This window comes from Chelonia mydas, chromosome 3 (assembly GCF_015237465.2).
Source record: "Chelonia mydas isolate rCheMyd1 chromosome 3, rCheMyd1.pri.v2, whole genome shotgun sequence".
NCBI classification, from domain to species: domain Eukaryota; kingdom Metazoa; phylum Chordata; order Testudines; family Cheloniidae; genus Chelonia; species Chelonia mydas.
In genome coordinates this window covers 187,661,524-187,775,639 of record NC_057851.1, presented here as the reverse complement: position 1 = coordinate 187,775,639, position 114,116 = coordinate 187,661,524, and the positions used below count along the sequence as shown (strand labels likewise).

The window sequence follows — 114,116 nt, the reverse complement described above, 5'->3', positions numbered from 1 at the left end:
TCCAGATCTGCTAATCATCTTAATGCAAATTGATGTTTGTAAAACACCATGACAGAGAGGGCTAGTGTCACAGCTGTTTAATTAACCATTGCACTGATCTCCCTTTATTTCTCTTTAGTAATTTATGCTGCTTTCACAGAAAAGGAGAGAAAAGCAGCATAAATGGCTGATGGTAGATAACTGAAGTAAACAAAAGTTGACTCATTGCACTTCATCTAGTAAGGAGGAGAACCCAGGCCCTGCAGGACACTTACTGACATTTTTCTAGTGCACCACTATCAGAGATGCTTTTCTGCTCCTTCCACTGTAACTGGCTGCTGAGAACCGAGCTACCTACAGATGTATATTCAAAAACAATGTTTCTCTGAGGCTGCTTAGGTTCACTGTACCAGAGAGTAGTCCCTTTTATCAGCTTTACTGAGCTAACATGGAATTGACAAGAAGCAGGTGCAGACACCAAGATTGAGTAATCCTTATGCCACTCTTGACAGTGGCATGAAGTAAAGAGGATGGCATGTGGTGAAATACACATCTTCTCAGTTTCCCTATAAGAGGATGGTTTTCTTTCATCTTTTTAAAGTAATGAAATGTAATGCAGAGATCACTAAACATTAAAGGGTAGAATTTGAGCTGTACCCCTTAGGCACAGCCCAAGCAGCGAGGAGGGTAGATGGTGGATTTAAGTTGCTTTTGGGTTGCCTGGATTCTGGGTGAGGGTGCTTCAGCATAAGTTAAAGCATCCTCAGGGCCTGTTCAAACTATAGCCATCTCCCTGTAGCTGCCTACATGCTGAACTCTAAGACCATGGCTGCTGCCACCACCTGCAAGGGAAGATGGTATAAAGCCTTTGACTGCCCCCTACTGTACCTGTACTGGGAGAATTTTCCTCTGGCCCCTTACAGCCCTGGAGAAACAGCTAGTGCAGTATGTAGAGGTGGGCCCAGAAGCACCCCACAAGAATGCAATGATTTTGTAAAGGTTTCATCATCTCAGTTGGAAAACTTTGTGCTGTGAATGGTAAAGGGTAAGGGTAAAGTTAGTCACACAAGCTGAAGATCTGTAACTCCAGCTCAGAAAGAAAAGGCTTTTATAGCACTGAAGCCCAAAAAGAGACATCTTCAGTGCCTTTAAGACCTGAAAAATTAGCAAAGGTACCCAAAGAGCTGTATCACAAAGCATCCTTGACCATTTGTGAAGAGCACACAAATTGCCTTAGCTTGATCAAGTACATTGATGAGCCCTATTTTGAGATGTCAGAGGTGACCAGCACAAGAACAAAATGTTGTGAAAGAGGGTGTAAAACAAGTAAATTAGTCCTGAAAGGTACTCCCTTCTTCCCCCACAAAGTAGGGGGCTTTTCTCCTCATTTTAGTCTTGGAAATATGAAGTCTTATTTTTCTTCTTGTGGGAGAAAACCTTTGAAAGCTAGACAACGGGAGACATGCTCAGCCTGTAACAGAAGGGCCACAAGGGTCTTTTCTAACTGTCCAGGTGCTTGGGTAAGATTTTCAAGTCCACTAAAAACCCTTCTCAAAAGGTGTGTGTTTTCCCACTATAGATGTTTTGAACCTAGTCTATTGATAATCTCTTTGAGGAAAACTAGACAACCTGAATTTAGAGCATGGGAACATTCTTAAAAAAAAAAAAGCAACTCTGCTTTATGCATAAAGTGGTGACAAGGCCATTTTTCCTTTTGCACAAACCTTTGGTTAACAGGTGCACCATGGTGTCCAGAAGGTATTTCAACTACTGATACCATTCCAAAAAACAGAATTTTTCTGTCAGTGATTCTAAGCAAGCTGCCACCAAATTAGCCACTGACATTATTCAACTGCCTTTAAAACAATCTGACTGCTGTTATATAACCATCTTCAGAACTAATCTGCATCAGTTCCCCATCCTGTTCTTGTGACAATACTGTGCAAAATGGAAGTTCATTTTTGTGGCTCATACATTAGCAGTAGGGGAAAATACTGTATACTTAAACATTGAAGAATTTGTTTCCTAAACAGTAGCACTGTGTTTAAAAAGTTACATAATAGATAGTGAAAAGGTTAAGGCAGAGGATGTTTGTACAATCTATGCTTACCCTGGGCCAGGCAAATACAGCATTTAGTGAATATTAAAGGGGGTTAGTATATTAAATTTATGCTCCAGAGGTTACACTAAGTTCTTCCAAACTCAGAACAGGGGCAGAGCTCCTGCTTGGAGCACCCCAAGGAAAAGGAACTTATTTTTAGTAAAGTTAGCTGCTAACTGCCCTGGCTTTGAAGGAAGAAGAAAAGTCAAGTTCTGTTCAGTTTAATCTTCAATTAAGCCATGAACATTTTCCTCATCAAGCAAACATCTAGAGATTAAGCATTTCATAATTAGAAAGATGAAATGGAGGCAGTGCACTGGACGAGAGGACTGTGTTGTCCAACACAGCTATTGTTTGAGCAGCTGGATGCCGAAAGGAGAGCATTACTGCTTATGGTCTCTGGGACAGCCTAAGGAGGTGGCTACCACACAACTAGAATAGCAGTTTTATCACTTGAGGAAAAAGCAACTCTAATGTGTGTGGAGGATGGAGTGTGGCTGTTGAGGTGTAGGGGTAAACACTAGTAGAGAAGGACAGAGAAACAAGCTATACCTAAGTAGCTCTGAAGCTCAGAATGGAAATGAAACAAGAAGACACAACTGCTGAACATTTAAACTTGTAAGTCACTTGCAGCCCTAGATTTCTACAAATAGGTGCAGAAGGTGTGGCACCAAGAGGCAGACTAGCTTCTAGTAGGAAGAGGGAAACTTCTCTGCAAAAAAGACAAGCACAAGGGGGCAAATCCTCTACCTACAAAACGTAGAGACCACCAAGAAGTCTCCACTCTGACCTCCTATATATGATTTTGGAAGACTGAATTACTTCCTGCTTAACAGTTATCCACAGCCTAAAAATCTACTGCCTGCCCTTTGAAAAAACAGTTGGTTACTGACAAGGCCAATCAATTATTTCATTCTCAGATTTGCTGAGACAGTAGCTACAGGCTTTAACAGAGTCCCATTTTATGGGACAACTCAACTCTAAGGTTTAAGGAAGAACCTGTTTCAGATCTCTGCTACAGAAGCAGAAGAGAAGGGCTGCCTATGACACATACTTTAAGGGTGGGGAAACGAGAAGGAATTTCATCTCTGCAACCTCAGCTCTTATGTTCCTGTCTCAAAATCATTTTCCAGAAAGTCAGTGGAGCAGTTATTGCAATGTTTGATAAGACTTGAGACCTAATCATTTCCTCCCACAATGTGGAGGGAGGTCAGACTCATTTGGAACATTCCATCTCCCTCCATCCCACTGACACCTCATATTTGCACTGCTTTTGTGAGGAGGGCCTTAGCCCATGTCCCTCATTTCTTGTCAGTCCTCCATGGTACAAGAGTTGCCCTCTTGCTTGTGGATCATTGCAGTGATGCTACCTGCCTCCAAAACCTTCTCAATTTATGAGTCAGGTGGTCAGAAGCCAGCAAATATCTGTTAATGTGATGTACCCCCTGCCAAAAGCCTACAAAAATAGTCAAATTCAACAGTCCAACATCTAGGCATGTCTGTTTATCATTAGGCAGCTTCTCCCACCAAAACTGTATCCCATAATAAAGACTTTCAGATTTCTTGTGTTATTTAAAAGGCTATTTGTCTAGTTAGGAAACTAATTCAGCTGGATCTGATAGTGGTGGGATTAGAATTCCATCCCTTCCAGCATTCCAAGAGGGGAGTAGTAAGCAGTATGAGAATGTAAAGTTTATATGGTGTTAGAATCAGTTTAACCACACATTTTAGAAAACAAATCAGTACAGTGGGCCTGTGATGTAGGGGATAGTTGTAGCTTTGGTTTTGAGGAAGCTTGCTTCCTACTTCTGCTGCTAAGCAATGGCTGACTCCTACCATTTGAACTGAGATTCTACTGTTCTTCACTCCTCACTATTCTCTCAGCCCCAGATAGCTCCATAGTCAGCCCTTTCCTTAAAACGGTAGCATGCACAGATGCACCACTACATGAAGACAAAGTTCACTGCAGCATGATTTAGCAAAACACCAAATAAGACTTAATGGTGTAGCCCAAGTTGGTTTTGCAAGATTTTTATTACTATATATGAACAGTAGGGTTTTGGGTTGCATTTAGCAGGCAGCTTGACATTTAGAAATAAATGAATTCACTTGTGTGGCAGTCTCATTTGAAAGTGTTTCTTTCCCCTTCAGCAAACACCCTCTTTCAGAATATACTGCCCATTTCCTGATTTCATTAGCAGTGAGCAACACCCAAATACCACCACTCCTGCTTATAAAAGAGCATGTCACCTTACATTAGTCTGAATTGATCCAACAAGCATGTATCTATAATACAAAAGTATACCACCTTGACAGTTTCTCAGGTGGAAAGAAGTTCAATTCATTTCAGTCATATGACAATACTCACTTATTTTGGTACCATGTATTAGGATTTCCTGTTAAATGGACACAAAAAAGTTTATAATAATTTTTGTAAAGAGCTGCTCCCCCAGAATTTGTTTCCCATATTCAAAAGCAGATTTGCACCAATTTGTTTTCTCATTTGCATCTCACAACATACCCAAGTTATATTTTGCAATCACAAGTGAGTGTATTTTTACCCAGGAGGGAATGAATGTCCGCATGGTCATTTTAAACATGAGATATTTACAAAGTAAATTGAAAATTGCAGTTTAGATAAAGCTGAACAATTTTACCTTTATAGGAAGTGTTCCAGGCTAGTGCCTGACACAGGAAGCTAATGATTTGATTAGTTCTTCTGTACAAAGATCAGATCACATGTGCATTTGGTTTTAATTGACTCAGCTACTTTGCTGCTACTTAATTTTGAAGTCTTTAATCAGTTCCTTTATTTTAAGGTACAATTTCTTGGTGACTTCTTACTGACCTTTCAACTGTTTTAGTATCACTTCAGTTTCATCCTACTGATGCCCTGTGCAGAACTGAATAATAACTAAGTTGTTGCACTATGTTTATTAAATAAAGTCAAAACAGTATTTGATTAAAAGAATATGGAAGTAACAGTATATAGAAAGACATGACATACTGGCAGAGTTACATCACTTTGAGTTGTTAGTTTTAAGTCATTCACATGTTAGGAAAAATGTTTTCCACCTCTACTACAGAGCAAAGTAGACAAGAATTTCTAAAGGAAGTCCTTCAGAAATAAATTAAAGTTCATAGACTAAGATGGGGAAAAAATACTGTACATTCAGAATGCATTATGCTTCCATGAACATTAGTCTCTTAAATTGTCTTTCAAGTACAGTATATATGCCTGAAGGACTAGGACAACTTAGTCTTTTAGGCCATACTTCCTAGTTACATTTTTGGGGAAGGGTGTTTGGTCTACTAGAGGGTCTAAAGTGCCATTACTGCACATGATACATTTTGGGCACAATGCAAGCCTAATTTCCCCCTTAGCCATAAGAATTAAGACAATATTTATCACCATACAGTTTGATATTACTTCCAATAAGTACAATATTTATTAAACATTTCTTCGGTTGTTAGTTACATATTGTGCAACAAATTACAATATTCTGCAGCCACAAATTATATGCAGAGTATGAAGAAACTATTAATCAGATAGTGTAATCTTTCCATTTATAACTCTACAAGAAAGAACTAGCAAATCAGATCTTACATATAACATCTTACTAAACTTTATGCATGGAAAGTGACAGACACTGTTGTGCTGTTTGATACAAAATGGCTGAACTTCATCTTCAGAAGACTAAACCCAACATCAAAACATGCCAATATAAACATCAAAACAAAAAATATATTCTAACCAACCACGGGAAACAGTCTGGTATCAGGAAAAGCAACAAGGATTACACACATTTATAAACCAGTACACAAAGGTTTAAAACAGTTCTGAAAATGAAGTCAGCTGTCTTGAGTCAAGGGAATAAAAAAAAGTCAGCATTGACCATTTACAATCTCTGACCTTTGTGGAGACGGTAAGAATCTGTTGTAGTGCAGCTACATACAGTACAATTCAGGCAATTTTTTTCACTTGGGTTCAGATTGCAAAATTCATTGTTGTGAGACAAAAGGGGGAGGCAAATTTTAGCAGCAACCTCCACTAGACTGCTTGACTGGAGTGCTCTGAATTTTAACATTGGACTTTTCTGCACCACCAGCTGTAGCTCCAGGACCCATTCGTTTTTTAATCTCTGCAGCCATGGTCATGAAAGACTGTTCTACATTTGTTGCATTCTTTGCACTGGTTTCCAAAAATGGAATTCCAAGGGAATCTGCAAATTCCTGTGAATTGAGAAATAGCAAAGAGTAAGTCTTAATACTTGCTACTAGAAAGCTCAGGATTCACCCGAGTTACTTTAAATTAAAAATGGATTTATGAATGTTCAGGAAAACGACTACTGGTTCAAACCATCATCCCTCCCTCACCAGCACAACCCTTAAATTAGATCATGTGCACTTCATAACACTTGAGGGACACACCAGGATTTGCATTTTCTAGCATCAGCACATTTGAGGACTAACAGAAGTGAGTTATTTACTTAATTAGGATGCATTCAAGTAGGTTCAGTTTTGGTAATATTTATTTGACTGGATCATTAATAAGCCAGTTGACATACCTTTGCTGTTGTATAGTCTACTACTTTCTTTGTGGTCAGGTCACATTTGTTCCCTACCAACAACTTGTTAACATTTTCACTGGCATAACGGTCTATTTCTTGCAGCCACTGTTTTACATTATTGAAGGACTCCTAGAAGATAAGAGATTACTTTAAGTATTCCTCTCCAAGAAACCAGTGCCATTACAGTACCATTCATTATTCAGAAATTGGAGACAGCCTTCACAAGTGCACTATTATAAATTGCATCATCTGCATATCCAGTGATAGTTTGTATTTCAGATGCTTTGCATGTATTTATCTCCTTGATGTTAAGCAAAAATGCTAGCATAGAAACACGTCTCTCCAAATGGTAGGAGCCAATATATAGTGTACTTGGACTTTCAGAAAGTCTATGATGAGGTCCCTCAGCAAAGGCAAGTCTTATCCAGGACCACTTAAGTTTGCTTAAAAAGGATCAGTAATTGGTTAAAAGATAGGAAAGGGATAAGAACAAGTGGTCAGTTTTCACAAGGGGCAGAGGTAATAGCATGGTCCCCTCCCACCAGAAGTCTGAACTGACACCTGGGCTGCTCAGCATATTCTTAAGTGATCTGGAAAAGGGGTGAACAGTGAGGGTGCAAAATTTGCAAGCAATACAAAATTACTTGATAGTAAAGTCCAAAGCAGCCTGCATGGGGTGACGAAATGACAGATGAAATTCAATGTTAATAAGTGCAAAGTAATGCACATTGGAAAAAATATTGCTGACTGCACATACAAAATAAAGGGGTCTAATTTAGCTGTTACCACTCAGACTGTGCGGTCAGCATGGATAATTCCCTGAAAACATCCACTCAATGTCAAGAGTGAACAGAATGTTAGGAACAATTAGGGAATGGATAGAAAATAAGACAGAAAATATAACGCTGCCATAAATCCACAGTATGCCCACACTTTGAATACTGTGTGCAGTTCTGGTCACCCTGTGCCAAGGATACTAGACTTGGAAAAGCTGCAGAGAAAGGCAACAGAAGTTATTAGGGGTATGGAACAGCTTCCATATGAGTCGAGATTAAAGACTGGGACTCTTCAGCTTAGAAAAGAGATAAGTAAGGGGGACTGTGACAGGTTTATAAAATCATAAGTGCTATGGAGAAAGTTATTTATCCCTACACAACAATTAGCGGTCATCTGATGACCCCTAGCACCTAACTGAAAGAACTTCACACAACAGTCAACTTTTGGAATTCATTGCCGTAGGAGGTTGTGATTGCCAAAAGTAAAACTGGGTTCAAAAAAGGATTTGATAATCTCATGGAGGAAAAGGTCCACCAATGGCTATTAGCCAAGATGGCCAGGGAATGTAACCCCACACTGAGTTTCCCTGAGCCTCCAACTGCCAGAAGCTGGGACTGGACCACTCAAAGTTGCCCTATTCTGTCCAATCCCTCTGAAACATCTGGCCATGGTCAGAAGACTGTATAGGATCTAGAAGGACCACTGGTCTGAGCCAGTGTGGCTGTTCCTCCTGGGGGAATTCTGTGCCACTCCACATGCACAGAACTTGTATCCACTGCAGAAAAATGCCTGACGGGGAAGGAACAGGAAGCTGCAAGAGCAGCCACATGCCCCTCCCCAGCAGCACGGCATGGCATTTCAATCACCCAGAGAGGAAAATCACTGCTGGGGGAAGAGAGGGCAATGGGACTGTGGACACCCCAGCTCGTGCTGGGCCAGATGCACCTTATCTGCCCAACCCCATGCATCTATACCCAGATGTTCCTGCCAAGTCTCGTGCCGCCCCCCTCCCCCCCCCCCCCCCCCCAAGCCTCACTCATTGCATCCGGAGTCCCCTGCACCTGGCTCTCCTCAGCCCCACCCAGTGGTTCCTATCCTACACCAAGCTCAGCTGCAAGTCCCACCTGGGTGAGGAGCACACTTCCTCTGCATGGAGTGACTGGGTCAGACCCACCCCCAGTTCCACACCTGCCCCCTACTTCCAGCTGCCATTGCTCCCCAGCCATGGGGCAGGGTCACAGCAGGGTGCTGCTCCCCCATCAGCCCAACCACCATGCATCTGGACTCTCCACACCCAGACACCCCCACCAAGCCCCTTGCACCTGTCTTCCCTGTCAAGCCCCAACCCTCCTGCATCCAGATCCCTGCTGAGGCCCTCCCACAAGCCTCACCCCCTGCACCCAGCCCCAATGCACCTGGACCGGACCACCCCACCCCACAAGCACCCTGCACCTAGATGGCCCCACACAGAGATACACACAGAGATCCTGCCAGGTTGAGTCTGCCCACCCACACCTGGTGTGCTTAGCACGGGGGGGGGGGGGGATTTTCTGGGGCAGGTCCAGCCTTTGCACTGTCAGGGTTGGTGCAGCCTCACTGCTGAATCAGTGTCCCTGGGGTGGGGGGAGACTGCAGGGTGATCTCCCACCTCTGTGCGACCAGTGGCCTGTGTTCCCCACTGCCACACTGGAACCTCCACATTTATTGAAAAATAAAATTTGGTGCAAAATTTCCTCAGGAGTATCCTATGTTCTCCAATCCTGCACTAGTGTATGCTGGTTCCTCTGACCTGGCCCTACTGCTTCCCTCAGCTCTAAAAAGACCCAGGGCTTCTGATTGTCTATCCCTAGCATTATGGAAGTCTCTAGTACGCCCATCCACAAATGTTTCCTCCAGGGTATGTATTGGACCAATGAGAGCTTCCTGCCCCAGGTCCTCCACTGTCCCTGCAGAGGAGCCTGGACTCCAAATAACTGGGAAACATGTCTGAGCTGTCAAAGCAGTACATAAGTAAAACTGGCCATATGCCAAGTACCATCTCATACAAGTGTAAGCTAAAGGAAAGGATGCTTTTTCACCTTTGTAAAACAAAAGCAGACACTGGACTACTAAAAAGTCAAACACATTGACAAGTGAGTTTTGAGTTCTTTTAGGGCAAGCTTCAGAGAAAGCAGTTTTGTACTCTGTACTGAGGAGTGGTCAGCCAATTGTATTCTGTTCAGTTAACTGGGCTCCAGGGGCCCTAATCCATCTTCAGCTGTCTTCCCAACAAAAATCCCTACAAGCCATGCCACTGGAACCATCCATTCTGCAAAATGCATCAGTGAGCAGTAACTTGAATTCATGAGTTAACTAGGAGGGCAACAAGCGTATTACAGAAGTTTGTTTTCATAGTGTTAGATGCCCTCATCAAATCTACAAGAAAAGAAGCCTTCAGGAAAGCCTATTATAATAGTTCGCCAAGATAATGCATGCGTGATGGAAGTAAATTTGCTGATGTTAAGATGTTTCCTATTCATTTAGGAGAAAAATAAATCCCATGTCACTGAAGATTCTCAACTAGCTTTCATTTCAGAAGGAATATAAAACAGTATGACAGCTCTCACCCTGGGAGTATCTGATAGTAAATCCCACTACAGCAATTCTGACTCTAGGCCACACAAAGCTTAAGTACATATGGAATAAAGCAGGAGCATTTGCCCTTGGAAAGTAGGAGTTTTCCTTCAGTTAACTTAAAGTAGAAGTCATTTTAACCCTTTCATGCTAGTGTTGTTCCTGCTGCCAATACCAGTACATTTTAACATGTCCATGTCTCAGCTGCCTGTCAAGTTTTGTTGAAAGTTTTTCCCATCCCCACCTGACACCACTCCCCCAACTTGAAGCCCAGAGGAATCAGCCATAAAACTAAGTCTGGCAGAACTAAGAAGTTTGAAGCTGTGTCTAACTTAAGTTTGTGTAATATTGGTGCAAGTCTGGAGAAAACTGATCAGTTAAAAATATTCAGCAAGTATGACCAGATTTTTAGCATTCAGAAATACCAATTCATAGCCTATAAGGTGTCTGAGCATAATTCAAGAGCCAAATAAATCTACATCTGAAAGAACTGACTTTGTATAAGTTGGCCTAAGTTGTTTCTCAAGGTATAAAGTACTACATGAGTGTCTAATTTAGACCTTACCTGGTCTGTAACATCATACACAACTATGATGCCATGGGCTCCTCTGTAATAACTGGAGGTGATCGTTCGAAATCTCTCTTGGCCTGCTGTGTCCCACTGCAAAGTGTGATAATTAAGACTGTTAGAGGTCTAAACAAAAAAGGTGTAACTGTACCAGAGAGACTAAAGTTTTATTTTTACAATCCAGTTAAAAGACTATCTAATGGCTGGACATCTGAAGTTCCCTGATTACATACAATCAGTTGGAGTAGAAACATCCCTTAACAATGAACACTCTCAGAGAAGACAAGTCAGTCATCTTACCACTGCTTTACAAGACAGCCTGCACAATAACTGTTCACTGAGCACCAGTCCTGTCTCACATTTTAGAACTTCAGTGCAATGAAGCAGCCTCCCCCATATGAGAAAGATTACTGCAGCAGAACAAGCCTCTAAAATGATCCTTGCAAGTCCATAACAAGTAGATGGAAAAAACTTTCATCTTCCTACAGTCTGATAATACTAACGGGCATCCTCTTTCCTCCTAAGAAACTGAATGAAAGTAGGCTAGCCAAAAGAACCACCACCCAAGGCCAACACAATGCTGTGAAGAATATTAAGGCAATCACCTTCAACTGGAATCCAACTTTAGGGCCACAGATCAGTTGCAGCAGTACCTCACACCTATCCCAGCCCACTCAAAAATGGCTTGTCAAGCCTTTTGTTTCCCAGATGTAAGATATGCAAGTGTTAAAACTGATTGCCTTTGAGGCATTGGCAAGGCTGGAAAGCAGGTAGAAACTAGTTTCAAGCCAATTTCTATCATAATAGGTCAAGGGCATGCTACTGAAGGCAGCTGAAGTCATGTTAAACTACTTCACTAAATCCTTGTCGACATTAGCAGAGACAACCATTGCCAACTGTTTCATCAGAAGTGCAGCTGAACTGCAGGTATACCCAAAAAATAAGCTATGTTTAGCATCATTTCAGAAACCGTTGTCAAAAATGTCTGATTCAACTGTATCAGCTATTACTGACATCCCTTGGGCTAGATTTATTGTTCTGCTACAATGCTTAAGTGTCACCTAGGCTGGTGAAGAGCAGCCCTCCCATAGACAACCATAACCCCCCGGTAATAGCCTTGATTTAGGGGGCACACCCACCTAGGGCAGCCCCAGCTCCAGAACTGCTCCTGGGAAGGAGCAGGAGAGAAGAGAATCAGGACAGGAGAAGGAGGGGACAGGACCAAGACAATCCTGCACCCCAATAAGGCAAGACTGGACCTAAACTGCACAGAAGGATGCACCAGCCCCCAAGAAAGGGAAGTGTAAGCCCTTGCACCCCTCAGTGCAGGGATAAGATTGGTCCCTTTCCAGCAAGTTTTACTAGTATAGATGAGCTTAACAATTGTAGCTTTTGGTTCTCTCAGAAGGGTTTTCATAGAAGCAAATCCATTTGTCTAAGTATATTAGTCACTAACTTTAGCAAGCCATCTACAATAGATTTGTATATTTAGCATGGGAAAAGTTAAATTATGAAACCACCACCTACAATAGTAGTTCTATTTTAAAGAATGCGTGAAGTGTTATAGACAACTTCTGACCTTAAGTGGCTAGAATGAGTTTCCAGCAGGCTCCTACTCTCACTAGAAGAGCTGCTTCTAGATTTAAGCTTTTTCCCCATAATATTTTCAGTACTAATGCAATACTTTGGTTCAAAGTTTAAGATCAATATTAAGAGTGCCATGTCATAGTAGTAATATCTCCTTTATTGCAGAGTACTATAGCTCAGTGCAATTACATTAATTCAGATTGCGAAGTCACTGTCCCCTATCTATTGGCATTCTTGAGAGCAGAGAGTGTAGTGCAAGGAAAGTATGCTGTAGGTAGTCCATGCATTTCAAACCCTGGACTATTGCTAATGCTTATTCCAAACCCAACTATATTAGTTTAGGTATTTTTGGCTCCTATCCCTATAGAATCTGGGCACTTTACATTACACAGAATACTTAAGTCACCCAAAATAATTAGTTACCACCATTTATTAGCCCTACCCATGCACTCCGTGTTATGGTAGCCATTAAATACCTTGCTAGACAGGTCATCCTTGACCTGTCCTAAACTGAACAAGTTTTGTAGGCAAGAGCTTTCTATTGAAAACTGGGTCTATTCTAGGAACCAAAAATCAAAGCAGCTTGTAAGTGTTGCAAACACACAGGAGAAAAAGTCATGTTTCCTGGTAGGCAGCTAAAGACCATTCAGGGATTTAAAAGATAAAATTCTTCACATTTTACTCAAGTGGCTAGTACAAAGCATGTTCTATATGCCAATGGGGCAAAATGCAATTGAGACAGGCTGCTACATCTGCACTGAACTGTCCTTGAAGAACATCCAGAACCTTCAGTTCTAAGCAGAGCGTAATACGGTTTCACCTGAGCTAGATTAAGTAACTATGGCGAAGTGTAAGTCAGAGTGGAGAAGCTGCAGTTTGGCAGAATTAAGAAGTGTAATTTACACACATTGCTTGATATAAGGCAGGGGTCTAAGAGTGTTTAATACCACCTCACACAAAGACTAAGCCTATTAGGCCACGTGAAAGATGTATATACCAGCGGTATAGTTAATTCACTGTTACACCTTCACTTCTACACCCTGCCAAAAATTCCCACCCCTTCTTTATGCAGCTCACATACTGAGGACACCCTCAGGCACCCAGCAAATGTAGATTCTGGAGCGCCCAGCTCCTCCCTCTGCACCTGTCTCTCTACAGAGATACAGTTCATGGGCCACTGCTTTCCTTCCCCTCTTCTCCTGAAGAATCAGTAATATCTGAGCCATTCTTCTCCTTGTCTTTCCCACCAAGAAGGGGTGGATAGCAGTTCCCTCAATCTACTCTGCAGTTTCTGCTCTTCCTAGGCAAGCTTTTTTTTTCCCCCTCCAAAGCCCGAACACACTTCAAAGAGGCACTAAGAGCAAAAATGGCCAAGTAAAGAATGCTTTTTACACAAAAGCATATTTAGTCTGCTACTACTATATAGCAACTTGTGATAGTTCTATTTTGGTAGACATCCATTGGCAACAGAAGGTACTGAGGTCTACCTACTTATTACTTGACTTTGGTAAATTACACATTAACTCCACTATACAGATGTGGGTCACTGTTAGTTTCCCAGTTTTAAAGGGCTTTGACATCTAAAGATAAAGCCTGTAAAGGCTAAGTGTTAATACTACATCCCCAAGTTGGTGTTTCAGCTAACTCAAGGTGTAAGGTTAATCTGAACATTCTTGCTAGCAGAAATAAATTTAGTATTAAGAATTTGAGCAATGCAGGTTAAGAGTGTTTACCTTCCTCAAGTGTTCAGGTTGAACTTACCAGTTCACATCTTTCACTATGAGGCCTAGTTGTATACTAAAGACTAAGGATCAGTTACCCAAACACTAACCAAGTTGAGGTTCCTGCATTTAAGAGTACCAGCAAAGAATGTGTATGTACTGGGCAGTTTATATTCAATAGTTTAAAGTTACAGCCATTTGCACAAAGAGCAAAGAGTTACTATAAAGCAGTTCCTTACAACACAAGGTAGATTTTCAGGCTATTTGTGTCTTAAAAGATCTGTATCTGAACCTGCATTTGTTAAATGACAGGTGTCCTCCACTATTCATTAACCATCTTGATACTGGATTTAGCCCAAGTGTTTTCCTTATGCTTCATTTTTGTTCATAATCTAAGCAATTTGCAACTCTGAGATGCTGTTTAATCTTTCAGCTTAGACGAAGACACACCTCTGTGCATCCTATAAAACTATCTACAAGCATTGTAATAAGTGCAGGTAGACAATCCTATCAAGAGCTAAGCGAGATATTCGCGTGAGAAATCTTAAGATTGAGGTACTACTTTTGATTCTCAAGGAAATGCTTGCTTACAACATGTTAATAACTATGCAACTTGGTTTTCAAAAACAGTAGTTCGTACTTGCTTATTGAAACATTTGACAAGCAAATCTGCCCAATATTTTACTGGGCATACAGAAAAATGTGCCCTGTGCCAGATCTATAAAGTTATGGATTAGTCAGAATTTACAAGATTACTATTAATAGCCTCTGAATATTATCTGAGTTAAGACACACTTACTATTTGAAGTTTGATAGTTTTCCCATCTAACTCTATAGTCCGGATTTTAAAATCCACACCAATTGTGCTGATGTAGCTTTCTGTGTATGTGTCATCCTAGAACCAGAGAAAAGAATAAATTACTGATTACAAACCAATGAAATCTTAAATCTCTCTGTAGGAATATCAGATACCTATGGTGAAGAAACATTCATAAAATGCCTACATTCTACTTCTACATTATGTTAATTGGGATGGGGTCTGTTTGAACAGTGCCTAACACAATGGGCCCTTGAACAAGGCCCCTTCAACACTACCAGCATATAAATAGGAGCTTTTGAAAATTTTCCTCATAGGTACTCAAGTCACTTTCAAAAATGGAACTAAGTCCTACTGACAGATTTGGGAGCCTAGATTTCATTAAAAGTCAATGGGACTTAGGTACCCAAGTCAACTTTTGAAAGTTTTTCCTGGTCTCATTAATTAAGAAATGGGGAATCACCAGTTCTTAGCCATTCATAAGTCATTGTGACAGAACAATCCAATTAGCTGTATCAGTAAAATATGGGAAGAGAATAAGCAAAGTACCCTCTTGTACCCACCCATCTTCCCTTGGCATACCAACTCCCGGAAAGTCAAGTATCAGTCCCCTCAAATGGAGGCACCTCACTTACAACTGCTTGAATAAAACTTTATATCATTGACAAAATAGCTTTGAAAGCATAACTGAACTTACTGCAAACCTAAGTAGAAGGCAAGACTTCCCAACACCAGAGTCTCCAATCAGAAGTAGCTTGAATAAATAGTCACTGCAAAGACAAGATATTATGTTAGTATTTATATACCACAAATTTTAATTGGATATTTGAAGAACTTGAGTTACTCAGTCCATATACTTTGGTGTAAATACAATTTCAAAGAAATAGCAATTTGCTACCATTACGGTCAGGAAATAAGATTACTATTCAGTCTTTACTATTTTGTATAGTATACTTTATTTAAATAAAAGTAAACACTCACATGTTGGAATGGAAGATTCAGTGTTTGAAGTATGTTCTTTACATTTGCAGTACTCATGTAATGTTTTGTCATGTAACAGAAATAGGATTGGTTTTAACTAGACCTTATTCTCCTTTGTGCACTCAAGTCAAATACATTACTGTCACAATTGTCAGTATATTCATGTTTCTAAATAGCATAAATTCTCACAAGTAAGGATTTATTATCCTAGTACTAACTGTACTAAGGCTGAGTCAACTAGCAAAAAGTCAGTAAAGATTATTATTAACAGTTGGCTCTCAGATCTGAGAGCCAACTCAAGCAAGCATGTACACCAAAATACCTGGTCACAGCAGAAGAATGAAAAGCTGGGGACTGACTTGTCTTTTCTAAATTAAAAAGAGTAAAAAGTTTGATTCCACCTCCTTTTTTGGATCAGTACAATGTACCTACTCAGTACCAAAACAGAATGTGCCTTCTAAAGTTTGCTCAATTACACCCTTGTTGCTAAAACATTGAACATTGTCAGTCAAATCTTAATGGATTTTTTTTTTAAACTGGCTGAAGTTTGCCTTTAAGCCTCAGAAGGAAGGCTAACAGTGTAGTGTGCAACTCAATGATTTGCTAACAGCCATCACTGAAATGTAAGCAATTGTATTATCAGTGTCTTAATGAAGACAAGAGCATTTGATAGTCTTGGCTGAGTAAGAGCTAAAGATGACAGCAAATCATTATCTATTCCATTCCACTCACATTGCCTTTAGTTTAGGCAGAGAAAGTTTGCTACTGGCAAACCAGAACAGAGATTTTCATGCTCCAAAAAGGTGTCCAATGTGACATTACTCTGTGGAGCTGCCTAGAACTAATCAACTAAGAACTCTTTACTCTGACCCTTGTCACCTAAGTGTATCAGGTCAGAACTGACCATTTATTAGCTAAAGATCCCAGCCACCAGAATGACAAATATGGAATGTGGAATCAATACTGCTAAGGCATTTGTACTTTTTAAACCAGCAATATTAAGGATTCAAACCTGAGAAACTAAGTTAACTACACCTTGTAAATTTTAAAAAAGGTATTGATTTAATACTTCAGTATTGATGCCAATATTACTATACTGAAGTCTGAATACCAGACAGCTGCCACTTACAACCAACCAAGAAAGTTAAAGCCTTGAGTTCTGAGATTCCTCCCTTTGGCAAAAAATCTAAGATACCATTCTATTGGTTTAAACAAGCTTCAACTTCAAGAGAAATGAGATTCTATTTCATTAATACTAGCAGCCTAAGTCTATTGATCCAAATATAAGTCAGTCATAACTCAAGACAAATAGGGCAGTGTAACACTAAAAGAGATCAAAGCTTCTGTAGGAGACATGCATTGTACTGAAGAGTAGCATTGTCGTCTCCTGAAGAAAAAAAAAAAGTCTACACTGACAACTCCCTATTTTAAAACCTATAATCATGACGGTTATAGGGCAGTGGCATTAAGCCACCCCTGAACTATAGTTTGGGCCACATTTGTCAGTGATTTTCAAATATCTATTTATGTGATTAAATGTTTGATAGCATAGAAAGACATGGAAAGACATCCTGCTCATCTCTGGTACATCTGGAGCTGTACATTGGTCATCCCTATACTCTGGCAGGGAGATACGTTAAAATACTCTTTTCCAGACACATGGAGGTGCCATTTGAGACTGTTTTTGTAAGTCATTTGACTACTTTTCATGAGACTATGTAACAGTGTAGGGAAATAGAATTGAGAGACCTTATGACAATTATACTCATTAACAAACATCTTTCTCAACTGTTTAAAACATTAACATTTCTCAGCTATACAGATCTGATGCTGGTGTAAGGAAATTTGTACTAAAGTTGATCACTACAGCAAACAGCATAACTTGAAGTTAAAATCTGGAACACTTACTTATGAGAAAATTGTTCATCATCAAGATACCAAATTTAAGTGATCACATACAGTTTGCTTCATATTGCCATGATGTATTATAGCAGCCTAAACCAGTGGCTCTCAACCTTTCCAGACTACTGTACCCCTTTCAGGAAATTGATTTCTCTTGTGGACCCCCAAGTTATGACTCACTTAAGAACTACTTGCTTTACAAAGTCAGACAAAAAATACAGAAGTACAACAGCATACTATTACTGAAAATTGCTTACTCATTTTTTACCATGTAATCATTTAGAATATAAATATTGTACTTACATTGCAGTGTACAGTATATAGAGCAGTATTAACAGGTCATTTGTGTCTGAAATTTTAGTTTGTACTGACTTCACTAGTGCTTTTTATGTAGCCTGTTGTAAAAGTAGGCAAGTCTTCCTGAGTTGATGTACCCCATGGAAGACCGCTCTGTGCTGCCAGAGGTAATCTCGTTGAGAACCACTGGCCTAAACTACAGTTAATAACTTGCAAAGAACCAGACAGTATTTATACTGCAATATTTTAAGTTGAATGGACATTTAGCTTAGTCATACTCTTCACACCACCATTTGAACAATCCACTTGCCCAGAAGATATTCCTGACCACTGAGGGGGAAAATGCCATCATCAACTTCAGTAGAACCCAAGCATTCATTTAAAGATTACAGCCTTCCAAACGTCATGTTTAAACAGATGCACCACTATTTCTCCCCACTCTCCTCCTCTGTCTACCTTCTCTCTGCATTTCTTTCCTTGCAGTATCCCCAGATCCCCCACCTTTATGGGTTGTATTGCCATCTCACCTCCATTTCATCTGCTGAATGGATAAGCAGTAAGAAAGTTCTTGACATTTTAAATGTCATTATGCTTTGAAGTTAGTATTCCAGCCTGAGCAATGGGAGACCAAAAAAATTATCAGACCCTGTTGTGAAACAATGGTATTCTCTTACCACCTCCACTACTCCAGCATGGTTTAGTGGATAGGGCATGGACAGATACTCAGAAGACCTGGGTTCTATTCCAGGATCAGACACTTGACCTCGCACCGACTGTCTTGTCGGATTAGATAGTAATCATCTGTCTTCCCCAAAAGCTTACATTTCTGTAAATCCTCTAAAACAATAGGACCCTAATCTCAGGGCTGAGCAACAAGCAAAGAATCACATGATATGGAGTCCTTCAGTATTTACAAGAGAATCAAATAGCCCTTTAACTAAAACTGCCTATTAGATGATTACCTACAAATGACTGAAGACTGCAACTACTCTAGAGTGGTCCTGCAGCATAGAGTTAGCCTGTTCTAGACAAAAAAGGGGTATTGAGTTATGCTACCTATACCCTAGTAAGGTTAGACAAGAGTGTTCTTACCTTTAGAGCCATCAACTTGAGGAGACACTTACTACTCTAGCTATGTACAAGAGGCTATGCTAAGTTTAAGGTAAACCGCCAGAGACAGGAAGACAGACTTGAAGCTGACCACTCATTACTTAGCCACAGGAGTTTCACAATATAGAGATGACATCTGGAATCTTCTCAAGTGGACAAGTCAAGGATAGTCTTAACTTTCCATTAGCTTGACTGGTACTACCTATATGAATTCCCCTAGCACTGCCCATCAGCTGGACACCAACTAGCTGGAGGAAGTTTAAACATTCCCTCCATCTCCATAACACTGGAAAGAGCTGTAGGCAAAATCCAAATACTAAGATCCCCACCACTTTTGTTTCCTAAGCAACACACAGGGATAGCACTTTGGCACTAGCCAGGGATTAGCAAGTGTATGATAGCTGGGTGAAGCCTTCACCCAGCTTTCTCTCTCTTTTTTTATTAAATATAAAAAGGCTAGTCATTCTAAAGCCAAGTTAGAAGTACAAGGAGGTGTTTTCTCTTTTAAGGTTTAGCTTCTATAACCTATCACATTTACCAAGCACATATAGATTTGGGAGAATCTAGGATTTGTTTTTAACCAAAAGTACAAATATGTAAGTTTAAGATTTTTAAATAAAAAAGTTTCTAGATCAGGAAAGAAGTAGGAGTTTACAGTTCAAGGGTTCTCAGCATTTTGTATGTCATCCACCAAGTCATGTGTTCATAAGAGCTAGAAATAAAGTAAGTTTACCTGCTTACAGAAGTGTTGCCCAAAATTTTTAATAAAAATCCCTAGCAATTTGGAAGTGGAGACAAGTAAGCCAAGCATACTCCATAATTAAGTTTTTACAGACTGAAACTTGTTACAACTTCTAAATCTGACTTCTCTAAAGATTGGATTACTGGAAGTGTGACTATTAGCTACAGTATCCTGCTTAGGGCTAGCATGCAGAAAACAAAATGGTCACAACAGCTTTAAATTCTTTTCTAGACAAGGACTTAGATCAGGGGTTCTCAAACTGGGAGTTGGGACTCCTCGGGGGAGGGGTTGTCACAAGCGGTCAGCCTCCACCCCAAATCCTGCTTTGCATCCAGCATTTATAAATGGTGTTATAAATTAAAAACGCTTTAATATATTTAAGGGGGAGTCTGCAATCAGAGGCTTGGTATGTGAAAGGCATCACCAGTACAAAAGTTTGAGAACTACAGACTTATTTTCAAGAGAAAGCCATACTGGTCCATAAGTTTCAGTGTTTACTTATATCAATCCTGTTGTTCTGAGCCTCTGCCTTTCCCTCCAGCCTTCGACAATTCTGCCTCATGCTCTACCAAAACAAAAGGAGCATGCAAAAAGATTAGACAGGCAGCCACCTGAAGGCAGTTGTTCTGAGAGAAGTGCTGCTATAGCAATAGGTTTGGAGCAGCAGAAAGGCAGGCAGTTTTAGTGAGGAGTGGAGGACAAAGTACATGACAAGTGGCCCACTATTTGTCCTCTGGACATAAGGGTCAGGCCTTCAGGCCCCTAAGGGCAAAGAGCCTTGCTGTAAGCCAAGAAAAGACACAGCAACTCTAAGTGAAATTGGAGACTGACTCAACAGCTCAATTGAGAAACTTTGGAGTAGTTCTGCTCATTTCTAATTTAGACTGAACAGTAAAGTGAGCCATGCAGTAGTTCTCTCATCTACAAAGCCAGCAAGATGCTTCTAGCAAGACACAAGCTAGTGCTTCGATATTACTGTTGTGAACAATTCTAAGATTTAGAAGGGACACTTATTCCTCATTTTAGAGCACAGAATAGCTTAGTGAAGATTCTGAAAGATCCACTATGGTCTGGTCTTCACTGGGAAGACAAACGTATGTTCTTAGCACCTGTTAGCTAAGAAGTTAAAAGCCAAAAGACAAGGCAGCTGTAAAATTAATGTATTAGCAGGCATAGGTAAACTAAGCTCTAGTGCAGTGGCTCAAACTTTTTTATGGTGACCCCTTTCACATAGCAAGCCTCTGAGTGCGAGCCCCCTTATAAATTAAAACCCACTTTTTATATATTTAACACCATTATAAATGCTGGAGGCAAAGCAGGATTTGGAGTGGAGGTTGACAGCTCATGACCCCCTGAGGGGTCCCTACCCCCAGTCTGAGAACCCCTGCTCTAGTGTATACCTCAACCTGCCTGGTCATCACTAGGATCTTTCCTCATGTCAGTCACCACACATTAAGATGGCCAAGATAGGCTGCACACAGTATCAAAAACTCCTTTAAAAGTGCCTCCATCTTATATGCTGGCATTCATGATCAGCCACAGAGCCCTATAAAATTTGTAATAGCTTTTTGCAGGTCACAATGCAACTCTCATATTTGGCATGGCAACAATCCCTCCCCCATAATGGAGTGGGCCAGGCCAAACTTGAGTGGTGCTGTGACCCTGCATGTGACATCTCAACTTCCAGGGTAGGGAGCCAGGCCCAGCCCTGTGGGACAGGACTGCAGCTGCAGGGTGAGTTTATCTTGTTTTATAAGTTGTTTTATTTTGTATTTGGGAAAAACATGGGGCTGTAATCATCAGGAATGGGAAAGATCTAAGGTTCTTTGGGCAACTTCTGCTGTGCATTTCCTTGTTTTGTAGTGCCGGGAATCTCACCTCTCTTGTCAGGCTAGCTTCTATTTTATAATGTGTTTGCGCTCCTTAGTTTATATTAACTTTGAGTCAGGGCTGGTGTTGGTTTTTGCCTAGCAGAGAAGAAGTCCTAAGGGATGCAGATTGAGGCCTCAAAGCATTACTTCAATTATTTAAAGAAAAAAAAAAAAAAAAAAAGAGTGTCCCCCCACTATACTTTGAAGGAATTAGCATCACTGTGAAAGAGTGACAATGTTACTAGCACCAAGAGTTTCCTTATGGATAAGTGTCCAAACCTGGAAAACTTATATCAAACTTTATCAAAAGAAAAATGGCATTGGTGGATATATCATGATGCGACCCATATGGAAGGAATTTGGTGTGTGATGTAAACATGAGGTCTGCCCCTGTGATCTAAAGTAGCACTTTATGTATGCAAGGAAGTGCATAGATATCCTCAAGTGACTTCAGTATCCATAGCTGTGGTGGACCCAGAGCCACGAACAGAATAATTGAAGACTGTTTCTCTATATGAATGAACCTGGATTAAAGTAAGGGCCTAATAGCCACATTTGTCATAACAATCCCAACAAGGGAGAGTTTCCATTAACACTTAGAGCACCTGGGTGGAAAAATACAGCCACAGGAGAACAGCTAGAGTATCATTTTCAATCCACTTTCTCCAGAATTCACAAAAAGATCAGCAACTAAATCCTAGCAAGCTAGAGTAAAATGTTTGGTTGCCAGATCTTGTCTGATTTTTGGCTAACGCATCTGGCTGGAGTATCTTTGTTTAACATCACTACAGGTGAATTTCTTTATTTAGACAGGTTATGTGGGACTCTGTAGCTTAACCTGTGCATAATGCATTCATGTAGCTGCAGATAGCCATATGATTGCCCCATATGTAATTGCTGCATAATTGTGTCCTGTAATTTAAGCTTTTTCAAAAGTTAAGTCTAGCCCTTATGGTTGAAAAGAACCTTCATGAAGTGTACTGAATGTAAATGGATGAAATTATCTCAGCAGACATTCTCAAGCAGCTGGGAAGTGTGAAACTTCTCCCAGTCATTATGATGGGGAGTTAACAGTGAACTTGGATTCAGCATCAACTATTTCAATGCTGGACCTTAGATAAACAAGCTAGTGTAACTGTCCATTGTGGGATACAGCAAGTTGTAGGGGGAGGTGTAGCAGGGCAGCTCCAAGCCATAAAGCAGTGGTTCTTAACCTTTCCAGACTACTGTACCCCTTTGAGGAGTTTGATTTGTTTTGTATATCCCCCAAGTTACACCAGACTTAAAAACTACATGCTCACAAAATCAGGAATTAAACATTTTTTTTTTAAAAAAGTGTCACACTATTATTGAAAAATTGCATTCTCCTCATTTTTACCATGTAATTATACAATTAATCAGTTGGAATATAAATCTACTATACACTGAAAAATACACAGCAGTATAAACAAGTCACTGGCTATATGAAATTTTAGTTTGTACTTACTTTGCTTGTGCTTTCTATGTAGCCTGTTGTAAAACTAAGCAAACATTTTCCTGAGTTGATATACCCCTGGAAGACCTCTGCATACCCCCAACAGTACATGTACCCCTGTTGAGAACCACTGCAATAAAGAATTACTAGGCTGAAGAGAACAAACGCTTTTGAATCCTCTTTACTTTAAGGTAAATTTATGGCCAATCTCCCCTCGCCAAAAAGGTGAGGGGAAGGAGATGCTTACCCTCCCATTGTCCAAAACCCTCAGTTTCCTCCTCAGTAGCAAAGGTATCAAGGCTGCCTCAAAAAAAGTGTCCCTATCCAACTTCTGACAGTACTTTCAATGCTATTATACATTTACATTACAAAAAAGCCAACATGAAGTTTGGGTACATAACTGCATCTAAAATATAATACTATGTTGAGGTTATACTTTTTCATATTTGATTCATTAAAAGCCTGCCACCAGATTTCTCATTTGCCACAGTGTTGTAGAAATCAGAGGGTCTAGCCAGCCATAAGGAATTCTTGGGGATTGGTTTCCCAAGCTCCCTGTCAGCCAAAGTGGGGACATGGAGGAACACAGCACCCCACTCAGATGCCCTTCCGGAGCTCATTCAAGAGTTTTATGCGCTACAACAAAGAGTGGACCATGGACTTCTGATCAGCCAACATCTGTTTTCACCCAGCACATGCACATCAAAGATGGGTGGAAGTAGGGTGCTTTGGTCCTTCCAGGCTTAAACTGACAGACCAAGGCAGTTGGGAAGGAGGGCTTGGGGTTACATGGTTTGTCTAGATCAGTTTTGCAACACAACAGGAGTGTTCCTGTCCACACAAGTTAAGGGCACACTGGTTATATAACAGTTACTAGCATGGTTTTAACCCTAATGCAGAAAGAACAAGAGACTAGGTGATCCCTTATGTAAGACCAAAATTGATAATGTAGTGGAAATTTGTGTCCTGTATTAAAGTGTTCTTTAGGATTTTGTACCCAGTGTAATAAAAAGAATAGATGTGTTTTAGGGATTGCAGTAGATGTCTATCACCAAGAACTCTTAAATTCTTTATTCTGCTACCAAAAACTTTGACTAGGAGGGGAGATTGATTGGTTTTCTTTTATAGTCTCATTAAGCTCAGATTTTACTTAAACAATGTGATAGTTACTCTGAAAGATGAGGTACCATTAGTTCTACCATGGCAGCAAGAGAAGAGTTGCACTGTTTAGAAGTACAGTAAAGGTGAAAAGAAGAAAATCTCATTTAAAGGAAGATAAAAAGCAGAGTTAAGTCAACTTATGATTGATTAAAGTTATTTATTGCACTCCAACAGTAAGCGGAAAAAGCCACAATATTTACACTTTAAACACGAACTTGCCCTACACTGGAGAAAGCAGCATTTTTCTTATTTGCAAGAATACCTGCAATTCAGTAATAGAAAGTCCGTAAGCAAGTTCTAAGAATTAGAATGGACCATTCCAATAAGAGTATAAAAGAAAGTAAAGACAGTCTAAGTTTGAAAAGTATCAGAAGTTTCATAGGAGAAAAGTAATGAGTAAGGAATTTCTAAGCCATGGATTAGTGAAGTCTCCAGAATATACACTTTCTAGAAGTCCAGAAAGGAATTTAACCCTCATGATGTAAGTTGTATTTCCTGTAAGGGATGTGCTTTAATCTTCCCCTTTAATCTTTTCCATTCAGACTAGTTACTTTATAATTTAGGAGTGGCATGGTTTGGTCACTTTGGAAGTCAATGGAAATCCTTTATTCTCCAAAGAATAGTGTACAGCAGCCTCCAACCCTGTGGCAGGGTGAAGAGTGCTATATCTGGTTAACTAATTTCTGTGATAAAAATAAAACTAAGGATTGATATTAATGAACTCTTGCATCCCTCTTCATTTTAGATTTCAAGCTTTGAATAGTACAAAAAAGCCAGCATTATCCAATCTAAAGTGTGCATTTGTACAAGTTTTTTCCATATTGAAGCTAGCTTTTCTAACATTAAATGCCAGTTTTTCAAACCGAGTATGCAACAGCTCATTTTGGGTCTCTTCTTTAGAGATGCTATTCTTCTGAAAGGGTGTTTACATTCACATTGATACATACAGGTCTGTCAACAACTGCTCCCACAAGCAGAACAAAACCAAGATGAAAATTAGTACACCTACACACCTCATAATTCCCTGAAAAAAATACTACTCAAACATTTAACAACAGTCAGATTTTGCATGATGTAGAGTTTCTGCCCACTGGTCTCACCTTATAATTAAAATTAGGACTAAAGTTGTAACGTTACCTTATGTATTTTTCTCCTTGTTTTGTTTTACTTGCCAACTTGTAAAATTTAGTAATTTTCAGTGAGTCCCTTAGTCACTGGAAAACTAGTTCTATTAAAAGGAAATATTTGTGTGTAAATTGTTTTATTTGAAAACCAATTGTGCAAGTACTTCCCATCCTTCCAGACATATCATGAACATAGTAAAAAAAATAAATACACCTTATCTCTTCTCCCCCCCGTTAACTGTTACAACATTTTAGTCAAGTGTTTCTGAACTTCTCCAATAGTTGGAATCACTAACAAGCTTTCATTATAGCATTTGCTCTAGCCTATTTATTACTAGATCTTGTAGGGAGTTGTCCAGATTACTGAATATTTCAAAAAGTCAAATGATTGTGAAAATGCTTTGATAATCTGCAAGTCTTTACATTCACTGATCATATGTAACTATATGTTTGAGAAGTGTTTTTGCTGAAATCACACAAACTTGTTACATAATCCTATCAAGCAGCAAAGCTAGCCAGCTTTACAGAAACAAACCAAACATCCTGCTTTGTCTTGAAGTCCAAGATTAAACTTGACCCAGAACCATTCTAATCTTGAATTTGGGGGTTAAATTAATTCTTTCAACAATGATTTACCCTTCAAAGGATTTTTACCATTTATCAAGAGATTTCTGAAGTGCTTCTCCTTTCAAGGCTGCTTCTAATTAGCCAGCACAAAAAACACACAAGGTTGTGATCATATGTCAACCAAGAAATTCAGAAGCCACTGTCACAGAGAAGTAGTCCCACTATGTAAAAGCAAACCTTTAGAATCATAAAAGATTTGTTTCTGGATTTACAGATATTTAATTTTATCAAGAAATATCTAGACATAGCCAAAAACTAAGTCCACAACTGAATCACCCTTGCTTTCCAATATTCAAAACACTGTAATTTTGTGATAGTGGACAGAAAGGTAAATCTAGCTTCATTATCCCAAGCTGAAATGCAAAGAATGCCAGAAGAAAATAAAGGATTTTTAAAATTCACTTCAGTATCTACAGTATTAGATACAAATAGAGCTTGTTTTCACATTTTCTTTAATTATAAGCACGGATTCTGTTCTCTTGTACACTGGCAAATTGAGAGAGCAAAAAAAAGATTGTCCAACTTTTCAGAGGTGGCAAAGTCACACTACTCTTAGCAGCCTCCTGGCAACAGTAACTAGGGACCTCAGTCAGCTCTACTCCCAAAGTAGTAACTATTAAAATAAATAAAAAAATCAAACACTTAAGTTGATCAAAAACTGTCACTTAAGTTGCAGTGCTATTATTAATAAGTATATACTATTTTTCATTCATAAATGCCTCTATCTCCAGTTCAAGGCATCACCTGTAGCAGTGGTTCTCAACCAGAGGTCCAGGCCCCTTGGGGGGCTGCGAGCAGGTTTCAAGGGGGCCACTAAGCAGGGCCAGCATTAGACTCACTGAGTCCCAGAGTACAAAGTTGAAGCCCCACCACATGCGGCTGAAGCCCAGGGGCCTGAGTCCCCTACTCAGGGCTGAAGCCGAAGCTTGAGCAGTGTAGCTTTGTGGGGGCCTGATACTGATCCTGGCTTTTATATGCCGAAAACCAGTTATTGTGGCACAGGTGGGCTGTGAAATTTTTATAGCATATGGGGGGGGGGCTCCCTCAGCAAGAAAAAGGTTGAGAACCACTGACCTATAGAAATATTTCACTATCAAACCACAGTATTGCAAAATCTACATAAGCAAGAATGTGTTTTGCAAGAGCCATGTGACACACACATGACTTGCAGCTAAAATGAAGGGTGGACTTCTGAATGTTAAGCTGCCAACAGCAAGTGGTCAGAAAGATCCACTTTCACAAGAACTAATTTTTCCAGGTTTTTAAATCCTTGGTCCCCTTTCTCTCCAAGGAGAAACTTAATATTTTAGGGACCGAACAAGCCTTAGTAGAGTCTTAAGCATACAATGGCAGTGAGATTTACTTGAAAAATCAAATTAAGTTCTTCCTTCTCCTGCAATGGTTACCTGGATGAAAGTTAAAAACAAAGTTTACTATGAACGTCTGGTCTACCGTTTCTCATGTTAGAGGAGAAAATACCATTAACTTTTCATGACAAATCATGAAACCTCCTCACTCCCTATCTGTGAGGATTGCCAGGTGTAACCCAAACTCTCCAGAGAGCATAAAAGGCCATATTGGTTTCTCTTTTCATTCATCTTAATTGTGTGTTTTTCCGTGCCATTTTGTACGGAGCAAAAGCGATTTGAAAGACTGACTGGAAGAGGTGATCATTCGCTTTACAGCCTGTTAATAACCAATGAAAACGGACCCGAGTTTGCCAGGGCTGTACGCAAATCGCTCCTGGCATCTGAAAAGTTGGGGGGGACCCAGAGCCTAGCCGGTGACCTCAGGTCCCCCTCCCATCCCCCTTCCCCAAACCCCAGTGACCTACACCCTCTGTTAAGGCCCAGGAGACGCTGCCCTGCCCCTCGCAGGCAGACAGGTCATGTTTACTACCCCCCCCCCCCAAAAGAAAAAAGCAAAGCGCTGTAGCCAAGCCCGCGGGCCAATGAGGTGCTCGCGGCCACTCATCCTGGCTGGAGGATGCCGCCACCTGGCTCTTACCCTGCGCTTCCCACGGCAGCTCTCACACCCCGGCCCCACACCCTCCTCTCCTCCCCCCAGCCGGCTCACCCCGCCCCACCTGCCCCCCACCTCTCCCAGCCCCACCGCATCCCTGCCCCGGCTCGCACCACCCCTCGCCGGGAGGCTGAGGCAATGAGCCCCCCCGCCTCCCTCACAGCAGGTCCTCCTCCCCTCCCTCATACCGGGCGGGCGCCCCCGCGCAGTGCCACCCCCCCGGACTCACTATTCGGGATTCATGCTGGACATGTCAGTGGGGACCCCGCGGCCTCTGGAGAACGAGCTCGCTCTGAGGAGCAGCGCCGGCCAGACCCCCCCAGCGGGAGCTCCGCAGATGCAGGCGTCCGACGGGGCAGCGGAGGCAGCAGCTTCTCCCCCGTCCCCTCGCAGGCGGCGGCCTCCGCTCTGAGCTCCTCAACCCAAAATGGCTGCCAGCCCCGAACCAGGAAACAGGGAAACCTCTCCCCAAGGAGGGTTTACATGGTGGGAGGGCGGCGGCGGGGGACGCTGGGAAAGCGAGTTCTCAGCCACGTGAGCTACCCCTGCATCCTGCCGGAGCCTTTGACGGGTAGGAACTCGCCTTCCCGGCGCCCCCCGCGCCTATCCGGCGCATGCGCAGTCTCGAGTCTTTCTTTTCTCTCCTCGGTTGACTCTGCTTTGCTGTCCAGGCAGTGGATTGGCTGAGAGCGAGCCGGCCGGGCAACGTCAGCCGTGAGACGTGGCAGCTCGGGCGACTCACTAACCGGAGGGAAAGAAGAGGGCGTGGCCGCGGGTTGGGGTGGGGAGGGGCAGGAGGGCAGGGCTGCAGTAGGATGGAAGGAGCTGGGGTAGGAGGGCAGGGCAGCAGTGGGTAGAGGGGGCAGGGGCAGGAGGGAGCAGGGCATCAGAGGGAGGGTGGGGGAAGCAGGGGCAGGAGGGTCTGGCAGCAGAGGGCACTATTGGAATGGAGTGGCTGAGTGAGGGGGCAGCAGGAGGATGGGAGGAGAGAGGAGCAGGGGAGGGAGTGTGGGTTTGGGGCAGCAAGGGAAAGGTAGGAATAGGGTTAGCAGTTGGGAACAGAGCGGGCAAGCGGCAGCCTGGAACACACCTGCATGCAGCAATGCACCCAGCAGTGCCCAGGCAATTACACACCCATTTGGACTGCTGTGGTTGTGAGCAAGGCCAACTACCACACGGTCCTCCTCTGTGCCAAACTCCACCAGCACATGGTTATCTGGGATGGGAACCACTGGGGCAATAGTCCCTACTGTGGAAATAGTCTGCCCACTAGTGACCCATAATGCACTGGTCACTGATTAGGTCACCTGTCTGCTTTGGGTTCTCACAAACGTCGAGATGCCAGAGCCACTACGCATAACATTGAACACACCATGGTACTTATTTTGCCAGCATCAGCGTCTTCAACATGGGTCTCCTTGGTTCTATTCCGATCGCTAGCTTGTCTCAGAAGATGCTATCAATGAGCATGCTGCGAGGTGGTCAGAAGCCGTGTGGGAGCACTTGCTCACTGCCTAGGGTAGTGACGAAATCCAGATCAAGTGGAACTGAACCATTTTGAACATATTGGCCTATGAATGGGGGTCCATGTGTCTAGCTGAGATAAGCAACACTCAGACTGACAAGAAGTGTCATGAAATAGTAAAGAGACTTGCGATCCAGTACAGTAGAATGGAGATAATTATAGTAATTAGTGTAAGGAGGAAAACATTTTCTGTGTGTCTGTGCATAAGTTGCCACACACCCCACTGCTCCTCGTTCCACTGTATATTGAAGACATCACCTTTACTTTCAGATTTATTATTAAAAAATGCAACATACAGATATTGTAACTGCTACATTAGTCACTGAACTTTCATCTCCACCTTGCTTTCAATCTCCCAAAAGCAGCATCTTTTTGGGTTAGTGGAATCTGTGAGTTCTTTCATGAGCAAAAATGGGTCTGGGGGCCATCCAGAATTATAGCAGGAATAGACACACCATTAAGACCAGTGTTGATCTGCGGGAAAACAGTTCTTTGAACGCTCTAGAAAAATTTAGAATTTTTGAAAATTCTAGTGTGATGTGCTTCGCTTTGTTGACAGTGAGAAGGCTATTGTGATGATCCACGGAGGCTTGCATCACCACTGAGTAGTCCCCCTTCCCGTCTACGTACTCCTGAGCCTGTCGGCAGCACAGAAGAGTGACATTAATATCTGCAGCAGAGTTTTGGAACTGCAATTGTTTAAATCCCTCAGTGATTGCTACCACATTGGCAACCTGTCAATGTAGCACCATTAAGATCTCCATGACAACAGCACTCACCACGGTCTTCCCAACCCGAAACTGGTACTCAACTATCCATGAACTCTCTGGAGTAGCTAGCTCCCAAGAATCAATCTCCATTCTCTTTTCTGTGGAGAATAGAGCTCTCCTCCTCATCAATGTTGAGTCTAACTCAATGTACAGGGAAGTCTCTTAATTTTATTCCTTCTGATGATATGCAGCCACTGGTGTTTTTCCTAGATCTTGAGAACAACTGTCTTTTCAGTCTGATTCAGACCCAGTGCTCTACCCACAGGGAACATCCTGCTCAAGTTCCACACAGATCTACATATTCCCAAAGCGATGTGAATTATGAGACCGTTTCAAAAATAACTCTGTGAATTGTGGCCCTTGGTTTCTGACTCTCCACAGGTACTCAGACTAGAACATGCAACACTACAGCCATCTCAGCTGCCTCACAACTGCTTTTCAAAAGTTCCAGTTGAACCCTTTCTTTCTGAGCAAGAAGCAAGGCCTCAGTGCTCAGCCTGGCCTCCATTTTGAGAACAGGACTTGAAAATGTCACCAGTTCCTGGGAATTTATGGGAGATTCCCAGAGATTGATGAGAGTTTGACCACTACTCTGACACTTCCTCTGGGCTCTCAGAAGGGCCTTTGAAAGTCTCCCACAAATCACTGCTTCAGGAAGCTGTGCTGGGAAATGGGAAGTAGGTATCCAGGAAGCAGTGAACAGTGTGATGGTATAGTACAAATGTGGATGAGGGGCAAAACTCTACCCAAAACTACATGGCAAGTGTGAATACACTGCATTGCTGGTTCTAATATCAGTGCTCTTCTGGCAGTTCTGTTTTGTGGATGCCCAACTTGAGACATTTTAAAGCAGTGGTGCCCAAACTTTTTCTGTTGCACCCCCTGTTACCAGTAATGGAATCTGTCTGCACTCCCCCCCCCCTCCATTCCTGCACAGTTGGATCAGCGGAGGAGCTTGGGCTGAAGGTGGAGCAGGGGCAGAACTGGGGAGTGGGGAAGAGCTGGGGCTACAGGCAGAGCTGGCCTGGGGGCAGAGAGGGGTTGGATGGTGCTCCATCCCCGCTTCCATGGGGGCTGGCCCAGACCCCACCACACACCCCCACCCTGAAGTTCCTCTGCACCCTCTAGGGGGACGCACCAGTGTTTGGGGACCACTGCTTTAAGGGGATCCTGTTTTCAAACAGTGCTGAACATCCACCTTTAAGATGACTCAACTGAGCACCAAAAAAGTTGAAGCACCCAAAATCAGTCACTTATTAAAAAATTGGCCATAAAGGTTTGATGAGTGCCCATGCTCAGGCTATGGTGCACTGAGAGTTGTTACATTTCATCTTTAAAAGCAAAGACATGCCTGCTAACATTTAAAAGTTGTTAATAGTAGCATTTGGGGGAAAAAATAAGACATCCCATTTAACTCCACTGATAGAAATGTACTGGAACTCAAAATGGAAAAATATTTTGCTACAAAATAGAGATGATGTGGATGGTTGGCTATGTTACAGTTTCTAAAGTATGTTTGATAGCACAGCATAGTTGTAGAAGTCGGGACCTCTTTTTTATAATATTAATAATAATTTGCACTGTCATAGCACCTTTTATCAAAGGACCTCAAAACACTTTAAAAGTATTAGTTAGTTAAGCCTCACAATCTCCTTTGTGGTAGGGAACATTTCATTACACTCATTTTACATTTGGGAAAATGGAGACCTGGAGAAGTTAAGCAATATGGTTCAGGTTGCAGGGTAAGTCAGTGGTACAACTGGAAGAACTCAGGATTCCTGAATCCCAGTCCCCTACTCTCACCCTTAAAACAAATCCCAAGTCAATATCAAGTTACATGTCTGACCCTGTAGATACTTATCCTTTTTTTTTTTAATGAGGCATTAGTTTGTATAAAATTGTCCATCGGAACAAACCATTTAAAAAGTGCCATAAGTATCGTTACTAGGACATTTTTAAGCTTTACAAGTCTTAACAGCTCCTTTTAATCAGCTCAGGAATTTAAATCCCCACCAAACACATATTATCTTATGTTTTTCATTACAAAGGGCACAGTATAATGCGCTGACCAAAGTTTATCTTCCTACTTGCCCTAAAAAGGGGGAGAATAATTCACAGGTTGATTGCAAGATCACTGAAAGTTGCCATGTGGAAAAACATAAGCAGTAATGTTTCCATCTTCAGACCACAAACTAACTGTGTGACCACAACAGTTATAACATAGCTGTTAACAAGTGATACAGTCAATTTCACAACCCTGCAAGCTATTATTTATGTAAGTAGACACACTGACTTCTGTGAGACTACCCAAGGCCTACTGTTGATGTCAAAGGAAGTTTTTCTATTGACAGCAATGAAAACTGGACTGAGTCTCAAGTGAGAACTGCAATTGCACCCTGCCCTGTAGCTTTTTTTTTCAGTAAGTTAGTGAAGGTCACACATCTGACACCTCTCTGTTTACTTTTGTTTTTATATGCCATTTTGGGGTGGGTTTTTAGAAAATCAATAAAAAAAGAAGTGTAAAAAGTACTACTAATAATTAAAAATATTGAACATTAGTTTAAAAGGGTTTGGATTTGTTTACATTTTTTACAAGATTTCCCCCCCTGTATTACTGGTCAGGGAGTTTTATCTATATATATGAAATAATAAAAGGGAAGTAGAGTCCTCTAGTTTAATGGTTATTATAAAACCCTGTAAATCCTTGAATTCTCATAGACTTACAGACTTTAAGGCGAGAAAGGACCATCATGATAATTTAGTTTGACCTCATGCACATTGCAGGCCACAGAACCTCACCCACCCACTCCTGTAATAGCCACATAACCTCTTGGAACAAATGTCAATATATTATGTTCATATATGGCCTTTGAGACATACACTGTATAGTAGGTGATGAGATGTGCAGGAGTGTCCCATAGTGCAATTCTTGTTTAGCAGACAGTGATTTGTGTTGTCAGTCAGAAAAAGATGTAGTGTTTTTATGCTAAATTCATCTTTGCTGGGCTGAGAGTGATTTTGGAGGTGGACTTTTTAACATTTAGAACACAAGGTTGTGCTCCCATTTTTTTCATTGCTCCACTGAAATTAAAGGCTCCATCTCGTATCCTGATTGTTGTTGTTATAATTATTATCTTTTAATGTTTATATTGCAGTAGTGCTTAAAGACCTATTAGTGGTGGGAAGAGCCTATTTTCGAACGTAAGCTAGCTCTATGGGCTACAGACCACAATCATCTTGGGCCCTATTGTGCTAGGTGTGGTACAAACATATAATACATTCTGCCCCTGATAGCTTAGAGTAGGCACACAGACAAACCAACAATAACAGAGAGTGATTAGATAGAAGTTACTGAACACAAGACACAAATTAAATTTACATCTGAAGTAGGAGATAGGCTGGGGGAAAGAGGGAGGGTGTTTCATCTCAGACCAATTACGTCTTTAGAATTTGAGAAGTTTGTATTTGAACTGTCTGACCAAACAAAAATGACAAAAATTAATAACAATAATTTATTAATAAATAATAAATAATAATAATTTGAATAGTAATATCTCTCTCCTGGCTGGTGAAACTAATAAATTCAACAGTCAGTTTATTGCTAGTGTGTCCCCTAGCTGTGTATAAGTTCAACCAGGTGAACCAACTCATGACACCTGTCTGTGTCCTCAACTGGAACTGAGAGGTGATTGATGTGCAATATACCCTGCTATGACCCCTGGAGCTGTCGGTTCATAGCTTGTGTCTGACTCTAAACAGCACTGGATGGTTTGAGAGGCCGTGTCTATCTCTTATTCATATGACTCTGTCACAAAGGAAGGAGCCATTCATTATTTTGGATTCAGTTATGCTATTTAGGAAATATTATTTGTAAACTTTTGAAGGCTGAATTCTGCTCTGACTTTGGGTTTGAGTCTACCCGTATTGTAAAGTTCCCATTGATATGAGGGGTATAGACTCCAATGCTTACACTCCATGCAACCCCATTGCACTCAGTGTGGTTGCCAGGGAATAAATCAGAGCAGAATTTAGCCTGACAAAAACAGTAATCTGCACTGGAGTTACCCTCCTCTTTTCTTACATCAGCATAGATATTTTCTTCGCAATACAAAAGGACTTGTGCTGTCATGGATGTAGTGACTGGAAGGCTTGCATGCACTGATGCTCTCTTAATGTTCTTCTCTGTTAACACATTCTAAATTATTACTTGAAGTATTTTTTTCTATGCTGAGTAGCGGTTTTTGACTAAAAAGGAAGAAGAATCACAATTGTTCCTCATAACAAAACAGTAACCAAACCAGCATGCATATGACAAAAGCAGTGCATAATTATAAACAGCCCACATTAATGCTGCAATGGGAAGATGTGATTATACCTCAAAATGTCAACATGTTCTCTCCTCCCTGCACTTTAGATAAAAACAGAGGAGCTGAAAATAGTTATTTTTTTTCTGCATATAATCCACCCATGGGGAAGGTCACAAATTTACTTCTGGATACATAAAAACTAGTTGAAATACTGCAATAAATTTGATTGATAACAGAAAAAAAATGTTGATTTTAACACATTACTAATATGGTGCCACTGTTGAAGTGCTCACAATTCTCCCATGCTACTTAGTACAAATATAGGGCTTTTAATCTTTCAAGGGCTTTGAGATAGTAATTGCAGTTTCTTGCAATATGTTTGGGAGACCTTACTATATTAACTTTATGACAGGTTTCAGAGTAGCAGCCGTGTTAGTCTGTATTTGCAAAAAGAAAAGGAGGACTTGTGGCACCTTAGAGACTAACAAATTTATTTGAGCATAAGCTTTCGTGAGCTACAGCTTATGCTCAAATAAATTTGTTAGTTTCTAAGGTGCCACAAGTACTCCTTTTCTTTATATTAACTTTACGTATCATTGTGGGCCAGGAACTGTAGGTAATTCTATATGAGAGGGTGATCACAGTTCTCCAGAGATTAAAAACAGCCGGTCATGCATTCATAACAAATATATATTCCTTTCCAAGGACCTGGACTTGTAGGGTTCTATCATGTCACCCCTCCTGTTCAATATGCACTTGTGGCCACTGAAAGATAGTGAAACATTGTGACCTGCAGTGCCACCAATGTGTGGATGACACTCAGATCTACATTTCCTTTTTGTCCAGTCCTGATACAGCAGATTCTGGGCTTTCCCAGTGCGCACTGGGGTGTATGGGCAGGGGAAGTGGATAGACTCCAAACTGGCTTTGACTCAATCCTGATTTTAGGCAGAACTAATGATGATAGGTGGTGTGAATCATCTTGGGGAACGAGCAAGGGTGCTCAGTGCATTTTCCTTTGGGACTGTAGGTCTCATTTTTGCCAAGAGATTGGGGCCATCTCAGTTCTTAAATTCTGAGGTAGCAGCTCTAGGACACAGACAAGGCTCCATGTATTCTGTAGCAACTTGAACCCTAATTCTGGAGCAAGGTCCTTGGATTCTATGGCTTTGTAGAACAGCAGACTGGAAATTCTCTGGCAGCTTCAGTTTAAATTTGAAAATGGAGGATTTTCTTGAAATAAGTATGAAAGCAAACAATACAACCAGTACAGTACTTAGTGTGTTATTTGGTTTGATATTCAATTCAGTTTAAAAATCAGCATTGTTAACTATCTTTCGGTTTTCAGAGATACCACCCCCTACAGATGAGTTCACACTTCTATGAGCTTTTCTTTCAGGCGATCATCTGCAGATCCAGGCAGATATCACTGCATTGGTTACACTTGGGTCACATTTTCAATATTATTTTCACAGCCATGAGGACAAAGAGGATATTGAGCTGGATGCTCAGCTGGCATAAGTTATCATAGTGCCCGTGTTTCAGTGCACCTATGCCAATTCATGTCAGCTGAGGATCTAGCTTGTTTGTTTTTTAAAATGAAAGCTTAAATTCTGAAGCATGATCTTGCAGCAAAGATTGGATTATATGGATGCAGAATCATGGAGAATACAGGGTCCTGGACACAGTCCCTGTTTCTATCTAACATAGGTCCAGAGGTTGTGCCTCTTTCTTTATGATGCGGACCCTGGCATAGTGACTCAGTCCTTTGTAAACTGTAACGTGGATTACTGTAACACAGTGCACTTGGAGCTACCTTTGAAAAATGTCTCTTAGGTGGGGGTCAAGGTACCATATTGGTGCATAACACCAAGGCCAGATTCTGCCTTGACTCATACCGTGTGCAACCGTGTGCACTTTAGTGGGGTTGCAGAAAACGTGAGTGAGGGCAGAATTTGGTCCCAGCACACTACTCTCTGGCTATCTATTTGCATCAGAGTGCAATTTTATTAGGTTGGTTATCACCTACAAAGCCCTAGATGCTCTAGCATAGTTATCCCAGAGGACTGCTTCTCTCTACAGGGCACAGGGTTTTACTTAGTTTGGTCAACCCCCTGAAATTAGTTTGCTTTCACATAATACTATGAATTGGTTTTTTTTTTATGTTGTTGCTCTGGAATGGGGGTTTGCATGGTTAGTCCTTAAGATCAGAGGCTGGTATTTTCTAATGGTTTTTATAAATGTAAAGTATTTGCCAAAGGGCACCAAAATACATTTATAAATAAACAAAACACAGGACTCCTGCCAGGAGGAGCACAAATGAAATTCACCAAACTAACATGTAGTTGTTTTCTTGTGTTGTCCCTTCTATTTCTTCATCCCTTTATTTTTCGTTTTCCATCTCCATGCCATTTTCCCCTTTTTAACATTATTTTCTTACCTCCTGCTTTTTTACTTTTAAAAGCAGTACCCTTTCCTCTAATTTTCTCCCTTTTATATTCACATTCTTTGTTGTCCTCCCCTTTGCCAGTCTCATGTCCCCTTGGTTTCTTTTCTCTGCTAATATCTGTCCTCTTTGCCAGGAGTGATATGCCTAGCTCATTGGACCTAATCCTTGTTCTGGTGAAGCTCCACGATGTGAAGGAATGGCAGATGGGCATCCCTTTCTGCGATAGCCTGACAAAATGGTTACCTTTCCCCACCTTTCTCCCCCATCTACTTTGTTTCATGGCTCCCCCTCTCAGTCAGCCCCATGAAGCAGAAGGCTAGAGCCTGCTTGGAGTGGAGCATCCACTGATTACTTCATGAAGCATCCACTGATCACTTCATGAAGCTCTCACATCCCCATACAGCTAAGTTAGTGTCAGGTGAGTAAATGAGAGAATCTTGCATCTTGGGGATACACCTGTGCATGAAATCACCTTCTTCTGTAACAGGTGTACATTCAGTTCTATAGGAGTGGGGTGGAAGGTGGGTGGCTTTCAAGGAGTCACTTATTGCTTTACTCAGTTACTGAAGTGCATCTGTATTGAGAAAGGACACATTTGAGGTCATGCAACTTTTACCACCTCCGTTATTGCTTTCCTGGCCCTACACCGGATTAGTCTGAGCCCCTGGCAAGGCACCCACCTCTAGAATGAGAAACACTGCTCTAGTTCAAAGATACAGCTAGTTCCTATCCCCTTTACTTCCCCCATTCTGATCTTTCAGTCTCCTCTATGCTTCTCCCTATATTATATTGTTACTCCTTGGTCCTCCCCAGATCTCTGCCCCTAAAATTTCTCTCTCAACCTGTGTTTCTTGCTCACTCTCTCTCCCTAAGCTCCCTAGGCCAGTTTCTGTCTCAGGGATGAAATTAACCCTGTGTGGAAAACCAGCACAAGGCCTGTTTATCATCACCCACTTAAGCCCTAAATGTAGGGCCTAAGTGGTACATAGGCTTTCTACTGGACCTTTGCACATGGATGACCTTCATCTCGAAATTTTTGCTTGAGTATTGTAGGATCTGGAACTTTTGTAAGATTTAGTGAGATCTGAAAAGAAGGTTGTATAACTGGTTTATCTTATCAATAATTATAATTGGATAGTTTCCTTAGCTGATAGACTAAACCTTGGCCAAAGTCATATACTACATTAAACTAACAACAGAAAACTAGATGCATTTGTTTTTCAATTATGATTTTTTGTTAAGCATGAGATTTGTTGTATCTACAGACAAAGCCCAAAACAACTCAGTCTTTGGATAATCTGTTAGAAGAGTGAAATGCTATCATCTTTATTCTACCCTTGATTTGTTGATACTAGTCAGTTATAACCTGTAGACCTGTCGTTGGTAACTATATTTTAAATCCTTGAGCAATTAATTCAGAGAAAGGGTTATACATTATTTAGTATGCATCTCGGTTAAATCAAAAAGTCAAAGGGACTAATTGTACTGCTCACCATTGTGAGTAAGGAGTTCATAATTTGGCCTGTATGACAGAAGAATTATCTTTTACTGTATTTTTTCATCTCTAGTAGGGTTGTTGCACTAATTCTTCTATGGAGTCCTTTCTCTGAGACCACATGCAGTATCGAAATGGAACTGATGAAGCAGCTCCAGCTTCTCCCTAGGAAAGACAACAAAAGGAATAAAAATAGATACCTAATTTCAGCAGTTATAAATTCATCACTAATTAAAGACTAACTATGCAGTTTTCACTGGCTATTGTGGTGAAAAATTAGGTAGATAATTTACTAAATTTATTTCTCCTTTTAGCTTTAAAAAAAATCTATTTAAAGATCAAGTAATACACAATTCAGTTTAATAGGACACCATCACTATATAATTTACGCATTGCCTAAGTTCATTAACTAATGAGATTATTTTTATACCACATAAAAAGGTCATATTTTGAAAGCATGAGATTAGTTTAAAATATAATCCAGCCATTTGGTAGTAGTATATTCCACAATGTAAAATTTGTTCCAGGAATTGTGTTATGCCACATTTTAAGTACTTTTTAAATTAAAATTTAAAACATATACTAATATAAGTCTAAAACAACTAAATGGCAATGGGACAAAAAACACTTAAACTTGATACTGGTTACATGAGATTTCACTTGAGAGGGAACATAATAAGGACAGCATGACAAGATTTATTTGGTCATCTATATGCCTTTATTACTCCTAAGGGAATTCTGTGCCACTTCACAAGTGCAGAATTCATGTGTCCTTTTCTCTGCAGAAAATATATTCTGCTGGAGAGGCTCTGCAGTTACACCTTTTGCCCTCCAGGGGCTGCTGTGGCATCAGAACAGAGACAGCTGGCTCACTGCTCACCTGCCATAGCAGTCAGCAGCTGATAGGGAGAGAGCAGAGGCTGCATTCCTTACAGCTCCCTGCCTGTGGGGCCAGGTGAGGAAGCATGAGATATGGGGGAGAACAGACAGAGCGGGGTACACAGGGCTACTGGGGGGGGGTCACATAGGCTGGTTCAGAAGGACTAGTTGGGGGAACAGACAGGACTGGGGCTGAATGGGAGTGGGGGTGCAGGGTGGCTCAGTTGGAGTGCAGGGCCAGAGGAGGATGGGGAGAGCTGAGTGGGAGTGTAGAGACTCCTGGGGCTAGGAGGGGCAGGGACACATGGGGACAGGGGTTTTAGTGACACATAGGGATGCGGGAGGAGTGGCTGAGTGGGGGTGCATGGACACATGGGAACAGGGGCAGGGGAGCAGGGACACATGGGATGGGGGAGGGCATGCATGGAGATGGGCAAGGCGGGTGCAGGGACAGATGGGGACAGGGAGCAGGGGGTGGCTGAGCGGGGGTGCAGGGACATATGAGGACAGGGGGAGAAGGGTGCATGGGGGACAGGTGAGGCGTGTGCAGGGACACATGGGGACAAGAGGAAGGGTGGCTGAATGGGGGTGCAGGGACGCATGGATGGGGCACAGGGACACATGGGGACAGGGTAGGTAGATGTACCTGACAGATTGGGAGGGGCTAGGGGTCCGCCAGGGTCTGCACGGGGAAGGTTCCCCAACTTCCTAACAATCCCTCTTCACTTCACTCCCCCTTCCCCCGCCCCCCCCCAAAAAAAACATTCCATACTTCTCCACCCACACCCAACAACCCTCCAGGTTCACTCCCAGGCTCCTTCCAGCAACTACTTCCCTCTCCTTCAGCTCCACCAAGCCTTTGAACAGCTTCTGAGGGGCACGGGAAATACGTTTCTGTATTGTAGTTTAAATGAATTATTCCTCAAAGTTCTGTATTAATATGCCTAGTAAGGAATCTATTTGTCAAAAAACATTTCCTGAATCTTTTTTGTTGTCTGTATTGTTACAGACATACTTGTTGAAAGGAATTTTGAAATAAATTACCAAAATAATTAAAACTGGCGTGACTATATTATGTTATTTTGACAAAATATGGAGAATTTTAAAATATTGTGCACAGAATTTTTTTTGGCACAGAATTCCCCCAGGAGTACTTTAGGGAAGAGATGTAATTTGAAACTATTACTTAGATAATACGCTCCTTGGGAACAAGGACTAGGTCTTCCTGTGGTTTTCTTACAGGACTGATCTCAGCATAGATGCTAGAGAGTCCAGGCCAAATTAACCCTAGTGTAAACTGATGGAATTCCATCAAAATCAGTAAAGTTGCATCTGTTTACACCCAGTTCTGAATTTGGCCCTTAATCCAGAATTTGAACTCTCATACATCTGTTGACCAATTTCAGATCAAGACTGCCCTTCACTGGTTGCTTCTCTTCAATAAAACAATATTCTCTTCAGGAGGCACTGGTTCCATCACTCCATTCACAGAAAGGTGTGTGATCTTCTCATGTATGACTTTGTGCTTGAGAAAACTGGAAGATCTGAAGGACTGCAGACTCAAGGGTGTTCTGGAGCCAGTAACAGGGGACTGAGGAGTAGAATCTTGTCTCCTGCCTCGTCTGCTACATGCTTTGCCTTTGCAAAAAGTCAGTTACTACTTGTAGTTGGCCAACCGCTGATCACTAAAGCTTGTAGACTGTTTTTTGGGAGGACATGATAACTGGAAGAGTCTTCATCCACCCCCTTCCCCTTTATCCTAGATTTTCTGGAATAGATAACGCCTGAGAAACTTGGCAAATCTGAGGAGCTGACTTGTCACCTTTTCAAACTCTGACCCAGAAATGCCTTCTCATTTCAAATCTTCTAATTGAAATGCCTTCTCAATTAGAAACCACATGCCTACGGTTGCATCCGATGAAGTGAGCTGTAGCTCACGAAAGCTTATGCTCAAATAAATTTGTTAGTCTCTAAGGTGTCACAAGTACTCCTTTTTTTTTTTGCATATACCTGATGAAAATCTCATGGAATCCATGAATGTATCTGAATATAGGAAGCTGCAGTGGAAAGTTTTTATGCATTACTATCCTTACCTTTTGTTCTTGATGGTCACCGTACCTGCTAAGAAAGGCTCATGGAAAGACTTTCTGATGTGGAGTCAGTTTGCTTTTAAAATTCATGAGCTATTGAAAGCCCCCTAAACCAGAGCTATTTGGCTTACAAATACCCCAGAAGTGTGTCTGCAGAGTTCCTATGTTCCTTGAAGACAAGCTAGATCTTGCACAGATTAGAAGCTCTGACGACTGTGACAGACGAGCTTGTAAGTTCTGCAAGACTAATGAAGAACTGTGACATCCATCAAGAGCTAACCAGCATTATCAGCAGATCACTTCAATAACTCAAAATATTCCACCTAATCTTATCATTGTGCACTAGTTCCCTTTGAATAAATCACATTTAGACTTTCTAAATAGATCAAGCTTTAAAAAAAAAACAAAAAAAAAACAACCCCTAACTTTACAAAATGTGAGGCCTTGTTTCTCCACTGCCTTGCACCTAATGTCAACATTTACGCCTGTGCAAAGTGGGTGTAATACACTACCTGATCAGAATGATAATGTTTCACATTCACTCTGCACAGGTCTAAATGACTACACAAGGTGCAAGGCAATGGCGAACCAGATCTTTGAGCCTTCTCCCAAACCTCCCTTGTCTGATTAACCTCATATATTATCATTACACCTGTTTATTGCATTACATGTCTTAAATAAGCTTTCTTAAAGTACATTTTACAGGGAAACATGTTTTCTTCTAATTCACTGCATCTTGAAAACTATTATAATATTTTTCACACTTGTGAACAGGAAAACACTGTAGACTTGTATTGTAAAAACCATAAGTGATGCTTCTTTACTCCCTTTTCTTTCTCTTGGCAGGTGATATTTGTATGGTAGTGATAACTATGCATGATTAAAAACACTATTTCAACTGCAAACATATTGTGCCTAATCCAGTCCTACCTTTCAGCCTTTGCAACCCCAATAAAGTAAGTCAGGGCAGAACTGACCCATTTTGTCTGCTATATGACTCATATTCCAGAGGATGTGGCCAACAGTAAGTCACGGCATTGTTGTGTTCACTAAAGGGAAGAGTTCCAGGAAATGTGAGAATATACTTGTCTGTACCTTCATTATTCATTGCCATTATGCCAAGCTCAAACATATTTTCCATAGGAGACAAACCCGGGGAGGGAACGACACACACACGACATTGGATTTAGGCAGTTTGTCTAACAAATTTCTATTAAAATTAAAAAAAAAAAAGATTTTAATTATCTCCCCCCCAAAAAATGTTACAGAGGTAATAACTTAGAAGACACACCACTGGAGAATAAGAATAGCTGCACTTTGGCCTTTATTGTAACTAGGCACACGTGAAAAGTCACCCAATACTTTAGACTCCCTCTTACAACTGGGCATAATTCTGAATATGCAGATAGAATGCAGCCTTAGGGTCTGAGCCTGCCAGGAGTTCCATGCAGACAGCCTCTGGGCCCAGGCCTACCCTCACTGGTGTCAATGGGGTTCTGCCCACCCAGAGTTCATTGAAGGGTCAGGTGTTTCACTCTGAATGTCTTTGTTTTTAACCAGTTTATTAGATAGTTAAAACTAAGGTGTTAAAATAATGTTAACTTTTTTAATTCGTAAAAGTATGAAACTGAATTCTCCCATTGATAATGGAACAGCCATTGCACCACTATGTACACTGGAAGTGGCAATGGGCACTTCTGCTGACACGGTGACAGCCTGCTTGACTTTCCTTTACATTATAACAGCACCTGTTCTGGCAACGTAACAGCCTGGAGGAATGTTAGCGTATGAGGAATTTCCAGTGTAAAACAAAGCAGAAATTGTCATGTATCAAAACTAGGAATTATAATGGTTCCATTTCACTTTTATCACATATGAAGAGTAATTAATACTGACGCCTAGACATTGCAGTTTAGACAGGCTCAATCCTGCCAAGAGCTCTTTATGCACATGTGCCAGTGGAGCAGATGGACTTGCAGGCTAGGGACCCAAGTCTCTAATGAAAATAACATGGATTCCAAAGGGAGGGGTGTTTTCTCCCAGTACACAGCATGAGTCTGTTTTAACTAGAGTTGCATAAATATTAGGGTCTATCCCCAACCATGAGAATTAACATAACCATTTTAATTCAGCAGGGATTATCTCTGAACTATGGAGGTCTGGTTTCAAAACAAATTCTGTCCATTACTCAAAAAGAAAAGGAGTACTTGTGGCACCTTAGAGACTAACAAATTTATTTGAGCATAAGCTTTTTTGAGCTACAGCTCACCTCATCGGATGCATTCAGTGGAAAATACAGTGGGGAAATTTATATACACAGAGAACATGAAACAATGGGTGTTACCATACACACTGTAACGAGAGTGATCAGGTAAGGTGAGCTATTACCAGCGGGGGGGGGGGGGGGGGGGGGGGAGGGGGGTCTTTTGTAGTGATAATCAAGGTGGGCCATTTCCAGCAGTTGACAAGAACATCTGAGGAGCGGGGGGGGGGGGGGAGGAGGAATAAACATGGGGAAATAGTTTTACTTTGTGTAATGACACATCCACTCCCAGTCTCTATTCAAGCCTAAGTTAATGGTGTCCAGTTTGCAAATTAATTCCAATTCAACAGTCTCTCGTTGGAGTCTGTTTCTGAAGTTTTTTTGTTGTAATATTGCGACTTTTAGGTCTGTAATCGAGTGACCAGGGAGATGGAAGTGTTCTCCAACTGGTTTTTGAATGTTATAATTCTTGATGTCTGATTTGTGTCCATTTATTCTTTTAAGTAGAGACTGTCTGGTTTGGCCAATGTACATGATGGCATATATCACATTGGTAGATGTGCAGGTGAACGAGCCTCTGATAGTGTGGTTGATGTGATTAGGTCCTATGATGGTGTCCCCGAATAGATATGTGGACAGAATTGGCAACAGGCTTTGTTGCAAGGATAGGCTCCTAGGTTAGTGTTTTTGTTGTGTGGTTGTAGGTGAGTATTTGCTTCAGGTTGGGGGGGCTAATCTGTAAGTAAGGACTGGCCTGTCTCCAAAGATCTGTGAGAGTGAGGGATTGTCCTTCAGGATAGGTTGTAGATCCTTGATGATGCGTTGGAGAGGTTTTAGTTGGGGGCTGAAGGTGATGGCTAGTGGCGTTCTGTTACTTTCTTTGTTGGGCCTGTCCTGTAGTAGGTAACTCCTGGGTACTCTTCTGGCTCTGTTATTCTGGTTCTTCACTTCAGCAGGTGGGTAGTGTAGTTGTAAGAATGCTTGATAGAGATCTTGTAGGTGTTTGTCTCTGTCTGAAGGGATGGAGCAAATGCGGTTGTATCAGAGCTTGGCTGTAGACAATGGATCGTGTGGTGTGGTCTGGATGAAAGCTGGAGGCATGTAGGTAAGTATAGCAGTCAGTAGGTTTCTGGTATAGGGTGGTGTTTATGTGACCATTGCTTATTAGCACTGTAGTGTCCAGGAAGTGGATCTCTTGTGTGGACTGGTCCAGGCTGAGGTTGATGGTGGGATGGAAATTGTTGACATAATGGTGGAATTCCTCAAGGGCTTCTTTTCCATGGGTCCAGATGATGAAGATGTCATCAATGTAGCGCAAGTAGAGTAGGGGCGTTAGGGGGCGAGAGCTGAGGAAGCGTTGTTCTAAGTCAGCGATAAAAATGTTGGCATACTGTGGGGCCATGCGGGTACCCATAGGAGTGCCGCTGACTTGAAGTTATACATTGTTCCCAAATGTGAAATAGTTATGGGTGAGGATAAAGTCACAAAGTTCAGCCACCAGGTTTGCCGTGACATTATCGGGGATAGTGTTCCTGACGGCTTGTAGTCCATCTTTGTGTGGAATGTTGGTATAGAGGGCTTCTACATCCATAGTGGCCAGGATGGTATTTGTCATTCCACCACTGGTATCAGAATGGAAAAGAATTGATCTATTGCAGAATGGCCTAACTATCGGTGCAGATGGTATCAGAACACATTTTTGAATGACTGCCCTGCCAAGGTCAGAAAGTCATACAGCTTAAGGCTGGAAGGGTCTACAGATAATTTAGTCTGACCTCCTGTATCTCAAAGGCCACTAAACTCTACCCAGCCACCTTCACACCAAGTCTAAGGACCAGAATTAAACCACAGTATTACAGTTGTCAGGAGACTATTGCACGCCATAGACAGAGAACAGGAGGGACTGAGCAGTATCAGTTCACCAAAGGTCACAATATAGAAAGTATAGTGTTTTTAAAGAACCCCTCAGGTCCTGCCAGCTCATATACAGATCATGGAAGGATTTAACTCCACTTTGGCATCCACAATGTTTTGAACAATGTCTCTTCATTTAGGTGAGGTGTCATATATACATATATGACATACACACACACACACATATATCAGACATGCAGTACAGTATACATGTACATATGTACAAGTTTATGGCATATGGTGAAGTATCAGGAGAATTCAAATAAAAATAGTGAGATACATTGTTTTCAAATAGATCAATCTTTTTATACGGTCAGGGCTTTAAGATAAAAGTGCCTGTTTCCCCTACAGCCACATACCACACAACAGAACCACTAACCCAGGAACCTATCCTTGCAACAAAGCCCGTTGCCAACTGTGCCCACATATCTATTCAGGGGACACCATCACAGGGCCTAATAACATCAGACACACTATCAGAGGCTCGTTCACCTGCACATCCACCAATGTGATATATGCCATCATGTGCCAGCAATGCCCCTCTGCCATGTACATTGGTCAAACTAGACAGTCTCTACGTAAAAGAATAAATGGACACAAATCAGATGTCAAGAATTATAACATTCATAAACCAGTCGGAGAACACTTCAATCTCTCTGGTCACGTGATTACAGACATGAAAGTTGCGATATTACAACAACAAAAAAACTTCAAATCCAGACTCCAGCCAGAGACTGCTGAATTGGAATTAATTTGCAAATTGGATACAATTAACTTAGGCTTGAATAGAGACTGGGAGTGGCTAAGTCATTATGCAAGGTAACCTATTTCCCCTTGTTTTTTCCTACCCCCCACCCCCAGACGTTCTTGTTAAACCCTGGATTTGTGCTGGAAATGGCCCACCTTGATTATCATACACATTGTAAGGAGAGTGATCACTTTAGATAAGCTATTACCAGCAGGAGAGTGGGGTGGGGGGAGGTATTTTTTCATGCTTTGTGTGTATAAAAAGATCTTCTACACTTTCCACAGTATGCATCCGATGAAGTGAGCTGTAGCTCACGAAAGCTTATGCTCAAATAAATTGGTTAGTCTCTAAGGTGCCACAAGTACTCCTTTTCTTTTTGCGAATACAGACTAACACGGCTGTTACTCTGAAACATTTCTAGGAGTGGCACGTACAACAGGAGAGTCCAGCTAGGGCTTCTCTATGTGAGGGTGGATTAAAAAAAGAAGAGTTAAGATCAAATTAAATTTGTTTTCTCTGCCCCTCCCTTAAATAATCTCTATCCCCAGATGGCAGAATTACTTCCTTCTCTGCAGAATTTTGTGTTTGCAAGTGTTGAATTTATTTTAAGAGCTTCCATAAAGACAATACTTTAGACATGCTTGTCAGCTATTTCTGAAATCTCTTTGATGAGGAAAGCAGCTCTGTAAAATGGCATCATGCAGTTCCATGGTTATTGTCCCAATCATTTTCATACCCAATTTATTCATTTTAAAAATAAATATATGGGCTTTCTATCTATCAGCCCTTATTTTCATTCTATGTTCTGAAAGTCAAGGTATGTGCTTTTCTACTGTGCTCTACGAACCCCCTGCTGGAGTGGCTGGGGAAGGACATGCACAGTGGCCTTCTACAACAGTCAGGACATCATGCTCAGGCATGAGACAAGGAAATAAACTCACTATACAGAGAGTACTGTCAAATACAAAAACAGAAAACTAACAAACAGGGAGGGGAGAAAAAGAAAAATCATCCCCCAATAATCTTTCAGTTTTATTCATCTAAGATATGTGTGTTGTGATGGGGCAAGGCCAGATGGCTATAGAAAAGTAGTGGGAGATAGATATATTAGCTCCAGGCTAAACAAATCCCTGGTACCAGGATAAGTGAAATGGCAGCTGCTCCAGGTCAATTAAGACACCTGGGGGCAATTAAGGACTTTCCAGAAGGCAGGGAGAATGCTAGGTTGATTGGGACACCTGAAGCCAATCAGGGGCTGGCTGAAACTAGTCAAAAGCCTCCCAGTTAGTCAGGTGGGTGTGCATGTCAAGAGCTGTGGGAGGAAGTTGTGCTGTTGGAGAGACTGAGTAGTACACACCATATCAGGCACAAGGAAGGAGGCCCTGAGGTAAGGATGAAGTGGAGCTTGAGGAAGTGAGGGCTGCTGTGGGGGAAGTAGCCCAGGGAATTGTACATGTCATGTTTCTAAAAGGTCAGCTATCACAGCTGATACTATTAGGGTCCCTGGGCTGAAGCCCGCAGTAGAGGGTGGACCTGGGCTTCCCCTCCCCCTTTGCCCCCTGATTAATCACTGAGACTGGGAGACAACAGAGACTGTGCAAGGAAGGATAACTTCTCCTCACCTCCCTCGCTGGCTTATGATGAAAATGGCTCAGTAGACTGTGACCCTTGTCTCTAGAGAGAGAAGGGTTACATGGAGGGTCACAGTGAGCCTCTGAGGCTAGCGAAATCCGTCAGGAAACGTAGGACCCATGGAGGCAAGGACAGAGCTTTGTCACTGTATGTAAAACAGTAGGAAAAACCTTTTAGAGAAAATGTGATTATTAAGATCATTGTCCTTTAATATTTTTGAAATAATAAATTGATTTTTCTGCAGACTTTATTCCTATTGCTATGATTAAAATCTCTTGTGCATTCCCTTCCCTCACAGCAGTAGGGCATCTGAGGTCTATTTCAACACATTAGACCTGCACAAAATGACTATTGCAACCACATTCCACAAATGCTTTCTCCCCCTTCAGCCTAGCATACATGTGTGCACGTCTGCTACAAGAGACACAGGAAATGACCGGTCTCTTATTTTTCTCTCAGTATCACAATCAAGGTTATTCCTCTTTTTTACTACAATAAAGAACAAAGAACTTCTGGTACCACCCCCCTTCAGGACTCATATGAAAGTGGCAGTGTGTGAGGGGAAAAAACTGTTACCTATCTTCTTGTAATTGTTGTTCTTCAAGATGTGGTGTTCATGTCCATTCCAAGTAGGTGTGTGTGCACGCCACATGCACAGTCGTTGGAAGGTTTTCCCCCTAGCGTCTAAGCAGTACCCTCTTGATGGGCTGTGGAGCCGCCTGGAGTCGCACCTTCATGGTAGTCTATATAGGTCCCTGGTGACTGCTGCCTCTTCAGTTCCTTCTTGCCGAATACCCTGACAGAGGGGAAGGAGGGTGGGTCTCGGAATGGACATGAGCAACACATCTCGAAGAACAACAATTACGAGAAGGTAGGTAACCGTTTTTTCTTCTTAGAGTGCTTGCTCATGTCTATTCCAAGTAGGTGACTGTGATGTTCCCCTCTGGTGTTATCTGGACTGGTGATCTGCTGGTCACTCCAATCCTTGACTCTGGGAGCCAGCCTTACCCTGCTCTGCTATAAGAACCCCCACTCCTGGGCTGTTCACGCACAGCCTCTGGCATGTAAGCCGCTCCTTGGATTGTGCAACCGAATGACACTAGCCAATATCTCCGGTCCCAGACACAACCCTAGCAGCCTCCGTCTTCCAGTGCCCAGTTACGCCTGCTGGACGCTGCAAGCTTATGAGTTCATCAATTTAACAAAGAAACTGATATGTACAAGGCTTGTTAACTCAAGGGGAGCCTCTAACACACTTCAAACCAAACACACTGCTTCAGGTAGAACAAACAAACAGATTTTAAGTGATTGTAAGTCCACCCATAACAAGTCAGATTTGGTCAAATGAAATAAAATCAAATTGTATTCTAAGCTGATCTTAACACTTTCAATGCCCTTACAAACTTAGATGCTTCTCACCACAGGCTGGCTGGTTGTCCTTCAGCCAGGCTCTCCCCTTTGATCAGTGCTTCAGTTGCTTGGTGTGGTGTCTGTAGGAGTAGGTGGAAGACAGAGGAAGAGCATGGCAGACGTCTCTCCCTTTTATCATGTCCTTTCTTCCCTCTTGGCTTTGCCCACCCCCCTTCAGAGTCAGGTGAGTATTACCTCATCGCAGTCCCATACTGACCAAAGGAAGGGGGATGACTCACTCGAGCAGATCCTTTTGTTGCTGTGAGGCTGGGCTGGGTTTGTCTCATACTTGCCCTGATGAGGTGTGAACTGCCTCTCTGCTCTTGGAGAGTTTTTGCCTGGGCTTATTTTAAGCCATGAGGATACATTTTCAGCCTCATAACTATATACATGAAATTATAACCTATAACACTACTGTAACAATTACTATAACATCACTATAACAATGCTCAGTGCATCATGAGCCTTCAGAAGACACCCAACAGGACAAACTTTGCGTAGGATACCACACAATCATTTTACAAGGATGAACATGGGGATGCTGGGTGTTCCCTCGAGGTACAGAGCATCACAGTGACTCCCAAGCACCTCCTAGGAGGAGGGGTCAGAGCTCAGCGGGTCGCCGACTGCAGCACTGTTCTACCAAATGCGGCATCATCTCTGGCCTGCTGTGTAATGGCGTAGTGCGATGTAAAGGTGTGGATCAACGACCAGGTCGCTGCCCTGCAGATGTCTTCAATAAGGATTTGTGCCAGGAACGCCGCTGAGGATGCCTGTGCCCTTGTGGAGTGTGCCATCAGCGCGGGGGTAGGTATCTTTGCTAAGTCATAACATGCCCAGATCCAGGACATGATCCAAGAAGAGATCCTGTGGGATGAAACTGGAACAGATGCTACCATCCAAAATATGGCCTGGCCATATATGTGAAGAACACCACCATCACAGATTTTGATGTCCCCTCCCCACACTGAAAAGGAAGCCACCTACACTCCTGCCATCAGAATAGGGGAAGTGCACATCACCAATGTGTATAAAGCCCGTAATTCAAAATGGCTGAAGCCAGCACTCCCAAGAGCACCAATCCCAGCCCGATATGTTGGTGACTTTAACAGTTACCACACTATGTGGGGCTATGAAGTTAATGAAGCAGACTGTGAAGACCTCACAAACTGGATGTCTGCGGAAGATCTGCAACTGGTCTTTGATCCCAAACGGCAATCAACATTCCATACTTCTTGCTGGCAACGCAATGCAATTACAACTCGCATTTACATCCTGCAAATTACTTCCCAACTTCTAAGCTCAGTACCAATGTGGACACTATATCCATTTGTTCTTAACTGGCCATCAGGAAGTTTAGACTTGAAATTTGATGAAGGTTTCTAACCATCAGAGGAGTGAAGTTCTGGAATAGCCTTCCAAGGGGAGCAGTGGAGGCAAAAGACATATCTGGCTTCAAGACTAAGCTTGATAAGTTTATGGAGGAGATGGTATGATGGGATAGCCTAATTTTAGCAATTAATTGATCTTTGACTATTAGCAGTAAATATGCCCAATGGCCTGTGATGGGACACTAGATGGGGTGGGATCCGAGTTACTATAGAGAATTCTTTCCTGGGTGTCTGGTTGGTGAGTCTTGCCCACATGCTTAGGGTTTAGCCGATTGCCATATTTGGGGTCGGGAAGGAATTTTCCTCCAGGGCAGATTGGCAGAGGCCCTGGGGGGTTTTCGCCTTCCTCTGTAGCATGGGGCACGGGTCACTTGCTGGAGGATTCTCTGCACCTTGAAGTCTTTAAACCACGATTTGAGGACTTCAATAACTCAGACATAGGTCAGGGGTTTGTTACAGGAGTGGGTGGGTGAGATTCTGTGGCCTGCGTTGTGCAGTAGGTCAGACTAGACTATCATAATGGTCCCTTCTGACTTTAAAGTCTAGGATTCTATGATTAACACAAGTCTATCACCACCCACATCGGTATAGAAATCCCCATGATTCTGTTTAAACAAATCCCCTGGTGGAACCTGACCAGAGCTGATAGGGATTGCTAAAGGGAAGCTGTAGAAAAAGTGATCCGAATTCCCACACCAGAATGTCATCACCAGTTGTTGGCGTCCTTACAGCTGCCACCAAGAACAGTATCCCTTGGGGGTTCTGGGAAGAATACCATCTCTGCTGGACAAAAGAGACCCAGGACCTGCACTAGCAGTACAACCAGTTGGGCAGCCCACAGGTGAAGGCCCTGTTAGTCTCTAGACTCAGCCAGATGCCAGCAGTGGATTGAGTGCAGAGGAAATTTAAGACCGGCGCAGCCTCTGTAGATTTGTCATTGACCTACAATATAATCTGGATTAAAGGCCTTATCAGGGTTCCCTCCCCACTCTGAACTCTGGGGTACAGATGTGGGGACCCGCAAGAAAGACCCCCTAAGCTTATTTCTACCAGCTTAGGTTAAACACTTCCCCAAGGCACAAATCCTTCCCTGTTCTTGGATGAGTACTGCTGCCACCACCAAGTGAGTTAGACAAAGATGCAGGAAAAGGACAACTTGGAGTTCCTGTTTTCCCCAAAATACTCCCCCAAGTCCCTTCACCCCCTTCCCTGGGGAGGCTTGAGAATAATCTACCAACCAGATAGGTAAACAAAGTGAGCACAGACAAGACCCTTGGGTTTTTAGGACTCTAAAAACCGAATCAGATTCTTAAAAAACAGAACTTTATTATAAAGAGAAAAAAAAGTAAAAGAAACACCTCTGTAAAATCAGGATGGAAGGTAATTTTACAGGGTAATAAGATTTAAAACATAGAGGATTCTGCTCTAGGCAAAACTTCAAAGTTACAAAAAACAGGGATAAACCTCCCTCTTAGCACAGGGAAAATTCACAAGCTAAAACAAAAGCTAATCTAATGCCTTTCCTTCCTATTACTTACAATTTGTAATCTTAGATGCTTAGTTCAGGTATGGCTTTAGGAGATGTATTTTCCCTGCCCTGGTTCCTCATTGACTCGGAGACGACACAAAAAACCCGAAACTAAAACCTCTCCCCACAGATTTGAAAGTATCTTCTCCCGTTATTGGTCCTTTTGGTCAGGTGCCAACCAGGTTATCTGAGCTGCTTAACCCTTTACAGGTAAAGGAGGGATTTTATGCTACCCTTAGCTGTATGTTTATGATAGGCCTGATGCTGAAACTTGCAAGGATTATCCCCTGCTGCAAAACACTATGCCTGCTATGGATGATGCTGAGCAATAGGCGGCTACATGTCCACTTTGACAGCAAAGACAGTTCTCTCTGGTTCCTCAACAATGGACTGCCACAAGGCTCAGTACTTGTGCTGATGCTTTTCAATGTTTACTCAAATGACATGCCTCCAACGAAGTCACAGGAATTTGCATATGCAGCTGACCTTGCCCTTGCAACAAGCAGCCACCATTAGCGACATTGAGTCCAACTTGAACAGGGACCTAAACACCATGGAGCAATATTTCCAGAAATGGAGGCTTAAGCCAAATCCTCACAAAACAAGTCACTGCATTCCATCTTGATAACAGGAATGCTAAGCGCATCTTGAAAGTAACCTTCTGCGGCAACAGTGTACAACATGACCCCACTATGACACATCTCGGAGTGAAGCTGGATCACACGTTAACCTTCCATGACCATCTTAAGAAAGCAGCTGCCAAGATGAAGACAAGGGTTAACCTGGTCCAGAAATTGACAAGCACAAGCTGGGGAGCACCAGTGTTACAGACATCAGTGGTGGCCCTTCTGTACTCTGTAGCTGAGTACTGTGCATCAGTATGGACCAGAAGTAGCCATACTGGACTGGTTGATGTCCAACTAAAAGCTGCAATGCATCACTGCAACCCTCAAGTCGACTACAACACCTTGCCTGCCAGTGCTGTGGCACGTTGCTCCCCCATCCATTCACCACGATGTTGCAACCCTTTGGGAATTCCAGAAGATCGTGGAAAATGAACATCTTCCCATCCATCAGGACCTTAACAACATCCCTCTTATATCAAGGCTCTGTCAAATTTCTCTACTTAGACTGTAGAGCAACAACTATAATTTTACATTTAGATAGTTGAGCCAGATACCGTCTGGAGTAGTAGAGTGTATTGCTGTGATGCCTCCTTCGTATTTGTGAATCAGTCATTGAGTTGTTCCAGGGTCTGTTCTGGGCGACCAGAGTCGCACAATGGAGAGTCTTTAATTTTCCATTTGTGCAGCAAGAATCCACATCTGCCATGATTTGCGCGGATGCAGTTTAGGGTTGCCCATGAGCTTCATGGGAGATCAAAGTCAGGGATCTTCTGCATTGGGTCTTTCACAGGATGTTTATTTGAGACTGGTAAACTCCATTTGGCTTTCCAAGCTTCATCAGAGTTGAAGTTGCATTGTTGAAGGTTAAATGTATGGACCCAAAAGGGCTTACACAACTTCAGTCACAACTAACTTACAAAACTAACAGTGGTGAGGCCTGTTAATGCACTCTGATCAGCCTCCAGAAGTAGAGGAGTTCTTTTACAGTGGATCAATACTGCTTACACTTTGCCTGAAAAAGTAATCCTTTTCAACTGGCCTGCCTGATCAGATAAGATGGAACAAAGTATGCTGGGATCTGTAGTTTCTGCAGGGCGCAAATTTGTATTAAGACAGTAATTGTCAACTCCAAATATCATGAGTGAAGCCCACCCAAAACTACAAATGACTTAAAAATTAATAAGGTTTTTTTTTAAAAAAGTTAAATTTTGGGGGTTTTGTTTTTGCACCTTTCGGTCACATTGGGTATGTCTACACAGCCTACAGCAGCAAGCCTCCCACCCTGTGTCAACAGACTTGCATCAGTGGGGCTAGCGCACTAAAATAGCTGTGTAAGAATAGCTGCCATGAGCTGTGTAGACATACCCGCTTGTATTACGTTTTCAAGCTTTTCTCCACAACCACGAGGACTAGAAACTTTTTTTTTTAAAGCAGAGATTCTCTCCTAATCACATGTATTCAAGACCTGGGGCTTTAACACAAACAACAAATATCACAATATTCAGGATAAAAAAATCATGAGCGAGGACAATGCTATAAAGATGAGATGGAACTAAGCCACACTATAGAAATGAGTCAGCTACACTTTGGTTACCCCAATGAATGGTAATGCCAAAATTCTTCAGAAGGATTAAGAGCAAGATTTTTGCATGGACCTAATTGCAATGTCCTATTTTTTCATTCCCGCCCCCCCAGTTAGGCTTTATGATAGAAATCAGAGATGGGGAGGGGGGGGGACGACAATGTTATCATGTAGCCCAGTGGTTCTCAACCTGGGGTATGTGTACCCTGGGGGTACGCAGAGGTCTTCCAGGGGGTACTCAACTCATCTAGATTGGTGTTTCTCAACCTCGGGGATGTGACCCCTCCCAGGAGGGTCACAGGATAGGTTTAGGGGGGTTGTGCAGGGCCAGTGTTAAGGGGTGGCAAGCAGGGCAATTCTCCATGGCCCCATGCTACAAGGGGCCCTGTGAAGCTAAATTATGTACTTCAGCTCCAGGGAGCGGGGCTTGGGCTTCAGACAAGGCTCACAAGTGAAAAACACGCTCAAGTATCACACTAAGTACAATATTTATATCTAATTGATTTATAATTCTATGGTAAAAATGAGCAAGTAAGCAATTTTTCAGTAATAGTGTGCTGTGACACTTTTGTATTTTTATGTCTGATTTTGTAAGCAAGTATTTTTAAGTGAGGTGAAACTTGGGGCACACAAGACAAATTAGACTCCTGAAAAGGGTACAGTAGTCTGGGAAGGTTAAGAACCAGATTCTAGCCCACCTCTCTGCCAGTGCAGTAGTATCACATGTTTTGCATTGTGATGTTGGTTAGACAATTTCAGTGAGTGACATTTTTAGTAAAACTTGGTGTATTTACGATTATTTTTTTATGACATAGTTTGTGGAGAATTTTTAAGTACCTGATTATCTGTATGCAGAGTCACCCACCCTTCCAGGATATTTAAAGGGAACTCCAGAGGTATATACACCTATTAATAGTAGTAACAAACATAATTTTATTAGAAGTTGTTCCTTTTCCCTATTTGATGTTTACTTCTGAGGAAAAAAAATATAGACTCTCTAACAATGGAAAGAGAACAGATGCTGTAACTGGTATAGTTTTGCTTGTTATCTGAGTTACAATTTTTTTTCCTAAGAGAGACAAGGTGGGTGAGGTAATATCTTTTATTGGATCAACTTCTATTGGTGATAGAGACAAGCTTTTGAGCCACACAGAGCTCTTCTTCAGGTCTGGGAAAGTTACTCCCCCAGTGTCACAGTGAAATGCAAGGTGGAACAGATTGTTTAGCATAAGTAGTTAGCAGGCCATTCTACCTTGAATGGTCCCTTACAATATGTGCTAACACCAACAGAAGTTGGCCCAATAAAAGAGATTACTTCACCCAACTTGTCTGTCTAATATCCTGGGACTGACACAGCATACAGTGTAATTGTAGCCATTTCACCCCCCACATCACATACAAAATAAGAAAATTAACAGACCACTTCATCTTCACTGTTAATTTTGCTGTATTCATGGATTTTTCAAATCAGAGTATTATCTAACAGTGAAAAAAGTTACAGCAAGGTGGGCCCATCTCTAGTATCTAAGATGCCTGTCACCCTGGTGTTTAAATGCCATAATACAAAAACTAAAGGAAACAATAAGCTGTTGCTCAGAGCTGCCACCTCCTGTCCATATTCCCTACTCACATATCCTGGCCAATTTCTAGTCAGCACCAGCCAAAATGCTCCCGGTCCCGCTCCATCTCCAGAATTAACTGCACACAGGAAGCATATTCCCACAAAAATAATCAGATACAAATATTCAGATGGCAACAATAAGGATGAAATAAGGAAGATGTGAAGTTAAACAGTTTACAATATATTTCTCTTATCAACAGTTATATTTCCATGAATATCCCAGGAAATTAGATCCAATTAATATACAGAAAGAGCAGATTTACTTCTCAAGAAACACTGTGGATTTTGTGTCAAAAGAAAGATCATTTTTATTATGCAGATTAGTTAGTCCCAAAATAATTATACATTTCAGATATCTGAAGCACAGTGCAGAATTTATAAAATATTAATTAAAAGGAAAACTTGAAGAAAAATTTCTCTGGAGATTTTTACCAACTTTTGTTATAAGTAGCACCTAATATTACTATAACTGAAAAGTTAGAGAAATGGCTTTTGCTATTTTCTCCACTTTGTGTATTTGACCCTCTGCTTTTCACAGCCCCTTGTGCACAGCCATTCCCCTGCATATAGTCAGTTAGACCAAGATGCTGTACACATTTGTTCATGTGTGTAAATTTACTCTCATGAGTAGCCCTACTCAAGTCAGAGTGAAGTTATGCATGTGTGTGTGTGTGTTTGCAGAATAAGAGCCTTAATTTCCTCCTTGCAAGGAGGAAACTGAAAAACCATTACAAAAATGTTCTAAAAAAATCAGGACATAATGTAAAGGATGATCTACTCTAAACTGGATTTTGTAAAAAAAAAATATATATATATATATATTCAAATAAAAAAAATGCAAGCTGTCAATGTCCTTTTAGATATGATCATTTTATAGGAACTTCTCAAGACTTCACATATGTAAACAAATGTCTTTTGCAGAAAAATACATTTTAGCCACATCTGGATTTGTACTGTAAATAACAAGTAGCTAAATGGTTAGAACTTCACCAAGAGACCCAAAGACATTAATTTGGTGTTCCATGATTACTCGGCAGATGGTAGCACAAATAGTCAGTATATTGACTCAAAGTTCAAACATTAAACTGCCACAGTGAATTACCATTTTAATTAAAGAAGATCAATCCCTTTAGATTAAACCCTGGAAGCCAAAATATAGGGTAGCATGTATACATGATTTGTAGGCAGAAGACTTCTGTCACTAAGGGCTTGATCTTGCTCCAATGAAGTCAATGGAAATTTTGTCATTGACTTCAAAAGAAGTAGGATAAAGTCCTAATGTAATTAGTATTTCATTTTGTATGTGATAAGCACTACGCTCTCCTGTCTTGCTCCTTTCTCAGATGCTAATATTAACTTTATTTTGCTAAAGCAGTTAATGAAAATTCTGCACTACCAGAATTAAGATTAAGGAATTCTTGATTTAGAGGAAGAACAAATTTTACAGATGAACAAATAATCCCATAAAACTATGATCAAGTGTTATCTTTGGAAATCTTCCTGTAAAGAGTCTAGCTGATTTACTTGCTGAATGAGAATTTATTAATCCATTTAGAAGAATGTGCAGCACATGTAGTTAAAATGCAAGAGAGATTTGAAGCTTAACAAACCAAATGAAGGAACTCAATAGACGAGGCAAGAAATAGCTATGGTTTTTGCAGGAATTCTTGCTAGGTGTGATCCTGCAGACTGCTGTCCTTATTCAGGCAAAACTCCCACTGAAGGCAGAGTTTTGGATGCCCAATTAATCTAGGTTGGGGGCAGATTCAGAAACTAGAACACTATTATCAAGGTTCCTTCCCCATTCTGAACTCTAGGGTACAGATGTGGGGACCTGCATGAAAAACCCCCTAAGCTTATTCTTACCAGCTTAGGTTAAAAACTTCCCCAAGGTACAAACTTTGCCTTGTCCTTGAACTGTATGCTTCCACCACCAAGCGTATTAAACAAAGAACAGGGAAAGAGCCCACTTGGAGATGTCTTCCCCCAAGCCCTACACCCCCTTTCCTGGTTAAGGCTTGATAAAAATCCTCACCAATTTGTACAGTTGAACACAGACCTAAACCCTTGGATCTTAAGAACAATGAAAAATCAATCATTTCTTAAAAGAAGAATTTTAATTAAAGAAAAGGTAAAAGAATCACCTCTGTAAACTCAGGATGGTAAATACCTTACAGGGTAATCAGATTCAAAACATAGAGAATCCCTCTAGGAAAAAAACCTTAAGTTATAAAAAGACACAAAAACAGGAATACACATTCCACCCAGCGCAGCTTATTTTACCAGCCATTAAACAAAAGGAAATCTAACGCATTTCTAGCTCAATTACTTGCTAACAGAAGTTCTGAGACTGCATTCCTGATCTGTTCCCAGCAGAAGCATCACATAGACAGACAAACCCTTTCTTTCCCCCCGCTCCAGCTTTGAAAGTATCTTGTCTCCTCATTGGTCATTTTGGTCAGGTGCCAGCGAGGTTATCTTAGCTTCTTAACCCTTTACAGGTGAAAGGGTTTTACCTCTGATCAGGAGGGATTTTATAGCACTGTATACAGAAAGGTGGTAACCCTTCCCTTTATTTTTATGACAATATTTACTAGAGCTAGGCAAGATTCAAGAGACAATTCGGTCTTGGTTAAAACTTTTGGACAAAATCCTACAGTCCTTACTTAGGGTTGGCCTACACACACACTGTGTGTATTTGTTTTTACAGTACTGGTCAGAAATAAGCTATGCTGGTATAACTGTGTTCACCCTAGAGGACTGCACCAATTTAATTACATTGAGTTTTAATATAATTAAATCCAGTGTAAAAACTGCATGTAGACAAATGCTTAAACAAAACTCCCACTGGACTAGGTGGATGAGGAGTCTGATTCAATATGGTAATACCTAATGGTTCCCAATTTCAAGAGGAGATTTGCCTGAGAAAGGCCTGCTAGAACAGACATTATTAATCAGTTGTTACCCTAATGGGCAGAAAGTAATTGCTGGAATTTCTGCTTAACAGAATTTTGTATTTAAAACATTTATGAATAAGTGAATCATTAACCACCTAAAAAGTGAATATTCTAAATATTAGAGAAAAGTGTGTTTAGAGGGATACATCTGCTAGCTGGCAAAGACATTACACATTAATTCAAATCAAATTCAAACATGCAAAGTGTCTGAATTTTCATACTAATATAGACATTTATAATTTTTAAATAAAAAAATTGTTACTTTATACCTGGCATAACTGTTAGCGGATAGAAAAGGGGTGGGTGGAAAGAATGCTTTCCCTTCAAGATATACGCATAACTTCCATGCTCATTTTGCCTTCTAGGTAATACTTATGTTTAAACACATGTAAGCTCTGTTTGAAACTACTACAACTGGTACCAATTCATTTTATTTTTGGCGTATGTTACTCCAAACTCAAACCAACAATCTCTTAAAATAAGTGGTTCCTATATTCCATGTCAATAGCAAGCACAACATGTTCAGGAATCTGTTTTTAAGCACTTCAAGTGTCATCAAAATGCTGGTGTTTAATTTGTGGCATACAATATGCAGCCTATGAAAGGTCTAACGTGTGTCTATAGACAGTAATTCTCCTTAAACAAGATTCCCTGTAAAATTTTTGTCGTCTTATATTTCCTTGGAAATACAAACACATATCTATATCAGCTTGTAATGTGAGGTTCCTGGAATTGTTTAGCACTCTTTCCAAGATAAGAACATATGCCAAGAGGCTCTCGTTACTTCAAGTAAGTGACACATCCCTTTTTTCTGGGCCACCATTTCCCTCTTATAACTCTCAACTTTGGTATGCTTTCGGCTTTACTGAGTCATAGTATCATCCAAAGGTCAGTAGGGGGAACTCCAAGAGCAGCATACGCTAATTCTCTCTTGAAGAGTGAATGCATTATTTCTGTTGTGCCTTGGCAGTCTGAACAAAATAAATAAATAAATTCTACTGTAGTTTTCTGGAAAAGATAGTTTAATCGTCAACAAAAGATGAACTATGATTGATAAGATTTCATGTTTCATTATATAACAGCTCTCATTTTAGTTACAAGGGGCACAGCCTGCCCAGGCTTGGAAAGGTCACATGAAGCCTCCCAAAGACAACAGAACCAGAAGAGTTCTACTGTGCAAAGAAATTAGGGACCTGCAGGACAGCCTGCCGTGTAGCCCCTCAAAAAGGAGGCAGACCCCACATATAGAGGGATCCACCAGCAAAAACTCATGTGTAGGTGCTTATAACCCTTCTGCAACCTGCTCCCAGGTTGAGGGAGGAGACAGGATTCTATCCTTCCCAAACTCCTCCACACAGCCTATCAGCTCTACTTTCTTGAATCAACCTGTTCTGAAATCCCTGTCCATATCTTCATCTTCTCTTGTTCTGATTCTTGTCACTCCCACTTTCCAGACTCCAATATGCACATGTCTGTCTTCTCCCATGTACACAAATACATAACATATCTCAGCCTTAAAACCTTCCAATTGTTCCACCATACCCAACCCTTCTCTGTGCATGGTGTGGACTCCATGTGGTACATGCAGCATGTCCTCAACCAGTAGAACCATACCAATTCTACTGTCAGGAGCCCTCTGCACTTACAATGGCAGAATTTTTCCTTGATTGTCTTCACTAAAATTTATGCCAGCTCTTGTATCACTTCTCTCTGTGAAGTGTTTTGGGATGCTAGTCAGCATACAATTATCACTTCACCACAATATCCTTGCTGCTGCTGATAGAAATTTTTATCCTCTAACATCACATCCATTTATGTATGTATGCAAGCCAGTTCGATTCTTAATGACCTCTAACTCCAGTACTTACCACATTTTTCATACAAAATAATCAAATCATTAAAATTACTATTTAAGGTACTGTGTCCTCTGAAATTTTTTCTAAATGTTCCAGCAAATTTTTTTTTGAAGAAAATAAGGGATATTCTCAAAATCAGAGATCTTATAACAATGTGTTTTCTCCTGAATCAGAGTATTTCAGTTATATTTTTAGTGAGGTAAAGTGTTTACAAAAAAACTAATTTTAAAGTCATTCTTACATGCTGAAAAGTGAAGCAGGGTAGCAGAAGGAATGGAGATGTTAAATGCAATGTTTACTCCTCTCAGTGGACTTCACAGTAGCAAAGTGTAAATTGATTTCAAAAACCAAAACCCCTTTTTTTAATTTGAGGAGAGAATGTAGTTCTGATACGAGGACTCAATTATCAGTGAATCATGTTAAAGTGTTGTTCTTTATATGGTGTGGATGAATTTGAAACCTCCATTCATATCTGAAAGAATCTGCTGCTGTTATCTGGAGATGAAGGTTGGTCTTATGGATAAGCCACAGGACTGGGAGTCAGATGATTCAGATTCTATTCCTGGCTCTGCTGCAGACTTCCCCTATGACTGTAGTCACTTAGGACTACATTTTCAAAAGTGGTATCTTATTTTGGGTACCTCAATTTTTCATTGCCAAACTTTAGACATCTAGGACCTCATTTTCAGAGGTTATGAATACCCAGATGTCCCACTGACTTCAGCTGGCGTTATGGGTGCTCAATCCCCCTTCAAATCAGACCTTAGGATGCTTCATTCTCCACTCCTGAGAACTCATGTAGTTTACCCCTGTAAAAGGAGAGTGTAAAATGCTACCAATGGCAAAAGTGAATGGAGAAATCTAATTTCGTAGCATTTCCCACCCACTTTGCATAGGTCTAAATAACTACACAGTGTGCAAGGCAGTGGAGAGTCCACTCCAGAGTGCCTGAGGGCTAGAAAAGAAAGTTTTCCCCACCTGTAACAGGGCATAGCAGGACCCCCTTTGCTCCTGCCTCTACTCCAAAAACCACTAAGAGACCTTCTGGCTCTGCAATCACTGGTGCAGTTTATTTACAGCATAAAATCCCACCACCGTCTCACCATATACAACATGGGGGGTTTCCATCTGAAGGACTTCCCAGCCTCTACAGCTATGAAAGACAAGCTTCCACTCTCTGGCTTCCCCCTTTCCTTCCTTTGAGGCTTTTATGCAGCCCCAGGTTAACCACCTGGCAGCTATTTCCCCTTTGCCAATCAGGCACAAGTTTCCCTAGCCAGCTCCAATTTCTCTCCCTTAATGGGAGCTGGCCTGACAGAGGACTGGGCTGGACTCAGCAGTTCGTGTCCAGCACCCTGTTACACCACCCCACAAAGAAATGTTAAAGATGTTCCCCCCTCCACATAAAAATATATATTTCTTTAGATGTCAAAGTCTCTATCTCTAGAATCATAGGGCTGGATCTACAAAAGAACATTGCAATTTCCACAGAAAGGTTTTGTGTAGTTAAGCTCCTTCCAGCATCATCCAACCAGAATTAGTGTAACTGAGAAAGAAAAATGAGTTAGCTTTAGAATTCTGATCAAAGTCCTTCCCTTTATTTTTCTCATAATAGTCATAAGTAATTTCATTACAAAGAAAACACATTCATCTACAATAAAAATGGCATTCTGCAATCAAACATGAAACCGAATTGGCAAAATACAATAGAGATATACCCCAATTTTACAATAGTCTCACAAGATATTCAGAACTTTAGCAAAATCAGGATTTCATAACTTTTGGTTTCAACACAACTTTTGGGCCACGAACAAGTGGTTGTTAACGTGGTGATTTGGATTTTTGACATTTGGGAAACTCAGAGATGCTTTATTGTAATGAGGTGGTCATAATCTGCTACGGCAGGAGGAGCCAGCCCATCTGTCAAATGGCTTATAAAAATTGTAAGTAGTTGCACTTGCTAAACATTTCTGACTTGTTTTATATACTATTTTACAGTCCACCAAATCCTATGTAATGTTTAGTCAATTTTAGGGCTAGTTTTGTGTGGACTACAAAATGTATTGTTTAGTGAAGTTTAGATTAATGAGGTTCTTTTGTATTAATATGTTAATCTTGGCAGCAGAATAATACAGCACAGTAAAAAAAAAAAATAGATCAAAACAATGAAGACTAGTTTGATAATCAGGAAACATTTCCTGGTAACACTTCAGGTGCAGTTTCTCTCCCCTGACTCTGCTCAATGTGGGTAGAAACTGGCCTCAACTCCACAGCAGGCAAAGAGTAAGTGTACCCCCCACCCTCAGGTGTAAAGGACATGGTGAGGAGTGGGAGCAAGGGTTGGAACAGGTATGGTAGTGGTGCAGCTGCAGGGCACTGTGTGCCATTAACTCCCAGCTTGCAGACAGTCTCTTCGTAACCATTACCAAATGGCAGCATTTAGAACAACTCACGCTGCTCTGAACTAGGTTGGGGCTGACCAAAATATTAAGGGAGCTGACTGCACCCCCTTTTCATTTAGTACAGCAAAGAACTCTGGGACAGAATCTGGCCTTTAGAGTTTATTTTTCTCTTTGTGTGCGGGTAACTCCCATTCACATTAGTGTGGCTTCTGTGTGTATGCACATCAAGATAGCTCAGAGAGACCTCTTAATATGAAAGCCCGTTCATATCAATACAGGACAGGTGCAGTACATTACCTGATAAGCTTCAGCACTCTGCTTAGTCATCAGGTTTTTATGATCTTCTATTGTGAAGTCCTGCTTTCTTGCAAATGCCACAGCACCCTTTCTAACCAGCATACAGTGAGTAGTTGTCTCCATGACTTTGAGTTACAGCAAGTGGTGTTCCAATTCTTTTTCAGAATGAAAATTACATTTTTACACAATTTTTATGCAATGGTTATTTTTTCTAAATCAGTACAACAACAAAAACAAGGGATAAAAATACCTAAAACTAAAACCAAGACATATACAAATATTAGGTTCCAAGAATAGGAAGGATTTTTTTTTTATTAAAAATCTTGATTTTTTTTTATGACTTTCAACTAGAGCTTCTATCTTGGCCTAAACATAACAAACACAGACTAGATACAGAACAAATTTACACTGCACTTTTAATATTTTGTGCTAAGTTTATATATTGCTAGGTTTTCTCCTGCAAGATTTTTCTGCCCTAGACCCTTTGACTTCAAAAACAATATTCTACACTATAAAGTAATGTTCAAAATACACAGCTCTGATAAATCATGAGTTTGGTTTTGGTGTTGTATTTTGAACCACACAACCTTATGGGTAAATGAGTTGAGTGGTGTCAGCCTCAGTTGTTAGTTAATATTTCAGGATTGATGGGCATTAGGTTTCCATAAAAAACTGCTCTAAACCAGTTCCACAAGTAGAGTTGGGTGAAATTTTTCAGACAAAACCTTTTTCACCATAAAATGCACATTTGGGTCAGCCAAAACAATTTGCAACTTCATGTCTAATTCCCCCAACTGTTTTGGTCAATCCTCCTCCGCCAAACCCTCAAAAAAAATTCCTCCAAAATTGCACTTTTTGACATTTTGTAAAAGAAATGTTTCAAGTTTGTTTGAAAACTAAGTTTACCTCAATTACATTTTAAAAAAGTTAATAAATCAAATATTTCATTTCGGATCAAAAACAATTTTTTTAACTGTCAGTTCACCAAAAAGTACTAAAGCTTTCATTTCAAGTCAACCTGAAACTTTTTTTTTAAACAAATTTCGGTTCAGCTAGCTAGCAAAGCAAAAAATTAGTTATTTGCACAGTTCTAACTTTAAGGCCCTCACTTTTATCCCAAAACTTCACACATTTTTAAGAAGAGTGTGTGTGTGTGTGTATGTATGTATATAATTTTATATATAAATGTACAGTCATGCCCAGTCAAAGCTGCTGCCACTCCAAAATGACCGGGATGTAGCCCTTCCATTATAGCTGTATCACATTGAATTATTCCATCTTTGCTTGGGTAGCCTCCTTGTCCTACTACATAGCACCCTGTCTTTTTCATCATTCTCAAGATCTGGACATAATTAGTTTAAAAACCTGTCAAGTATTAGACCCAAATTCTGATTTTTTTAAAAAATCTGAATGTTCACCAAGATTGCACTTAAAATTTAATATTTTAAAGGCATCAAAGAACAACACAATGGCCACTATTTATTTAGGACCCCCCCAACATTGTGCTTATGTGCCTTTCACTATGTTTAATTAGAAAACACTACTTCCAATGTTGGCCTGACATCTCCAGTGATACAAGAGAAAAATGAGGATCTGATACCACATTTCTTGTCCATCTTAAAAATGTCATTGAAGTCAAGGGGAATTTGGGGTGTGCAAAAAAAGCAGCTGTTAAGAAGCAAAGTAAGAAAACATGTTTATTTCATTCTTTATTTGGAACCCACTGAGAAATGCAAAATGTTTGCCAAGCAGAAAAGCCCAAAACTGTTAGGGAAGGACATTCTATTTTGAGATTTCGAAGAGGATATTGTAAATATGAGATGGTAAAAATTGTACCAAAAGGTAAGAGTACTAAAGTCCTTTTAACTATATAAAGGTAGTTATTTAAAACTGGCCACTGTGTCATTTTATATTTATAAACAACAAAAATGAATAGTCTAATAAGTTCATTATATGTAAAGCATCAGAAAATGAAACTAGATGGAAACATGTACAGTAAAATGATCATTTATCCCTCCCCTTGCCTGTATTGAGCTCAACTAAAGACTGGATTTAATACACTGATAACACCAACTATTTCTGATTATACATAAGGTGCCTTGCCTCAGGTAGTTCCTTGTTAGAACATGCCTGATGACTTCATTCCATATTTTTCAAATGAGTAGAGGAAGTCAATCTTTTAGGTTTGCAGATATCTAAATAACTCAGAGGGCCTAGTAATTTCTCCTAGGTATTTGGCTGATGAGGGAGGGGTGTTGTAGGGGGAATATTTGGACATGGGTGTGTTATGGATCTCTGGAGCAGGGGTGTCCATGGGGCTGAGGAGCTCTCAGGCAGGGGGTGAGGGGGAGGTCCACAAGGGTGAGACATTGTGGAGCTCTGGGGCACTGGGGGATTTCCATGGGGATGGGTTGTGGCCCTCTAGGGCGGTGGGATGGGAGGAAACCCACGAGGGCGGGATGCCGAACTCGAGGGCAGTAGGAGGATGTATCTACAGGGGGCAGTTGCGGGGGGAGGTTGTGGAGCTGAGGGCGGCGGACCAGTGTATGTGGGGGAATTATGGAGCAGTGGGCCAAGGAGGGGGATGTCCATAGGGATGGGGGTTGTGTCAGGCTGAGGCAGTGGGGTATCTATGGGGGGTAGAGGGGTGGGGGGGCAGTATTGGAGCTGTGTGTGCGCCTATTGGGAGTGGGAGGTGTGGGTGAGGGGCGTGGTGGGGCTGGGTGTTTGCGAGGGTTGGGGCAGAGGAGTGCCTGGGGGCGGGGTAGGTGCAGTGTGGGTGTCTGGGATAGGGGAGGGGGCAGGGGTGGCGCTGTCTCGGGGGTCTTGGGGGTGGGGCTCTCTGTCTGTCTGTCGGGGGGCGCGCTGACTGCCCGGAGCAATCCCGCCGTGCCCGGCCCCGTTCACCTGTCACGGCCTCCTGGCCGCAGTCACTGGCGCCGCGCCCTGCCGGAGGAGCCGCCGCTATGACAACCCCAAAGGCCAGGCCGGAGCGGACCCGACAGAAGCCTGGGCGCCGCGAGGGGTCGGACCGCAGCGGGAACTGCAGGCGGCAGCGCCGAGCCGGCCGCTGATTGGAGGCGACGGCGGCGGCGCGTCAGGCAGCGCGGAGCGCAGGCGGCGGGCGGCGCGGGCTCGGGCGGTGCGGAGCATGGACGCGCTGGGCAGGAAGGTGGTGGTGTGCGACAACGGCACCGGGGTGAGCGGCCGGGCACCGGGCAGGGGACTGGGGCTGCGGCCCCCCGCGGGCTCCCGGGGCAGCGACCGGCCAGCCAGCCCCGCGGGGCGCCGGCAGCGGGGCCGCTCACGGGGCCCGGCCGCCCCCAGCGTCTGTCACTCGGCCAGCTCGCTGCGGGCGGAGCGGGGAAAGGGGCCGCTCGAGAGATCCGCCGGGCGAGATCCGCTCCCCTTCCTGGCGCAGGCTCGCTGCCCGCCTCACCCGGCCGGGATCTCCTTCCCCTCTTCCCAGCACCTTCTAGCCGCTGGGATCTTCCTCCCGGCCTGCCGCCTGCCCACTTCCCCTGGGATTTTCCATAGGATCTCGGGGCAGGATCCCCTTCTCCCTCCCAGCCCGCCCCCCCACTGGGATTTCCTTCCCTTCTGGCCTGCCGCCCGCTCCTCCTCCCCCTGCTGGGATCCCTCTCCCGTCCCGGCCTGCTCCTGCCTGCTTCGCCCTACGGGATCTTCATTCCGGCGCCGCCTGCCCACCTCTTCCCCCCGCCCCCCTCCGGGCAGGATCTCCTCCCCCCCTGCCGGCACCGGCCTGGCCCCCCTCCCCCATGGGCAGGATCTCCTCCCCCCTTCCCGGCACCGGCCTGCCCTCCCCCCACCGCTCCCCCGGACAGGATCTCCTCCCCTCTTCCTCATGGGCAGGATCTCCTCCCCCCCTCCCGGCACCGGCCTGGCCCCCCCACCCTCATGGGCAGGATCTCCTTCCCCCACCCTCCCGGCACCGGCCTGCTCCCCCCCCCAGCTCCCCCGGGCAGGATCTCCTCCCCCCTCCCCGGCACCAACCTGCTTCCTTCTGAACCCCACAACCCGCACCATAAATAAACCCTCATACTGCCCCTAGAGTTCTGCATCCTGCCCATGTGGATTTCCTCCCATTCCACTGCCCTAAAAGACCACAACCCATCCCCATGGAAATCCCCCACTGCCCCAGAGCTCCACAGCGTCTCACCCCCATGGACCTCTCCCCACTGCCTGAGAGCTCCCCTAGATGGGATCCCTTTCCCCTCCCAGCACGAACCCACCACCCTCCCTGGCATCCCATACCAAAGCACAGAGGCCTGTAACGTGGAGCTGGAGCAGCTCCCAAGGACACCACCAGCGCAGCGGGAGTTGAGCAGTTCTCAGCAGGATGAGTGGTTAGATGGCGAAAAGGCTTCTGCCCCTGTCTGTGCTGTAGCTTCTTCTGCTGCCACCATAAGCAGGGTTTTGCTGGGGGCAAACTACCTGTCTGATTATTTTTTACAATATAGATGCAGCCTAAGAACAACAGGGTAACTCAGTGCTCTGGGCCTTTCCACCCTTGGGGGCACATCAGTGCTCATTGTGCTGCTTTGGGATAATGTGGATGCTTGTCCACTAAGCCCAGTAGCTCATGTCTCTCATAGGCTAAAATTGACTATTGTTGGCATTTCTTGGTGTGTATATGTGTGTATAATATTAAATATACTGTGTATAAAAAAGAGGATAAAGAGAATGAGAATATTTATAGTTGAAAGATTTTCTTACTGCGAGTTGTGCTTTTACAGGCAGAATGAGGTATTGGAAACTAATACAAATTTTTTTTTGGCTTTATACTAAAGTAGCCTCTAATTTTGATAATTCTGTTAATAATCCTGCATTGTTTAGGCTAGCCTGCATGTTAAAATATCTTCTTGGAGTGTCTTCAAAAAATTCTGTTCAGTGATGAGTGCAGAAAACAGAGGTTGGTTTATATTAAATGACTCTAGCTCACTAAACTATAAGTATGGGTAGAACCAGACAATCACTACGCTCTCTAATGAACTCTTACAAGAAAATGATAACAGACAAAAACAGCATATCATTATGACTATAAACGCTTTTCACAAAGTGATCACTCTATCGGTCCTTATCCTCAAAGGAAACCTGCACAACACTTTCAAAAGATGAACCTGGGAGTTTAAGTTCATAACTTTGCTAGACACTAAAAGTCATGGACTGAATAGAGACACTGGTCATGTCTATGCTACAAAATAAAGTCGACCTAATTTACATTGGCATACAGCTGCTGCAGTAATTACATCGCTTGTATGTGTGTGTCACGGCACTGCTGCATGTCCCTTTTGTGCCCCATCTCACACAAAAGTTAGTATGGCAGGATCGGAGCTGCAGCCGCAAAGCCTCCTCTCCCCATACACCCAACAAATCCAGCAACTCTGTACTCCAGGCGGGAGCGTGAAAGCCGGCATGGTCAGCTGGGAAGATATGATGTGAGTTGTCCCCGTAGAGCAAACAGGAAGCGGAATTTCAAAAATTCCTGGGGCTTTAAAGCGGGGAGGGGATGCATGCCTGTGTACCTGGCTGCAGGGCAGAAGAGGAGAAACTGCTTACCAGAGCCGTCATGATGGGCATTGTGGGACAACACCTGGAGGCCACTTAGGGCGACAGGAGCAAGTGCACTGTCTATCGCTCCATGTCATCCCTCCAACTTTGTCTCAAAAAGTTCTATGCCGCTTGTCAAGGTGATTTTATTACATCAGTGAAGCAGGAGAGTTAAATCGGTGGGAGGAGCATTGTTGTGTGTACACTTTCACCGCTTTGTCGATGAAACCTGACTTTTGACGACAAAACTGTATGGTTTAGACAAGGCGCTATGCCTACACGACTACTTATGTCAGCATAATTTATGTCGCACAGGGGTGTGAATAATCACCCCGAGCGACGTAAATTACACCGACATAAGTGCTAGTGTGAACCCCTCTATGTTGGCAGGAGATCTTCTCCAGCCAACATAGCTACCACCTTTTATGGAGGTGGTTTTATTATGCTGATAGGAGAGCTCTCTTCTCTTGACATAGAGCATCTTCACCAGATGCACCGCAGTGGCTTTATGTGTAGGCAAGCCCTACGTTGATGTAGCTGGTGAGTTATGTTAGTGGGAACAAAATTTTAATGTAGATACATACTTAGTTAGGTTGCCGTAAGCTGCCTTGCGGCAACCTGATTCTATAGTGTAGATCAGACCACTGGATTTATGGCTGCTTATAACAATCTATAACCCACTAATAACCCCTCCTCTTCCTTAACACCCCTCTAGTCATAGAGAGGAAATGGGCCATTTCACCTCTAATGGTCCCTTGAAATATGTATCAACTATGTACGCTAAACAGTCTGTTCCATCTTGTATTTAGCTGTGATACTCTGAGCCTTGGTCTACACTACAAAGTTATGTCGATATAATTGTCACTCAGGGGTGTGGAGCAACGTAGTTGTACTGACTTAACTCCCGGTGTAGACAGTGCTAGGTCAATCCTAGGGCTTCTCCCCTGAACATAGCTACCGCCTCTGCAGGAGGTGAAGTACCTACTACGCCAACAGAGAACCTCTCCCCTTGGCGTTGATAGCGTCTTCACTAAGTGCTACAGCGGCAACGGTGAAGCTGCAGCACTCTAAGTGTAGGCAACCCTTAGTAAGTTTCGCAGACCAGAAGAGCTCTGTGGAGCTTGAAAACTTGTCTGTCAGCAGCAGAAGTTGGTCCAATCAAAGATATTACCTCTTGCACCTTGTCTCTCTAGATCACTAAAACAGAGAGTAACTCTTTAAAACTTTTAGTTACAGACTTAGCGCTGTGACCTACAGAATGCCAAAAATTGTTTTTGTCTCTCCTCTTTTCCCTCTTTTGGTAAAGAAGGCCTGAAAGGTTGCGGGGGCTTTGGTTTTTCCCCTCTTATTAGAAATTCAGTTTTTGTCTACCTGGGAAGACTTTATGAACCTGTCAAGATGAGGCCCTGGTCTGCACTACAAACATATGGAAAACTCACACCCCTGAGCAACACAGTTATATTGACCCAACTCCCAGTGTAGACAGCACTGTGTTGACTGGAGGGCTTCTCCTTTCGACAGAGCTACCGCCTCTCAGGGAAGTGGAGTAGCTGTGCTGACAAGAGAAGCTGTCCCATTGGTGTAGGTAGTGTCGTCACTAAGCACTAGAGCAGTGCAGCTGTCCCACTGCAGAGCTGTAAGTGTAGACAAGCCCTAGGAAATGAGGTGCTCTTTAAAAACAGATAAGGTAACTCAAATGAGCTAACATAACTTGAAACCATCTTTAACATCTCATGTAAATACTGTTTAGCACCTTTACTGCTACGTTTGTTGATATTTAGGGCCCTACCAAATTCACGGCCATGAAAAACGCATCACAGACCGTGAAATCTGGTCTTCCCCCTGTGAAATCTTTCGTGTGCTTTTACTCTATACTACACAGGTTTCACAGGGGAGACGGTTCTCAAATTGGGGGTCCTGACCCAAAAGGGAGTTGCAGGAGGGTTACAGAGTTATTTTAGGGGAGGGGTCGCAGTGTTGCCACCCTTCTGAGCTGCCTTCAGATCTGGATGGCTGCAGAGCAGCGGCTGTTAGCTGGGCACCCAGCTCTGAAGGCAGTGTCCTGCCAGCAGCAGCGCAGAAGTAAGGATAGTAGGGCAAGTAGGGCCAGGAGCTCAGCTCTGCCTTCAGAGCTGAGCTCCTGGCCAGCAGCCGCTGCTCTCCAGCTTCCCAGCTCTGAAGGCAGTGCTGCTGCCAACAGGAGCACAGAGTAAGGGTAACAGTATCACAACCTCCCCTACAATGACCTTGTGACCCCCCCCCAACTCCTTTATGGGTCAGGACCCCTAAAGTTACAACACCATGAAATTTCAAATTTAAATAGCTGAAATCATGAAATTTGTTTTTTTAAAAATCCCATGTCATGAAATTGGTAGGGCCCTAATGATATTATAGCCTACCTAGATTTAGATTTGACAATTCTAATATTTCAAAGGTCAAAAAGTCAATTGTTTTTTGGACTGGCAGGGCCTGAAACCTTTAGGTCATCTCTATACATCATACAAAAATGGCAAAAGAATTCTTTGCAGGTTATCTTTATAAGACCTTAAAGCTCTTGAGGGCCTGATCCCGAGAGGTTGATCTCAGTGGTAGTTTTAGGTGCTCTCAGGATCTGTCTCTTTATTGTGGTGTAAGTATGTTTATTTGCAAATATGTTAATTATGGAGACCAAGACCATGACTTACATTACTATAGTTCATCTCAAGTATGCAGTATAAGAACTGCTTTTGTCTTTGGTCCAAACTTCAGTCACTTAGGCCTAGTCTACACACACTTTTTGTACCAGTGTAACTATTTTGGTTAGGGATGTGATTGATTGATTTTGGTAAACTGAACTAACTACCTGTAGATCCCTAGTGTGGACACAGTTATACAAGTGCTGCTTATTCCCCTTTCTGTATGGGAACAGATGTACCAGTGGAAAACAGCTTTGTACTGATTATACTTGTATAATTTTTGTGTGTAGACAGTCCCTTGGACAAATGCTTAATTTTAACACGTAAATAGTCCTAGAAACATGCTTAATTTTATTGGGTTAGGGGCATAATTACTTGATGTCATTTAAGTCTGTAGCTGCAGTTATGTCAGAAAAATGATTTTTCAACATAAGCAAAACCCAGTTTTTGAGAAGAATAAATTGAGCCATAAATTGAGTTAAAGCCATACATTTTCATTATCAAGTCAATATTGTAATAGAAAATGTTATACTATGATAGACAAAGCTGTCTTATTTTAGAATTATTTTTTAATAAAATATTTTCATGATAAAGTGAATGAATACACCATGATTAGCATTAAAAAACCCTTCAGTTACTCAGAAATATAACAGAAAATGTTAAATATGAACTACCTTAACAGTTGTAGCCAAAATGCTTTAATTTTCTTCTTTAAAATTTTTGAATAAATTGATTGGAAACCTGCAGTTCCTGTAATGCTTACTGTAGTATGTGATTACTTTTTCTTAAAGACAGATTGCAATAAGATCCACAGTAATTTAAAAATGAGTTTTCACAACACATGTAATGTAGGACAACCTTTAATAAGGTCAGCAGCAGGATCTTAATGTCCACCTCAAACATTCTAGATTTTATGATTTTTTTTTTTTTTTTTTTTTTTTTTAAGAACAAATAATAAGTTACTTTAGGCCTGGAGTGTTGTCCTAATTATATTTAAAATTCTTTTGTTCGAGAGATTTATACTACTTTAAACTACCTTAACATTGAGACTTGATGAGATATAAGATTATTCAGTATAAAATTGGTCTCAAGACAGGTTTGTGAGCAGATGTAGCCTGTGTATTTATTTTTATTTGAAAGAATATTTATACACTGCATGTTCTTACCACTTGATGACTCAGTGGGAAGTCAGAGCACCAATTTAAACCACAATGCTAAGAAGAGGAAACTATATATGGTAAAATAATTTCTTATACACCGGATTCTTGCATGCACCAGGCAAACTAAGTAACTATTCTTAAAACACACTTGTAAATATATGTACAATAGACATTTGTTCTGTGCATTATAATGTACGACATGTACATCTTGCAAAGATGTTTTTCAATGAGTAGTTCTTCACTACTTTGTAAGATGCAGTGTTGCATTTAAATGTTGCTGCTGTTAAACATTTACAATATGCTTAGTTGTGCTGAACTTGGAATTCGATAACTGCCCCAAGGAACACTTCAATTTTGGTTGCATTAGGGAATTTGTTTGCCAGTGGAAAGAATGGGGAATATCTGGGGTCTTTTTAGTAAAAGGAGTTTTTTAGTAAAATGAAAAATGGATTATCCTTGACTAATTACAGATTTTTGAGTGTATTGATTGTATAGTTTGAAGTTCTGGAAAGTTTTTTAATAAGCTGCTGAAAAATAGGCATTTGTGATTTGATTTTATTTTTTAGTTGGCAAGTGTCACTTTTCGTTTTTACTCCTTTAGCAAGAAATCAAAAACACTCTGGGGCCTTTTCTTCGGCAGCGTTGTTACTCTTTGTGCTGATGCATCCGATGAAGTGAGCTGTAGCTCACGAAAGCTTATGCTCAAATAAATTGGTTAGTCTCTAAGGTGCCACAAGTACTCCTTTTCTTTTTGCGAATACAGACTAACACGGCTGTTACTCTGACTCCTAGAATATCCGTTATAGATCAGTAGCGTACATAAAGTGTTATAACTTTGTAGCCATAGTGTCAAATATGTTTAGCCATCTGAAGCCACTGAATTTTAAGTTGACGATGAAAACTGTGCTGCAATATGAATCTCATCATTAACTTCTAAGAATCCTTTTTAAAAAAAAGGCTGACCTCCCTCATTCACCGGATCCTCCTGTAGCCTGGGGAAAGGTTCCCTGAGCTGGGAAAGGAAACCAGGAGTTCAGGTCTCATCTTCTAAATGCTATTTAAATTCCTATCAGACTTGCTAAACTTATTATTGACCAAGGGGCCATGAACCCCAAACCAGAAGATGGGGGGACAAGCTGCTGAAAATCTCCCCCCGTCCCCCCCGTTTTTAAATAGGTTAGCAGAAGGCTCATGCAAAGGCACTGTGAACCCAGGTTTCTTATGTGACAGACCCTGCTCTTATCCACTATACTACACTGCCTTTCAGAGTGACTAAGCCAGTTTAGCTGTACTGTTTCCTGCCACTATAAACCCCATTCTTTCTCCAGAGCCAGGGATAGAACCCAGGATTCCTGATCACCAGTATTCTGCTGCTGACTAGTAAATAGTTGTGTATAATCCCTGGGATAGTGTATGTTAGTCCTTCTCCAGGCTGGTATAGAAAGGGACTGGCAGTTACTCCTGTAGTTCAAATAGTAAGAGCCTAAGCTGGAGCTCTCAAGGTGAAGCAGTTCAAACCCTGCTGCTGATCTATGTGGAGGTAGGGTTGTGTGTGATTTGCTCTGTGAAAAGACCACTTTACAACAGTATTGTAGAACTTAAACTATGATGATTCGTAGATTGTAAATGTGTGAATCACCAAAACACACACTTCACCTTTCAGTTGTTTATTGCACATTTAACTTTTGTCACCCTCCTGGTAGGTGTATCTGTGTTGTATGTCATCCTCTGCCCAGTCTGAAGAGAATGAGTGTTTGTGACAGCTCTCAGCTTGAGAACTTGGCCCTGTACCCCGCACAAGCTGTAAAGACTCATGCTTTCAATTTTGGAGATCATTGTTTCAATTCATAGTGTTGGCCAACATGGCGTCCATGACACTTGCAGGTCTCTCGTGTTGGTGTGTTTGAAGGTTGAGAAGTACGCTTAATACTTGCGTGAAAGGGCGTGGGAGGAGCAGTAGGCAGATTTACTGGTATAGTGCTGCTGCCGCTGCTTGTGGCTGTATGTAGTTTCTGGAGTCCATGAGAGGCTCTGATGGAGTGTTTTGGGAATTGAGTATTTACGTGGACTCCTTCGTAGAATAAGGGGTTGCAGGCGCACAGTTTGCTAAGGCATATCAGCCTTGCACAGTCTTCAGAAGCAGCTTCACCTGTATAAAAAAAACTAAGAAATTAGTGAACAAAAATTACATTTAGTGGCATTTAACATTGCAACAGGGCACATCCCAGCCACCCAAAACCTTAGAAGCATGGAAATAAGTTATGGGGAAAGCACTTCTTTCTACCTGCACATTGCAGACAGCACTTTTGATAATGCGCTTCATTGCTCCATAAGGTTTCCATCTCCAACAGATTCCCAAAGTAATATATACCCCTACTTGATCAAACTTGAGTGACCTCAGCTGTGTTAAGGCAAATTAACTCCACCAATGCTTTAAATATGACAGTTGTACTCATCTGTTCATGTAATTGATATAAAAGCGTATGAAGTCACATGCACTTTTGTATTAAAGAGCATGTTTGATCAAATTGGGGTAATAGGCTTGTGAGGCTCTATCCCCCATTAATCAGACTGGCTTCATAGCTTTGCAGACTCTCTGATACTCAGGTGTGGAAATAAGTGCATTGGCAAAAAGATTTTGGGCTCCAGCCTGTTCAGCCTGTTCCGATGTTCCAAATACGGTTGGCCATTAATTGCTGTCATAAATAGGAGCAGCACTCTCTTGCATGTGTAGACAAGATCTGAATAAATCCTAGATATTGATAGCCTCAGAATAAGCAGAAGGGCTGACAAGCCCTTGCCTTGCCATTTCATACCATATTGCTGAAGGAGACCTTTCATCTTTGGAAAGGAGTCGGGACTTGTGGAAGGGAGTTGATAAGCTCAAGAACACACGTCCTAACCCTCAAACATGTCAAGTTGGCTCCAACGGCAGACAGAACACATTTAAAAATGGAGGTGGTGTACAAGAAGAAAAGTGAGGGCGACAAAAGTTTTGCCCTGCATCATGTTTTTCCATTGATGCTGAATGCAAATTGATTTTGCTAATTAAAAGTATAGAAGCTACTAGGTAAGGAGCCATATTAAATGATTCGTAATTCTTGCCATTGTATTTAAGGTTCTTAACTTATATCCACATTTCCCAAACTTTTGAAAGTTGAGCCTTCCTTTGGGGGAAAAAACCCCAAATGTGCCTCCCGCCCCAAAACGCCCCAAAGAATGTTAAAGGCCTACTGTTCCTTTTAATGTATATATCTTCATGCACCACCACTTCTCCTCTTCTCTCAGGGAAGTACTGGTGTATAACTTCCCATCCCTTCTTACATACTTTGAGCAATGTTGATATTTAAAGTATTCTAACTGGCATTTGAGTTAATATCAGTTGAAATGAATAGGACAGTTCACACTTTAGAATTCAGGCAGAAATTACTGCATCAGTTAGCCTTCAAAAAGTGATCCGAGTGTTTTTCCACAACTGTAACAGCTAGAGACTTTTTGTTTTTATAGACACAGCAGAAATGCTAGAGAAAATTTGAAATCTGTCTGCTCCCACAGCAAGCCGCTCCCACAGCAAGCCGCTCCCCGCTCCCAAAATGAAACAAACACTTTTTCCCAGGGTAGCATGTCCCACATCTTAGAAAATGTAGACTTACATTAAGTTCTTTCAAGTGTTACATGGCTTTTTAAGTATAATTTTAATAATGCCTTATTACCCTGCAGTTTGGACTAAGAAGATGTGAATAGCAATGCACGCTAAAGTGCTGTGCTGTCCCTGATGTGGACGCTATGGGCGCAATCTGAAGAGCCCCAAGTTTGCAGCCCAACTTTTCAGTTCGTGCCTGCAGTATCCTTACTGGGGAGTTACAGCACAGCATTTGTGCACTGCTATTCACACCCCATTAGCCCAAACTATGGGGTAGTATAGACAGGCCCTAAGGGTTTGAGAAGTAAGCTGCTTGCTGCCAGAGGACCACCCTGAAAGGTGATCAATGTAGAGTTGAAGAATGGTGGGGGAGGTGAGCCAAATACAGTATAGTTCAGCTCAGAGGTTTCGCGCATATCTTTACCAAAGAAACAGGCAGAATTAGTATCTCTTCAAAATTTCAGATATGTGCGTAAAAAAAGTTTCTAAAACTATTTAAAATGAGTATTGACGTTCTAGGCAGAGACTTGTAAATGTACATTTGGGCCTACAAATTTACCCTAATTGTGAGCTCAACTGTAAACAGTGAGTATATGTTCATTAGATGTTGCGATAACTTACAACAACAAGTATTGGTGGGAAAAGGTGCAAAAGTGGGACAGACTGAAATAGTTCAAGCAAAAATGTCTACTGATATTACTCAAGGACTACGTTAAGATCATTCTTGGTAAACAAGAAAAGTGTGGAAGCAGAAATCAGTAAACTACAATTGGTGTATTGGAAACTAGGTCTAATTGTTGGACAAAATAATGAGAGGGTGGTCTATTCCAGCCATCATTGCCTTTTGGGGTCCTTAAAGAGACTTTGGGGAGAACAACTGGCCAGTGGGAGTGAGCTTCACCATCATGGCTACCATCCCCACTGTCTCCTCGGAGCTCAGATCTTTTTTATTGTGAAAGATGTCCTGACCAAACTGGGCCAGATGACATCACTACCCCCACTAGTCTCGCATCCCAAACACCACCTGGGATGTGAGACTCTTTTCTCCCACCTCCCCCAATATGTCTTTTTCCTTCCTTACCTTATTTCTTCTCTTTCATATCTCTCACTCCTTTTCCCTTCTGTCTAAAGAGAGTCTGGCTTAGCTGGCCAAGACTGCAAGTTTTTCAGCATTGCTGTGAGCCTGTGACCAGAAAGAGGTAGCTAAACACAATGCCCTAAATAGGCCTCTTCAGGTATAAGTTTGCCAGGTCTTGGAGTGGGTAATAAGTCTATGTGCTGTGTCTGTTTTTTTCAGCAGTGAAAGTGCATGTGAGAGTCAACACCAGAGACAGAAGCTGCATTTTCTGTCTTTGCTATTCTTTTCTTTCCCCCCTTGTGTGTGTTTGTTTTGTTTTGTCATCTTAGGAAATGGGATCGGGCTTTAACAACACCAGCAATAATAGCTCCAGACCATCTCAACTAATTTCTTTGTTTTTCCCCAAAAGAACAGTCATTACCTTCTTTAATACTACCGAAGAGGCTAGTTTTTTTTTCCTTCTAAAAACTCTCCAGATACAGGGAAAGGGAACAAGCGATGTTGTTAAAATGAGAGCCCTATTTAATACTTTACGTTTCAAATGCTTCTACTGTTTTTCCTTCTTCTCTGTATCTTTAATAAAAAGATTTGTAATGATGTGTTTGCCGTGGAACAAAGCAGGCTGAGGTCACTGTCTTCCAAACCCCGAACTTCGTTTAAAACTGTTTAATGTTGGACAGTCAGGATCACGTTAACACCTTTGGGCCCCTTTATTAAATCTAAATTAATACAACATGATTTATTTTCTAAAATTCCTTACCTGCATTTGAAAATTTCCCCATAAAGACTAAAATATTTTTAATAGCAATAAACAAATGTGATGCATATATTAACTAATCAAATTATTTAACTTTTTTCTTTTCAGTTTGTGAAATGTGGGTATGCAGGCTCAAATTTTCCGGAACACATCTTTCCAGCTTTGGTTGGAAGACCAATTATAAGATCAACTGCCAAAGTGGGAAACATTGAAATCAAGGTAATGTTTTTTTCTATAACAGTTTAAAGCATTCACGGTAGTCTTTCAGTTGTATACAGTAGAACCTCGGAGTTACAAACTGATCAGTCAGCCTCATACCTCATTTGGAACTGGAAGGATGCAATCAAGCAGCAGAGACAAAAAGAAAGAAAGAAAGAAAAAGCAAACACGGTACACCAGCAGTTCTCAAACTGTGGGGTGGGACCCCAAAGTAGGTCGCAACCCCATTTTAATAGTGTTGCCGGGGCTGGCCTAGATTTGCTGGGGTCTGAGGCAGAAGCCCAAGCCCCACCTCCTCAGGCCAAAGCTGCAGCCTGAGGACTTCAGCCCTGGGCAGCGGTGCTCAGGTTACAGGTCTCCTGCGTGGGACTGAAGCCCTTGGGCTTCAGCTTTGGTCCCCCCCACCTGGGGCCGTGGGGTTCGGGCTTTGGCCCTCCCCCACCCAGGGTGGCAGGGCTCAGGCTTTGGTCCCCTCTCCTGGGCTCATGTAGTAATTTTTATTGTCAGAAGGGGGTCACGGTGCAATGAAGTTTGAGAACCCCTGCAAATGTAAACTACTTAAAAAAAAAGGGTAAGGAAACAGTTTCTGTGCTTGTTTCATTTAAATTAAGATGGGTAAAAGCAGCATTTTTTTGTGTGCATATTAGACTTTCAAAGCTGTATTATGTCAATGTTCAGTTGCAAACTTTTGAAAGAACAACCGTAACGTTTTGGTCAGAGTTATGAACATTTCAGAGTTATGAACAACCTCCATTAACAAGGTGTTCGTAACTCTGAGGTTCTACTGTAACACATGAAAGTACTTTCTCCTTCTTTTATCATGCCCCCCTAGCAGTCTCTCCTGTGATTCACTGCTTAAGTAATGAGCTTTAGCAGCTGCACCCCTTCGGGGCATGTGGTGAGCAGAAAGGTAGATTAACGTTACTGGAAGCTGACTGTCAGGGGGCCAGTGTGCACTGGGGGGCTGGGGCTCTTAGATCTTGATAAGGGATTTGGGGAAATGAGGCAGAAGTTGATCAGATGTCTGATCCTTGCTGTCCAGTCTTAGAGCAAGATTCTGAGACAATGGTGAGTATTGGCTATAACCTGTAATTTTTACTATTCAGTACACAATTAGTTGTAAGCAAAACCATCTGTGAACTTGTATTAGTTGCCTAACTTTGCTTGTATTTATTTTTCATTATGTTTTAAGTAGTGATGGTAGACATAGTGCTTTCCACAGAATAGAGAAACAATCCCTGCTCTGAGGAGCTTACAGTCTAAAAATATTGTAATATTCCAGGTTTGAAAACAATCTAATCACTAGCATTTAGTTGAAAACCTTCCTTGAGGTATGTGGGGGCCTATGTTTCTAACCCTTCTGATTGCAGAGATACTATTTCAGATTTAAATACATGCAGGGCTGACTTCCTGAGTGTGCAGATAAAGTTTGTGTCTTTGCTGCTTCTGCTTCACAAAGCTATGAGTGGCAGAGTGAAATCAACAGAACTCTGGTCAGTTTCACTCCTGATATTTGGAATCCTAGAGGTAGCACTGAAACAGTTTCTTGCTGGTGATTAGGGGAAAGTATGAGCATTAGTAGAAGGTGGCATTAGAATTATTTAAGGGGAAGAATGACAAAAAATGCAAAGTAAAGGTCTAGACCGGAAAGGGGTAAAGTAGCGGAGATCTTTCATTTCCTTCCCTGCATCCCTCAGCAGCCAGGAGGTTGGGTAGTAGAGGACTTTTCACCTTCACAGTAGCTGGGAGAACATGGAGGGAGAAAGAGAGAGTGCTTCTCCTCATTTCTAGAAGCTTGGTGGGGGCAATTGAAGGTCCACATTTTTCAGACATCTACTTGCCAGTAGCTGAAGTGAAAGCTAGATTCCGCAAGCAGAGTCAAAGTACAATCCTGGCAGAAATCCCCTCACCCTACACAGTGGTTAGAAATGTCTCACCAAGGAATTTCTCCTGGAGATTACTGATGTGGACCCATCTTCTTTCTGCTTTGTTTCTACTTTAGGCTCGAAGCTTTAGTGTTATGGGTAATGGCTCTGATACATTTTTCAAGCCCCGACATGGTCAATGCTGCTAGCCCAGTTTAGGATGGCCTTTGATCATCTGAGTATTTGATTTAGTATGAGTTGAGGCTCTGGAATGGGGTTGAGGGGAGTGTCATATATGATGTATTGATGCTTTTTTGCATCTAACTTCTTGTATCATGTCTCCCATTCTAAAGATAGAATCACTCAAGGATATTTTAATGAAGAATGGGACTTGGACTCCTGATTTATTTTGTAACTACTTTACAGGACCTATCTACTTTATTGTAGTTGCTGTAAGACAAGGCCAAAATAAAACCAGGTCAGGAGAAGCAAACAACCATCCTACAGATCTGTCTCAGATCTTCCTTCCTGGTGCATATGTAGGATAAATTCAGAAAGACAGCACAGTGAAACTGTCTGAGCGCCATTTTTTTCCCCTCTGGATGTCATTCCATTTTTGCTGCTTTCCTAAAAAGATATTTTTGGCAGATAAATTATACTAAAATTTGAATGGATTAATTCTAGCTACACATTAAAGAACATTGTGGCTCATTCAGAAGACTCTTGAGCAAAGGAAATTGACAAGAACATCGTCAGTTTAGCTCTTTAAAAATATTCAGAAAAACTAGCCAAATTCAGGAACTGAGTGAAATGAGCCCTAAAACAGGGTTTTATAAAAGCAGCCTAACCCTCCCTTGCCTCTTATTCCTGTCAGGAGAGCAAATGAGGACATAAGGAGACACTGCTACATCAAAGGTGTGGTTTTCACTGGAACAGTTTCCCCCAAAATTCCAACCAGTTTTAAAACCTGTTGAGCTAAATTGATTTTAAAACTGCTTGAAGTTGTAGTGCAGATAAGGCTCCTGGCAGCTTGAACTAGTTTTACTGAACCAGCTTCTAAACTACCTTCAGCAGTTTTTGAAACTGGTTTGGTAAAAATGGTTGGCTTAGGCAGCCTAAACTATGCTGCACTTCCAACTGGTTTTAAAATAGATTTTGATGGATCAATTTTAAAACTAATTAGAATCTTTAGGGATACTTTCTTGTAGTAGAACAGACCCAACTATGCACTTTACCTCATTTTTATTCCTAGTCCATGCCCCACAATTATCTTCCTCAGTTACTATCTCAGAAATCCATAGAGTGGGGTGTCTGTAGGCTTTGAGTGGGTGGAGAATATAGTCAGCATTCACCCTGTGTTCCTCCTGCGACTGGATGTGCATTTTCTGGCAGCTGCCTTTGCAGAGTACTTGCCCTGATGTTATCGTCATGTGTAAGTAGAGCAAGTAAACATGCCTTACTGGAGCTGATATTTTTCTTATTAAAATGCTATTGGAAGGGTTGGTGATTGAGGAGGCCTAGGTTTTGATCTTGGATTGGGTCACAAGTGAAAATGGCATCCTAGTCCCTGCTTGTCCACAAAAGTACGTATCTTGCTGTGTAGCACAATGGCTGTTAATTCTCCTAGCCCCTCTCCAGCACAGCAGGGTACTGCATGGCAGAACTGAGATGCGGAGCTGTGTAGGAAAATGTGCACAAATCTGCCTGCACTGTACCCTTTTCAGGTCATTGCTGTTGCTGTGTCACTTCATGAGCGCTTAATTCAGTTAGAATGAATACATAAACAGCATTTAAGTTTATGAACTTCATGTACTCACAAGTTTGTATTTTAGCTTAATATTTTTATAACTGTTATAGTAAAAATTCAACTCCAAGAGCTGGAAGGATGAATATTTTATGGAAAAAAAGAGGTGGAGGAAAGCAGGGATCCTGGTGGCAATGTGCTGGCGTTAGTTGCTTCCAAATCCACCACGCAATTAGTCTACTCCAGATCTACCACTCACTTTGGATAAAATTCGATTTTTAATGGGATATCGGCATATAAAAGATCTTGCTTCTTAGAAAAGATGCAAAGACACTAGTTATTGTCAATAGCAGATTGTGAATAAAAATGAGAAGCCCGCCACTAAACTAATGGAAACAAGTTAATCACAGACAGAAATGGCTTCTGAGAAGAACAGCAATGTCGTTGACAGTGATAGCTTGGCCCTAACTACGCTAACTCAGAACACTTGCAGCAATACGTGCATCTCTTTTCTGCTGTATATCTACTGTGTACTTAAAATAATTTGAGGATTTCCTTTAGGCCTTTTCTGACTCTCTTGCTTCTATCTTCTTTCTTCACCTTTCTTGACCTGTTGAAGTAGAATAACAAAAAGATGGTAAGTGAGGTGCCCCTGTATTGTTTGTTTCCCATTTTTTGCTTTATGGGACGCAGTTGCCGTTGCATTATTTTGATGCTTTTTAATGTTTTGTCTTGTCCCACATTTTACATTTGATTACTTATTTTAAACTTTGTTCATTGCTTTGGTTTAGTAGCAACTAATACTATAAGAATCTTGTATATTGCTTCTGATTGTGACATGACCTGAGTTATGTGCAGATGCAAGAATAATTCACTTTTCTATAAGAGCAACATGACTTTAATGTTAACGTTAGAAAATGCTTTATCTAACATAACAAAATAATGAAGATAGGAAAAGATCATGGCTTTTCCTTGACCTTGTCCTGGTCTGAGGTATACGTCATGCACGGAACAGATTTCAAATGGTTCTTCTTTAACTAGCGATTGTTAAATAAAGTCAGAATTTTATGAATTTGTTGTGATAGAACTGATGTAGTCACATGGTTACTGAGTGGTATGTTTGTTGGAGTAAGTTTAGCAAATTATGATCTTCCTAAAGTTTAGGGGTTTAGGTTTCTAATTTTTACATTAATAGTCCATTCTATGAAAACTGTTTTATAAAATTAAGAAAACTGATTAGGGGACTCGAATTAAAAATCATGTAATAAAAGTATTTCTTTACCAGTTACTAGTAACTTCTTAGATTATTAAAACTAAAAATAATTTAAAAGTTCCAGTTTGCTTTTCATTATGTCTTTTTCTTTCTTAGCTTAAACAGAGAATCTGAGTCACCTTTACCTCTCAGTGGCACAGTGATTGGGCTGTAAACTCTGCAGTAGACAATTTGGTCAAAAGCAACCATTTTGTTGTACTTTAATATTATAATAAAGGAAACACTTATTATTTTGCTAGATTGTAGAAATGTGATCTTTAAAAAGAGGATATATTTTAATTCATTTCTTTAAATATGGTGGTAAGTCAGGCATTAAGGCTCCTCTGGAAGAAGATGGTCTATAGTGGGAAGCAAAGGTAACATTTCATTGTACCCACTTGCCTCAGGAAATACCTGTGGAAAAGGAAAGGGTTTTCTTATATAATCAATTTAGAAATTGACTATATGAATCACAACTGGGTAATATGTGTATTTTGTATAAAATATCATACTGGGGTTGGGGTTTTTTTGTTTTGTTTTTTGATGCGGAATAAAAGGGATACATATCAGTTATCTGTCTACCCTGTTAAAACTTTACTGGCAAAGGCTTAGTTAAACCACTTTTTATTTTAATGTTTAGTGTGGTACTTCCAGTCCCTTATTTGCTTTTGCTACTTGTTCTGTATGCTTATGCAGCTCTCATTATCCCTGTTTTGGGAATGTGCACAGAAACTTGCAGCATGCATGGAAAAATTTTCTGCTAGCTCCACCTACTATCTTTTATGTGCTTTTTCACATCTCAACCTATTCAAGTGAGTATTTGATGAAGTAATTTTGGAGATCTCAATGAGTAAACGTCTGTACATACTAAGGTTTCTTTACTGTTCCATGGTGACAAAATGCAGGGTAGCTTCTTACTACGGTAAGTTTGATTTAAGGTTTTGAAGTCTTCCAAATACGAGTTCTCTGAAAAGATCTAGTATGGGTCTCAGCCACATTAAATATTTTGTGCAGTAAAGCCTACTTTTTATATATAAAAACTAATTTCAGGTCATGGGCCATTCAGTACATATAATCAGATGCAAGTTGGAATATCTTTTATTCTTAATAATCAAAAACTGCTAAAGAATAATGAAAATTCTTGCAAACTGACATAAAAACTTCAATACTGTGACTTTATAGGATCTTATGGTTGGTGATGAAGCAAGTGAATTACGCTCAATGCTGGAAGTTAACTACCCAATGGAGAATGGCATAGTCCGGAACTGGGATGATATGAAGCACCTCTGGGACTACACGTTTGGACCAGAAAAACTTAACATCGATACGAAAAACTGTAAAATATTACTCACGGAGCCTCCCATGAACCCAACAAAAAACAGGGAGAAGATTGTAGAGGTATGTTTCTTGACTTGAATAAGGAAAACCTATTTGTGGAGAGCAGGAATTGATGATGGCAGGCACTAAATTTTGTCTAAGAGGTCACTGCTTTTTTAAAATGTAAGATAACCCCTCAAGGCAACATTCTTCCTTGCAGAAAATGGGAGAATTGGTTACAGCCCAGAATAGTCACCTTCCTAGTTTATCCAAGGGCAAACAATCCTACTTAGTCCTAAAGTCTAAACAGACTAGCAGTCCCGTGCAAGCTTCTGGACCAGGAAATCACTGATTCAGGCACTGAAGTTCAGGTATTCCTGCACATCCCATCCCCATTGACCCAATAAGGTGAGCTAATGCCTAATACATAGGAAAGGTCTTCCAAAACCCAGTTAATCTTCCTTCACCTCCCTTTCTCAATGACTTAATCCTGCAGTATTCTGAGTAGACCAAATCAAGCAAAGCACTAAAGTTCATGCTTATCTTTAAGCATGTGAGCAGTCCCATTGACTACTGTATATTGGATTAGTGCCAGAGCTCTCAGCATTTCTCAGGATAGGCCCTAAATGAATTTGACTCCAGCTGGGAGATTAGCAGAGTTTACAAGGGAAATTAAGGTGGTGGCTTGGAAGTAAGGAGTGGTTTACCAGGCAGAGTGTATAGTGTTGCTGTAGGCACCTGGGACATGTTAAGAAAGAGTCAGTTTTTGCCAGCACATCTTCTTCCCCCCTCCCCCACCCTCCAAATCTGTAATAGGTTCTGGGGACTATCTAATAACAGCCTTTCTAGAAAGGAGCTCCTGAAACTAGCTGTCGGGTGCCACAGTGCTGTCTGGAGTGGGTGAGGTCGTAGAGGGTATGTCTACACTGCAATTAAACACCATAGTTGGTCTGTGCCAGCTGACTCGGGCTCGAGGTGTGCGGCCATTTAATTGTGGTGTAGATGGTGTAGACGTTCCAGCTCTGGCTGCAGCCTGAAGTCTGGGACTCTCCCACCTCGCAGGGTCCTAGAGCTTGGCCTCCAGCCTGAAGCCAGATGTCTGCACTACAGTTAAACAGCCCCTCAGCCCAAGTCAGCTGGCACAGGCCAGCTGTGGGTTTTTAATTACAGTTTAGACATACCCTTAGGCTGCATCCCCAATCCAGCATTGACTTAGATGGTCAAGTGCCTCATATAAAAGAAATAGCTCCTTATACAATTCCTATTTTTAATAATTATCTGTCACAAAGTCTCACAGTTTTGGAAAGGTAGTAATGTGAGAATAGCATAAAATTTGTTGACTTTCTGTCACGTTATTACTCTAGCACATAGACCTCTGTTAATGTAAATATTCAGTATAGTTTCAAATGTGGCAGAGAATACCTCGGTAATAACCTCTTCTTTCAGAGACTTTGCTGCAGGAATAAATTGATTATTTAAAAGGTGATATTTTAACTGAAAACTTTCAAAGACTCTGTAGAACATTAGTGTTAACGGATATGAAACTTGAGGTTTTGGGGGGAGTGAGCTCATGAACGTTAGATGATGTCATCTCATAAGGCTATGTAAAGCAACGTTAACTAGTCATATCTGCTTTATCAGGTACATTCATGACTGACTGACTAATGTGGTGCAATAGACAGACTGAACAGTTCTAACAAATATATGGCTGCCATCGTGGCATGAATGATTGAATTTCCTTATCAGGTTTCTCGGCCATTCAGAAATCTATCAGGATGTGGTTGTTTTTTGTTTTTCTGGCTTGTTAGGATATAGATATTCAGGCCTGTCTATAAAGGCCTATACTCTAAGAATTTAGGTGTATTCTTATCACTTAGCTAGTTATAGAGGTAGAAAAGAAAGAATCAGAATCACTGTCTGCTGGTGTAAGGGCCTTCTCTTACTGTGACAGTCTGAGGCCCTGTTCTTAGGCTAAGATCTCTGGCTAAACAGCGGAGGCAGCCATAAGCTGGGAAGCGAACGGTCACATCCTCACATTCCAAACTAGTCACATTGAAAGAATGTGCTACAGTGATAGAACAACAAGAAATGAGGATTTCACATCTCAGCTATTGATAGGTGAGTTCTTGCCAGACAGGATGCTATCAAACTAAGTTTCCTTTTACATCTTCTAGGCTCTTCCCTTTCTCTGGGGCTGATCGGCATTATCAGGACAGGATTGTATTCCTAACAGCCCAATAGCACCTTCTTTCAATGTGACTAGTTCGGAATGTGAGGATGTGACTGTCACAGTAAGAGAAGGCCCTTACACCAGCAGACAGTGATTTTGATTCTTTCTTTTCTACCTCTATAACTAGCTAAGTGATAAGAATACAGCTAAATTCTTAGAGTATAGGCCTTTACAGAAAGGCCTGAATATCTATATCCTAACATGGCTTATCCAAAGACTCTGTTGTGATTATTCTAGTACAAAATGATCTTGTTTGAGCTCACTATAACTTCTGAAATGTGTTTTCTATACTCTGTTGTTTCATAGTCTTCATTGGGGAGAAATTACCGTACTTTATTACACCAATTCAGAGAATGTAAACCTTAAATATGAGCAAGGGAATTAAGAATTTTTTTTGTGTGTGTGGAGCATTTAGCCTTTTTATATAAACACTTTTATAGTTTTTTGAGTGAAGTAAAAACTTTAGTTCTTTTAATGCCTCAGCTTTTGTATTGATCACAGCATGATAAAATCAAATCTTTCTAATTTTAAAAGGTAATGTTACAGGAAAAGAATCAAAACTTTATCCAATTTTTTTCTATTTTTGAAGCTAGAATGAGAGGCCAATCCGAGATCAGATGAAAGACTGAGTTAAGACTTTCAGAATATGTAATGAAGCTATAATAATTCTGGTATATTTATCATGAAATCCTTGGTGCAATGCAACACAATTGCTTCTTAAAGAAATGATTAATTGAAATGAGTTTTTATGAAAAGTCATTTTGACTGCATGCACTTAACATATCCTGATAAATCCTAACCGTTATTTTAGTCTGCCTGGCTTTTGTTAGGGCTAGTCTGCACTGACAACGCTAAAGCACTGCCGCGGTTTGTTTCAGAACATACTTAAAGAGAGACAATTTCCGCTTTGCTCTTCAGTGTAATTAGCTTTATAAGTGTCTTTGTGTAACTTTTGTCTCAACCTCTGCATAGCCATTAAATTCTCACACCTGTAACATCCCCTCTCAGGAACAGCCCAGTTGTGTACCTTTCTGTGGTGTATTCTGTGGTGTGGTGGAAGCATTCTTTGGCATTGTCACCCCTTACAACTCCATTGTTTAGTATTCTGGAGCATTCTCTTTTTCTAGCTTCCAGTGCTTTATTGTTGGGCTCCTGCCATTTTTGGAGAAAGACATTGGACTGGCAACAAAACAATAACTTGAATAGAAGCAAAGATTTATTTTGAGGAGAATATTCTTGACGCTATTTGGATATCAGATTTGTCAAATGTGGTGTGTGTCATGCATGTGGCGAGACTGCAATTATAGATGTCAAACAAAATAAGTCTAAAATGTCTGAAATAAGCATAGCTAAAAACAAGCCTTATGTGTTTACTGCAAAAAGTATATCTTTCCAGGAATATCAGGAATATAGTGGAACATGCGAACGCAGTAACTAATCCTGTATGCATATTCTGGTTATGGGCAGATAGAAATTGTTACATACCTTTCTCGCATTACAATTTTGGTTCATTTTATGAGCAGTAGAATTCATACAGATTGGGAACAGCAGTAATTCTGTGTCAGTTGAGGTCTAGAAGCTCAGACAGTTTCTTGTTTTGCTTGCTGTTCTTTCCCACGCTCCCTTTTGAGGTAGAATACTATTTCTGCCTTGTAACTTACTGAACTGCTGTGTTTGTGCACATTAGATCATGGCCACTGCAGAACCCTACCCCTAACTTGTGGTATCTTGCACATACCTGAATGTGCAAGGTGAGTAGGTATTCTACCAAACTGTCTTCCACATCACGGAGTCAGTTTTTTAAGAACCCTACAGCAAGGTGCTCCACAGCCTGATCTTTGTACATTTTGTACTCCTTGACTTCCGTCTTCCTATGTATCACGCTCACGCAAATGTTTTGGAAAAATGTATGCTGGTCTTTCCAGTTTTGTTTACAGTGTACTTCGGTTAGCAGGCTTTGGATAGTCAATTTTTAACCACACAAGATCGCACTTTTTCTGTCAAGATCTCTGCAGCAATTCCTAAATATGCTGGCATTACTTTATTTTTAAACTCCAACTAAGTGTCACAGCATTATCTCATTGCAGAATTAGCCTAGTTACTGTTAAAAAATGAGGTCAGCAAAAGTAAATTTTGCTCATTTCCTTTCTTTGTAGTGTTGACCCTGTGAGGGATGTGTGTTGAGTTGTTTGGGTGTTTTTTTTTTTTTGTTTTTTTTTTGATTAAATGGGGTCTGTAACTCATGGAGTGTTTTGCTCTCATATACAATAGAACAGCAGTAGTATGGTCTGGGGGGAGATTTTTAAAAGCACAAATGGCAGTTAAGCATCTAGCTGTCATTTGTGCCTTTTGAAAATCGAGAAAGTAAAATCTGGGAGGAGAGGTCAAGTGGGAGTTCAGTAGAGTCTGTAGAGGGGTTGTTAATGTTAGAGACTTAATAGAAGGAGGAGAAGACATGGTACAATACTTTATATGGGAGAAATCTGAAGGCTTATACAGTAGAACCTCAGAGTTACGAACAACCTTGGGAGTGGAGGTTGTTCGTAACTCTGAACGAAATGTTACGGTTGTTCTTTCAAAAGTTTGCAACTGAACATTGACTTAATACAGCTTTGAAACATTCTACTATGCAGAAGAAAAATGCTGCTTTCTCTTTATTTTTTTAGTAGTTTATGTTTAATACAGTACTGTACCGTACCTGCTTTTTTCCCCCCTTTGTCTCTGCTGCTGCCTGATTGTGCAGTTCCGGTTCCCGACGAGGTGTGCGGTTGGTTGGTCAGTTCGTAACTCTGCCATTCATAACTCTGAGGTTCTGTTGTACGCCAGAGAGTGGTGGGGGGCAGAGGAAAGAAAATACACTTTAAAAAAGAATGCCCCCTTAATTCCAAACTTGTTTTAAAACATTGAGACATACTTTGCAGATCACTAAAACTTGAGCAAAAAAGCTATGAAATATGGCTGTAGATCTTAACCAGCCAAGGAACAAATTTGTGAAACTGGGCAGTCTTTTAAATTGAGCCCTGTTAACAGCAGACTTTTTGAAACAGTGCCAAGGAGAAGTTGGGGAAAAGTCAGTGCTTGATTCATTTAGATATTTTAAGAGAAGGGAAATGTCATCTTTTCCTGGAGCTGTTTGTTTTAACTAGTCAGCTGTCAGAGCATTTCTGGTTTAACCAGTCTTGAATGCTAAAAGCTACTGAATTCTTATCAGTTTTTTCTGCTCTGGTAATAGCATATTGAGACAAGGGGAAGTGGTCAATCACTTGTGACTCATGGCTGTAATAAACGGAGTGTTTTGTTCACTCAGTCTTTCTTGCCTTCGCTGTAAACTGGATAAAAGAACTACTCTGTGAAGCACTGTCCTAAGTCTGTGGAGTCTGTTTCTTTAAATAGTCAAATTGTATTTAAAATTATAAGCTAAAGGCAAATTAATGGTTAAGGAGAGCTAGAGCACAGGATAAGAACTCTTTGATATTTAACTTGTGTAAGTTTTGATGAGTGCTTTTCTTAGAACGATACACGTTTGCAAGGTATTATTAAATATTGTGGTTATTTAGCTGTACGATTTCAACTGTGCCTGACTTTAACATATTGCTTTTTTAAATCCAGGAAGTCTGTGTCATTTATACTTGCCTATAGCAGCAGGATGTTAATGTGTTTGAAAGACAAGTTACCTTTACTTCGTATTATATGCAGTAAACGTTTTTCTTAAAATGTTATATAATTTAAGAATCCTTAGCAAGGCCTCAGAAATTTACATTATTATTTTTAAATAGTAATTTTTGGGTTCTTTTTATTTGCTATCTGGTTTCTCAGGCTTTAGGATACATTCGCTTACATTTTCAAAATTTTCTTCACAACCATACACTTTGCTTTTTTTTTTTTAATAATGAAACCTGAGAATCTCATGCAATCTCTTCATTCCAGCAGCTGGTGCTTTAAGAAAAACACCAAATATTGAGAGACTGATGATAAAATCATGAGTTGGCCACACTGCAGTCCATTCTGTCTTCACCAAGAACAGGGAACAGGAAGGCAGAGCTGTATAAAATAGCTTGTGGTACAGGCTCCGATGCCCACGATTGGTGCTGTGTATAGATTTATTGTAAGGGGCTGGCCCTATTTCTTACATTGCAGCTACAGGGTCTGTCTTCTGTATATCGCACAAAAGACAGTTGAAGGAATGAGTCAAATAGACGTTGGCAACAGGAAAAAAAAGTTAGATGATCTTCAGAAAGTGACAGGAATGCACACCTTTAACAAACAGTAGGTTCCATGCCCTGTGGAAGCGCGAAAGCCCCTCTCTTTCACCAACAGAAGTGGGTCTAATTAAAGAAAGTACCTCACCCACCTTGTCTAACTTCATTCCAAAGTCAAATTGCAGTAATGAAGTACATGGCTGCCTCCCACTCGTCAATTAGTTGTGGTTGTTTTTTTCTTTGTTTTTTGAAAAACAGTTCAGTTCACTAAAGCTATGAAAAAAGTGGTGTGTGGGTTTTATTTACAAGCATTAAACCCTCCCCTTGCCCCCCCCCCCTGCTTAAATTAATGTGGAATATGTTTATTAACTTACACTGATAGGTCCTAGAGAAACAAGGTGGGTGAGGTAATACCTTTTGTTGGACCAACTTCTGTTGGTAAGAAAGATAAGCTTTTGAGTTTACACACAGCTCTTCAGGTTTGGGAAACTACTCAAAAGTGTGATAAGTACAAGGTGGAACAGATTGTTTAGCAAACACAAGGAACCATTCAAGGTGAAGTGACCCATTAACACCCCTCAAGTAGGGAGGGGAGAGGGCAGTTGAAGGGGGTCGTTAGTTGATTATAGATGGTTGTAATAAGCCATGTAATTGTTTGATGATACCCTGTATGGATTCCAGTGTCGGTGGTAGTTGACAAGTAGAGGGGATTTTATTTCCGTATTAAAGCAGGTTCTCTTGAGGTTTTTGGGTGGCCTGTTCCATGATGTGATCTACTTTTATGGTGGAGTGTCAGAAATCTTTCCTGAATTTGCAACCTCTCTAAGCTCGTCAGCTGCAAGCTCCCCACAGACCAGGACACACCAGCTCAAAGCGGCACTAGACCCAGCTAGAACAATAGATGCAAAACCTGCAGACATATCTCCCCTGTTACAGTGATCAACACCCTCCTACAACACACCTTTCTTCTTTGAGTGCTTGCTCATGTCCATTCCACGTTAGATGCTCCCAGTCCTGCTGACACCATTAGGTCAGCCGCTAGCTTCGTTGTCCTCTAGCAGGAGAGAGTATGGTGCTCCAAGCTCCTTCCCTGGCTCCAGGCCCGCCATCTCCTTCTAGAGGCAAGCCCACTCTTCTGTCCTCTGAGATGTCATCCCAAGCCCACCACCAGACCCTCAGTACTGATTGGAGGCAGTGAGAGGTACCGTTTCCCGTGGACACCTAAAGAGGATTCTTAATCTGAGTCTGATGCGGAGCCCTGTGTTCAACCTAAGGGCCCCCCGTGGTACATGCCGCCACACCTCAGTACAGGTCCTCCTGCTGGTATCTGGCAAGAAGAACAGTGGCCTATGCATTGGCCCTTCTGGAACTCTTGGTGTTTTCCCCCCATACCAGATCCACCTTCCCAACATTTCTACTCAGTTACTTCTGAGAGGCGGACTCCCACTCCTCCACAACCAGCATTGGACCCCAACTCCAGTACCAACCCAAGTACTGATTTACAGGATGTAGCAGTAATGGGTCCGATCAAACCTCTGGCAGACTTCATCTTCTCTTTCCCCTCCCCCTCACTTCGAAGAGGGCAGAGAAGAAATATTATGTGCTAGCCAGCGGGTATGAGTATCTGTACTCTCACCCCACTCTAGGCACCTTGTTGTATGGACGGCTAACGAAAGGGACAGACAGGGCAGTTGAGTGCTACCCCAAAACAGAAGGACACAAAGAAACTTGATCTGTTTAGGAGGAAAATTATTCAATAGGTGGTCTACAACTACATATCTCAAACGAGCAAGTCTTACTGGGGAAATACAACTACAATTTGTGGGATTCCCTGTCCAAATTTAAGGACTCCAGGCCCCAAGACTGAAGGCAGGAATTCTCAGGCCTCTTAAAAAAGAGAGAATGTTGCCAGAGCCTCTCTTCAAGCGGCACTGGACACAGCAGATGCAGTGGCTAGGACAAAGGCCTCCTCTGTCACCGTGAGATGATGCTCTTGGCTTCAGTCCTCGGGAATCCCTCAGGAGCTCCAGTCTATCCAATGGACCTCCATTTCAAAGGCTCCTCACTATTTTCAGAGCAGAGGGACACAAGACTACGTAGTCTGAAGGATTCAAGGTCTACCCTCAGGATCCTAGGCCTCTATGCTTTGTCTGCTTCAAGAAAGTGCTTAAGGCCTCAACAGCTGCTATGCTTCTTGGCTCCGCCTCCGAGACAGGACCCCTATAAGAGAAAAAGGAAAGGTTACAAGCACTGTCAACTGATTCCATTCACCTCAACCTTCCTGCTGGGGTCTCATACGTACTTTGGTGGGCCCAAGCAGGCCTTCTCACTAGCAACTCCTTGGCCAGAAGGTGCAGAATCTCCTACGGATGGGGGCCATAGAGGAGATACCTTGAAACTTGAGAGGGAAGGGGTTTTACTCCTGTTATTTCCTAATCCCAAAGGGAGCCTTTGTCTGATCCTGAACCTGTGTTGTCTCAACAGATGTCTCAAGAAACTGAGGTTATGCATGGTCTCTCTGGCCTCCATCATTCTCTCTCTGGATCCAGGGAATTGTACACCGCCCTCGACTTGAAGAACACTTACTTTCATATTTCTGTTTTCCTTGGCCACAGAAGAATTCTCAGGTTTATTGTAAACCAGACTCATTATCAATTCACCTCTCTTTCCTTCTGCCTGTTCACTGTCCCTCAGGTTTTCATGAAGTGCATGGCGGTGGTAGCTGCCTTCCTCAGACAGCAAGGCATTCAAGTCTACCTGTACCTCGATGACTGAGTAATCCAAAGTCATACAGAGGCTCAAGTAAAGAACAGCGTCAGCCCAGTCCAAGCCACCTTTTGAGTGCTGGGCCTGTTTGTAAACGAGTAAAAATGAACTCTTATTCCAGTTCAGAGAATAGAGTTTGTTGAGGCAGTGCTCGACTCGACCCAAGGCAGAGCCTTCCAGAGGCCCGGTTACAGACTATGTTGGACCTGATATGCAAGGTCATGGTCCACCCAATCAGGATAGGCTGGGTTTGCCACAAGCTACTGGGACACATGGCTGTGTGCAAATACATGGTCCGCCATGCAACGCTACGCTGCAGGCCCCTGCAGACATGGCAAGCTTTAGTTTATTCCCCAAACAGATACTACTTGGGCTACTAGGTGCTTACTGTTCAAACCCTGGTCCTCATCTCCATCAACTGGTGGAAGGACCCACGGTTTGTGATGATGGGAGTCCCCTTTGTTGTACCCCAGCCATCAGTGTCCCTAGTCTTGTACGCATCAGACCTAGGTTGGGGAGCCCACCTTGACAGCCTCAGGACTCAAGGCCTGTGGTTCCAGAAAGAACTCTCCCTGCACATAAACATCAGGGAGCTCAGAGCGACCCACTTAGCTTCTAAGTGTTCTTTTCCCAGATCACAGGCAAGGTCGTGTAAGTTCTGACGGACAACACTGTGGCCATGTTCTATATCAACAAGCAGGGAGGAGCTCATTCCTCTGCCCTGTGTCAGGAGGCCATCTGTCTATGGGACTTCTGCATGAAGCACTCCATCCACCTTGAGGTTTCCCATCTTCTGAAACCCTAGAATGCACTGGCGGATCACCTCAGCAGATCCTTCTCCTCTCACCACGAGTGGTCCCTTCACCCAGAGGTCACCAGGTTTATCTTCCAAAGGTGGATGTCTCCCCAGGTGGACCTCCTTCGTGACCAAGCAGAACAGGAAATGCCAGCAGTTTTGCTCACTGAGCGGGCACAGCCCAGGCTCCCTCTCAGATGCCATCCTGCTTCCTTGAACAGAACTCCTATGCATTCCCCCTGGTTCATCTGGTTCACAAAATCCTTCTGAAAATCAAACTGGACAAGGCAAGAGTTATTCTTATAGGCTCTGTGTGGCTACGCCAACACTGATTCAGCATACTGCTAGATCTATCAGTAGCAACGTCACTTCTGCTCCCGTTCTGCCTGGACCTGATCTCTCAAGATCAGTCGGTTACTCCACCTGAACCTCAGCTCCCTTCACCTAACTGCATGGATGTTACATGGCTGAACCCAGAGGAGCAGGCCTGTTTGGAACAAGTTCGACAGGTCTTGCTGGGTAGTAGGAAGCCATCCACTAGGGCTACCTGCCTCGACAAATTGAAGTGTTTCTCAATATGGGTGTCTCAACGAGACCACTTTCTGACTCAGTCTTCCCTTCAGTCTATCCTGGATTATTTGTTCCATCTTAAGCAATAGGGTCTAGCTCTTGTGTCTATCAAGGTGTATTTTGGCCTTCCCACACAGAGGTGAACTGCAGGTTAGTGTTCTCTCATGAAATGACAGTCCACTTTCTTAAAGGCCTGTCCTTTATCCTCCGGTCCGCAAGCCAATCCCACCCTTATGGGATTTAATCCTGGTTCCGTTGAGGCTCACAGGTCCTCCCTTTGAACCACTGGCATCGTGCCCTCTAAAATCAAAGCCCTTACATCAGAGCTACCATACACTGTGTTTCTCAAGGATAAGGTCCAACTGTGCCCCCACCCGGTCTTCCTGCCAAAGGTGGTTTTGCAGTTCCAAATCAATCAGGCCATTTTCCTGCCATTTGTCTTTCTGAAGCCTCTCAAGAATTCAGAAGAGCAGCAGCATCACTCATTGGATGTTAGGCATGCCCTGGCCTTCTACATCAAGAGGACTAAACCCTTTCACAGATCCATGCAATTTTTTGTGGCAGTAGCAGAAAGGATGAAAGGCCTACTAGCCTCAGCCTAGGAATTCTCGTCCTGGGTAACCTCCTCTATTTTGGCATGCTATGAGCAGGTAGATGTCCCACCTCCGGCCATCGTGATCGCTCACTCCATGAGAGCTCAGGCCTCTTCAGCAGCATTCCTGTGCAGGTTCCAATCCAAGGCATCTGCTGCAACGTGGTCATTGGTGCATAGCTTCTCATCCCACTATGCCATCACTCAACAGGTTCAAGACAATGCCAGGTTCAGGAGAGCTGTGTTGTAGTCTGCATGTCCATGAATTCTGAGCCCACCTCCTTGGGTACTGCTTGAGAGTCATCTAGCGTGGAATGGACACAAGCAAGCACTCGAAGAAGAAGAAAAAAGGTTTACTAACCTTTCCATAACTGTTGTTCTTCAAGATGTGTTGCTCATGTCCATTCCACAACACTCTCTCCTGGTTGGTTGGCAAGAAAGAACTGAGATGGTGTGGGGCCGGCAGCACCCTTATGCTAGCGCATAAGTGCACGACACCAGAAGGCGCTAGAGCTGGCCAGATGGATACCACCGAGGGGAAAAATCTCCGGCAACAGCACATGCGGGGTGCGCGTACCTGTTGAATGGACATGAGCAACACATCTCAAACAACAGTTACAGAAAGATTAGTAACCATTTTTTCAAGATCTGTGGGACCTACACATGCCTATCACTACGTGAGGTATACCTCATCCAGTGCACTAGATGCCACAATAGCAACTACACCTCTACCCCGACATAATGCGATCCGATAGAATGCAAATATAACGATATTATGCAGCTCCGAGCGGCGTGTTAAGGGGGCCGGGCTGGGGGGTTGGATAAGGGGCAGAGGGTCCTGGGGGGGGCAGTTAGGGGACAAGGAGCTGGGGGGTTGGATGGGTCGGGGGTTCTGAAGGGTCAGTCGGGGCAGGAAGTAGGTGGGGGTTGGATAGGGGGTGGGGCCTGGCTGTTTGGGAAGGCACAGCCTTCCCTACCCGGCCCTCCATAGCATGTTCGATATAACGCGGTTAGATTTTTTTTCTCCAGAGGACTGTGTTATATTGAGGTAGAGGTGTATGTGGGTGAAACCAGACAATCACTACAGTCTTGAATGATCTCTCACAGAAAAACGATAAAAGACAAAAATACCCTGTCACCTGTGAATGAAACACTTTTCACAAAGCGATCACTCTGTCTGACCCATCAGTCCTCATCCTCAAAGGAAACCTGCACAACACTGTCAAAAGATGAGCCTGGGAGCTTAAATGCATAACTTTGCTAGACACTAAAAATCATGGACTGAACAGAGACACTGGATTTCTGGCTTATTACAATCCGTAGCCCACTAACAACGCCCTGCCCAGCAGCCTCTCTCCCCTTCCCTTTTCCCCTCTAACTGAAGATGTGTTAACAGGCCGCCTTACCTTGATTGGTCCCTTGAAATATGTTAACTACTTATGCTAAATAATCTCTTCCATCTTGTATTTAGCTGTGACAGTTGAGTATGTTTCCCAGACCTGAAGAAGAGCTCTGTCTTAGCTCGAAAAATTCTCTCCCCAACAGAAGTTGGTCCAATAAAAGATATTACCTCAACCACCTTTTCTCTCTAATGTCCTGGGACTGATACGGCTACAGCAACTCTGCGTACTGATATTTCCTCTCATTGTATGAATGGGCAAGTGCTGTGTAAGAATTTAGGTGTTGCTTATTGGAGTGAAATAAATCACTTTCTGAAGTTTATTAAAAAACGGAATGGTTGTGTAAAATCCAATTACAAGAAGCTACTGATGGGTACGAAGAATTAAAGCATGTAGTTGTTGCCCCAACATGCAACATAACGCTACAAAATATTTTTCCAATAAAGGTAGCAAAGATGTATTATTTCGATCACCTAATAATTACAGTAGATGTAAACTTTTCTTTTAAGCTGCTATAAATCTTTAAAGAATTTCCTCCTTATTTGGACACTAATTTTTGTTTTGTTTTGTTTTTGTTTTGTTTTTCAGGTAATGTTTGAGACATACCAGTTTTCTGGGGTATATGTAGCCATTCAAGCTGTTCTTACTTTGTATGCCCAAGGTAGGTAAAGGTTATAACTTAGCACGTTTAATATCTAAATGCATTACTTCGTTGAAGTCTTAATATGGTGTTAATAGGGCTGCCAGTTAATCACAGTTAACTCGCGCAATAAACTCAAAAAAATTAATTGACAGCCCTAGCTATTAATAAAGAAAAGATCTTGGTCCCAATTCACCACTAGTATAACTGAGCCTAGCTGACTGGATCTTCATCAAGAGTTTTGGGTTGATGAGCATCCGCATGAGTAGTTCTTCTCATGGTCCGTAGCTTATTCCTCTTTTCCCCATAAAAATAACACTGGATTCTTGTTTGTAAATGCTAAAACCTGGTAATATATAAAGTGACTGTCCTTGTATCTCAGATGTTTAAAGTGTCATTTTCAGAAAGTCTTTAGCATATTTTCAGTTTTCAAGAAAAGGTTTCAACAAGTCCTTTAAATTTTATTTCATTTTATGGAAGCAAAATTACATTGCCTTAAGTCGATGCCTAAAAGTTGTGAAACCATTAAGATGACTGTGTTTTATTTCTGGGGCAAGAGAAGGAAGTAGACTTCTCTGCTATGGACAAGTTGGAATAAATCACAATTTGAGTTTGAGAGTTAAGAGACTGGAGGTGAAATCCTGCCCCTGTTGAAACCCGTGGGTGTTTGCTATTGGCTTCAGTGGGGCTTGGATTTCATCCTTGGACTTGAAAGAGAGTTAATTCCAAGCATATGTGTATGATAACATGACTCCTTACACCTTTTATTAGTAGTATGGTGAAATTACCTTTAAATGGTAGAATGTGCACAGCCTTTTGGCAATAACATTTGTTATCACAGCTTTTATGTCAAGAATGGTATAAATTTGCTCTGCCACACTACGTGTTAAGAGCAAGATATTAACAACTGAACATGGTTATATTTACAAATTTAAGTGCTAGCCGAAAAACGGTTGAAACAATGTTATTCAGTACCAGCTGTGGGGTTTTTTTTCCCCTTAAAAAAGGGAAAAACAAACCATCTGCAACAATTCAGAACTTATAGAAGGATTGTAAAAGATGACACTAAAATTCAGCTGACACATTTATGATACTTGAGTTAAGATAATGCCCAAACTTTTCTCTGAAATCCCCTCGTTTATTGGGTTCATAGCTGAACAATAAAAAATCTTTCCAGGCTGAAATTTGGCGCACACATATTCTCACTGGGAGGGATTTTTCTTCTGGTAATTTATATTCCTTCTAGGCATGAGGGAAGTGTCATCATTCCCACTGCAGGCTAGATGATAAACCTATCTATTCCCGAGCAAGGGCCTGCATCCCAAACTGTTGTCCTAACTTCAGGCTCTGAGACAGGACTCCAGAGGGCAGGATGGACTGCAGACTTCCTTCCCACTCTCAACTTCAGGGACTGCCTGAGATTCTCTATTAACACTGCCTAAAGTCACACTCCTATGTCAGTGGTGCTGAGCAATTGCAATGCTCACCGATGTCAAATGGTTTGGAAATTTAGCCTATAATTCTGTATGTGCCTGCATTTCATGGCATGTGATTTTGAGACAATTCCTATGTAAATTGGATATTGTCAGATTAAGAATCTTATATTTAAAGGTGTTTGTCTGCTTGTGGTAACACATCAGAAACTAAAACTAAAGATTCTATTTGAGCTCTGTAGCACAGACATACCCTGTGCTAGCATAGCCCCCCTAGTGTAGATGCAGTCTACAATGACAGTGTTTTTCTGCCAGTGTAGGAACACCATCTCCCCTAATGACATTAGCTAGGTTGACAGAAGCGCTCCTCTGTTGAGTTAGCCGTGTCTACACTGGGGAGTTTGTCAGCATACTATATCAGTCAGGGTGTAGGTTTTTTCACACCCCTGACCTACTTAGCTATGTTGATATAGGTTTTAAGTGTAGACTGAGCCTTACTTTTCATCATCAACTCTAACTAGTTGTTTTCTGCATTTTGCTTATATGACCAATTCGAGGCCGTTTCACTTTCTGGATGTGTTTCTTGTAACTTGACTAAACCAAAAAAACCCCCAACTTCTCATTGGAATTAGACTTCCTAAGTGTTTGGAAAATCCCTTTACAAAACCCAAATTAAGCTGAGACTGTCCTTTGAAAAACAAATTTAGAATGGCCAGTTTGTCGGCTCTGCTGTAATTTTAAGTGGCTTTTGTTTACGTCCTACAAAATACGAAATTACAGAAGCCTCAAATCATGCACTCCAGCGCCACCCCACCCAAAATCACACAATTCTGCTTCATTATTCAAATAAGGTAAAGTATGTGTGGCATGAATGAGATCTCCAGGTGTTCAGCATCTTTGAAAATGAGGCTAATCTATTTGCACATTAATGCAGAAAGCTGGAGTTTATGCCCCCAACCAGCATTTAACCAGTTTAAATATTCTCCATTTAATTGGAACATGATTTATGGGGATGTCAGGACATGAGAAAAAATTCCATATGCTGGGGCTGCAGTCACTTAAGAAGGGTTACTAGCATTTTTTTTTAAAAGATTGGGGTGGAGGAGTTCATCTCTGTTCATACAGAATTTTCCAAGTAAAGCTTAAAACAAATAGTTAAAATGAAGTGGAGAACTTAATTTTAGTACAATATTTTATTTTCAAATGTGATCAGACTTCTCTCACAAGGGGAAAGGTCTCTCTTAATTAGGACAGTTACTTCATCAGGACAGTAGACTGGCCACCCGGTTGGTCCAGTTAGGAGGGTCCTAATGTACTGTGATGTATCGTTCTCCGTATCTGCTTTCAGATGTAATATTACTGTTCTTACTTAGGCTTATTAACTGGTGTTGTTGTGGACTCTGGAGATGGTGTAACTCACATTTGCCCAGTCTATGAAGGTTTTTCTCTTCCTCATCTTACCAGACGACTAGACATTGCTGGGAGGGATATTACCAGATACCTCATCAAGGTAAGCTGGAAAAAAATTTCTTGGAGCTACAGTCCCTATCAGGCCGCTATGTGGCCACTATCCAAGTTCAAATCAGTTGAAGCTTAGAAAGTTGAAAGCTTGCTATTAGTGGAGAAATCTGTCCTCTTTCCTCTCAGTTGCGGGGGGAAATTGTTCTTGTATGCTTTTTCCGGGATGCTTTAAAGCAGGGTTCTGTAGGTGGTATGGAATTTGCTGTGGGATCATTTCTTTACTGCAGAATGGTGCTTCAGAATCCATTGTAAAAACACATTTCTAGTCCTTATGGGTTGCAAGAAGAACCTTCCAACTACAAACAGTGTACATCAGTTCACTGATGGTACTAGTCTTTCCAAACAGCCTTAAACAGCTGCTCTGCGGTATGTGAAGTGGCCCATTTATCTCAGTGCCGTGATACCTATGAAACCTAAGAGCAGTAATATTTAAATTGTCTGTCTATTTCACTGCTCATTATTTAGGCTGAAATTTCCAGCTGAAGTGCTTATTTCACAATTACAAACTGCATTCCAAAAGCACCACCAGCCCACCCCTAAACACAAGCTCCTGTGATTGTCTGGTATATATTAAAAATGGCAAATGTGGGGATGAGTTGAATTTAATATCAACATACACCATCAGGGCTACTGTACTCTTACATAAATGTTCATATTTCATTTGTTAAATCTCCCTCTTTAAAATTTAAATTCAGCTGCTTGCAGCATGCAGGGAATTTCCCTTTAAAACTGAGCCCAGAACCTTGCCCAATGGTGTTCTGGAAAGAGTGGATGGAGGAGCCTCAGCAGTTCGGATATTTTGCATTCTTGGACCTTGCTTCGCTGTGTGGATAGTGGATGGTGCTTCCTGTCCTCTGGCATTGGTCAGGCAGGGAAGGATCAATCAGAAACCAAAGATTTGGAGGACCCCCTCTGACAAGGTCCTCCTGGTCATTGCTTCCATTTCCAAAATACTGGGCTTGAGATGTGCTGCACCAAATTCTGCCTCATCTCCCTCCAAAAACATTCATACTAGACTGAGTTATACTCTAAGAGTCAGACTTCAAAAGGGAGCAGTCAGTAAGTGTGACTTGCGTAGCGATGAACCAGAAGGTATAAGTACATACCTGCACGGGAGTCTAAGTTGGTAAGTAACTTACACTCCCTAATACATTATTTCTAAATTTGGTCCCACCTGATGTGGGGGAAATCCATTTGGAGAGGTTCCCATAGTGAGTTTCAGTTAATGGTTCCATTGACTGCATACCTGAAAGGATTTCACATATTCTGTTTGGTAAAACTGTTACTCAAGTTCATGACCTCTTTGAGTGGCAATCAAAAACTAACGTAGCCTGGGATTTAGCCACTCAAACTGATGGAGAATACGTTCTGGGCTTGTGAATCTTCAGAGCTAGATTTCAGAGTGGTAGCCGTGTTAGTCTGTATCAGCAAAAACAACGAGGAGTCCTTGTGGCATCTTAGAGACTAACAAATTTATTTGGGCACATTTGGCACCTTAGAGACTAACAAATTTATTTTGGCATATGCCCAAATAAATTTTAGTCTCTAAGGTGCCACAAGGACTCCTTGTTGTTTTTTCAGAGCTAGAGTAATTCTTTTAAAGATTTTCAAGTATGTGGGAAAATCTTTCCCAATATTCATATGGCAATGAGGAACGTATGCATTTTCTACAGTAAAAGTGACTCTGTTCCAGTCAATAGAGTGGTCAAATTAAAATCAATTGTATTGTTGCTACAACCTATAAAGACCTAAACGAAATCAGCCGGATTGAGAAATCACAATGAATCTCCAAATTTTGAAATGAAATCCCAAGAAAAAGAACAATTTGTTAGATCTTTCTTTCACTATTTCCTTTGTAAAGATCATAGTGAAAACTGTAGTGTGGAACGTATCTTCCACTTTTCAGAGTTATACTGTCGTTTTCACGCTGATCGAAATAAATGCAATTTACTCCTCCCCTTATTTTCTTAAACTTGATTCTTGTCACATTTTTCATTTAATTTGTCTTTGGAGAAGTCTCCGTTTCTCCTGAGAAATACAAAAGAAGGGGAGTAATCAATTAAATGTACATTATACACGTAATCACGGATCATGAGAACTGAGCCACTCCAAGTTTATTGCTAACCCAACGTTCTTTTCCCATCAGCTGCTCTTGCTGCGAGGATATGCCTTCAACCATTCTGCTGACTTTGAAACTGTTCGTATGATCAAGGAGAAGTTATGTTATGTGGGATATAACATTGTACAGGAGCAGAAACTGGCCTTAGAGACCACAGTACTAGTTGAGTCCTATACGGTGAGTGTATACGAGAGATGTATATCAATTTTGAAGTTGAAAACCTGTATGATGAAGACTGCCTTCCAGTATGAGTTAACACCATTTCAAGTAACAGATTCCTTGCCTTTGTAAATAGCTGCAAATTAAGTTATAAAATGACTGCAAGACTTGGAACTTTCTTTCAACAATACTAAACAATGTTTTTTGTAATGGCTTGAAACTGTAGTAAGTTTTTGGAAAAATATTTTTTTCCTATTCTGTACTGTTTCACAGTGAAAGATCCTGCTTTTTTGGTCTACTATGTATTAGTATCTAAGTAATATCAGAATAAGCTTTAATTTGTGCTTTCTATTCTATAGCTCCCTGATGGCAGGATTATCAAAGTTGGTGGAGAGCGGTTTGAGGCACCAGAAGCTCTGTTTCAGCCTCACTTAATCAACGTGGAGGGGGTTGGTGTTGCTGAACTGCTGTTTAATACCATCCAGGCTGCTGACATTGACACCAGGTAAGAGCAGGACATCTAGAAGGCTTTGGATCTTCTTCTCTAAAACTTCTATCAGGGCACAAGTGTGGACAAGGAAAAATCAATTCATCCACAAAAACGGACACTTTATGGCAAAAGAAATTTTCTAAATACAGGTGTAGTGATGAGTGTGAGCAAGGTGTTTCCTTGTGAGGTTAGTATTCATGAGTTAACATAATCTCTCTTTGAAATGGAGTTTGTAGTGCTTAGAACTAAACAATAACAAACATACATGTAGGACATGCAGTGTTATTCCACTCCTAAAATCTCTGCTCTCCAAGGCATAGTGCATGGAGAGTTTATATTGAACAAGAGAATATGTAGCTATTTCAGAGTTCATTGTAAAGGCGTCGTGTCTGTTCAGTGACAGCTGTCTGCATTTCTTGGACTTTCACTTACCTGCACATTGGGGTTTCTATATTCGTTGTACAGAGGAGAAACTGTTGCCACTAGAAAGAATGTTTTTTTTTCTCCTCTATTAGGTCTGAATTCTATAAGCACATTGTATTGTCTGGAGGTTCCACTATGTACCCTGGGCTGCCTTCACGACTGGAACGTGAACTTAAACAGCTGTATCTGGAAGGGGTCCTGAAAGGAGATGTAGAAAAACTCTCTGTAAGTAGTGATTGATTAATTGCTTAATTTGTAGATAGATCAGATATCCTGAACTACCACTAGAGGGAGTGAGATGGTCAGCAATAGGATGGAAAAAGCAGTATGTGAAGTATTCACATCCCATCCTCTCTAACTGAAACATCAGTGTTTCAGAATGACCAATACAGACTTTGTATAGCCATCCTGGTGACCTGTTTCGATACACTTGAAACAAGGCCACAGTACTAGGTTACTTCAGAAGGTTAAGCAGAGTTTCAATGTAAATATGTGCTGTTAAACTTTGGTGAGCAGTCCTGCACTCAGACCTAACTTGGCACCTTAGGAAATCCAGCTACTATTAGCAAGAACATTAGTTGCCTTTTCTAAACAGCGGCAGTGCCTGCTTCATGTCAGTTTTGAATTTCAGCTCTTAGAGTTTGGATGCTTACCTGCCTCTTTATCCTTGAATTTTTATTTTTAATACCACATTCCACAATTACTCTGTGTGGCTCAGTCTTTTCCTTCCCTTTAATTCATAGGTAATTGTAGTGGGCAGACGTACCACTCACGAGAATTGCAGAACTAAGATTGCATTGTGTTGCTGTCTGCCTTGTAGAAGGAAGGTCTGTCTTTAGAGAGGAAATGCTTTTTGGAACAAAGGGGGTTTGGGTTTTTTTTTTTTTTTAAGTCTTGAATTACATCCAAATTTTTTTCAAAATACCTTTTAACAAAATACATTTTAATAAAACATTTGCTCTCTAAATCCCCAAAGAGGACTTATTTGAAGAATGTTTTCTGGATCATAATTGGACTGAGCTAATCATATAGGTAGCCAGAATATTTAAACTATACTAATTAGTCACGAAAGCACAACATTCTTTTATCATTTTTAAATATTCCTAGTTTGGTGCCTTATATATTTAATAATCACATATTTAAAATGCAGAATAGTGCAGTCTGTGGGGTTCAATTATCTGCTCTGTAAGGGAATATGGAATAGTTAAAGTAGAAACCCAGGTGTGGAATCCTTTCCATTCCTCCACCCACCTGAGACTTAGTATAACTCTAGTCATATAAACTGTACAATATTTTGTGAATTGATGAACTGGTAACTTCCCTGATAATCTTAGCTATGAAAGCTGAACATATAATTTAGAATGTGATTCTGACCCCTGCACTTCTCTATAGGTACACTCAAGATGCAGTTTTGGAGAACAAGTTAATTGTTTCTGATTTCCAATGCAAAGTAGCTATTTTATTGATGAATTAATTTTATTTTAGATTGCACAAACAGAAAGCTCGCATGCAGCGTGCCCTCTCCTAGCATTTCATTCACTTTCTTCCCACTAAACACAATTTCAGTTTCACTGTTATGGTAGAAAAGGGTGATTTTTTTTTTTTTTGGTCCCAGGAATCCAAACAATACCGTGTCCCTTTTCCTTCTTAGAAATTTAAGATCCGTATTGAAGATCCACCTCGTCGAAAGCACATGGTGTTTCTAGGTGGTGCAGTTCTAGCAGACATCATGAAAGACAAAGACAACTTCTGGATGACCCGACAAGAATACCAAGAAAAGGGAGTGCGTGTGCTGGAGAAGCTTGGTGTGACTGTTCGATAAACTCCCGACCTTGTTCCCATCACATGTCTAAAGCTTTTATTCCTTCATTGCCAATCTTTGAACTCATTCAGCTACATGACATGGAAAGGCCTGTCTGTGCCCTTTGACCCAAAGGTCAGGTTTTGTTCTGGCTTCTTGGGGTAGCTTTTGTTAAATGTTTGTTAATATGGCTAAATTTGACCACTTCCCTGCAAACAAAACAGAGCAAGAGCAGCCTGTCTACTGCATTGTTCCTTCTCAGGAAGGCAATTCTGGTAGGCTTTTTTCTCCTGGGTTTATTACTGTAGTTCTGCTGGCTTTTTTTTCTCTAGCTCACTGGGGGTGGTGTGCCTTTCTTAGCATAAGAAAACCTGTCGGCAGCAGCTTTTACCCTCACGTTATTGTGGTGTTTACCTTTGCATCTTTGGCCGCCATCTCCATTGGCATTTTTTACCACAATTAGGAATTCTGATTAAAACCACAGTTAGGAACTGGTTTAACCAGCCCAAATGGCTTTCCACGCGGTTCCAACATAGGTTGACTCCAAATGTACTGGCCACTTAAACTGCCTTCTAACGCAGTTTATCTGCAACTGTTTGACAGAATTCCTAAACAAAATGACACAGTCAATGGGGCTTTTCATGGTGCGTTTCTTCAGAATGGCCATCTAAGCAGTTATTGCCACAAACCAATACATATCAGAAACCTCCAGTATGCTGACAAATTTAAATTCTTAGCCTTATACTTTCTTGGTGTTATATAGCTTCACTGCTAGGGGACACTGGGGGTCAACTTCTATTTAGAAATAGTCTTCTTTTTATAGTTAAATTTTGGTACCATGATGTGTCTATGTAATAGAGAGCAAGAGCTGGTATATTATCAATTCCATTTCATTGGGTTTGAGGCTTTGGCTAAGAAGTTTTAGAGCAGCTGGGTCTGGAGTCTAAATCTTAATCTATTGAAAAATAACATTTTTAAAAATGCTTGTAATAATTCTAATTAGATACAATAAAATACCCCAACAAATTGAGTTGTAAAAGCTTGTTGTAAGCGCTTTTGTGTACATCAGAAGCGCTTCTATTAAAATTTGCAAGTACCGAATCCCGTGCCAAGTAGTTATTGTAAATGAATCTTTCATCTTAACTGACCAGTGTTTGTTTAAATAAAGCAAGCAGATATTTATAACAACCACTGGCAGTAGGTTATGAAGAATGACCTATATTTGTTGCAGTTAAAAATAACATTGACATGTGAGACTTGTTGCTAGTTGGTAAATATCCACAATTCACTCTGTCTAATCTTGATTTTTGATACTTATGGGGAAGGAAGTAAAACCAGCGCTGGGAATGTTGTTTCCAAAAACCACATTAAAAGCTGAGATTCATTGAAAAATAGATGTTACTGGTAATTATCAGACATCTTATTTTTTTTAATCTAGTTGCCAGCATGATTTTCTTGTTGACAGGAAATACAGGAACTATCCTCCGAGTAAAATCTGCTGCCTGGCTGCAAAGTGTAGCAAAAATTGCTCACGTATGCATTTCCATCCAACTGTTCATGGTGTCACTTCACCATTCATTGAAAATATCAAATTATATCATGTCTGACCTAATTTTTCCAAAACCTTACTACTACATTTAACAACAGCAGAGCCAGGATCTGTTGTGGGAGTAGGGACAGACTTTCCAAGTTTGGTGTGCATGACATTGCATTCATTCGTGTATATGCTAAGACCTGACAATTACACACATCTCTCTTTGAACATTTAGTCCTCATCGAACGCTGCAATATGTAAAACTTGCTTTGATTCCAGAAACGTTTTTTTTCGTTCCTAAATTGATGGAGAGAGACCTTCCTTTTGGCTGAAAGCATAACCATGTCTACATGTCTTTAATACTAAAACAGTCACTGAAGTACTGTTAATAGTGACCATTTAATTACAGAAGAGTAGTTTTTGCAGCTGTGATTACCCTTCACTTGAACAATATGAATTTATAGGCATGCCGGTCATGCCTCAATGCATGCACTTACAATGGTTACTAGATTTTGGGGATATGGTTGTAAGGGGTACTCTGAACTCCTGTAGTTTTCTGTAAGTTTAATACCGGATATGCTTTAGAAATGCCGTTCAGCCGTCAACAGTAGAAGAGTTGCTTTTAGAACAAATAGCCGTTGTAGCTTCTCACATGGTGCATGTCTCTTTGTTCTCAGTGTGTCCAAAAGCCATGGAAGTAAACCAAAGAATGACATTTTTAGAATAACAATGTGCCATTTGAACATTCAAATTTAGGGACTGACCCTGCACAACCCTTTGCTCAAGTTCTCATACTGGCCTCAGGTAGGTGTGTCTGTGTAAGTAAGTATTGCAAGATCAGACCCTTAGGCTTGAGTACTTCACAGCACCATGAGCGACAGATGTCGCTCAGTTTTGCAGTAACTGGAGTTTCTATGGAGACTCTGTATTTATATTAAACCCGAGCATTTAAAATTATTGCTATCCTGGGTTTGAGAGAGCGCATTTAGACATGATCCAAATGGCATGTTTGTGTGTTGAATGGGTGTTCTCGTGCTCAGTGCGGTTCCCTCTCGTGTGTGTGATTTCCCACTTCAGAACTTCTATGTTGCTGTGAAAGCGATCTGGTTTTAACTTTTTAAAAACCAAATACCAAGTTAAATTTACAATTTAACGTTAACGGGAGTCTAAGCATAAATACAGGATGCCTCAGCAATTGTAAGAGTTCTCGTGAACAACCTATTTTTAAACGTACCTGCTTTGAAAACACAATGTGTTTTAGGATGTTAATCTGTGTAGCTATTAACATGAATGGCTTTTTTTATACTGTTCTGAGCAATGTTAAAACACGGTGACGTTTGAGACTACGACTGGAAAGAGAAACATCCACTGAAACAAACTGACAGGTCTTTTCAATTTAAAAAATAAAATCAGATTTTTCGAAGTAGCTCATGTTTGCTGTGTCTCCTTTGGGAAGTCACAATTCTGTTGTTTATTATATTTTCTCCTTTAATCAGCCACTTAAATTGGAAATGTTATGAACGGCTAACTAGAGAATCTGAGAAATCAACATAACAAGCTCCCTATTGATCACTGGCGCGTTTAAAAATGCACAAGCACCCCTTGCTGGATCTGGGATTAAATACCTATGTAGAGGAGAAATACATCAATGAGAGAAAATCTTGTCAAGACTCTTAATCTCAGTTCAGAATTCAGGCTGGCAAGTGCTAAGATTTTCCGGGCTAGGTACTATGATTGGGTCTCCGATCCTGTGAAGTGCTAAGAGCTCTCAGCTCCATTGACTTTAGAATACACTGGACAGTACTGGCCCAGTGACCGAGAAAAGCCTTCAAAAGTAATACTTTTTTCAATATGAAAACAACACTTGGCATTAAGTGGCAGGGTGCTAAATACTCTTCCTGTCTTAATCGATAAAGTGAAGAATTGTGCTAGTTGTAAGGGGATAGGTAGATATGTTTTAAAAGCTGCACTTAATATGAAGCAGCTTTGTATAGCACAGTGTTCATGTCTTTTTAGCATTGGGCCCTGTCTACCCCACAAATTTCAGTGGGTTTGGTAATTGGTTAGTGACACGATTGGTTTTAACCATGGCTTGTGTCCACGCCCACTAAAGCTAATACTAGATAAAGTGTGTCAGCTAATTGTTTCACACTGGCCATCAGCATTGGGTGGAGCACACAATTTTTTTCTTGTACCCCTTTTGGCATATAGAATACTGCCCCTGATTGAACCAAGTTTGGCCAGTTTCGCAGGGCACTGTCATGTCTGTATATCTGCTGGGCACTCTGCCCCCTGCTGAGCAACTTGGGGTAATTGCCCAGGTTTACCTAGGATGAACTAAAACACCATTAGGCACCATGGTGGATGTAGATACATGTGGTTGTGTTGTGACAAATGCTGCTGTGAACACAACTGTCTTTTCAGAGTAGCAGCCGTGTTAGTCTGTATCCGCAAAAAGAAAAAGGAGGACTTGTGGCACCTTAGAGACTAACAAATTTATTTGAGCATAAGCTTTCAGCTGTAGCTCACGAAAGCTTATGCTCAAATAAATTTGTTAGTCTCTAAGGTGCCACAAGTACTCCTTTTCTTCTTACAACTGTCTTTGTAGTTGGGTCAGGTAAGTTTTGTGCTGTGTGCAAATGCTTGTAGCTAGGACCTTAATGGAGGAAGGGAAAAAAATTCTAATCTCCCATCACCATACAGAACGCTCTCAGTAACCATTTTCCAGGTTTCTTTTCTTTAACGTGACTATGTTTCTGCCCATGACACTGGATTGTGACAAAAGCACGTCTTCCTTGTGTTTACAGCCCTTTCCATACTGCTCTGTTGTGGCAACGTATGCCAAGCAGTTTGAACACTACAAAGAATCAACCTTAAATTATGCTCATTTGCCTGTGTTCTGGCAAACATGAAAATTGCATGAAAATTTCTCAAATTGTCTTTGATGTTACTCTGTAGCCACCATTAAAAAATGTACACTGAGTAATTGTTTTGTCCAAGTCCACCTATTGAGAGTGAAATGGGTGACTAAGAATGTTTTCACTGGCAGCTCACCTTGTGCTGGTTTCTGGAGCAAAGTCATCCTGTAGTGGGGAAATGTCAGCATTCGAGGCCCAGCAGGCCTGAGGAAAACAGATGCGATTCCCAACTTGTACTTCTCCCTTATGCCGGGAGGAGTGAATTTTGCTGGTCTTCAGAAGACCATGCACAAGCAAAGAAGGCAGGACAAAACTGTGATGCAGACAGTAGTACGTAGCTCTGCATGTTATGAGTTACATTCTCAAAACATTTCTACCAAAATACCATCCGCAGGCATAACCCACCTTTCCAATACCTGTGTTTACATCTCTTCCCCAAAGCAGGACTGCCAAGACTACTAATCATAGGCAAAGGATACATGTTTTAAAACGGGTCTTTGACAGTTGTAGAAATGCTCCCTGAACTTAGCTGTCTCTATCCTGAGCCTTTGACTAGGTTGGGCAGGAAGGGAATTTTAGGGAAAGAGGAAACTTTTGGCTCAGCCGGTCTATTTTTTCCTCCCGTCAGAGAAATTAGACATAAACATGAGAAGGTTAAGCTAGAATAGGAACTAAGCTTCCTTAGGAGGAGACAGAGCTAGGAACCTTTTAAAGGAACTTGGCTCTGACTCATCTTGCCAACCCAACTGGTGCATCCCAGCTACAAAACTGGGAAGGGAAATGGAGCCCTGGCCTTTCGCCCAGGCTACCTGTGCCCCCAAATCCAGGAATGTTTGTTGAAAACTTATCAATTGCCAGCAGCAAGGAGAGTTGGACCCAACCCCTGGAGAGAGGTGGGTCCACCCCCCTGTAAAGCTGTCCCCAATGCACACTTTCCCCCAGCCGATCTCTTTATTTGCCCTGAAGCTTAGATGTTTCAGGGATCCTTCTGCACCAATTTTCTCTAATCTGCCCAACCTAGAGAGAAACAAAGCATTTTAAATCTCTTCAGGCATTTTTTAATTGGTACTTGCTGACATCAAAGCAGAGCTTACAGCACACGTTTCATGTGCGCCAGGCACACGCTGACTTTCTAAAAGCAGTGACACTCATGCGGGGCTGTCCAGTCCAAATTTTCACCTTTGCTGCACTTCCCTTTCCCGTACCAACCCATCCCTTGCACCCCTGCTGCCACCTTTCTTGGCCCCAGCAGAAAAGTTGAGGTGGGAGGGTTCTAAAGACTTGAAAGGCAGGATCTGGGGGAACTGTCCAGCCTCCTCGTGGTGTCTGTCACACCTACCTCCAGCCACAAAATGCTAAAGGAAAGAGTTGTCCCCTGTTTGGCAGCTGTGCACCACCTTGGCACTAGTCAGTGTCCCTTTGGAATAGCTTAGGGTTTTCTTCTGGTTTGGATCATTGAGCCTTCTTTTAACATGCATCTTCAATAAACAACATGGCAACTCAAGTAAAAGCTGGATGGATTTGCTAATTCTCATAATGCTGTAGGTTTCTCCCAGTAGGAAAGGCTAGCTGTAAATAGGATGTTAGAACTTTAAATGTTATCACTATAACTAGAATTTCTAAAACATGGTCAGCCCTAGAGGCTAAATGGCAAATGAATCCAAGTAGCATGCAAGACCAAACTATTGTGTAATTAATAGATAATTACCTAATTACACAAGTGCTTAAAACACAGGTGGGTGACCAAGTGAACATTCTATTCATACTATTCATTCTTGGCTAAGATCTGGTGTAGCATCATTGAGCTGCACTTGGAAGGTATAATACCTAGACTTTGGCAGGATGTGGTGTGGGTGACCCATCAGGTATTTTTCTATGTCTCAGTACTGTGGATGTGTTAGTCTGATTATTCACATGATCACTAGCATGATTTGTAAAAGATGATTCCTGTTTGCTTACACTGGAATAAAGATGACCTAGCCTGTGAGTAAGCTTGGGTCTCCCTTGTGACAAGATACAATGCAAACTGAAAATACCGTGACTAACCACACAGAGGAAGTGCCCAGAGCGGGGCACCACGTAACCATGAGTTTGAGTCTCTTCTTCTGTTTGTGTTTGAAAGGCAGCAATTAGAAAGAACAATCTGTGGTGACAGATGCAGGAATCGTTGGGGAAATCTATAGTCTGTGTTGTTGGAGAGGTCAAATTAGCTGATCATAATGGTTCTGTTTACCTCAGAATCTGTTCACTGGACAGGTTAGATTGTTAAATGAGCGACTGGGATTATTCCTCGCCCATTCATCTGTTTACTCATACAGAGGGAATTTAATTTTGAAAGGAATAATTTTAGGGCTCATGTTCCTCTGATATTACAATGCCATACGACTTGAAAATGGAAGGTGTAAATACAGTGCCTTTCCCCACCAGTGTGCATTCTTTACGCTCCTCCCATGCTGTTCTGTGGGTGTCACCTAAGACCAATCGTACAAATGGAAACAGCAAACGGGCACCTTTGGATTTGAGACAAGAGCCCTGCAAGCACCTCCACCAATCTCCAGCAGAAACATTAAGAACAAAAAGTTGGACTCCTCAAAGATCCTGCTATGCGCTTCAGCGACATCTCCTTTATGTTGTATCTAAATGGCTTTCCCATGTGCAGGTAGAGATTTGCTGCAAAATTTGCGTTTTTTAAGGCGGGCTGCTCACTTAGGGAACAGAATTCATTCTATTCTTGGAAGTTTTTGTTAGGTGGAGAAGTCAGAAGGGAGTGACCCTCCCCCCATTTTAGTACAGTTGTTGCTTGTCAAGAATATGCATGGTCTGTTTTCTTCAGCCTCTTGGCTTGTCTGATAAAATGATTAGCTGTTAGACAGGCAGAGGGAAAGGATCACATCTGCATCAGACAGGAAGACTGGGACAGTAGAAAGGGGGGGAAAAATCCCTACTTGAATCACAGCTGCCCCCCATGCATAGTAATAGAGCTTGCCAAGAATATTCACATTGATTTAGGGAGAAAAGCTGAGGAAAGCATTTAAACCCCAGCTAGCTTGGACCAGTGACAAACTCTCTCAGAGACTATTCCCACTTAGGCCAAAAGAAGGTTTTCAAGCCATGTTCCTTCTTCCTCTCCCCCGCTATATATACACACATATACACACACACGCACGCTATGGAGTACATGACAAAAGTGCATTTGCAAAGCAGCTTTAAGAACTGAGCAATAGCTGAAGGTAGAAACACTTGTTCTACCTTGATGACATTACCATTGTTACTTGATCTTGTGATTAAAAACAAGCGAGGCAAATAATCCTTGACTAATTTAAGGCAATGGAAGACTTGGCATGCACTTTGGATCACATCATTTCACTAATTTTGTCTCTATTTATGTATTGTCTGCAATCAGAGCAGGGTTGTTGGGTTTTTTTCCAAATGTGTTAATCCAAAACTATTTGCTAAA

The 114,116-nt window shown here is 41.6% G+C and overlaps 2 protein-coding genes and 1 long non-coding RNA gene across 5 annotated transcripts; 1 reads left to right on the top strand and 2 right to left on the bottom strand.

Moving 5' to 3' along the window:
• Window positions 1-4,999: 4,999 nt before the first annotated feature.
• On the bottom strand, window positions 5,000-28,670 carry RAB1A (RAB1A, member RAS oncogene family). The gene is made up of 6 exons (XM_037896049.2): window positions 28,275-28,670; window positions 15,432-15,504; window positions 14,717-14,812; window positions 10,607-10,702; window positions 6,649-6,780; window positions 5,000-6,313 (listed from the first exon to the last, which is right to left on the bottom strand). Exons 1-6 carry the CDS (start codon window positions 28,295-28,297, stop codon window positions 6,116-6,118), a joined length of 618 nt encoding a protein of 205 aa, XP_037751977.1. The 5' UTR covers window positions 28,298-28,670; the 3' UTR covers window positions 5,000-6,115.
• Window positions 28,671-38,397: 9,727 nt separating this feature from the next.
• LOC119565869 lies at window positions 38,398-66,831 on the bottom strand. 2 transcript variants are annotated; one of them, XR_006289941.1, is made up of 3 exons: window positions 66,695-66,831; window positions 63,788-63,942; window positions 38,398-38,756 (listed from the first exon to the last, which is right to left on the bottom strand). It is a non-coding gene; the product is annotated as an uncharacterized LOC119565869 (long non-coding RNA). The 2 variants fall into 2 exon arrangements; XR_005224947.2 differs by lacking the exon at window positions 38,398-38,756 and adding an exon at window positions 58,790-62,634.
• ACTR2 (actin related protein 2) lies at window positions 66,803-109,167 on the top strand. Of its 2 annotated transcripts, XM_043543950.1 has the most exons (10): window positions 66,803-66,986; window positions 78,780-78,890; window positions 83,122-83,136; window positions 84,934-85,149; window positions 98,210-98,282; window positions 101,068-101,204; window positions 103,362-103,511; window positions 103,853-103,998; window positions 104,499-104,631; window positions 106,058-109,167. In XM_043543950.1, exons 1-10 carry the CDS (start codon window positions 66,939-66,941, stop codon window positions 106,226-106,228), a joined length of 1,200 nt encoding a protein of 399 aa, XP_043399885.1. In that variant the 5' UTR covers window positions 66,803-66,938; the 3' UTR covers window positions 106,229-109,167. The 2 variants fall into 2 exon arrangements, with proteins under 2 accessions (XP_043399885.1, XP_037751970.1); XM_037896042.2 differs by lacking the exon at window positions 83,122-83,136 and having other exon boundaries at window positions 66,818-66,986.
• Window positions 109,168-114,116: the final 4,949 nt, after the last annotated feature.

Excerpts from the sequence above, each read along its gene's own strand:
- RAB1A (XM_037896049.2), bottom strand. The coding sequence starts at position 28,297 with ATGTCCAGCATGAATCCCGAATA. Across the intron at positions 15,505-28,274 it reads TCCAGCATGAATCCCGAATA|TGACTATTTATTCAAGCTAC; the intron begins GTGAGTCCGGGG and ends TTGTCTTTGCAG. Across the intron at positions 14,813-15,431 it reads GCCTTCTACTTAGGTTTGCA|GATGACACATACACAGAAAG; the intron begins GTAAGTTCAGTT and ends CTCTGGTTCTAG.
- ACTR2 (XM_043543950.1), top strand. The coding sequence starts at position 66,939 with ATGGACGCGCTGGGCAGGAAGGTGGTGGTGTGCGACAACGGCACCGGG. Across the intron at positions 98,283-101,067 it reads TCTTACTTTGTATGCCCAAG|GCTTATTAACTGGTGTTGTT; the intron begins GTAGGTAAAGGT and ends GTTCTTACTTAG. Across the intron at positions 103,512-103,852 it reads TACTAGTTGAGTCCTATACG|CTCCCTGATGGCAGGATTAT; the intron begins GTGAGTGTATAC and ends TCTATTCTATAG.